Source organism: Centroberyx gerrardi, chromosome 22, assembly GCF_048128805.1.
Source record: "Centroberyx gerrardi isolate f3 chromosome 22, fCenGer3.hap1.cur.20231027, whole genome shotgun sequence".
In the NCBI taxonomy this organism is placed as follows: domain Eukaryota; kingdom Metazoa; phylum Chordata; class Actinopteri; order Beryciformes; family Berycidae; genus Centroberyx; species Centroberyx gerrardi.
The window spans coordinates 19,532,058-19,676,236 of NC_136018.1; the positions used below are offsets into that span (position 1 = coordinate 19,532,058).

Genomic DNA, 144,179 nt, shown 5'->3' on the forward strand with positions numbered 1-144,179 from the left:
GGGAAAGATATTTTGGGTTCGTATCAGCGAGATCTGGATGTGGAGTTCACATTGATCTCAAACCCGAACTTGATCAGAGACTGAAAACTAAGAACCCCCAAAGCTTCCCCAAATAACCCCAACTTCATATGACACGATCTGAGGGACTATTTTTACCGGGGCGCCTTACCCCACTCCCGTTTTCCCATATCAAATGCTGATGAAAGAGGACCTCATCTGGCTGACGGGAGTTAGCGTATCGAGCTGTATCGGGTCATATGCCACCTTTGGTTAGCGATCTTTCCAACCGCATGGAAACATATCGATTTACATTAGCGGACAACAGCAGGCCGCTGGGGCCCGGCCCGCCGCTGCACACCGAGCCGCGCTTCAATTAAGACAGATGGAAGTGACAGACGAAACAAATGGCCCAATGTACAGTACGCTCAAGTGCCCAGCGTACAGGCACAACCTGAAGGCATGTACATAGTGGTACTAGTGGTTTCAATTCATTTCCATTCATTCCATCATTTGGTGGCAGCTCAGCGTTGGTATTTCACACATTGAATGTACAAAATATTTGGGACACTTACTCTTTTCATGAAGACTGATGAGGTGAATCCAGGTATAAGCCATTATCCCTTATTGATTTCCCTTATTAAATGTATACCAATCACAAAGGAGGAGATGGAGATAAAGAGAAGCAGACGAGTTAGAGAAGGATTTTGAAGCTTTGAGACAATTGAGATTGTGAGAAAGAGGCTGCAACTCAATATCAGGAAGATGTCCCTAATATTTTGTGCATTCAGTGTCCTTTGTTTTGCCAGCACAGTTAAGCCCTGTGAGAGTTTGAGCATAAACCTGAAAGCGTCTTAGGAACAGCTCGAAGCGAAATTGATGTCAGACAACGGTGCACAGTCAGAAATTGGGTACAGTGTTGTGTGACTGCGCAGCGCAGCACTTTGCCAAATTGAGTCGTCACTTTCTCGTTGATTACTTCCTTTCACATGGACGGTCTAGCGGCCGGTGGTTTGCCGCGGCGAGGCTTTGCCCTGTGTCGTGCCAGAGCGGCCGGTGTCACTGAGTTCATTCATCAGCCACTGTGAATAGGCTCTCCGTCCGCTCAGTTTAGCCATCAACAGATCGCATTACTGACACCAGTGAGCCTTTTATGAGTTCGGCCATTTTAAATTGGTCGCGCTGCAGCTAATAGGCCTTGGGTGTTCAATGGGAGGAAACCGGTGGCGGTTCGAGCCAGGATGGCGGCCAACGCTGGGTTCAGGGGAGTCGATCTGTGTCGTGTCATCAATCGGTCCATTGTGGCCCGACCATGTGCAAAGTCTCTGATCCATGCAAACAAGCTTGACAATGAAGAAGACTGATTAATGGTCCAAACCTATCCACCTATGACAAGTGCAAGGCTACCATTGATTTGTTCATTTTTATTTACAGCGTCATACAACATCAAATTCCAACCCAGGCCTGATTAAGAGGTCTGAAACTAAACTTGAAAACATTATTTATTCTTTTTTCTTAAATCACATGCAGAACTTTTTCTTTGGTCAAATATATTCCAGCATTTTGCAAATGGATTCAGTTTTCTGAAAATTCAGCGAACCCACAATAAACAGCCACAAGACTTTGCCTAAACTCAGGAAGCTGTTTTCGTGCAGAAGTGCTCACATGCCACAAAAAAAAAAAAAAAATGTCTTTTCCAAGGCTTAATGAGTTATCAAATGGGCTTTCAACATGTGGCTTTGGGCAGTACTAAATCTGTAAGCCATATTGTATGTTTGCACGGAGATCAACAAAGTCTATTTGTTTGTTGTGTGGGGGGATGAAAATAAATTGGAAATGTGAAATTGTTAAATCTAACCCAGGAGGGGTGTAGTGGGGGGTTGAGCAGGGCTGGAGTGGCGTACTTTTAAAAATAGCACAACCACACTGCTAACCCATGGTACAACAAATGTTTGTAATATTAAATTTGTCTGCAAGTCAAATAACAGTTCAATAACTGAAGATTAACTACAGTTTGCATACTTAGCAGGATGATGAGCTCATACACTTTTCTTCAGAGCAGCATGTGAGATTTCTAATTGAATTCCACACGTCAAGATATTACAAACGACCCTGTGCGATGACAGCTAGGATTTGTCACCGCGTTCGTAGCGCGGCTGCGTGCTAAAAGCGCTACCATAATATAATTATCAGTCTAAACTCCAGGGGTTTCGGTGCTCTCGCCTCCCTCCTTCCTCCTCTCTGCTCCCCTCGCCCGGGCGAAGCAGCGCGCTAGGCGGTAGCCGTGACAGTAATTACACAAGACAGCTTCCAACAATAGTGTTGGGCCAACAAAGGCTTCTGCTCCCTCTGCATGAGTCCTGGCTGTCTATTCACACTCGCTCAAACTCAAACATACACACTGGACTTGTCCGTTCACACACATACACGCACACCTCCCGTCGCCGCTCGGCCGCCACTAGCTGTTACAGTTAGCGTCTAACGGGGGGCCCCCCTCGGCACTGATTTGAGTAATTCACTTATGGCCTTTTGTGATCCCGGGGGGCTCCGCTGGCCCCTGGGCTTTGTTGGAACAAGTCCACTCAGGCGAGTTCAGTGTCCGTGGCACGAGAGGCCAGGCGGGGACAAAGCCAGTGTCATGCCTTTGATTCAAGCAACTAATGAGTTAGCTGTGAGGATCCTAAACGCATACGGCGGCTTCCCCATTCACCGCTCTCGACACATACAAGGGATTAGCATGGCTGGCCTGTCGCACAGCTATTGTGTGGCAGATTATTGTAGAGGGGGCAAAGACACATGCAAGTGGGTGGGAGAGTGAGACGACATGCAACTAATGTGCAGTTTAGCATGGAATCATTGGGCGGGTCACAACGTTACGCTACTTGCAACAGAAGGAAGGCATTAACATTTACATCAACCAGTGTGCATAGACTGATATACTGGTTTGCCAATACATTGGGTCAATATCAGGCTTTTGCATAGTAAAAGTGGATAGCAATAGCTTATTGGGTAGCAGAGAATCAGTGTCGTCCATTTCTGATATGATGGAGATGATTGAGCTGATTTTACTCAGCAGCTTCAGGGTGTCAGTCTGTAAAACCTGCAGTGAAACCTGCCTCACCCTGCTTTAAGGAGCTGCTGACCCATAAATGAATTTCATTAGAATGGCTTTCAATGGAGAGTTTTAGTGTCCGATGATGGTCTAAATGCTGTTTCAGAGGCTTTTCCATCCTGACAACAATACATTTCTGAGGGAAACAGTGAAAACTTGCAATTATGAGATTTATTTTGGCACGAAAATGGCCAGAGTTAAAGACAATATCTACACAAAATGTCCAGTATCGCCAGCTTTAATCCAAAGAATCAGTATTGGTATTAATATCAGTATCTATCTCTCTCGGTGTTCCAAAACCCCTATCGGTCTAACCCTACTCAGAACGTACAATTACAGTAATCGCATGTCAAAATAAAGCAAAGGAATGATAAACCCCTGAGCATTGGCATTAGGTTAGCCATGACAGCGAAAACACATTAACATTTACACAGGAGATGGATTAAGCGGCCATACATCTACCTTTGTATATAGAACCCGTGGCACGGGATTACAGACGTTGCATGCCGAGTAAAGAGGAAGGAGAAAAGCCTGAGCACTGGCATTTAGGCTGATCACGCACTCTTCATGGAGCACAAGCAGATGAGAGGTGATTTTCTTTCACAGGGGTCAGTGAAACACACAGGGGCAGAACCCCATAGGGGAACGAAGGAGAGACGGAGAGACAGAGCGAGAGAGAGAGAGAGAGAGAGATGGAGACAAAGGAACCTTAGTCACACAGTCAAGAGGAGAACAAGTAAGACAGACAGAAAGAAAGAAAGAAAGAAAGAAAGAAGGGAGGAAGGCAGGTTAATAAAGGAGAGTGGAGAGAAATTGAGGTGACAGGGTGAATCTGTACCCCTGTTTGAGGTTGATAATCATGAGGTCATTTTCTCTGCCTCACCAGCACACACTCTCACACACCGACAGAATGGGATGTTACGATGCATTATCTCCCTGGATGCTCTTTATCAATACACATCACCAAAACTTATATGGGTTTAGTGATGTGTATTGATCTAATCCTAATGGGTCAAGATAAGAAGGTTCATCAAATGATCTAATGACCTGCTGGTGGGACAGTTCTGGTTAGTCTGGGATATGAAATCTCGAACGACACTTTTGTCCACTTTCTTGACGTTTCAGAGAAATTTACCATACATATATAGTGTCTTTTGCGTGCAGATCTTGTAATCCTGTAATGTAAAGCTCGGGGTAAACTACGGATTCTGTGCCACCGACACCGGAACAGCGATGACCAGTCAGCTTGTATCCATCTTCAGGCTTGTTTTGACACATGACATTCAACTGATATGATGGGCTGATGGGTTGAAGTCCTTGCTTCCCTCGGGCTTTGGTGCATTGCGTGCCGCGGGACTAAAATGTGCAACCGTCCACTACACCGAAGGCACCAAGAAATCAGCATTTTAGCACGGAGTCACGACTGTTCAAGTTGATACTAATTAACCGGGAAGTTTAACTGACAGCGACGATCCTATTGGCCGACTCTTTGTCCTCTGACACCGTGACTGGGTGGAACGACGAGGGCGTATGAAAAGGTCAATGGGTTTGACCTTCAGCAGATTTGGGGGTTTACTTCAAAGAAGGTAGATGTCACTATTCACAGAGAAACCCAGTGGCATGCCACTCCCAAAGGTCAAACCCACAAGCCTTTGTTTGTTGCCAGTCTTAATTGCATCAACATGAGGATGGGCTGGAACAAAATTTCAACAAGTGCCTCATCAGGCTGCGGTCAAGAAATCTCTCCAATTACTCAGAAAATTACTCAGAAAGGATCCTTGGGTTTACTGTGATGGACTAGTCCAGGGTGTTTCTCTGCCTTCCGCCCAATGCATGCTGGGATAGGCTCCAGGAATAATAGGAATAAGTGGGGTAAGAAAATGTATGAATAAATAAATGAATGGGCGAACGAATCTTAGGTCTAGAGCAAAGATATGCATGGGTCTGCAGATACTTAACATGACAAATTTCAATGGCTTTTCGAGGTCTAAGAGAAAGCCAACAAGCTGTCAATAATTGTTAAAACGACTATACTCTTGCATGATTTAGAGATTCTAAAAACACTGGTTTGTACAGAGAGCGCATCCAGGAAAAATCGCGGAGGGACGTTTTGAAAGCTGAGATATTTCATTTCTAAAATCCAACACAGCAGTCAATTGACCACAACTTGGCCTCTCTAGTGCAAAACCTTTCTAAGTTCATTTCTAGCCCGAGTGGCTTGCTGGTTTATCATGGCCTCTGCCCTACTGGCTCGTCTGACTAAGGGTTGCAGAGTGGACGGGGTTAGGGACGGGACAGTGTTGGGTCACTGGGAGTTTAGTCGAGTTCCGTCCATAATGTGACCTGATGCACATTTTCACCCTTGAGCAAAGACTCCATTCAGAAACAATGTTGCAGCACTTCCCTCTTTGGGAAATCGAATGGTCTGGACTCGTATTGACTAGATTTTTCCTACTTAAGATAATAGATTTGAACTGGCTGCAGGTTTGACATGACAAGGATGAACCCAAATGTCCTCTTATGAGCCAGGAAGAGACGGTTTACACCTATGAAATTCTCTCAAATTTGTAGATGAGAGAATAAGGATCCAGACAGATTGTTTTGTCTTGTTCCCTCTTCCCTCCGTAGCGTGATAGTCGGGTCAGTTACAAAACCGTCTCCTGTCTGCTGGTTGACGTCACGAGCGGCTGACGTAAGCCTGGCGTGAGTCTGTGGGCTCTGTGGCCTTTCTCTTCCCCTTTTTTATTACAGCTCATCCAGCATTTCGAGCCAGACAACACACATATAGACACTGTGGCTTACATGAGCGATGCAGATACATCCTGCAGACCCCAAACATTGTTGTGTGCATGTTTGCATATTTGTAAGCTGCAGTTTAGGTTACTGGGCTTGGCTTTGTGTGTGTGTGTGTGCCTGTGTGTGTTTGTGTGTGTGTGTCCTCATACCCCGTCAACACTCTGACTGGATTGACAGCTATGAGGGAAGGCGGGGCTCTAATAGAGAACTTCCAGACACACACTTGTAAACACACTTGACTCAGACATGGATACATTTACACCACAGACATTTATATCTGCGATTTTTTTGAATGGTGGTGTTATGGGCTGATATGACATATAAGGAACTGATGATTTTCACAGCAGATCATTTTCTGAAAGCAAAGCGGCATAGTGCTGTAGTCATTTAGATTAGAAGAATGAGAGCCGACATGGAGGATCTCACTGCAGCCAGTTGAATGTTGGGTTTATGAATTAGTGAAAATATGAATGAGAATGTGTGTCTTTGTAAAGGGTGAGGGCTGCTGTTGATGTAGGAAAAGACATTCCATCAACTTCATTAAAAAACAACAAAATTAGCCCGTGGCCATACTGTGACCTGGCGTCCTTGTTTCATTTATAATGATCAATGCATGACTGTTGTGACTATTGTCCGCAAGCCCAATCTAATAAACAAAGGGGGAAGTGAACATGCAATACAGGCACAAAACAAAAAAAATAGGCAAATGGGAGTGTGTCTGACTGTGTGTGCGTGCGTGTGTTCAATCTAGGACGTGAGTGTGAATACATGTGTCAATTCTGTCAAGATCTCTCTTTTTTTTAGCCATTTAGGTGACACTCTGAAAATGAGCGACTGATTTCAGTGACTCAAGTGTAGTCTTCTGTAGACTTCTTCCAGATATCTATTTCTGGCTCTCTCCTCCTCTCCTTGTGCAGCCTTACCCTGCCCAAGGGGTATTTTAGATACTCAAACATAATCTGCTGGATATATATATCATATTGGTTATCATCTCACTGGAAGGTCAGTCATCAGCTTGAGCTAAGCGTTCAAAAACGATTCCTTCACATGCCTGATGTTCCCGTGCAAGGGAGGGCTTTCAGGTGATGAAACTCACTCTCTGGCGGCCATATTGGAGGTTCAGCTCTTGGGCAACAATAGCTGTGAACAGTTGACTGTGTTTCTGAAGGTACAACTTGATACAGGAAGATAAAGTTACTAGCTAGCTAACTGGTCAGCTAACTGTCACTATCTTCTTATTAACACTGTTATTAACACTGTTGCTATTATTAACTGATTTGCGCACTAGCTAACGTATCTAGAGGCTAGCATTAGTAGTGCCTAGTAGTCACATAACATTAGCATTGGTTGCTTTGCGAAATTAGCCTGCTAGCTAGTTAGGTAGCTATCAAAGCCAAAAACCAATAGCCTACTTATTGGGTGTTTTGGGCTAAAGACAAGACAGTTTACTGTGTCACAATAAACACAGTAACTGAAGTGAGCAACACCCACAGCACAGCATTCTTTTACAGGTATCTGTCTATTCCTTGTCCAGTTCTATATTTAGACATTAGGCTATTTGTGCACAGCCAATTCTCCAATGAGCAGAGACAGGGACATAGAGAGAGGAAGACAGATAGATAGGTAGACACGCACACTCATATACACACATAGCCAACATACAAACATACAATGTTCCACATGGTAGGAAGAGACAGACACAAATTCGGTCTCAGAGCTGTCAGTTTGGTTGAAAAGCCGCTGCTAAATGCTTGCAGACAGAAGCACTTGAAGGAACGTGCCTCGGCTTGTGCTCAATTAACCATGATATCTGATATGTGGGGCTCCGAGACAGCAAGTAGGCTACAGAAACACCTTGACGGGGTAAAAGAGGGAAAATATAAATGCCAAAAGCCAATGAGGGTGGGATGATTTCACTTGTTTCCAATGCAGTTTTACTCGTCTGAGTCTTGAAACAAGGTACAATAAGGCAGATCGCTCCACAAGCATTGGAAACAAGCGAAATTGTCCATTATTGTAAGAAAAAAAAAATTCTAAGACTCAATACCAGATTAAATGGCTTGTTAAGATATATGTTAAGATGTATTACTATAGTGTGGGGGAGTGGTAGAGGGAAAAAAAGAGAAAAAGAAGAGAGGGGATGCGTAGAAAGCTCCGCTAAACCAATTCCCGTGAGGCGATAATGAGAGCGGAGGAGCAGCGAGGGTAAGGGATACACGCCGATAGAGCTGAAGGATACATTCCTTCCTAGCGCTCCCACGGGTGATGATGAGGGAGAGAGACGGAAAGGGGGACACGAGACATACATATGGATTATCTCCAGCGCCATTTGCGCCCAAAGGAGCGATGGGGAATCGGATTGCCGGGCCACGAGGGTCGAGACCGGAGACGGTGACAGACGCCGTCAAAATAAGGCTCCGTCGCACCTCATCAGACGACCGCAGCACCCACAGTCAAAATAGCCACCAAGGCCAGCACACACACACACACACACACTACACACCAGGACAGACAAACACAACACACGTACATAACACATCCTAGCTATCAGGGTTTTTTAACTTTTTTATCCAGGAAAAATCAATTCGGTGCCATGCTCTTTTCAGTTAACACCCTGCTTCACACACATTCACACCTGGAGCTGCCGAGTAAAACCACAGTCTTCTACTGTTAGACACTGAGCTGCTGGGAGTTAAAGTCACACTGAAATGTAAAATGACTTTTTTGCCTTTTTAGCTCATTCTAACTGGTACCATACACCTATTTGACATTTTATACCAAAACAAAAGACAGAAATTTTACTTAAATTTATTTTTTTTATATCAAAATCTTATTACTTGGAAATAAGAAATAAGAAATAAAAAATCTTACATGGTGACTTCATCATGTAGATTCCAACCATTAAACATCACAGATTTTTGAACAATCCGCCCCTCCACCCCTTGCATCAAATAAAACTGATCTCCCATTGGTTTACACTTTTGAATGATCCCTCTCTCCGCCCCAATATCCTGTTTCATCAGGAAATACATCACATTAAGGAGGCAACATGCTCTCAAAATGCAGTTGCATTGTGACTTTAAATGCCTTGCTCAAAGGCTCAAAGGGAGGGGAGAGTGTTGCTCATTCACATTTTCCCAGCTGTTCTGGGGACTGAACTGACAAACTTCTTTTTTTTTTGTTCTCTGTTTGCAGTTTCTGCTTTATCAGAGAGACACAGACTGACAGGGAGTGTGGGTGAGACAAGAAAACACACAGCAGCGGCCACAAGCTGGACTCAGACTCATAAGGTTGTGACCGCTTTGCACGCAAACCAGTCCAATGAAAGGAGCGCCGGTATAAATAAATTTACTGTGAAACATATCATGCCAGCGGCTGATGATAATGCATTAGCATGAATTACATCAGCTGATATCAAGCCTATGGCGGTGCAAAGCCTCATTGATAGGAACCCTAGCTATGCATTAGCATCTATTGGATCCATGTGCTTTATTATCAGAGCTCCGGGTCCTCAACCTAAAAAAAAAAACCCAATCTGATTCTCATCACAAGCCCTGTTGACTTCCATTCTCCTCTGCCCTCTGCACACACACACGCACACAGACACACACACACACACACGCACACACACACCATGAAACAGCTAGACCCCATCAGCATTCATAACAGTCCAATACGCAGAAGAGCAAGAGTGGAAAAAGGACAAGAAAAGAGAAGGAATGAAGAAATGAGTGAAGCTGCAGACACTAACAAGCATCTCATGTCACATTTCCTTGTAACACAACATATCTTGCAATTTTCTGATTCATGTTTTGAGTCAAAGTGATGAATACAAGTCATCAACTTCTTCACAAGATATGAATTTATGCCATTTCAATATCCTTATGACAGAAAAAGCAACCTAATGTCAGCCTCTTAGCATTAACAGACTCATTACTTAAAGGAATGCTTCAACCATACTAAAGACGCAGTATATCCCCTTTAAGATTTCCCTCTAATTACCTGATCCCTCCTAAACTCTGACTATAAGCTGATTGAATTTCACATACAAAGCGAATTCTCGAACAATGAGATAAAAAGCAGTGAAACGCACACACACACACACACACACACACTCATAAAAACAGACATACGCAGGGGTGGAGGAGGAGAAATAAAGGCAATCGAGGCAGAAAGACAAAGGAGGAGGGATAGTTAATCCTTAGGGTAAATATTTAACGAGCTCAGCAATTACAGCGAGGGCAGAGACCTAACATGGAAGAGGAGGGAATTACAGCCCGCTGACTGTCAACACACACACACACACACACACACACACGGGCAGACACGCTCGCGCATATGCCTGAAAGTGCTGAAAATATAGAAACCCTGACCTAAAATAAAAGCGAAATAAACAACTACAGACAGACAAACAGTTCCAAACAGCCTATAGGCTATGAAGTGATGATTTAGATTTTTGGGGGGGGTTTGGTTCGTCCCTCTGGACTCACAAAGAAAGGATGACCAAGCAGTGAACAGCATGCGCACTCTGAAGTTACAAGTCTGCAGGCGTTCGCTAAGGTTCAGGCATTTGCTTTTCTATACGGTTGATGTACAATATAGGTCAGAGGTCTAACCACTGGGGCTGTTCAGTGGAAAATAAAAAAATAAGTAGCCTAAAATAAAAAAAAATGTCTGACCACTGAGAGCACTGAGAGGAAATGGGCTTTGATGCTTTACAGCTTCCTAACATAAAGGCTGGGAACTATACAAGGATCCTATTGTATGCCCACTGTGTGTGTGTGTGTGTGTGTGTTTCCAAGGCTAGAGAAGGACTGAATGTGATCGATGATGAGTCCCGCTCATACGCAACTTCAGAGTTCAAATGCCACCCAGCATTTCACACATCACCTCTTTTAATTCAACATTTAATTAACACTTTTCATATAAGTTCAACTCGTCTAAATCAACACTTCATACAAGTTCAACTGTTGCCATACAAAAAACCTGGAAACTGAATAATTATATTTCTTATATCCAAATGTATTTTCATGTCTATCATCCTTGTGATGAATTCTCTTTTTTCGTGCAGTAATGGATATTTGCATCCTCTAGGCATCTTCTAATAATTATTCAAATAAAATCGCTCGAAAAGGAAAAATAACAGAGGTGAGTAGGCACTGCTTCATTTTGTGTGTGTGTGTGTGTGTGTGTGTGTGTGTTGTGGGTAGGGGTGGTATAGAAACTGATATAGAAAGTCACTTCAGGTCATCCGTCTCATCCTACCCATAAACACAGCAAAGAGACGGTCAAGAATCGCGCCAAGGTTGAATCTCATGGAATATGATGATCGAGGGAAACTAAGACGAGAAGTGGATCTCTATCTGATGACGCTGTTTATTTACACATACACATACGCACATGCAGACACATATACACAGCCTGGAGGCGTTATTTGCATACAGCACATAATGTACACACTGTTCGCTGTGCTCCACCCTTGTGCTCTCACGCAACAGAGTCTCCTGGAGCCTCCAAAAACCACCTGCTAACAGGCTGTACTTGGGTTTCCCCTAACTGTCCTATTGAGTTCACCTCTGTTCCAGTGAGAGAGAATAAATAAAATGTTTCTGAAAGACCAAAACAAAGGCTTGTTCGACCTTATGTCCTCTTGGCCAAGATCTAGAGTCCACCCTGTCCAGCCAAATCACAGCCGTAGCCGTTCATGGTGACAAGTGAATGTAGGATTCAGTTCAGTCAGGATTCAACAGCATCCCGGCTATAGGTCTTCACACAGTCCCCCTAGTGGACTGGTAGGAGAACTGCATCAATATGTGTGGAAAAGCCTTCATACTCGCTCTGTAAAGCTGCGTGCTTCTGTTTAGAAAAGCAAATGAAACTAAGTTTGCAGGTTTCATGTTTTCAGTGAATGACTCACACATTTTGAAGGAAAAGAGAAGATTGCGATATCACTCCAAACCACAGGAAGGAAGGGGAAATGTCCTTATTGCTCATCTTAGATTTATCTGGAAAAGCTTTGGCTGCACTCCCTGTTCAAATATCAGTGGAAAAAAACTGCAACTCTGAGAAACAATTGCCAAGTAGAGGGAGGGCAGAGGGTGGAGAGCGTATGGAGGAGCAAATCCCTCCTGTTCCACTCTCATTAATCTCATTAGAGTAGCATCAAAAGACAGCTAAGCTGGTCACTACTGCCGCAGATAACAACAGGCTCCAGAGACCCACGGCAGCCAGGAAAGGCACTGAGAACAGCAGAGGCCTCGACATCCAGGGACATTCAAAGAGTTCAGAAAGTAAGGGTTTTAAATAGCTCCAGATACATTCATCCCTCAATGTGACTGGTTTAAAACTTAGTGTCACCATAACAGGTGAGCCAAGAGAGATGCGTGCATGAGTTCAGATGACAGGGAGCTCTTCCACTGCCAGACAGAATAAACAGCCAATACCACCACTCTCTTTCAGCAGTTTCAACACACCTTTCAACACCTTTGAGTGCACTTTACACTGACTGAACCTTCTCCACTTTCCATCAAGGCCCTTTGCAGCTCGCGCTCGGTACCGATCCCAGTGGTGCGTGATCCCTTATCCAGGAAAGGCACCTTTAACAAGTCCGATTAGCACCTGTACCGCAACTTTGCGTGATGCCTAAGCTAATGAGCGTTCGGGCTAAAGCGAAGAGGGGGTTGGGCGTGTGTGTGTGCTTGTAAACTCGCGTGAACCCAGCCGCCAGGGTGCCCGTCGTTGGATGCCATGCCAAACCGAGGCAGCGGATGAGGCAGATTAAGGATATTGAGACGCTGCAAAGGATCAGAGGAGGAAAGGTTGGGAGAGGACAGCGGCATGTGTCAAAGGAGGGATGACAGAGAAACTTTAGGCTGGTGCAACTCTGGAAATTTGGAAGTGAATGGTGATATATATTACCTGGAACTGTAAGAGCCACCTGTGGTTTGAACTTATGTACATACATTTCTAGTAGAGCACTTACAATGTCATTGATGTCACTGTTTGCTGCCTTTGCGTCTCTCTTTACGTCTGTTGTAACCACATGTTGCTTGAACTTTAGGTTCTAACTGAAGCTCAACACTTCACAGTAGTGCAGCTCTCTAGTTTTTGACTAGTTTTTGATCGTCTGAGCCCGATTGCTCCGAGAAACCGCTTCCGATGAGGATTTTCTTTCAAGTCCCAGCACTCGGAAGCCAATGAGCCCCAGAAGACCCCTCCGCTGCTTCTGTTTGCCCTCCCTCCCTCGTCCTCCTTGCATTTTAGCAGGTTGGTTTTTTTCCCTGACGAGGAGAGGAAAGGAAGAAAAAAAAAGAGGTAGCTCTTGTCTTGAGCGCTGTCACATCCAGCTGTGCCTGCCGCTTCTGTTTTGACATGGCAGCCGCCGAGGCCACCGGCAGCAAAATGCTTTCTGAGGCAGGCCATGAATATTTGAGCGCTCTGAGGGGACGCGAGGAGAAGACGGGAAGGAGTCGGCAGATGGAGGGAGGGTGGGAAAACGAGTGCGTCAATATACCTTTTAATTACATGTGACTAAAAGACCCTAACCCTAACCCTAACCATTTAATTGTCCGGAACACCTCAAGCGAATGTCATGACTGTGATGTTGCTACAGATGCCTTCTGCAAATTTAAAGTAACCTCGCTAACTCGCTAAAAATTAAATTATCCGGCCGAACTAAAATGTCATGATCCCACAGGATAATACTGTATTATGCATAGCCACATCTTTTATAAAAGACGCCACAACCGCAAAACAGTGTGACCGAGGTAAAAAAAAGTGCGTAGTGAAGACAATGCATCCAGACAACACAGAAGACTACAGCTCCTATAATGTGCCCTGTACTGTTTATCCAGGGCCCCTGGTGTTGTCAGACAGTATCTCTGTTGGCCTCAGTGAGAGTCAGTTCATGTCATGGAGCCCGGGGGAGTCGTAGTCATGAGGCCTATAGGAAAAGTTCATGGGTTATTCCGGGACTCCAACAGATTATCTCAGTTTAATAAGCATGTATTATCAGATCTTATTCTTCCTTGGATTTGTAATTTGAGCAGTATTGATAAATATTATAGACTCATAGCGAATAGTGCTACTGCTGCTCAGCATGTTTGCTGCGTTTTTTTCTTTTTTTGGCTCTTGTTATTTTAGACAAAGATGCCATGTGATGGTGGACTCGCTGACAATTTCAGCAGACAACGAGAGTCTGTAGCCGGGGGATGCTGTTGTGCAATAGCGAGCGTTGTCGCTCGATACCGCAAGGTGTCCTCCGTAACACGCAACTACTGACAAATGATCAGCCGGATGAACAGGCATGATCTCTCTCTCTCTCTATCAGCCTTTCAGACCATCTTTGGCCATCACACACACACACACACACACACACACATAAGCCAACCACAATGCTGGCCACCTCATAACACAACTCAGCACTAAGGTTAGACCGATATGGGTTTTTGAAGGCCGATACCACATTTTTTACAGCTGCCAATAGCTGATAGTTTGTGCCTATATTTTGTGACTATAACTACTGCTGCTGCTATTAATGATAATAATAATATATTCATGCCTACTTGTGTGGAATATGGTTAAAGAGTCCCATTAGAACCAATTCAGGTTAAGGTCTTCCCATAGACAACCAGTGTAGTATTGATCAATTCTACAATAAATACGGAATCACTCCATCATATCAGAGGTGGACAACACTGACTGAACCATATCCAATTTTTAATAAAAGACCAATATCAACCATATATCGGTCTAACCCAACTCAGCACCAAACCCAGAAACTCCCTACAAACTCATGGACACTCACACACACACACAGAAACCCCCCTCAACCCCTCCACCTCCCACTGGAAACGGCAGCCCCTCGACCTCCTTTACCTTGGAAGAAACTCTTGACGCGGAGGTAGGAGACGGCGAGGCGCAGCACCGACAGCTTGTCCAGCTTGGAGATGACGTCCGGGGGGAACGGCAGCAGGCTGGCCAGCCGGTCCAGCTCGGCGTTCAGCCGGTCCCGGTGCCGCTTGGACGGGTTGGTTTTCTCGTTGGACGAGGACGGCTTCCTGATGACGGGACGGGACGGAGACGGGATGGGAGAGGGAGAAGAAGGAGTTGGGTTCAGGTGAGAGAAAAGTTGATGAGGTTGAATGGGAATTAGGGTGTGTGTGTGTGTGTGTGTTATATGCATGCCACAAGACAGACTTGATACACCACCAGAAGTCATGCGTTCAAGTGTAAAGCGAGAGCGTTTTTAGCTAAATTACCTCCAACTTAATCACATGAGCTGTTTCACACTAAATACCTGACCAGATTGAGAACCGCCTCATTTAGATCAGTAAGTGGCAGCAGCACAAGAGTATTGGATAACCTGTTTAATGAGCCAAGCTACTGATAGTGTGTAAGTCTGAGGCTGACTCAGACTAAATCACACAGGTCTTCTTTGCTCTCCATTATAATAATAAAAACTACAAGCCACTTAGGCCGAGGTATGGCGAGTGCCACGCCTTGCCACACCCAGCCGACACCCATAATAAACTACACTCTGCACTCCTCCCTCTTTCTTTACTGTATTTCTCTTTCATATATTGAGTGCTTTCTTCATCATGAACCACCTTCACCAGTCTGTCCTCCACTGACAAGTCTGTTAGATTTGTTTCCACTTCCTACCAAGACACAATAAATGATGTATGAGTAATTCCCTCATATCGAGCTTCAGTCCTCACAAAATCAGCTGATCTTTTTTTTTAGCTTCGCATGAAACTTCTAGGTTTTCGTCAGTATGATCTTTCTCCATTCACTTAAAATCCACTGTGGCGGTTCAATTCCTTTCGATGGATCTTGATATTAGAGGTATTGGATGTACAGTGCTTCTTAGGGATAGAGTGATTTGTGTATTTTAGTGTGGTGTACCAGAGCTTTACCAGCTGAACTAAACATGATCCGCATATGTGCTGGTGGAGTCCGATTTCTACGGCCGAGGGAGTTTCTGTTCATCTCCAGAGAGGCGGACTCTTACATGAACGCTCGCTATCTCTGACTTGATCTTATCCGATGACCTGATCAATAATCACATCACATTCTCCACCGGTAACGGTTGAAAAATGATAGAGAGGATACGTATGAATGTCTGGGTTTCAAATGTGCCAGACGCTTTGGATTTATCACTGAATAAAACATAAAAACATGCTGCAGTTATATGAGGAAGCAAAAGCACCAGTGAAGAAATACCAGCATTGTCGATCCTCATATAAAACAAGCAGATTACTGCAGCATGAGGCACTAAATGATAATAATTCCAAGTATTGAAATAATATAATATAATTTTATGTCATCCAGTGGCCGAAGCAGCAGGCTATAAATTCAAAAGTCCAGTACAGTTCTGTCAAATACACATATCAATGTGATGTGGCAAGGATTTCCCTTCAGATCAGCAGCAAAGTTATAGCAAAACATTAAAAGTTTATAAATGCCACAGGCCTTGTTAAATTACCACTTCCCTCCTGAAGATCTTACATAACCAGCGATTCACTATTTATGATACCAGCCGACAAGACTGCCCAAAAAAAGTTTCCCTCTGCATTAAAAACTGAGGGCACCGAAAACAGCATCCACACAATCCTTAACTCTGGGTTGAAGCATGTCAAGTAAAAGTTAAAAACATGTCAGCTTAAAGTTACAAACATGTAAATTTAAAGTTAGTCTTTTCACCCATAGCCAATAATTAGGGATTTAGTGGAGGGTGAATCCACCTATAAACTCACCCATCTTTTTATATTTTTTTCAGGCTAATATAAATATTTATGATAGAAATTCAAAGCCTAGATTGGGCTATAGTAAGTAGTATCAGAGTGATGGTTACTTAATAAAACATGGTATAGTAAACATGCTATAGTAATAAAACATGTAAATAGTAAGTAAATATAATAATAGCACAGGCTATATTAAGTATGCTGTAGTAAGCATAGTAAGAGAACAGGCTATATTTAGCATGCTATAGTAAACATGCTATAGTAATAAAACAGGCTATATTAAGTATGCTATAGTGAGCATAGTAATAGAACAGGCTATAGTAAGTAGTAAACATGCTATAGTAATAAAACAGGCTATCATAAGTGCAATCAACTGATAGCTACATGATAATAAACATGAATCAATACTATTTTTTACACTGGTGGTTGTACTCCTTGTGGTCCCCATCAACTGGAGCTTATACCCTGCTGTAGTTTATCCACTGATTCATGTAGCTACCACTTCATCACTGCTAATGATTCAGAATAATTCACCATTTAATACACCAACTCACAGCAAGTTTCCCCTGCACATCACAAACCGACCGCATCAACAAAATGAGTGATGCAGCTTTTTTCCTTTTTGTCAGTAAACATCGATTGAACAGATTTAACGGCGCTTCTTAACTGTTTTTGGATGGGCTTCCTCCTCTTTCTGCCCGCATACATGCAGTCTCCCGGAGGGATCATGATCCTGAGCTCCGCGGAGGTAACAGGTGCGCTGCGGATGAGAGAGAGACGTTAACTTTACATATGGAGAGAGAGACAGAGAGAGCGCGCATTAAAACATGTAAGCAGGCCGGTTGTCGCACATAAGTCATAAAAAGTGATTGCATGGGGGGAAATTGTGCAGTAACTGCCTGCATCCGTAAAATTTAAGTAAAATAATTATGATCTGGATTAGAACAAAATAGTCCGTGTAAATTAGCGAAGTGTCAAGATTTACGGTATTGGGAAAATCCAAAAACCCCATTAGTTGCAAAATAAAAAATATATATATTGCAACTTATCGCATCCACATTTAGAAAAGCGCAGAAGACATGCCGCATCCTTGACATGCGATAAAAATAAATACACAAGGCCTAAATAAATACATAAATACATCAACATGCATATAAAAAGATGACACCGATTAAAAAACAACGTCAAAATTAAAGCACCCACCGAGCCGCTGTTTGGCTGTCAGTTAATTCCAGTATAGTCTCTGATGTGGAGTCACATTCAGTTTAAATGGAGAAAAGAGATGCGTCTGTCCGGGTGCACCGACTCCGGCAATACCAAATGATAAATCCACGGGAAAAATCAAATGAAGCGGCGAGGTCCTGCGCGAGCTCCGAGCTGATGTTTTCATCAGCTTTGCACTGCTCGGGGCAGATGTTGGCTGATGCTTTATACCCAATTGAGTCGCCTTCACTTCCTCGCGTTTCAGGTGGCGGATTCCTCTGAATGACATGTCGAGCTCTTCGCACGCAACTCTCTGCCTCACAAACAGAGAGAGAGCGCGCGCGCGCCCGCACACACACATACACACACACACACACATACACATATGCACGCAAACTCGAGGCTTATGCTGCCTTCATGTGCTGTTGGAAAGTAAGGGAATGAAGATTTGGTAGTACAACAACGACCCCAACAAAGTAGTAGGGGCTACAGCATTTCCCACCAAATCTTGCAATGACTGATGACTGACAAGATATAATTATTTGGTCGATGTGATAAATTATTAGACGTTAGTCACCAAACTATCAGTTTACCGGTAACATTGGTGCTGAATGCTCCCATATTTTTATTTTTTATTAATTTTTTGATATGGTCTCCACATACATTTGTGCCAATTTTACTTGATCTTTGCTTTCTATTATACCCTAATGATAAAACCTACAAGACCAAATTTGTTATCACTGAGGTTATCGTGCTGTGTTGTGCACACTGCTAAATTATATCTTCTTCATTCTGCCGCTCCAGCACTGAGCGGCTCGATTTCTAAAATTAAAAAAAGCCACCAAAACACCTACTTTTTCCCATTTGTGTTATTATATGTCTAGTTCTGTTATTTCGGACCAAAATCACTTTTAATGCGTGGTAAGTGTTATTTACAAGTTTACGAGCAGCACTTGAAAGCAGCAACAGCCAACTGTGTAGGGAGGGCGCGCGGGACACGCACACACACATTCTGAGCAGCGCGAGGGGAGGGATCACACGCGAGGGGCAGCGGAGGAACAAATCTCCAGATTCACATCGAGTCTATCTCCGCTCGACGACACTCACGGAACGGAAATTTTTGAGGAAGCGACGCGTTAACGGGAAAAATACATATATTTTACACGGAAAGCTACTGAGTTTGGATATCACGCTGTGTTGGACCGGACTGGGATTCTGAACGATTATAATTTCGCTGAATGCAGCGTCTAGATCGAATTGGTTCGTTCGGACATTTTTAGCAGCTGCGTCAAGCTAGTTATAGTTAGGCAGAATGCTGCCGGAAATGTGGCGATTTTGCCTTCAAAATATAATCATGAAATCTTGTCGCTCGGAGAAAAAACAACGGCATGGAGTTAGAAAGGACTTTTTCAAGGTCGTGGACATCCTTCATGCCTGGTATATGTTTTGAGTGATGTTAATGTTTTGTAGGCAGCAGATGACACAAAATGTCATCTTGCGTTGGTCTACATAAGTACGAATATACGCAGCGAAAATGGCATTTTGGGGAAAAGGAGTATTTTAATGTACTACAGAGTACTGAATTACTTCGTTTCACGTTGGTACTTTCTTAACCTGCCAACACAATGCAATGCATAGTCGTCAATGATGCTTTTATTTTGAAAGTTATAGCCGGAAGTCCTGTGTTTTATTCTGGCTGGCTTGACTGTTTTTAAGCTGTTTCCATTTCTGCATAGATTGCTGGACATCGCCTACAGTTGAATTAATTAAGCGATAAGCCACGAGAAGCCGTGGTTTACAGTAACCTTTAAACATTTAACAGGCTCGACGTGAAGAGTATAACACCTCTTTTAGCTGTTCTCAAGTCACTGCCTCGAGTGGCTTTACTGTAAGAACACACCATTGTAAAGAGGAAGAAGCCAAATGTCCAATAAATATTTTATTATTTAATCAATTAAATGATAAAAAAAAAAAAAAAAAAATCATGACATGGCAAAGCACCTTGTAAGTACCATATGAGTGGTTTTCGGTCAGCGGCAGCACATTTCAGAGCAGCGGACCTGTCTGTTTATGTATGTATTTAATGAGTTATTATTGGTTATTGTGATGACTGTAATTATGTTGCCTCAAACTGAGTGCAGGTCACAGCATTGTAAAAAAAAAAAATTCTAGCCCAAAGTGCCTCATATTATGGTGCCTCGGGTTGATTTGCTCTCCAGGCTTTGATGCTCATCTGATTAGTTGAGTGATCTTTGGATAATTGCAGGACAGTTACTGTTGCTGTAAATGGCTGCAGTGATGGATGAGGGAGGATGTACTGAAAACAACCAAAACAGTTCTATATAGTGCCAGAAAATGGTTATTTCAGCTTGAACCTGAGCAGATCATGGATGTATTAAACTAGGAGCAGACCCCCACTAGAAATGTTCATTATAGCACCATGCTCACTCAAATGGATCTACAAAGGACTGTTTTTGGTAAATGTAAATAGGCAATGTAAGGGTGTAAATAACCCCTTAGGAATGCAGAAATTTTAGAACCACCTTGGGTTCTCCATCATGGATCTAAGCAATACCTTAACAAAAGAACCCTCCTTTTTCTGTGTATGTAGGTCTGCTTTTGTAAAATAAGTCATTCTATCTGTTGACTTTTCGTGGTTATTTTTTGTTTGTATGATTGTTTTTACAACTTTCACTGAATAAAGTTTTTGCCATTGCATTCCATTGTGTGTCTTTTCACTCAAGCAACAGGAACAGTCAACAGAGAATCTGTATGCAGTGTTTACTATAATCTACTACACTGCACTCTAGTGTACAATTGCGTGCACTTGCTTGTGCAAGTGCACGCAAAGTGCACACTCATATGGAAGACTTTATGCACAACCATGGCTTATTGTGTATTTATATGTACTGTAAATCATGCAAGCCTGTGGCTGGGATACACTTCTTGTCTTCTTTAAATAAAGATGATATAGCAGAGGATAATCCCCTTGGTGATGATGTGCTACATGTGATGAGTTGATCACTCACACACACACACGCACACACACACACGGAAAAAGACCCCTGAGGCTGGTTTAGAGTTTCGTCAAATTGAAACAATAGAGGAATGAGGAACATATACGGGTTCTCTAAGCAATCCTTCAGAAGAGGTTTATATACTACTACTACTAATAATAAATCCATTACACAGAAAGACAGAATTAGAAAATGGTGAAATGAAATAATGTTCAAAATCTGTAATTACAACTTTAAGATACAGAATCTCATAAGTGCCATGCAATGGTGAACAAATTTTCCAGCAAGGCAACGTAACCCAAATTAAACAAACACAATTATGAATTATTTTAAAAAGTCAAAAAATTCATTCTGTTTTATGAATCACATGGATTTTCCAGTTTGACAGATTAAAGTACTTTGCATAGATCTAAGACAAAACATCACAGATAAATGCATCTTATTATATCTATTTTTAAAATGCATGTCCAAAAAGTCAACAGGGCAAATAGTTTTCATGACCACCTCTTTGTATTTGGACAGGCCCTGTGAAGACTGCTGACAAAAGAATGGAAATCTCAAGCTTTTTAAGGTTAATAATAGTACAAAATATGCTTCAAATTAAAAAAACATCAGTTAAACGACTTATTGTTTTGAATGGTAGTCCTGTGCAGCTCAAGGTGAGGTGCTGAGATGTGTAAGTCACAGTAGGAAAGAGTGAAGCCCACATTAGGAACTCACTTCATACATCTTATACTGATAAGAATGTGGGCTGTGGGCTTCTGATCTGGTGGCATGATACATGATTTGTCTCTGGCATCAGTAGCGCCTATAGATAATTTGTCTTGTGTGTGTGGAGTGACATTCACCCAAACAGAAACTGCGTTACTGATTAAGGCCTTTACCTAGATAACTATAGGCTAGTATGGCTAGTTTGAACTTTTTTTCAGTCAGTACAACAGCAATAGACTTTCCATCTATTTCTTTAGCTTCCTCCTCTCCTTGCCTTTTTCACTGGGCTTCAGTTTGTGGTTCTCTGGCTCCGCCCACTGAGGTTTAACCCCACCAATCAGATTATTTCTGCCTCAGAGAAATGTTTGTAGAACTAAAACTCTAATCTGCGAGCTAATGAGCAAACCTTCCACAGCTAACAGAGGCCAGAGGGACTTTTGGCAGTGTGTTAACGACAGAGTAAATCACTGTTTAATCACCAGTGGTGCTCAAAATAATGTCAGAAGTAATACATTCAGTGTATGAAACAGAAAGCAGAAAAACAGCCTTTGTGAGGCAGGGGAACCTGGCAGATTGCTACAACCCCACCGTGGTTTTCATACTTTCCTGACTCTTGTTTTGAAGCGATATTCACGGGACTCTCCGGTCTGGAAGCCGCCCCCCCCCCCCCTGGCCGGATTATACCTTGACCAGAGCAGATGGCTGTCCGTCACGCCGTGGTATCAAAGTGTCCGTCAGGGGTGATGTTTTATTTGTTGTGACAGGTGGAGCCGGGGGGGCTGAAGAGGTCCTGAGGTCCTGTTAACACTGTCAGTGGCTGCCATTAAAGCTATGGGGAGCTTTTGGTATCAATGCAAATCCACTGGCAACCCTATCCAAGCTGCCTTCCAGATTAGCCTTGATTTAGAGCTGCGGTAAGCCCCGGCCAACGCTGCAGGGGCAGACCTTTGCACGCAACCTTGTGTGTGTGTGTGTGTGTGTGTGTGTGTGCGTGTCTGTGTCCTGGTGTGCGTGTGTGTGGTTAAATACACATTTCAGAATAATGACTATAGTCCCAAATAGCCATCTGCCAGGTGCAATAGTGTGGCTTTCATTGATTAAGATGTCTCCGCCTGCCTCGCTGTGGGATTTCAGCAGACATGTAGAGAGCCGTGACATGACAGGCTTGATTCTAATGGACGTTCATAATTGATGGGACGGTCAATATCAAAAAGCATACACTCGTTTTATATCTGTCACTGTCATTTAGGGCAAGGCCTTTTATTTTGTCATTAAGCGGTGCATGATTGCTCAGTTAAAAGCGAAGCTATTTGCCAAAATAAGACAAACGATTAAAATGTAATTAAGACATACTGTAGACATCAGAGACATTTTATGATCCTACATAGATGCAATGCAACCAAACACTTTAATGAGTGCAACCTTGTGGATATGTGACAAAACTTGAGAGAGAAAACATATGGTGGAATTGAGGCTGCTGGCCTAAATATTTGGTCCTATCCTAACAGTGGGCGGGGTCGTGGGGGGTGATGACCTCATTCACAGATCAGGAAGGGGGGTGGGGGGTTGGAGAGTGTGTGTGTGTGTGTGTGGGGGGGGGGGTCATGGCTCTGGATGAGAGCTCTCATTGGCGCACAGCAGGCATGGTGCCGTCAGGATTTGGGGGAGCGAGAATGTAATCCATGACAGTAGAGAGTTGTTGATGGAAAAGTCCAGCTCAAGAGGTCGCGTTAGGTCAGACAGGAGGCATGCTGCAGCCACACACACACACACACAGATATTCACGCAAGCCTTCATGCATACATGCATTAATTGCTCCAACGCATGCACATGCGAAGACGCAGATGCAAACACACATACGCACACACTAACCCTAAAGTGTCTAATGCCACATTTGAACAGATTGAAGGTCTTCTAGGGACAAGGGATAGATCCGCCTCCATCGCACAGGACTACAAAATCCAGCATAAAATGAGACTACAAAACCCCAACTCATCAGACAAAATTAGACAATGAAACTGAAAGGCTGCAACACACAATCATTTGACAAAATCTGACCAGGAACAAAACCCAGAAGTACAGGACCAAACATCTAGGAAATATCTCTGCTGGGACGAAGGTCTCTACTCAGTATAGATCTGGTGAACAGGCCAGTGGTACAGGACTAGAATATTCTAAACACAAAGGAAAGGGCATCACAGATTTCAAATTTTCAAATATTACAAAATTTACAAAATTTACAAACCACAATTTATATACACTCTAGAAACAAAATCCTGCTACAAATCTACCAGGGTGCTTTAAAAAAAATTGTTTCCACATTATGATAGTACTGTTATACTCAAAGTGTCTTCTTTTTCTAAATATCAACGGGTGTGATGTGTGAATCTGAATTTAAACTTCTCAAAAAGATAGTTCCTTGTTCCAGGAATAAGCTGGTATTTTGAGTCAAGCGGGTCACTGGAGGGTCAAGACAGCAATAATCCATGAAGTTGAGATTATGGCAAAGATCCTCAGCACTTGAGCTGTAGATGGAACAGAAGCATTCACAGGTTTTGCATCCCACAATTAGCCAGTTTATGTAATTATTACTGTTTTGAATGATTTATCAATTTAGGTTTGGATAGGAGTAGCGGCTTGCTCTTATTATGCTTACGCTATACACTATTTATGAGCTATATAACACAACACATTACAAAATACACCCACAGCTCGTGCTTGGCTGTCACATTTCTGTCTGTCCCCATATCGAGAGCCGTGTCAATCAGTTTGAGAGGGAAAACTGTGTTTTGGGACTGTGCGGTGGGGATAATCTTTTGTTGACATTTGGATTACGGGTTCAGGCTTTTCAGAGGTCGTTTGACGGTCAGAACGAGGGTCGGATGGAGGTTGTCTTCCTCCTCTGCTCCCCTCCATCTCTGTAATCTGCTGCCTTCCCCTCCCAGCGCTCAGTTTTTACAGCCTGCGTCTGTGTTTGTGGTCATGTTTGTATCTGTGTGCGTGAAGGAGAGAGAGATAGATGGAGAGAGAGTGTCAGGGAAAAAATGATCCCCTCAGTACCTGGATTGATGCTCTGAATCAGATGTCTCTGTGAATACAAGTCTTTATTCCTTACACATGTACATGGAGAGAGGACTCTAGCATGTTAGTCATGCAATCGTAGAGCAGTCTCTCAAGAAAGAAGATCTTAAGACTTTCTTTTATACAGTGTAACAAACATCTTAAAAATACGTGGGTACAGCCTGATTATAATATTTTCCAGACTAGGTTCCCTTCTTAAACTGGGTTCACCTTTATCCTTTACATACATACAGGTCTGTGGTTTAGACTGTTATCATTTTTTGTAAGCTGACATTTTAACCTCGTGATGCACTCTCGTCTGTGGCCGTTACTTAAATTAGTAATTTCCCGTCACCACTTTCACATGCTGCACACCATACACTCTTCACATGCTGTAAAGGACTCTTTTGTGCTTTTTTACTATGACATGGTAAAGACAATACAGACAGTCTTATTCTATCCTAAAGTTATCTATGTCTATGTTATTTATTTCCCACAAGAGAGAGAGTGAGAGAGAGAGAGAGAGAGAGAGAGAGAGAGAGAGAGAGAGAGCCACGCTGTTGTGTAACATCAGGGATGCTGGGAGACCCTGGGAGCAAATGAGTCACTGTTGCAAGGATGAATGTTGACAGTGGAACGCTAATGTGAAATCAGGCAGCGTCTGTTTGTTTGGACGTAGTTTGCACAAACAATATGCAAGGCTATGAATTATAATAATAGCGCACGTCCATTATGGGCTGCAGCCGTAATTAACGAGAGTTCAGAAAAGCTATATACTTTTTATGGATGTGTTCCAAGTGTCGGCGTGTCCTCAGCTTAGGGTAGGAATAATGCAGGAGGGCAAGTGGGGAAGAGAGTGAGAGAGGAAGACGGGGGGAGAGAGAGAGAGAGAGAGAGAGAGAGAGAGAGAGAGAGAGAGAGAGAGAGAGAGATGCATCAGTGTGGAAGGGAGTGTGTAAAACATAAGGTCACTGGGTTCGGAGTAAAAGCTCCAGAGGGCTCAATCCTGCAATCCCTGCTACCCACTAAATCACAGAGGCTGAGACCAAACATCAGTCTGGTTCACATTCACTTTCAAATGCATAGCCCTAGATGACCCCCCCCTTCATTTAAACACACACACACACACACACACACACACACACAGAGGGTAGTAAAGCTATTGCCTTAGGTGATGCACGTCTCAAAAAACCGCACCGGCTTGTACAGCCAGAGGCCGATGGCCACAAAGTGAATTTCATGGTTATGGAACCCCGGCTTTTGGAGGAGAAATCCCCCTATACCTGGCAAACTGGGTACAGTGTGTCACCGCTGGGGGAGAGTCATTAGCTCTGCACTTCACCCAAACCCCAAATCTGTCCACACACTGCAGTACAGAATCATTTTTCAGTCTGGCATCGGGTCCTAAAATCGTATTTTTCTTGAAGCAAGTGGACAAAAAATCGGCCAATGTGGTGAGATAAGTTGTTTCCAATGCAAATTAACTTGTTTCAAGACTTTTCTTGAAGAGTGATCTGCCTTATTCTGCCTTGTTTCAAGATTTGATTCAGGATATTTTTGTTTGAAGTTGAATTATCTCACCTACTTGCCTTAAGAAAAACAAGAATTTCAATCTGAATATGACTAAAGGACTTGTTAAGATGGACATATCTCCAGCGCGCTCCATCATTGAGTGAACTTTCCGAATTTCCCTGTTCAATTTAGAATGTTTTTGACTTTGAAACGGAACTCTTGATCAATCCTGCTCTGTGAAACTACCTTATTCCAGTTTGGGGTTAGCGGATGGTCAGCCACATTGGCATCACTGTTGAGGAACATGCAAATGTAGAGGGAATAAAGATGCGGAAAGCTGCTGCCGAGGTGAAAACGACTCTCTACTGGGAAGCTTAACCTGGGCTTCGACTCAGACGGACCCGGTTCCCTTCAGTCAGCAGGTTTTCACCATAGACGAGAGACCGCTTTCAGCCCGGGAGGCAGACATCTTGGCTCAAGCCGGAGGGATTTTTACCAGTAGCTGGGGTAATGATCTAACAGGTTAGAACCTCATGAAAACAGAGCTTGGTTTCTATTTTGTTATTCATTAAGGAAGTCATCTTGTGCGCGAAGGATTTTAGCTGCTGGCCTCAAAGCAATGACCTTTCTCCATCCAAAGAGTTCTTAGTTATTTGCCTTTTTAGCTTCTCTGTTAGTCATCTTCATTCCCGGGTATACAGTCACATCACTGAGTCACTATCTTTATTATTGTGGATTTTATGAACTGCGGGCATCCCATGATCAATGTACACTGTCCTTTACTACTGCATGACTACCGTATTGACAGTTACAAACAATGTTATTCATTCCTCGAGATAACTGCACCCATGCGCGGCCAACACCGATCAAAACCCGATGTGTTTGAAAACAATCGGGAGGAAATTGAATGAGTCACTCCATTTGCTTCCCACATGCCACAGAGATGTTAATATATTCCAAATGTATGTCTCTCGCGTCTCCGCTTTCTCCTGCTCTGTCTCTCTCGTTACAGCTCACATGTGACCGTACATCTGAGCGCTCGAGCGGCCCGGGCGGAGAGGCGAGCTGTCTTGCGCTGAGTGATGCTTTTCATTAAACTCTACAGGAACCCTGTCGCCTGCCTGTCGGGCCAGTCTAGATCCAGGTCATCAATAATGATTTCAGCAACGCCAGTGCGTTGCTATTTGGCCATGTGTGGGACGGTCTGTGTATTTGGACTGAAGCGGAGGTGGTTAGCAACACTCTCCGGTTTAAACCGACATGTTTTTTCAGTGGATCTCACTTATGTGGTGACAGTAGTTTCAGAAAAAAAAACCATTCAAGGTTTCAGCAACTGCCACTAAAACTTCTTAAAACTTTTATTTTTGTGATGTCTCGGTTTACATCATGTCTTTCAAAACCAACATGGACAGTGGTGTATTTGCCAAACATGGATTCTCTCAAGTTGTTTCAGGTGCTGAAAACTGCTCTTCAGCACCTGAGGTCCTGGACATGACATATAGTTCCTAGGGTCCCGGGCATGACTTATATAGCTCCTAGGGTGCTGGACATGACTTATATAGTTCATAGGGTCCTGGACATGACTTATACAGTTCCTATAGGGTCCTGGACGTGACTTATACAGTTCCTATAGGGTCCTGGACGTGACTTATATAGTTCCTAGGGTCCTGGACATGACTTATACAGTTCTTAGGGTGCTGGACATGACTTATATAGTTCCTAGGGTCCTGGACATGACTTATACAGTTCCAAGGTCCTGGACATGACTTATACAGTTCTTAGGGTGCTGGACATGACTTATATAGTTCCTAGGGTCCTGGACATGACTTATATAGTTCTTAGGGTGCTGGACATGACTTATATAGTTCCTAGGGTCCTGGACATGACTTATAAAGTTCTTAGGGTGCTGGACATGACTTATATAGTTCCTAGGGTCCTGGACATGACTTATATAGTTCCTAGGGTCCTGGACATGACTTATACAGTTCTTAGGGTGCTGGACATGACTTATATAGTTCCTAGGGTCCTGGACATGACTTATATAGTTCTTAGGGTGCTGGACATGACTTATATAGTTCCTAGGGTCCTGGGCATTACTTATACAGTTCTTAGGGTGCTGGACATGACTTATATAGTTCCTAGGGTCCTGGACATGACATATATAGTTCCTAGGGTCCTGTACATGACTTATACAGTTCCAAGGTCCTGGACATGACATATATAGTTCCTAGGGTCCTGGACATGACATATATAGTTCCTAGGGTCCTGGACATGACATATATAGTTCCTAGGGTCCTGGACATGACATATATAGTTCCTAGGGTCCTGGACATGACTTATCCAGTCCCTAGGGTCCTGGACATGACTTATAAAGTTCTTAGGGTGCTGGACATGACTTATACAAAGGGGGCTGGACATGACTTTTACAGCTCCTAGGAGTCTGTAGATGATTTATACAGCTGCTAGGGGGTTGGACATGACTTATAAAATTCTTAGGGGGATGGACATGACTTATACGTTTCCTAGGGGGCTGAACATGACTTAAACACACACACACAGACACACACACACACAGTCATAGAACAAGGTCTGTGGAGGAGTTCCTATGGGGCATTGTCCCTCTGTTCATTTATTGCATCAATAGAAGGTCACTGCCATCTTGTGGAAGGGAGATGGTTTTACATTCTCGATAGCAGGGTCAGGGTTTGATAGGAACAAAGCTGGACCTGATACCTGGTATTGATTAATAAAACTGAGATTCACTATAGTTTGTATTCTCAGTTTTTTACCATGAAATTTCTGCTGTCATATACTCAAAGAACACTTTCCATTTCCCTTTTATTTTGTTCTGCATCTAATCAAATGTGATTTCCCTTACTTGTCAATTGTGCATTTTGTTTTGTTGTTTCTCCTCTTTGTTACTTTGTTGTTTGTTGTTGTTTGTTGTTGTCATTTTGGTTGTCTTATATCAAATTCAGTTATGTTTTGGTTGTCATCTATTAAAAAGTCCTGTTTTTTTTTTACATTACGCACTGAAACTGTCATTTCCTCTTCACTTTTATCATTCTTTTTGTTTCATCATTTTATATGTACAAATAAACTAAACCATCCCATCAACTTATTATATCAGTAACTGGCGATTAGTCTAATAGGCTGTTCAGTATACTTTGTATTGCTGCATATAAGCTTGACTACACATACAATCCTGTCTTCATTGTATTCATCATCAGGCTCAGAGTCCATGTTGAAGAGGTACAGCATGTTTATTCATATTGGCTTCTCAGACACAGTACATGACATACAGATACTGTCCCAAACAGGATGTGATCTCAGTGTTGTGGATTTACAGAAGTCAAATCCCATATTTAACAGACCCATCTTGAAGAAATCCACAACCCATCCTTTGGATTTAAGAGACGGATTATGAGTAACTGATATTTAAGAATGATATACCACTCCATCTGTCTGCATGTGGACAGACTGTTGAATCGTGGAGCCAGATATGAAAAGAGAACAGGCCCAGTGGAAACTATTGCTCAATGCACTCTGTTTGAAACTAAATTTATACTGCTCATAAAATGTTCCCCAAAATGTTTTTGCCAATGTCTTCTCATCTTAAGTCCAATAAGATTTTAAAAGATAAAAAAAAACATTTATGTATTGCATCATCACAATGTTTATTTATTCATGACAGCACAGTCTTGACTCTAAAAATCATCTGTTTAAATACTGATCTATAAACTTAGACATAAACACACTAGTAAAGCAGTCTAAAAGACTGGATGGCTTAAGAAACAGTCTGGCTCTCTCTCTCTCCAGTTGCTTTCCTCGTCAGTGCACACTTTTGGTGATCCTTACAATCGCTCCAAAGTCTCAATCACAGCTGTTATGTATCTTATTCATATGCTATATTCACATTCTCTCACTTCTTCCTCGACTTTCTGTTTAACTAGCCAATCTTATAATGCATACGCTTATCTCTCACCTCTGTGGCGGTTTTCATATTCTTGTCTTTCCTGTTCCTGTTCTCTCCCCTCTCTACATTTTCCATTCGCTGCATCAGCAGCAGGTGTGGCAGCCCTATCGCTATGGCAAAGAATGTTATTCACCGCACATTGCTTTGTGCTTTGTCAAAAAGCGGCAGGGCGCTGGACTCGACCGGCCCTGCGTCACACCTCCCCTGCTTTAGGATCCCTCAGAAGAAGCCAGGAAGGCGGTTTTGTCCCGGAGGGTCCGATGAGGGCGGCTTCTCAGGGCCTGATTGGTCCTTTTGCTGCAGCGTCCTCCTGCACTAACATCTCTAGTGCTCTGGGACACTGGCGTCCAGGAGACTCCACGTCGCTCGCGCCTTGGCTGGGGGTCACCGGCATTTTACATTTATTTTTACCTTTTAAGTACCTTTAGGGCACTTGCAGGAAAGGTCGCGCTCCGTCAAGTGGGGGTCGGGGCAGCGGGGGTTACCTCTTGTTGGAGGAACGAACCTGATGTCTCATCCAGCCTGTCGGAGCTGGAGAAAAGAGAGATGGAGAGAGAGAACAATGGGGAAAAGAATTAGAGAGACAGATTATTCTGCTGTCCTTGCTGTACTTTTACTTTGAAATTCTCCATCAGGGGCCGTAGGCCAGTGTGAAGGTTTGAGACTCACAGCGTGGTTGTCCTGGTTGTCTTGGGTTACTGGCGCTGCTGCCAAAGGAGGACTGGAAATTATGGATGGTCTCCTGAAGGATCTGCCTTTCTCGGCCCTGAAGACAGCCAACGCTTACGGTCATTAGACACCAGCAACATTTTCAGGCAAAAAAGATGGGAAATGTTGCCAACATTTATGGCCAACAGTAGCTTCTCACTATCAATGTCCATCTTTGCTCAAAACAATACTGCCTATCTCCAATGGCATTTATTATATCATCATGTTATAATAAATGGACATATATCTTCTATGTCAACATATTTTACATAAGACATGGGTGGTATTAATATGAACTCTGTATCTTAAAGCATTAAGGAGCTATAGTTTCAAGAAAATCAGTTTTTCCCCATTGTTCTGGAGTTACTGTGTTCACAAGTATGTGTCTACACAGACAGACAGATGCCACCATGACGACAAAATGTTCTGCACATTGTGTTCCATGGTGGAGGGATATAAAAACAAGTTATAGCTGGTTTTAAATTCATTCACAGAAGACTGCAATTATATGAAGAGCCTAAAATAGTTTTACGAAAAGCTTTACTGAAAGCAAAAATGAGATTCATTCCAACTGCACAGCCATAGCCGTGTATGTGAAACTAAACACACCTTCCCGGCGTTGAGCTCTGATATGGCAGCCAAGATCTGCTGCCTGGGTCCGTCTGTTTTAATGCCCAGCTCCTTCAGGTCTCCATCTGTTAGAGTCAGGAACGCCTCCATGTCCACCTGGAGGCAGGGAGGGGGGAGGGGGGAGAAGAGATGAATATGAACCATCACAGCCAACGAGCACACTGATGATGGGAGGCAGTTTTTAGCTGTGCTGTCTATTAAACATCTACAATTTCTTTGAGAATTTGAGAAACCGAGTGATGCAGCCTTTTGATCATAGGATTGCATTTTCCTTCATATTGAGAACTCATAACTCATAAAACGAAAGAAAAAGTACTTGATGATTTAAGGAAAATGTCTGCTTTGACAGAATAACAACCTAAACCGCCCGATTTGTGTGGAATTCCCCTCTGACGGAGAAGAAAGCATACCTCCTGCTCCTCAAATATGGGCTGGTATTTCTCCAGCGACAGCTTCTTCAGGATACTGGACAGCTCATCTGGGAGAAGAGAAGAAAAAGAAGAGAAGAAAAAGACAATATATGATCTGAGGGTCCACAACTTTTTATTAAATACGTGGTAGCTACAGATAAATGAAATGGACTCTAGAAGCAGTAACTTGAAGAGTTATAAGGGCTGACAGGAAAAGCTGAGTGGGCAAGTATGTTTGTAGGCAGACTTGGCTTGTGTGGACTACACATGCATGATGATATGTATTTATCCCTGACAGACAGAAACATGGCTTTCTTTATCTTATTTTATGAAAAATTCAATACACAATTTCTTAAAAAAGGAAAAGCAAGAGAAAATAAATGATAAGAGAAAGGAAAAGAAAAGAAAAGAACGGTAACAAGGCTCATTGTGTCAGTCAGTCTTTCTGTGTTCTCTCAGTCTCAGTACAGAACGATGCTTTCAGTTAAAACCCGAATCCGGTCTGCTCTCACCTTCATCAGTGATGGTCCCGCTGCTGGAGCCCCCGCTGCTCTTGGAGCGAGGGTGGGAGGAGGCCGAGGACAGAGAGTCCCCCGGCCCGGGAGGGGGCTTGGGCGTCGGGGAAGGAGACGGGGTGAGGGTGGGCGAGGTGCTCTTGGAGGTGGAGGAGTTCCCCGACTGAGGTCTCTTCTTCAGCTCCATCTTCTGCAAGGAATGAACGTGGGGGGACGGTTAACACACTGTATAGAGTCAGTGCACTGACATAAAAAGGGCTTTTTTTCTAACAAGTCTCTGGGCCTGTTTTGATTTTAAGCCTCATTAGTGGTCCTAATGAGCCTTAATAATGATTAATGCCATGTTTAAAACACAGAGAGATGCTGAGACGAGATGTGGGGCCAAACCTTACTCAAAACAGGAAACATGCATGCCAAATGTTTCCTACGACTCAGCACTATCTCCTTAGCACTTGCCATGTTATGTATTCTCTAGATAAACCCATGCTTTCAATACAAATGTGCTGGTACTTGTTTGATCATTTAAACTCCATTTCTGCTGTCTGAACTGGCTGCCAGATATTTTACATTATTCCTGAACTTTGGACATTTTATACAATTATCTCAATCATGACAAAGAGGAAAGGAAACATGAACCCGTCTAGAGTGGATGTCGGAGGTGACCAGGCTGGGGTGGGAGTGGATGTCGGGGAGGCTGATGTCGGGCAGCGGCAGGCTGGACACCGAGGCGGGCAGCTGGGTTTGGCTCTGGGTCTGGCTGGGCTGCTTCTCTGGAGCCTGGGCCTTCACATCCATGAGGCCTGCTGCCCTCTTCCTCTGGGCTGCTATCTGGGACAGAACGCTGTCTGCACTACCCCCTGGTGGAGGGAAGAGGGAAACACAGCCATACGGTTACTAGAGGCACATAGTGTAGTGGTGTATGGTCAAACTAACTCTCCATAATTAGTCAGTCTATTACAGACATGTTCCTGTTCCTGTGTGAATGAATAATACGCAAGTGCATAGTGTGTGTGTGTGTGTGTGTTTACATACCTGAGCGGTTGTGAGAGTCCCGGTTGAGCCCCGCCACCCCGTTGGAGCCTCCGGAGGAGTGGGGAGAGTGGTAGTGGCCGGAGTTGGAGGGGGAAGAGGAGGAGGGCCCCTTAGGGATGCTGGGAAACTTAATGGACCTGCTCACCACGCGGCTGATAGACGTCTGATGAAATGGGACGGAGAGGAAGAAGACAACTGAGGACATATGAAGACGGTTTTCACCAACACCAACCCGGGAAATCCGCCCGCCACATTTCTCTCTCACACACACTCACGATATCGGAGTTTCCACTGCTGTTGAGCTTCCTCTGCGGGGGCATGGGCAGGCGGGGCGCTTCGCTCTTGCCCTCCCTGAGGAGGCGCGAGCGGTCAGAGTTCCACGGCTCGAAGTTGGACGGAGGCAGGAAGGGAGGGATCACCGCTTTCAGCTTGTCGTTGGGCAGCCGGGTCAGGGGAGCGCCGTTTCTCAGCTAGAGGGGATGGAGAAAGCCATGAATACTACTAGTACTATTACTACTAATAATAATCATAATCTTTATTTATATAGTACTTTTGAAAACACAACGCACTTCAAAAATAAAAAAACAACAAAATTGATGCAGCAAACATTGTGTATAATATGCATTGCAGTCAAATGTATAAGTCTGAATTAAATAAAGGCAGGTTTTCTCTACATACAGCAGTGACACACATAGATAATACTGCACCGTTGACACCAGTTCCTATAAGGTGACTCATTGTAATCACAAAACCGCCCTAGCTTGAAGAAGTGTACAGTGAAACATGCTTGACATGCTTTAAACCAAACATTCCTACCATTGTGGTTATTAGAAAGTCCTCCTTCTCTGAGCCCGCCCTGCCAAGACCTGGAAAAAGGATCAAATGCCATCCCAAGGTTTTATTCTCAGCTGTTAATACAGATTTTTGCCTTTTAAAGATTTACAATGACTGCAGTATTTGAACACACTAAAAATGTGCTAGATCAATATTATCAACATGACTCACCGGTATCTTTGGTCTTGACTGCCCAGGCAGTGCTGATGTCATTTCCTCCCACGGCAGGAGTGGGTGCCCCGTTGGCCCCGTTAGCCGTCTTCCTGTCCGCCTTCATTGTGGCGTCCAAGGGAGCCTCGGTATCGTCGGGAAACGGAGCCAGGCGATTGGACGAAAGGCCATGCCTCAGGGTGTGGGTCAACTTCAGCCGCCGGAAGCGATTGGACATCCTGTTCCACCAGGACTGGAGGGGGGCGGAGTCAAATATGTGAGTGTGTGCTAAATAGCTGAACTTGCAATGTAAACCACCAACTACTGGTTTACCTTCAGGCCTCCCTTGTCGTCAGGCGGCACAGGGACGTTGTTGAGGGAGTGGCGGCTTTTGGAGCGAGTCATGGAGGCTCTGCCGCGGTGTTTGGACTTCTCCTTGTCCACCTGCATACACACTGATGCCAACAGACGCACCAACTCCGTGTCTGACCACATCCACAGACAACAGGGAACAATAGGTAGGGAGTCAGTGAGTGAAGTCAGTGAGGGGAAGGATTAACAAAAGTTAGGGATAATAGATAGATTCTGTTCAGTCCCACGGTGCATTTCTGGCAATGACATATAGATCTAATTCATTATCAGTTTTATTTGAATGTGATCTCAGCTCCCTGGCTCCCTAGTTGATCAGCTGCCTTAGTCTCTTCAATGGAGAATAGAGTAACAGCACAGCAAACATAGCTTATAACATATTACATACAAAAAAACAATTTCCTTTATTATAAAATGCCAGAGTATGTGCTATCTTATGATCATAGAAGGATTTACCTATAAATATTGCCATAAAACACTGCATTGCAGCAGTACATACAAACTAACTGTAACAAAGAACCTGGAAGTAAGTTCATGCGTCATGTAAATTTCATTTGAATGTGAGAAGAGGATTATGGGATGTGGTAATGTTCAACTTCCACAATAATCCAACTTGTACTGCCTTTTTTTAATTAGATACTGCTAAATGAAGAACAGACATGATTTGTGGGAAATGATTTTCTCAAGTGCAGAAAACAGTGATGTGTGACAGCAAAAAGAAGGAAGCAAGGGAGGAAGGCATGGTTTGGCATGAGGCTTGTTTTACCCAAGATGCCGTAAAATGCGAAAAAGAGAGATGAGGGTGAAGGTACCTGGGTCGTTCAGCAGCATGACCAAGTCAAAGGCTGTGTATCCATTCTTAGCTCGCAGGTTGACATCGGCCCCCTGATTCAACAGGTACTTCACAACGTCCTTATTACTGGAGGAGGGAGGGAGGGAAGAAAGACAAAAAGAAAGAAAGAAAGAAGAGATCAATCATGGTATTGACATACACAGTAGATATCAAAAGTCTACACATCCTTTCAGATTTTATAGTTTTTACCGCCTTGAGGCCTACAATGAAAACCCATGAAATCTTTTTTTTTCTTCGTTAGATAAATAGATAGATAGATAGATAGATAGGTAGATACCACATACCCATGGTAGGTGGCCTGCATCAGAGCGGTCCACCCGTGGACGCCATCTTGTTTGTCGATGTCGGCGTTCTTCTCCACCATCAGCTGCACCACTTCTAACTGGCCGCTCACCGCTGCCATCATCAGAGGCGACGCTCCCTCCTGATTGGACGAATTCACCTGGGCGGGGTCTTCCTCCAAGATCTCTTTGACAAGCTGGGAATTTCCTGAGTAAAACACACACAAACGTATGATTGCATAAACGTGCACAAATACGGAAGTGTGTCTTATGCGTTTTTTTACAATCCAATCACCTCTTAAATCTTACAACCAAAATATCAGTAAATGATTCATAGTTTTATCATGTTTCTGTGTGTTCAACCTAACTCACCCAACTTGAGGGCGCTGAACACGTCTGGTCTTCTCTTCTCATCGTCTGTGAAGGAAAGAGCATCGCTGAGAACAGAAAAGAGCTGTGATAGACTGAAAGAGGCTGAAACAACAGTCCAGCTTGGCCAGAAACCACAGAGACACCACCATGAGCCAATGTGGGGGGTTAATTACACAAATACTGAACACTGCAATTCACCACAACAACACAAATGCACTTGCACACAGAGAAAGAAAGAAGAAAGGTCACAGATTTCCCTGTTATTACAGTAATGCCATGGTCAAACTTTTAAAGGTTAGTTCCTATGACAGCTAAACTGACCTAAATCCTGTGTTACTGGCATGAAGAGCCCATAGACATCAAAGAGGTTCAGTGTGTGAAGGTGTTACTCAGCCTGTTCCTTTAGAAAAGTGACAAACAGTTTCGCTCTCACCTCAGTGTTAAATGCAGTACACATACACACACACAGAGGCCCTACCAGTCTGAGGTCGTACAGTGGTGATGGAGTCGAGGTAGGCCTTGATGTCTCTCTGTTTGAGCTGCAGGGCCAGTTCGAAGGCCGTCTTGGACAGAACGTTGACCCGGTCCGGGTCGGCCCCGCGCTCCACCAGCTGCTGAGCCACGCCCACCTTCAAAATACACACACATTTATTTTTTTATTTATTACCGAAAGCTCAACAACAGCAGAATTTGTTCTTCTCGAATCTTACACCAGGATTTTGTGACTCAAATGTACTTGGAATTGAGCAAATGTGCTTATCAGTTCTAGTATTACAACATAATCTTTTGTTGCAACTCTGATTCACTGGCGAAATGTTTTCATCATGAACACTTGGACAGCTAGCAAGAAATGAGGCAAAACAACATGTTTTCATTTACGCATGCATTATCCATGCATGAGCTGAATAATTTCATGCATGCAACACCTTCATCGAACGTTCATCAGAGCATTAAGTGTCATTCTAGCTTTAGGTTGTCTCTCTCATCTACAGTTTGTCTGAATTGGTCCAAACCAATAAGTCAAAGTGTTACGTTGATACAGTTTTTCCATGGTTAGGTTACGTTTCCCACTGTCAACTGACAAATGAAATGGTTTATCAACAATGTCATGTGGTTGTGTGGTGTAGTCAAAAAAATTATTCACCAAGCAGAGGTGTGTAAACAAGCAGAATCTCATTTTTCCACTTCATTCCGTTTTGGCTGCCAAGTTCACTGTCAGTGACTGATTATTTACTATGTGATTTGTTTAGTATCGTTTGGCTATTTTCAACAAACTACACACAAAAACCAAAACATTTGGAGAGGTCAGTCTGACTTTTGCATTCTGACTTCAAATGAATCACTCCTGCATGGCCCGAGATCACCTCTCTCTATATTCCCCTGATAAGAACATGTATTTTTAGATTTGGCTTCCATATACATTTCTGGGGATTTTTGCTTGACCTTTGCTCATCGTTACGATTATAAAAACTACAAGACCAAATTTGGACCCACTTAAGGTAGAGTATACCTTGGCATACCCAGCTGATGCCCACAATCCCCCATCCATCCATCCACCTTTTCATCCATCTATTGACCCATCCATCCATCCATCCATCCCTCCCACCTTCCCGCTGAGTGTGGCCAGCATCAGTGCTCCCCAGCCAGTGGTCTTCTGGGAGAAGTTGACATCGGAGCCCCACTCCAGCAGCAGGCGCACCGCCGCCTCGTGGCCGTGCTGGGAGGCCACCAGCAGGGCCGTGATGTCCATGAACTCCCTGCCTCCTCCTCCTCCTCCTCCGCCTCCACAGCCCCCCAGTCCACCGCTCACACAGCCTTCACTGCCTCCAAAACCTGTCGCGCTGTGGAACAACAGGGACAGTGCCACAGAGGTACTGAGCTCCTTACATATTTTTCAATTCTTGCTTTTATACCTTCCTATAAAGCACTTTTTTAACTCTGTTTTTAGATAAGTGCTATATAAATAAAATTAATTATATTATTACAGTATTATTGACCTGTCAGCCTCATATACTTTCCAAGAAGCACTGTTTCACCCAGCATATAAGATGACCTTAAGTTACCAAGGTTTCCTGCCATGTTTTGACTAAATAACTTTACCCATGATTCTGTGCAAAACTGAGATTGTGCATGTCATGAAAACCAACGGTAAACGGGATAACAAGTTTATTTGAATTCCCCCTTGTGGGATAATAAAGTTTATCTACTACTCTACATGCGTCTGCATCCCGGATAATATCAGAATATTCTAGGTACCTTACTCACGTTTCTGATGGCCAGAATAAGAGCTTATCTGGGTTATTTTAAATGGGAGGCATTTACAATAACATGGATAAGCTCTTAAGCCCCAGAAAAGAGAAACCTGTACTGGGATAGTCCTATATTTTGCAGGATACTGACATGTAAACATGTTTCCTGTTTGCCATCACTTTAAGCAGTCTGCACAAGTTCAGTGTAGTTGTAACTAGCTTACTTTGCAAGGAAAATCATTGGTAGGAGAACACAGATGGGCAGACATTCTGTTTATTCATAACGGGTTATTAAAGGTGCATATGAACAGCTTATAAACAGCATAAGAGCCAGTATGTGAAATACGTGTAAATAGCCACTGAGTTTCCGTGCAACACACGGTGTATTACCTGCAGCTGTTGTTGTTGTTGCCGTTGGAGACTGCCTCCGCGGCAACGGCCAGGTGATCGTAGTCATCGACATAGGCGCCACCCTCCAGGAGGAGCTTGACCACATGGGTGTGTCCCCCGCGGGCCGCCATAGTCAGGACACTGGCACCCAGCCGGTTACGTCCATTAATCTCTGCCCCATTCTCCAAGAGGATGTGGGCTACAGTCAGGTGACCGAACCTGGGGAGGAGAGAGAGAGATAACTGCATTATTATCATTTTTCACCAGCCTATGTTGCTCTCATCGGTCAGGAAGGCAATGTCTGAGTTGACTTTGTCCTCCTTTTTTCTTCCACACTGGCTCCCAAGCTCATTAACTATGCATACTGTAAACCAATCAAATCATTAGTTAAAATGTGTGTGTATTTGATGTCATTTATACCAGGAAGTAGACTATATAGAAAACAGTTTGATTTTGTTGTTAATATAAAACCTCCTTGCTGTTGACAACCAGAAGGACAGTTTCTCAAACAACACTGACAGTTATAATGTTTTGGTTAACTTTGGTTAACATTAACATGCCTAAAATTAACTTATTCCAAGATATAATAAACAGCAGAACGGGACAAGACGGTATTAATTGGCTATCAGTTCAAGAAAAGAAGTAAACAGAGTAAAATTAACAAAAGCCTCACCAACACCCTACACAAGGATACACGTAGCTCCTCAAACTGCCGTTTTATCGTGTATATAGCGCAAATCAAGCCAAACTCCATTTAAAAATCTGGCAATTTAACGCGTCTTTGCATAACGGCAATTGTACATACCCCATAAAGTAAGAGTCAATACATTTTTTTTTATCAATAGGAGCCACTCTTCAATTCGGCATACACATAATCTGCCAATATATCTTTAGTTCGATAAAATCTCATCTTTTATAATTTGCTCAAACTGCTTGTTACCGCCTACCGCAATGCATTTTGGTGGAAGAAGTCCCGTTGGAATAATAGGCGAACCAATTCTAAAAGTTGACATTTTATTGAAACAAGTTTTGCTTTCTTGATTATATGTATACCGAATTGAAGAGTGGCTCCTGACAATTTATAAAAGATCTTAACCAGTGTTCTATTAGGTATGTGCCGTTGACGATTAGGAGAGATACATGAAATTGTCAGATTTTTAATAGAGTTTGACAGGGTTACAGAGCTCCAGTCCGCAGCCCCACCTAGCAGCCTGCATCAGCGGGGTCCATCCGTAGTTGTTCCGACTATCCACCGAGGCCCCTTTCCGTAGCAAAAACCGGACCAGGTTCTCGTGGCCGCTGGCCGAGGCGAACTGCAGGGCGGTGTTCCCCTCCTCGTCGGTACAGTCCACCGGTACCAGAGACAAGATGTCCGCGGCGTTGCACTCCGACCCCGCTTCTGACCGCAGCCTGCTCTGCCTCCCGGACTCCTTCGGGGCTCCGGGCTCCAGGATCCCCCGTGCCGTTTCGTAGTCCCCTTCATCGCAGGCACGGAAAAGTAGCAGCGAATTGGCCGGGACACCAAAATTCATCTCCTAAATTAAAGTGTTATTCCGTTTCCATTCAGCTCCCATTTGTTTCAACAACGGTAACGGTCCAAAACTTTTCCTCTCTGGTATCACTCGGCGGCGGCCTATGTTTGGAAATCATGACGCACGTTGAAAGAAAGTTGACTCTCTCGTAGAAGGCTTTTCTTCTTCTGCTTACAGACTACAATATGGAATCACTTAAATCACATCTTTGTGGGATTCGTGGATGAAACGTTCTCGCAACCGGCGATGCCCCGGTTCCGTTATAACTTTAGGGAGTCTTAGTTTCTGACCAGTGTCAAGCTAGCCAGAATACAACACGACTTCCGGTTTCAACTTTAAAAATAAAACTGCTTACAGACGCGCATGTACTGCAACATTTAATTAAAGTGGAATATGTAGTAAATGAAAAGACAATTATCGTTTTCCTCAACAAAAGTCATATATACATAGATATATCATATATTCATATATCATATTCCTGTGCAAGATGACATACAAAGAAAGAGTCAATCACATAACACACAGGCTACCAGACAACTTTGAATGATGCCTGGTATCTTGAAAAAAAATCTATTTTAACCGATAGCAGTGGCACATTACCTGGTGTCAAGTCAGGCAAAATTAGCCACGGTGGCCACAAATGAAATTCCATGTGGGGCTGTAAAATACACAAATAAAAAAAACACAATTGTTATCAATTTTCTTGTTTGTTTTATTTTGAAGGAAAAGTCGTATACATCCGGTGTTACTCAGGCTATCTATATCCAACTTGACGCTACTGCTGACTTTCACCTCGGGAGAACTCTAGCGGTGGAATTTGACTTCAATAACTAACTACATATTTCTTAAATCAGTAATGTAATGGAACCAGCAACGCTGTCTTTTCTTGACATAAATATCCTTCTAAATAGACCTGCATTGCGGATTCACACTGAGATTCAAATATTTTATACAACCAGTCATTACCTAGCCATAACAACTTCAAAAATGTTGTAGGCTATTATTTTCTTTATGAATCTGTGGAAATAAATGTCAAGATCAATAATAAATGAATGTAAAAAATAGTTAAAAGCATGGAAAAGAAAAAAGAGGCAGGTATACATGATTGTAAGGTCAACATGTTTTTCACAGTTTTTGCCAGACCAAATATCTCATGCAAAATAAAGCTTATTAATTGTTTTGTATATCTGCTGTTACTCATTTATTCATTGTCATTCACTGTTGCTGACTGAACTTGTGGAAGTCGTCCGGCAGTAGGCAGTGTGGTCTAATATCTCATCAAAAAGCCCATGAGGCTGACATAAACTCAGCTACCACTAGATGGTAAAAGAGTTCCACTGACAAGGATTTTTAAAATATATATTTTACAGATTTTCACAAAACGAAACAAAACAAAAATGACAAAATAACAGCGCACAAACATTCAAGTTTAAAATTAAGGATTTTTTTTAATTGAGAAAAAAGTGCATCACAATTATAGAAAATTCACCAGCAAGAAGTGCATAAATGTTCACCACAATAATAAGGAAAAAACTGCAGGAATATAAATAAAACACAGAAAAATAAAAATATGTTTAAATTATTATTTAGTAATGAGTATTTCGCTATAGGATAAAATTGTCATCTTTAGTCCCACAAAAGGAGCACAAATCATCAATATAACAGTTTTGGGAGACCATTAAGTTCTAACGTGTGTTTCAGGGGAGGCTCTCTTTCACTAATTTGGCAAATAAACAAATATAATATATAGAATATTCAAGTTAAAATGTGTTGAGAATGATGAGGTTCAGACATTGTCTACAACTTGCTGAAGACCAATTTTTGGCTTCAGGGCAGCAGGTTTGTTAGAAAGGCTGTCCTGTAATCAGAAGGTCTGGAGTGTGGGAGCTTTATTGCCTGGTGCTAAGGCAGCCACAATAAGCCACCATATATACAGTGTATATATATATATATATATATATGTATGTCTTGTAAAAGTGCATTTCAACCCATAGCAGTGGCACAGTTGCACATAAATGTCCTGTACTTGTCATATACTGTATATAGGGCTATCAAAAAACACAAAAATGACCAATTTTACGCTTTTATTTTGAAGGCAAAAACACCCAACTTATTGCTTCATTTTATAATTACTATGAGAATATCCATGATTATGAATGTGCTTTCAATGGGTGTCCAAAGCAGTTATTCTAGTTCGGTGAGGCCTTTTTTCCACTTTAAACAATTACCCCAGAAAAAGCCCTGGCACACACACACACACACACACACACCCTCACACAAAACCACAACCACCCCAGGCTGTGTGATGCCACCATCGCCATGCCCAGTGATGCAACTCCCCATGGGAAAGAAAAGCCATGCAGACGCTGTTAGTGGTTGGTGAAAGTAAATGGCATGCTGTTTTCTGCATTTGTAACTTTCTCACTGCAGACCTTCCACCTCTCTCTATGGAGACAACCTCAGATTACCAAACACATCTAGCAGACAGAGAGCACAGTGCAGAGGAAGGACCCAAATGGTGTAAATTAACTTTTTTAATGCAAGCTGCCTATTTCTAACAACTTCAGAATGAGTTTAATACAAATTTCAGCCTATTATGTAATTACAAATTATGCAATCATAATCAGAAACCACCCATAGAGGTTCAACTCCATGAAAAAAAGTTTTTATGTAATTCAGGAGCATGCAGGCTTGTTTGAGCATGTTCACAAAAAACCTTCTTGCTTTATTGCAATCCTTAAAGGCATATTTCATTATATTTTTGAAATGTGGATTTGTTATACATTTGACCAAAAAAACAAACCACCTTATGAAGTACTGATTTTACAAGAGAAAATAAACACATTAGTGTGCTGTACCTGTTGCAGCATACAAGTCAATGACATTCTGCAGCACACTGCTAAAAGACCAAACAAATGGCTTATCATGTCAAGTGACAGCCCTTAAATATGTACAAAGAGCAAAGAGCACACATAATCTCTCTCTGTCTGTGTCTCTTATCAGTCACACAGACTTGGCTTTGTGCCATCCAGATGACGACCTGTCAGTAGAACAAGTCATTACTCTGAGAACAGAGGGTGAGCTGGAGCTACAAGTTGTCCCACTGCAGTGTGATCAGCGCTGCAGTTTCCCCAAGATGACGAAGGGGATGGACAAACTGATTCACAGCCAGCGCTCAGAGAACTATGTGACACTACAGTATGTGAACCAGTCATGCCTTTCCCAGATGATGTTATGGTTAACATTATATGCCAGATTGTTCTGTGTCAGTGTGAATTTCATTTCGTTTTTCAAAACAACCCTCCTCGGTCTTACACCATCTTGTTTGGTTCTCACAGAAATACCAAGCTGCAATGTTTGTGATACAAACCAATAACCCCCAATAAATGTAAACTTCCCCTTTTTCTGTTTTTTCCCATCCCATGCAAGGGCAAAAAGTACACTGCAAACTGAAAACTCCAACATTTTCATGTGGCACAAGATGTCATTTCTAAAAGTCGTTGGAACATAATCTTACATGTAGTAACCAACCTTTTACAACTCTATCCACCCAATCTAATGGATGTATTATCTAATCACCACAAGTTAATTCGTGGCCACAGTTGAGAACACAAGGGAAACACCCAGTTGAATAATGTGGAACAGTTGAACAGCCCCACCTATAGCAGGCTCTGTTGAAAGTAGATAGCATCCAACAAGGCTTTGTGATTGATATTGTCCTCATTGCAGAGACTGGAATGTAGGCTGAGTCGCCTGCTCTTGTGCTGTTCATGGCAATGCTCGACATGTCTCTAGACTAATTATGACATGCAAATACTGTGGTGGGAACCATTGCAATAAAATGACATAATGGGAAATCATGTTGGTTAAGACAGTCTAAGTAGAAGGTATTGTAACCAATATAAATGCTGACTATTCATTTAAAACATTTGGTAGTTAGCGGGTTGGTTATGCCGGCTGGTTGCAGGAATCCTTCTAGACAAACAAACAAAAACTCATTTTAAATAAAACTTGTTCCATAATACACAGGTTCTGTGATAGAAATATTTAGTAAAAAATAGATACTTTATTAGGAATTTATATAGTTACTGTGCAAATATTTAGGCGAGCAAATAAGATCAGGCACTACAGAGGGCACTTTTAAATGTAAATGCATACTTACAGAACAATTTCTTGTTAAAGTCCATAATTTCATCTGAACATACATCAAACTTTTTAAAAGCAACATTATGGCCGTTAAAAAAGCAGCTAAGAAAATAATTTGCATCTGCTTATTTTTGCTTACAACACTTGAACAAAATTCATTACAATCTTCAACCATGCAAAGACAGAGATGATGAAATATCAACATGATAGAACATTTATCCATATTATTCCTCCATTATTTCTCCAAGTATCATATTACCACAGCACTTATTGATAAGCAGCAAGGTAAAATGCAACCCTACTCTAAATATAAAGCCTTATGACAAAAACTTAACCTTAATCTGTCACCAAAGCATGGATTAGTATCCTTTGATCATGAAAAACAACTAGCTTAACATAAATCCCTCACTAATACCATGCATTTGTCCAGACCATGAGTATTGAACGATGATTATTGAGTATATCTGACAAAGCCTGTGCTCATTTGATGCCTTTCTGATGTAAAAGCAACTGCCACATTTGAAAAGCATATCATGCAAGCCAACCAATCCCTTATAAGTGTGATCGCATTATCATGAAGCACAATCACTTGACAGTGACAAAGATGTGAACCTGTTACACGGTGGTGTCCCTACTGGTGTTCAGTTTCTAATTCAGTATCTAACAGTGATCCTTTTCAGCTGCTCTCTCCTTTCCTGCAGTGCATCTGAAGGTAGGAGAAAGGAGAGGAGGCCTTTTCAGATGGTTCAGTTTCATCTGTTGTTAGGTACACCATGGCCCTTGGTGCTTTGAAAAGGAAATTATGAATATGAAGAGTAGAGATGGAGATGAAAGAAAATCAGTGCACTAATTTATGTTTAACATTTGCTTTCAGCTCTAACTCCTTGAGCGTCATGTTCTTTCTGTCGTCTCCATTGTCCATGCTATAGTGACTTCAGCAATCCTTTGTTGAGAACGACAGAGAAAAGAAAGAAGCAGAGGATTTTTTCCTCGCAAGGCTGCATTTCCTTGTCATGTCCCTCTCTTTCTCTTTCTGGATAATATTACAGCTTAGGACTACAGAAAAAGAAGCGCCAAGACGAATTCCTCTCCCACTTTCACAATTCGGTCTCTTTTTCATCACCTCCAGTTTCCAGGTAATATTCATCATCTGTGGTCGTATCCGAGCTGCTGTCTGAGGACTCCTCGAAGGCACTCAGGCTGGACACATAACCTTTGGAGGGCAAATGCCCTCTCGGGGACTGGCTGCCCTGTGATGCTCCTGGTGAGCTGGGGGACGAAGGGGAGGAAAGACTGGGAGGTTTGGAGATGCGCCTGGATGTTGGTGACAGGGGAGGGGATGGGGGAGGGGTTGGAGGACCCTCTGTATCCCACACAAAGTGATAGGTGTCCAGGTTCGGGCTCCAGAGGCGGCCCGGCTTTGTGGTTGTGGTAGTTACAGGTGGAGGAGCGGTGACCTCTGAACTCCGATTTGCCAAGCATCTGGTCAGAGATCGAGGAAGGGATCTGGATCTCATTTTACCTGGATCACTTGGGACAGATGACAATCGATCACCACCAGTGGTTCGATAATCATATTTTGATGTTTGATCACTTCTGACTGACCACTGATCCAGGCCCATGCCACTACTGCTGGGTGAATGTCCTCCAAAAGTCACTGCAGGGTCAGAAAGGTCGCTCACACTCATGAACCGGGATCCGGTGGAGATGCGTCCAGGTCCCGAGGGTCGGCTGGAGAGCACCGAACTCACAGAAAAGGACCTCCTGGCCTCAATGCCATACTTTATGTCTGCACATGAGGAGTAGGATGCCAGACGTTCCTTGTCCTGACACTGGCCTCCACTTGAAGGAGCTGTGGACGCCCGGCTCCTTGTTGAATCCACCAGGCTGATCCCCTCTCCCTGCTCACAGGAACAGGTGGACTCTCCCCGACGCTGCGGCTTTGGGCTGTAGAAGACGCTGTCTTCTGTAGCATCAGCTGTGGGGAATGGGGAGACAGGGGACAGAGAGGAGAAAGGGGAGAAGGGGCTCCTGGGGCTGGGTGTGGACTTGCTGCATTGAGTGGTAGAGTGGTTAGGACTCCAGGATTGTTGCCTCGCAGGGCTGGGATCTCTATGAGAGGGAGATCGGTTTGTTGGTTTATAATCTGCCCTGTCGTCTTTGTAAAAGTCAAACTGGTGCCTTGTTGGTCTGCAGCTTGTCAAATGAGCCTGGATTTTACTTTCAGAGTCCTGTTCTTTTGCAAAAACACTTTTATCCTTTTGAAAACCCTCAAACACAGAGTGCTTGTTTTGGTCACTATTTATGGTTGTTTTGTCTGACCAAATGGAGAATTGATCTCGTGCCATCCTGTTTCCTACAGCCAAGGGTGGTGTAAGAGTGTATCTATTTTCTGTCCATCTATCCCTCTCCTGTATTCCTGTGTCGCTGTCCCTCCCCACCTCCCCTTTCTCCCTCTCTTTCTCCTCCTCTACGGTTTTGTTACTCTCAACAGTGCTATCACTGACGTCGCTGATGTCGCTTGATCCGCTAACAGAGGGTGTCTGGGAGGGTCGCTTCCATCTCCATGAAAACAAGAGATCGTCATCAGAACGTCTACCGCTGAATGTCTGTCTCAGCTTGCTTAGGACCTGGTCCACTTTGTTACCGCTCTTGTTGGCCCTTTCTGTCTCTGGCCGTGCTTTATCTGGTGAAAATGGTGTCTCTTTATTAGCATGTAAACTAGAATTTGGTGTGCTGACACTTTTCTTCAATGCAAAAAGGCCTCTCCTTGGGCTTTGAGAAGGAGGGATTTCATTCTTACTCTCCAATGAAAAAAATCTGCTTTTACCGATAACACTCTCCTTCATTCTTCTATTACTGCACCCATCATCAGCCCGTGCAGTGGAAGGGCACTGATTCTCCTTCGAGCTGCTTCCATTGGAGCTCTGATTTGACTGACATTGTGGATTACCTATGACTTTCCTACTTTGAGTTATGTATGGCTGTCTGCTGAACTTGGTCTCCACAGACACATGTGTGTTTGCGGTATGCTGCATCAAAGGTTTAGGTGTGCCGTCTAAAGCATTTGTGGAATCTGCTGTAGAAATGTTGTAAACAAGTGTTTCAATTACATTGACACACGTTGAGGGAGAGCCGAGTGCCTTATCAGCCTGTAGCAGCGGTGGCTGTGAGCTGATATCAACTCTGTTGTTGACAAGTGACATCTGCCCATTCTGGCCATCTTGGCCGCTGTGCTTGCAGTGATTATTGTTGGCATGATCAGTTTCTGAAACAACAAACTTTGAACTCTCCTGCAAGCCAGTCCTCTTTTGGAAATGGGGGGATAGGGGCTGGGGTGAGTTGATGGGGGACAAAGGGAGTTTGGATTTGGATGAGGTTATGTGGTCAGGACGTAAGGAAAGGGGTACGGTATAAATTGACTTGGAGGGTAAGGAAGTCTGTTGGAAGAGAGTTGACGTGGGTGCTATATTCTTAGCTTCTCCCTGTGTTGACCGTGTAGACTTGAGGGTGGAGTAAGGTGTGGAGCTATAACGAAGTTTATAGCCACTTGAAAAGTCAGGAGGGAGGGAGAGAGGAGCAGCAGAACGACAATGGTCTGGGCTTACCTCCTCTGACAGCTTCCTCTCATGTCTGGGTGAGGTTGAGTCCCTTCCTCCATGGTCAAAGCTGAACTGCGAGGGGCTGTCTATGGCTCTTGTATGAGCTCTTCCTCCCTCTCTGGATGCTTGATCAGCAGAATCGGATGATAAAACCCCCTGATGCTTCCCTCCTCTCCACACCTGTATGGTGGAGGTCTTGGGGATAGGGGAGCAGAGAGGAGATGTAGTTCCGGTGGGACTGCCTAATCTTAAGAAGGAGAAGATGGAGGGATACACTACGCTCCCTGGAGTCCTGGAGGGGGATATGGGGCTTGTTGGGGTCTGAGGTGGCTCTGACCTCTGCGCCATTGTGGCCTCAGAGCGCTGCAGATCTACTGAGTCCTGCCATGTTACTCGTCTCACCCTCCTCCCCTCCACCCGAGGAAGCTGTTTCTTTGGGGTGAGGTCCAGGCTGCCGGAGAACGTCCTCTCTACCTGGCGGAGGGAGGTTTCTGGGGAGACAGGGCGGGTAAAGGTGGGGGTGGCAGGGGGGGTTAGAAGAGAGGAGGAGGTGACAGTAGTGGCAGAAGATGTAAGGGCAGGAGTGATGGGGGGAGTAAGGAGGGATGGGATGGTGGGGGTTGTGGGAGCAGGACGGCTTGAAAGGGTAGTAGCAGAGGTGGTGGGGCTGGTGGAACTGGTGGATACAGCGCTATAGTTTGTTTTAGGTGGAAGCATAACGTGGGATGTGGGAACAAGGGTGGATATAGTTTTAGGGTGGAGAGACTTGGGGATGGAGGCGTAGCTTCTTTCAAAGCCAAGAGGTGTGGCAGTGGCTGTCTTGGTAAATTTAGTGGATAGTGGATGGGGTACAGAGCCAGTGTGTGATACAGAGGGAATACTGGTCTGAGAAGAAACTGATTGGGTGTTGGAGGAGGAACTAGCTTTAGTGTTTGAGCTGGGGAGGGGACCAGAGACAACTTTAAGGGAAAGAGCTTGACTGTTTAGAGCGTTGGTGGCATCTTGGGAAAGTGATTGCTTGGTAAAAGTGACAGATTTTTCTGTCTGTTTTTCAGCTTGATCAGTGCAGGAGGTAGTTTTAGACAATTTTACATTAGTAGTGGTGGGACTACTTGTGGATGGAGGGATGAATAGAGCTGGGGAGGGTTTGGTGTTAGCAGTGAGATCATTTTTCTCTGATGTGCCCTGACTAGTGCTAAGAGAAGAATTCAATTTTAGTTGACTCTTAGTGTCTTGATCCATGGCCTTGCTGCTATCCAACGAGAGGGGGTATAACTTATAAGAATCTCTGAAGCTGTGAGGAGTGGTAGGGGTGTTGTTGTTGGTTTTGGTTGTGTAATGAAGATTTTTGTAGTTGTTGGTGCTCTCAGTGGATGTGTTTGGGCTCTTAGGATTAAGCGAAGTGAGTTGTAATTCAGTTACATTTGCTTTAAATGAACTATTGCTTACATCAGGCTTGCTGAGATCTTTAGGATGACTCAGTGTTGTTTGCCCTGCAGCGCTGCTAAATTTAGAACTAGATGAAACACTGGGCAAACTATGGGGCTTTTGTGGTTCTCTGTCATTCAAATTGGTGCCATGTTGCTGTTTGAAAAGCCTATCCGATTCCTGGTCAGGTGTATCCTCAGCATTGCTTCGTCTGAGGATGTGAGCTCCTCCCTGTGTCTTCAGAACAATGTTCAGGTTACCTTTGTAAGCTGACTCTGCTGTGTTATTGTTGTCTCTGTTATTGGGGATTTGGCTGCTAAATCTTTTGTTGTCAATAGGACTTCGGGAGGCCAAGTCACTATTATTGTTGCAGGGTGTAACTAAGGGTGTGCTTGTCTCGTTTTTGTTTTTGATGTTGGTGGTATCATTGAGGCTAAGAGGGGAAGTGCCTTCCTGGGTAACTTGTTTCCACCAGGAAGTGGATGTCAGGGTGGTCCTTCTGGGGAGGGACTGGCTTTTTAGGAAGGCATAGCGGTCATATGGGGAAAGTCTAGGTGGAGAGAGTGAGCTCTCTGACATATGATCTGTTCTTTTGTCTGAGCCTTTGTAGTTCTGTTGCCTCTCTGATAGTCCTCTAGTTAGAAATGTCTGTTTGGGACATGAAAGAGTAGTTTGGGTTCTTGTTGTCTGTGATAGTTGAGAAAAGGGTGCGTCCCCTGAGTCTTTGTTTTTGGGTGATGCAGGAAAGAGGGGTGTTTTAGATAAGTCTCCTTCTCTGTGATTGGGGAAGGATGGGGAAAGGATAGGGCCAGTTTCAGTTGTCCTGTAAGAGATGGATGATGAATAGGGGAGGGACGTCAACCTCTCTTGCTCATTGTTATTGAGTAAGGTTGGAGAGAGGTGTGGTGTGAAAAACTCTGCAGCTCTATCACTGGTTGAACTGGTCACAGACAGAGGGTTTGTCTCAGAGAGGGAGCTCCTCCAACTGGAGTTGAGTCCTCTTAAAGAGAACAGGCGACTGCTGGTTGTTGGTTTGGAGCTTGAATGTGACAGTTCTCCTTGATGACTGGCCTGTGGCATCCTCCCTTGTCCATTTAGGTCAAGGGAGAGGGGAGGTGCAGTCATGGCTACAGGGCTGAAAGCACCCCCATCAGTTTTTCTGTTGTCTAGCCTATCTGAGTTTACGTCCAAAGAAACAGACTGAACAACTTTCCTCTTGGATTCGTAGTCCAGATTTAGGCTTGGGGGACCACTTTTAGTTGACCAGCCTACTATGTTCCTCCCGGTACCCAGAAATGAAGCTCTCAACTGGGCTTGGGATACATCTCTCAACCCCCTCTCCCCACCATGCTGGCTCTGGGTTTCCAGAAACTGTTCATGTGGAGAGTTTGCCTCGGTGTTTGGACCATATGTCACATCTTGTGAATTCCCTTGGACTTCCAAATCGCCGGTAGCCACGCCCCTCTTGGTCCGTCGGAGTCGGCTGTTCCAGTTTGGGGCAAGAACTGATACCATGGTGGAAGACAACATGGCTACAGTGGGGTCAGATAGTTCCACAAGATGGTTTTGGTTCTCAAGCCTTGTAAAGTCCTTTATATCTTCCTCTGACTCAACTGATCCAAAGCCAGTCCTTCTTGGTTGTGACCCATGTGGAACTGTATGCAAGCCATTATACTCATATGGTTGCAGCTCACCATTTGAGAAACTGTGAGTTAGACCTGAGGTAGGCGTGGTCTCTAGCCCATTGCAAATAGGGGCGATAGCCGATGCCTTCCCTGATGATGGCAAGTCACTGGCTGCCTCTACAGAAGTGTCTGGTGGTGATGTTCTTCCATTCACCTGTCAAGAGATGAAGCATTACTAGAGATAGCCTTAAGTTGGATAATATTTGGACTGTAATGTAATGTGTCCCAAATTATTATAAACCAAAATATGGAACTCTCAAATCATTCATATGACCACATAATATGCCAGACTAGTTTATTACATTGTAACCACAGCTATGTCTAGCTTTTATTATTCATTTAAGCCTAACACATTTCATATGGCAACTTGAGGTTATCACATCACAACAATGCAAATGCACAGTAAGGTAAACCGCTTAGTGGTTTTTAAATATGTGACAGTGGCCTTGTACTTGAAATGCAAATGATGTGCTGGCATTGAAGTCAGAACTTTGCTAGAGCTCCTGTTCCCATGGTTTAGTTATTTAAAAGATTCAGGCCTTGACAAACAGGTTATTTTGAAAGACGTGAGAGAGATTTCCAAGGAGACACAAAACACACACACCCTGTCCCTACAAACTCTTAAAACGGTAATTGAGCCCAGATGTTTTCAAGATTACACAATTGTCACAGTGGTATTGATTATGTTAGAATGTTTTACAGAGGACTATACAAGGAAACATAGACACTGAATGGCTTTGAACAATGTTCTGCTTCATGTTGGGTCAGAATGATTGGATGGGAATATTTTGGACTGGGAAGGAAAGGTGTTATTTAGGATTTGCTCTTCTACATCAGATTCGAGATTGGAATGATTATAGCACCAGCTGTAAAACATTTGGAGAAATGTCACATTCCTAGTGATGCTTACCTGTGAGCGCCTCTCCCCAGACTCACTCCTTAGCGGTCTAGTCAAACTGGTAGAGCAGGAGGGAGAGGAGACAAAAGAAACCATTAGACATGATAGTTAAGTTCACATAAATCACTTGTGAACATGTGAACTCTACAGGAGGCCTATATGCATTGTTATTGTTATTGTTGTTATGCTGACTTAAGATATGCCTTGTGACAGCAATATTCACTAAGGTTAGACCGATATATCAGGTTGTTGATACAATCAGCCGACATTGGCCTTTTATTAAAAATTGGATAATGGTCAGTTAGTCAGCCACCTCCAATATGATGGATAAGTTGCAGTTTGTTTGATAAAACATTTATTGTATAATTGAGTATGCATGAATGTTATGATTATGATGATTATTATTATCATCTTGCGGTGTCTGAGGTTTGAGCAACCTGCCAAGAATACAATCTTGTGGGCAACACTGAATAATTGAATTTTTTTGGAATGAACATGGTCAAATTTAAAGTCTTTAAATAGAAAAGTCCTTAAATATCAGCAGCTTCAATCCAACAATAACCCTAATATAAACAGTAATATTTGGCCACAGTGTGCGCCTTGGAAAGGAAGCCAGTAAAGGAATATACATGACAAAATTCATAATTATATCACATGTAAGTTTTGTTTTTGTTGTACTGTATGTGATTGTGTCTTTTGCCAAGATTTACCTCATGGACCATTCACTTGTTGTTGGGAGGAGAGGAGAATGGGGATGTGATACTGATTTGGCTGATTTGGCTTACTATATATGGGTAGGAGACCAACCAGCTTAGAGGAGTGTAATATAAAAATAGAAGAAGGCTAAACAGGGTGTTAAAATAAAAGGTTTCAGCATTGTTGAGATAATACAATACATTCTAATTTGTTCTCAGAAAAATCACATTTCATAGGCACACACCCACTTCCTCTTTCTCTCGTACTGTAATGTTTTGGCCAGAAACATTAGAGGTATTTGATGTCTAACATTTGCCACAGCAATGCTGATCAACAGGTAGGACAGCATTCCTCTCTCTCCTTTCTGTCCTTCTGTCCCTCTCGCTTTTCTCCTTACTACTCAGTTTTACATGTCCTCTCTGTTGGAGTTCACTAAATCATATATCCTTATAGCATATGCTTTTAAAGGCAGTTACATTGTATCTTTATGTTTGTTATGACATTATAAGACATGTAACACACATGCACATACACACCCAGGAACACACACACACATATACACACTGGTACAACATGTCTATATAAGGTCATGTTGGATGGTGTGAAGTGACTGCAAGTGACTGGCAGACAGTGTAAAGGGTGTGTGCTCTCTGACACCAATGCAGACACTAATCAATGACCTCTATTGATAGGACTACTGTAATCTCTGACGCACATTGCATGCACACATAGGCATGCAAATGTACACATGCTCATGGGAAACTGTGGTAATGTCCATACTTAGAATAGCACAAGCTCACATACATACTATGCACACTATACAAAATCTCAAAAGCAGTTTCTACAACAACATTTCTTGGGATTTTATCTCAAGAAAAAATCGTAAAAACTTCCCCAGAAAACTAAGGCAGCACCTCACCTTAAATAACACCACCGCTCTCTTGCCTTACTTACTTGCGGCATTACCATTACTGAAGCAAATCAATCAGCAGGTTAATGATTTGCAAAAGCTTGTGATACGACACATTACCTGGCAGTACTTGAATAGTCAGTTATATTTGCTGAAAATTCAAAAATACATTTAAGGTAATTTTATTATCTTAAGCTGTCTAATCACCAAATGAAAATGAAGCAAACCAAGGACATGGTAGTTGATTTCCGTCAGACTCATCCACCTCAACCCAGTACTATCAAGGGTCAGACTGGAGAGAGCTGACATCTATAAATACCTGGAGACAATGACTGACAATAAGCTGAACTTTGACATCAACACAGAGAACATCTGTCAGAAGGGGCAATCACAGCTATTATTCTTACGTAAACTTCCAGGTTGCCAGAGAATTATGTATCTTTTATTGAGTCCATTCTTACTTTTTCATTCATCTGCTGGTATGGAAAAAAAAATCAGGCTCAAATAGAAGGCAATCAGTAGAGCACAAACCTCCAACAACACTGAACAATTCTCCAACTTCGGAGATGGTTTATGTTTGTTTATCATTTGTCTTCCGCGTTTGATTTTCAGAAAAAGATGCCTGACGTTCCCACCAGCACATGAACGCAGCAGTTATGGCTAAAAAACGATAATTTTCTAATGCCGGAAATCCCACATCCAGATCACCACCAAAATTCAATCAACTGATCCTTGGTCTAAGGGCCATCTGTCCATCAAATTTCATCTAAATCCATTTGTTACTTTTTGAGATATCTTGCTAACAAACAGACAGAGAGGGGTGACAACAGAACCTCCTTCCAACTTTGTTAGAGGAGATAATAATATGGTGAAAGCAATCTCATAGGGCAACAGCAAGCTTCCCTCTCTGACTTGTCTCACAATCACGTTTCCAATAGAGCCAGATCCATTCTCTCTATCAGAGACCATACTTTCCAGTTACTACAGGCTGTTGCTATAGACTCACCAGAATTAACACCAAATCCAAGTGCTGTGCTGAATTCTAGACTTGAATAGCCAGTTTGTAATCTTTTTGTATCGGCTATTGTGTTTTTTACATTGCACTTTATTTAAACATTTGTCCTGTTTTATTTCTTCAAGGTTAGGTTACAATGCATGTATTGTCATGCATGTATTGTTATTTTGAGTGCCTGTTTATGCCTGACTGCACAACAATTTCCTCTTTGTGAGATAGTAAAGATTACCTTGACCTTGGGAAAGAGTGAGAGAGTTGCACGCCTTCTCAAAAACTCTCATATCAAGGATTTTAAGGAACCTGAGCATGACAATTTCAGTTAAGTAACATGAGTTGGATAAAACAGATTTAATTTATTTTTGACTCCTTCTGATCTCTGTCTTAATCTATTCTCACAAAGCTGCAGGACACAGCGTGGATTGAAGGAGGTAACGTATACTTAGCTGTATGAACCCTTCATCTTTCTATACTGGACTCCAGGGCACGGTGTGTGAAGTTAAGATCCACCCACACTGTCAACACACACACACACACACACTAACACTAACACACAGGCAAACACCCTCACATCTGACCTACACTCAATGGACACTTTACTAAGTACACCTCCCTGATAATGCAATCAGCTTGCTCCTCCAGACAGTGAGTTAAGTGACTGTGACTCAGTATATAAAGAATGCAGGTTGAGAGGTTCAGTTACTGTTTGACTAAATGTTACAATGGGCAAGACGGCTTTGAATGTGGTAGGATCCTCAATGCCAGATGTGCCTGTTCCAGCATCTCAGAAACAGCTGTCCTCCTGGGATTTTCAACACTACGGTGTCAACAGTTTATTGAGAATGGTGCAATAACCAAAACAGATCCAGCCAGAGAAAACGCCTCATTGATGAGAGAGATCAGAGGAAAATGACAAGAGTCATTCAAGCTAACAGGTGGGCCATAAATATGTAAATAACAGTGATGTGCAGAAGGGAATCTCAGAACATACAACTGGTCAAACCTTGAAGTGAATAGACTAAAACAGCAGAAGACCATGCTGGGGTCCTCTCCTGACAGATAAGAACAAGACGATGAAGCTACAGTGGACACATTCTCACCAAAACTGGACGATTGAGCGGTATGACGACATGCAACATGCTGATGGCAGGGTGAGAATTTGGCGTCAACAACATGAATCCATGGATCCATCCTGCCTGCTATAAACAGTACAGGCTAGTGGTGGAGGTGTAATGGCGTGGAGAATGTTTTCTTGGCTCACATTAGGCCTCTAAATACCAACGGAGCATCATTTGAACGCCACAGCGAAGCTAAACATTGTTGCTGACCAGATCATCTTTTCATGGCAACAGTTTACCCTTTTTCAAATGGAAACTTCCAGCAGGACAATGCACCATGTCACGAAGCACACATCGTCTCAAGATGGTTCCAGGATCACGATGGTGACTTTCGGTGAGATTAGAGACCTTTGGGATGAGGTGGAATAGGATGTTCGAGTCAGCATGGACCAAGATGCCTGTTGAATGTTTCCAGCACCTTTTTCAATCCAGGCCTCGAAGAATTGAAGTTGTTCTGGAGGCAAAAGCGGGTCCCACCTGGTACTAGCTAGGAGTACCTAATAAATTGTCTCACCTGTGTGGACAGGGGTCCGGTTTCTTCTTGGGTTTTAGTTCAGCAGAGCCTGGCTTCCTGGAAAGTCTGAAGGAGAGGGAGGAGGTGAATCTCGTCCCAATAGGCCTCCAGGTCTGAACCTTCGGATCACCGCAACCAGGAACCTCCTCCTCTGTGGGTCTATCTGCTCCAAATATTAGCTCTGGAATAGATTTAGAATAATCGTTATTAACCCTAAAAGTGCCTCAAAAGTTGTGAGCAGCATAGTGCTTCTGCTGTGTGTGTGTGTGTGTGTGTGTGTGTGTGTGTGTCGGTTTCACCTGTGTGTGTTTGCTGAGAGTGCTGCCCAGTCTGGGTTCCATAATGATTCTCCTCCTCGAACCCTCCATCAAAGGTCTCATCTTGCTGTTTTCTAGAAAACACCAAAACCCAAAATATGAATAACAAGCATATAAGTGGATGTAAATTGTCTTGTTTTACTCTTCACTAGCTCTCGACAGATGAAAAGAAAGAAAGGAAGAAAGTTCCACAGAGCAGAAGTTATTCTTCTTGTTACCTCGCATAGCTCATCTGAGTAATTTTCAACAGTGTGTATTTATATAGTCTTCATTTTGCAATCTCTCTTGACGCTCTCTACTCCAATTCCTACAGTGTTTAAAAAGGCAGAGGACCAAGATCAATGCAGAGGGTTCACCTGAGGAAAATAAAGTAACCACGCTTCCTCCGTGTTATCAGTTCACCAGAGCTGGACAGATAAGAAACATTTGATTACATAACAGTTCGGCTCTGCTCGCTCCACACTTTCTCTTACGACCGGGAATAGAGCGTACACACCCACACACACACACACTCATAAAAGCATGTGCACGCACACTCGCTGATGTAACCCAAACGCTGAACCCACACTAGTGTCCCACCTGCCAAGCAAGATGATGACACCTGAACACAGATTAGTCAGTTATCTAGTGGATGTACAACCTTTGTTTCGTTAAACACAACAAATCAAATAACTGAACAATTATCTGTTACAGATCCATCTAGTTAGCTGCTTATATGCAGGATCCAATGGCTTGAGTTACTTGCAATGCGTCATGTGATCACAGTGAGGCATCTTGATTTTTTATCTCTCCCTCTTTCCTAAGAGCAAGGACCAACACACACACAGAGCTCTGACTCTCCCTATCCACCTTGCCTTCAGGGCCGACTCATTGGCCTCATTACAGCGTAATCTCTGTTATTATGAAAGCCTAACATGACATGACATGAGAGACACAGAGAGAGAGAAAGAGAGAGAGAAAGAGAGAGAGATATTCATCTTCTTAAACTACTTCAGTGCCAAATCCAACACACCTTCCATGTGGACGCACTCACTGTTTTTATTGTCCCTACCTCTGCCACAGGCAAGGAAAGAAATCATAACAGATCACATCAACATATCAGCATTAGTGCAGGTAAAACTGAATGCAACCACGTTTGTATAGCTGAACCAACAAGAGACAGATCTATAGCAGTGGATCACCGGTACTAAAAGCTTCAGTTGTTTTGACAGCCTATCCACAAACTGCAACCACATGATCTACTGTGCAGTGATTGGTATGGGTGCCAGTGTATTTGATTTTTTTCCCTGTAGTGTATGCATCTCCATCATGTATAACCCAGACACCTGTGGTCCTGAATATAGTAGCTCTAGCACTACCATGCTTATATATTCACTTCTAACTTGGGCCATCCAAGGGCGTCTGAAAAGTCTGCAATCACAGGGATAAGTAACACCAGAAATATTTTATTGTTGCACTTGTTTCCCCTCACACACACTAATTCAAGGTTTCCACAGTGGCCCTGATGTAAAATTCCACGACTTTTCAAGGACCTCTATGATCTAAAAATATTCTTCCTTCCTGGTTTGTTAGTGTTGTCTTTACCATCTGATGCAATGGATGTGTGAAATAAGTTGTAAAATACATTCGGCTATATTCCTTTAAAGTGGCCCATTCATAAAATGCCCTGTTATTCCCTGACTTCCCCAGAGAATTTATCGAACCTGTCGGAATTCCATGACATTCCAGAAATTCTAGGACCAGTGGGAATGCTAGAGTTCAGGATGGCTGAGTGGTTGAAGGCACCAGGATTTCTGGAAGCGAGTGTTCGAATCCCATTTCTGACAGGCAGTTTCCCTATGATTCCAGGCCATTTGAGCACCCTGTATGAACTCAATGTACTGGACAGCGCTTTGAATAACGGTGTATATTCTACTCTAATAGATTAGATTTTACATATATCTCCTGGGGTGAAAAGTAGCAGAGCAGATATTTAGATTTTGAAAAAATAAATATCCTACTTTTTATTCAACATTTACATCAGTGTTATATACTGCATTTATCTGATGCTTCCTGTTACCAATTGCTGTTTAGACAAAAGGTTTTTGCACAGAGACGATGTGATAGTTCATGAAAGATAGCGTACTTTCAAAGTGTGAGGCAGCCAGCTGTAAAAGGAAGCATCAGAGCCAGTATATGTGGACCAGGACCACTAACCCATTTAACCTCACCATTAGAGGACAATGCATAGTGGCCTGAACGCTGCTAAACACTGAAATAAAATACTCTCAAATGGTATGAACTCTTACTTTTTATCCTTAATTTAATTGAGCAGCAAATCCTTTGTCACATTTGAGTAGAATTTTCATGGCAATACACTACCAAAATAATATGGTAGGAGAATATTTCTACCTTTACATAAGTATTAGTGGTGGAAGACCAACATTAGCTAGTATGAATTAAAGGGTGATGTAACCTGTGAACTGTTATTTAAGTTCCCATTATGAGAGCTTTGGTCTTCAGGCTTTATTCCACAGGCTTAAGTCAGTCAACCAGCACTATACATGTCATTTGGATTACATGGGCTGTGTCTCAGTTTGTTTTGATAGCTTGCCAGGTGATAACTAATTATTATGTTTGAAAGGCTGTGTATGTGTGCTGTACTGCGTATGTCTCACCCAAGCGTGTGTGTATGCTTCACTTGATGTCTGCCTTGCTGTGGGTGTGTGCTCATCTCCGCCAGCTACAGTTACATAACCGGAGAGGCCCTGCCTGAACTAAGTGTGGGTGTGTATTTGACACACACACACAAGCACATGTAATGTGCCAACAACTGCAAATGATTTACACCCTAAACTTCTACACTTACAGTTCACCCATGTAGACCTTAATGACTTTGCAATTAGTACATGGTTGGTGGCAGAAGAAGGTGGCACGGACAAAGTCAGACTTGTTCTCTTGTTGCCACACCTTTAATGTCTGTCAGACTTTCAGGGGATGTGTTTATCTTTTAGCCTATAGTTAGGTATTTGGAGGGGATTAGCAGGAGGATACGCAGATAAATCAACAAAAGAAGAACTCTGGACATGCACAGACAACAGCATACTGTCTCCTTGGAAGTAAGGCCTCTTATATTGTAGGACTAGCTGTGCATGTGTGAGCTTGCCTGCTAAATCACTGGGGCTGAACTGTCCCAAATAAAATACAGCCTCTGATTATGAAGGTTTGCAGTAGCTCATGAGTTATATTACAGTGGTGGTAAAGTGCACAAACGCATACACCTTATACACATGTGGGTTTGGTATGCATGTGTTAGATAGAAACATAATAATGTATAGGCTATCTACGTAAAACAAGCAAGCTTAGCAGGAATGCTCATTCAGTAAGTCCAAAGCTATAATTTTGTTAAAATATTCAACCTGTAGAACTGGTACATTTCTAGCCCCGACGCGTGCCGTGTTACACCAAACCTCATTAAAAATCTGGTAGTTTAATGGTGTCTTGCTTATCAGCAAATGATACATACCGAGCAGAACACGACTTATGACATTTTTTACGAATTGTTAGGAGCCACTCGTCAATTCGCAATAGACTACATGCAGTATACCAAGTAGCACTTATTTCAATAAAATGTCCACTTTTAGACTTAGTTCGCCTGTTGCGCGTTCTTCTGACAGCAAAACCCTGCGTGGTGGGCGGTGCCGAGCACTTTTACCAATTCTAAAAAGTGAAATTCTATGTAAATAAAGCGCTCCTTTATCGATTATCTACATGCCGAATTTACCATAAAAAGGTAACGATTCAAAGTCATGCTCTACGTGGTGTGTGTGTTCAATGACAAGCAAGGCAACATTGAATTTACAGATTTGTAAACGGAGTTTGGCGACGCATTCTCTCCATACAAGAGAAGCTTGTATCGGGTCTAGGAAATCTCCAGCAGGCTAATGGACACCACAAAGTTGTACGCCACAACTCACCAAGTCGATAGCAGGAAAAAATAAATGAAGGGTAAGTTCAAACGGTAGCAGAAAATGAGGCCCAGTCGGTAAAACGTAGTTTCAATACCAGAAAATAACCGTAACGTACCTTGTAGTGCGTGTTGCTCGTGCAGTTCTGACTGTAGTCGACTCTCCTCCTACATCTCTGAGCTCCGACTCTACCGCGTCACTTGTTGACATCCTATTTTAACCGGTTCGGTAACCCTCCGTTAACCAGGGCGGCAAGGGAGGACATCCTAAAAAATGCAGGATGGAATTAGTCTGCACAGTAGTCGGGCCCAGTAGCCATCGCTGCCACTGTCACTGTCGCTGTGTTCGCCTGAAGGCAGGTGAAAGTTCCTCCCGCCCCCTGGCTGGGCCCACAGGTGAGCTGCGGGACTTCCAGGACTGGCCATGCCATCACCGGCCGCGTCCCATTCCAAAGATTCTTCCCTTTGCCTTGCTCCCTACTCGGGACCCTGTTCACTTACCTGATTGCACTGTGTCCTGACAGACAACATGACGAGCTATGGGACCCCCTGCATAGTGGTCATCATGGTCTTCCTCTCTTGGAAAATTTCAGGCACAATTCATAGGCTAGGCCTATTGTGTTACATCACCACACTGGCATCTTGGTAGGAATATAACAGATGATTGTAATAAATTAACAGGTGATTACAATCAAATGACAGCCAAAGCCAATGAGCTGTGAATATATGCATGTGAAATCATGGGAATACTATGAATAAAACCTGCACTTGTGATTTGTTTCGCCTGCAGCCAGTTCCAAATATTGATTTTGGGCCCATGATTTACCACGTTGAGGGCACATGATATTATGTGCCAATGAAGTAGATTTTGTTGGCTCATTGCATCTGTGTTCCTCTGAATATCATCATTGTTAGTGGAGACTTTGCTGTCGACACTGACATCTAAGAAAACAGATAATCTAATTAAAATGATTTAAACCTAGGCTATTAAAACACAGAGGTATATTGAACGATCAACAGCCTACCACAGAGCAGAATAATGTTGCATTCATGCCCTGTGGGAAAGATGGTAGCTGTGAGCTTCCAATTTAGAAATAAACCTTCATCTCAGCTTCCAGGCGGTACAAAAAAAATACTGTTTACCTCAACTTTCAGATGGCAAAAATGTCTTTGGGTTTGGCGATGGACCCCAATTTCTCAGACTTTCTGAATTCTGATGTCACCAACAAGGAAATGCAGGTAGTCAAGTGTAAAGAAAGATTTCAAATAAAATGACCAAAATGAACAATTTTCATCATATACAAGTAATGTAAGTCATGAGTCGTTTTGTCATCACAACTCTTAATTGTGCCAAGAAGGACCGGACCCCCTCATAGGTGTTTAGAACAGCAAATGTTAAAGTTTTCATGAACTGGATATAGGTTGAATCACTGTTGCATGTGATCAATCATAGAGAGTAACAAAACAGACATTTGTTTTTTATAAAGAAGTTATTACTAGATTACCAGATTATTACTTTAAGTGTATAGTGAAGATTATAAACATGTTTAAAGTAATGCCGTTTGCTGTTTACAGTGTGTGCTGCCATGTTGATGTGACATCAGATCACTGTATCTCAGCAACCTTGGGGTTGAGCAATCTTGTCTGAGTTTCCTACGTGGAATTACGATTTGAAGGGTGCAGCAAGCAAGGTGTGAAAAAAATCTCTGCCATTTTCAGTGTGGTTCTGAATATGGCAGAACTCTTTGGAATGGGACGCACCTTGGAAGCCAAAAGCCCCAATTAACACACAGCTGTGACCACATAACAGTTGGGAATAATTTAAATAGTAATGGCCAACTAGAATCACCACTCATACTTACCTACAGTATACTTATCTGTTGCTTAGCAACCACGTTGTTTAGCCACTGTTCAGTAACTATATTCACTGCAGCTAAACAAGTGATATAGGTGGAAAATGAATAGCAATTTATAGCATAGTGCTATGACATATATAGTACTATATATGCCATGACATATATAGTATATGTCATGGCGTGGCACATGACATGTCATACCTTATAGTCTAAGTGAGGCCAAATTTGGCCATGCAATTTTTGTCATTATAATAAAGAGCAACAATTTAGCAAAAAATCAGCAGAAATTTATTTGGAAGCCATATGAGAAAAATTCAATTCAGGACTAATGTTCCCACTAAGCTGATAGTTTGTCAATCATTGTGTAGGCTAATCATTGATTTTATTGATAAAAAAATGATATCTAGTCAGTCATCAGTAGTTGCTCCACTTTGTCCCCAGAAATGTAGTTGATATAAGTGGGTGTGGAAGTTTTGGTGACAAGTAATATTAGATGCTACAACTTAGCGTTTAGTGATACTTATATTATAACACAATTGCATCATTTTATATTATTATAATCAGCCTATTATACCATAAATCCCTACTTATTACTTGTCCTTGTAAGCCTAGTTAATGTATACAGAGTTCACCTGCAATTTCTGTGATTCTCTGGTAATATAACAGTAAGGTAAGGAGTCATCAATCAACATGCAACGTGAAAAGAAACCAGACGAGGTCAGTGTTGCTTTACAGAAACCGTTTGGCTGACCGACAACACTGTGGTTCTGTGCTGTTGCAGAATATGATTACATAGTTATATACAAATATGTAACTAATCATAATTACATCCTAATTATTCTATTGTATATTATAATTACATAATTATATAGTCTACACAATAGGTATACATTTACATTATAAATCTGATATGACAAATGTTCACTTTATTAGTCAAATCAAAGTCAAAATCAAAATTAAGAAATCACAATTGTGACCGTTTTATTTTTTCATTTCTACCATTGCTCGACACTCTCACCTATATTTTACACCTATCTACTAAATTTCCCCAGTATTTCACACTGAAATATCTCCAACTAAAGGTTAAGAATTACAGGGATTTGTCCTGGAAGGGTCATTCATTTAAATAATTCATTCAAAATAGTCAATGGGCTTTGGAGAAACCCTATCACAGTCCTCTCCTCCTCCCTCCCTCCTCCTCCTGCCTCCTATAGAGGATGCAGGACAGTGTGAGTAGGTACAGTGCTGAGCTGTGGATCCCGTCGGGCGGACTCAGAGGCTGAGAAGTGGACTCGATCGTCAAGAGGACAGGAATCACGCTTTGTGGATCCACTTTCTGTTTTGTTTTTCAAAAGCCGTTGAGAAACCCTCGTGACACGCGAAAGCATGAGGGAACTCGGACTTGCTTCTTTGGGATAATTATGGTTCGCCACAAATATACATTTCCACGGAGCTGCAGCTGAGGTTTCATTCAAAGTCGGATTGGATTCTCTCATCGTGATGGATACAAATGTGTTCGCAGTACTGAAACTTTTTGTGGTTGGGATTTTGGGTGAGTATGATGCTTTTGTTTTTATTTATTTTTTTTATTGCAAAATACACTAAACTACGACTGAAGCCTTATCCATACCATACAAAACTCACCATGCATCCATCTCTCTGTGTTTATTATCGGGTGAAATATCACCTACAAATAAATGTAGCCTTCATATAAATGCCACCATAAACTTGTCTGTAAGAAAAGCTCCTACTCGTATTATTTATTATCAGGCTATAAATTATTGCCAAAGTGCCACTTTACAGTCGCAGGAATTATGTCTATCTTCTCCAGCGCTCATAACTATTTCATGCTATTTTTCCAATTCGGTATAACTGTTCCAATGTATGTGCAGCTATGTTGCTATGTGCAGCTGCAAAGTACTGTAGCCTATGTCATGCTGTTATAATTTTAATGCACATAGTTGAATATACACACAGTATAGAACTACATGCATAGACTATACATGTGTCTGTTTGCACTCAATGTAAGGTGTCCCTGTCCAATGTGTGCCATTATGCAAATCATACATATAAATGCTTCATGAGGGCGGCTAACCTATGCAGATGAAACAAGGAGATCAACCACAATTCACAGCACATGCATCGCATGGGAAGTGTAGCATCATGCCCCAGTGGATAGAGCTGACCTAGTTGGTGGCCATGGGAATTTCTGGATCTGGCTCATTATCTGGTCGTACAAGGATGAAATCATGTATGAAATTATGTTTCCTCATGGTGCCTGGTTACGATTGATGAGTTCATGTGCTGCAACATAGAGTCTAGTTGCATATTGTTAGACATTTAGAACGCTGTATGGTGCTGTAGGGATGACCTATTCTGTATTGATGCCAGAGTGATGCTGGGCATTAAGGTGGGTCAAAGCTTGAATCCAGATAAGCTCTACTGTTATTATTATTAGTAGCAGTAGTAGTAGTAGTAGTAGTAGTAGTAGTAATAGTAATAGTTGTAGCAGAAATGGTAGTAATAGTAGTAATATTGGTATTAGTATTAATGGAATTGGATGGCAAGGATTACATTTTAATGGAATGATTTGCCACAGTCATTTTCCAGCTGTTTACAAAAAGATGCCTCATAACAGAAAGAAAGGCATCTTGGTATCCACTGTCCATTAGTTGGGATGGTGGATGCAGTGTAGTTGAGCCTGGTAATAAATGCTACTAGGGTTTAGTAACAGTTCTACAGTGGTGAAGATGAGTCCAGACAGACAGTGAGTACAGGCTGGGTAAGTAGGCTCATGGCTGTTTGGGTAAAGCTGTTGAGCTGACATTTGGTCTTGGTGCTATCTGGTCTGACACTGATTGAATTTGCCTGGCCTCCTCCTGTGTGGGCAGCTTGGGCCAAAGCCCAGAGGATACAGAATCTCAATTTCAAGGTCTGCGGTCCGAAAATACTTCAAATTCAGGCCCTTATCTAGCAGCATGGGGTTCGCTCAAGCCTCTGGAGGGACGACCTGCCCGGCTTCATAAAGGTGACGGTACATAAGTGGGGAGCACAGCCGAGGAATTCCCTCCACCAAATGAAAAAGTCCAGCTTGTGGAAAGGAGGCTGCGGTCTGTTTCTGGCCAAGACCGACAGCCCGGACTCTCCTGGATCCCTGCCATGCAACAGCTGTAGCCCATACAGCCACAGTAGAAAACTAGCTTACACTGGCTTTCCTGACCTGAAGCACTTTATATGTATAGGCTCTTTAAATGCTGATTCTAGCATAATGGAAAACAGGAGAAGGAAGTGATTTATGTGTGATAAAACAGATTCTAATCAATTTGTTGTATGTCAAAAAAAGACAGATTGTTTGATTTCACTGCAGTTGCTTATATCAAAGCGGTGAGTGGTTTTATTCCCATGGTGTGACGCCTTGTAAAGACACGGAGCAATGGTTTCCTGCTAGCCCTTGTCTAGACTACAACGATTTTCCCATAGAGATTCCCACTGGGAGGAGAAAAGGCAGAGACCAGGCGCAGTGCAGGCAAGGAAAAGAACCCCAAAAACTCTAAAACCACTCTGATCATCAACAATTGCTATTCATCCCTATTCCGTCTTAGGCCAGTGTGGTTGATGCACCGGAAACTGGAGTAAGGTCCCCATCTGTGACACAGAAAAAAAACCCAGAACGATTCCCACTGACTGCGAAGCATCTGCTTACTCCAATAAACAAGCAATAATGGCTCTTCATACACACAGCGAGGGAAAACGCCTTGGGGTTCTTCTGTTCCACTGCCTCTGAAAAAAGACATTGTTGTCAGAAGAATGTTTTTCAAGTTCTTTTTATAAAATGCTATTCATAGACCTGGGGTGAGATTTCAGGCTGTTGGCTCTTTTTGGCTCTTTGTGGCTGATTTCAATATATTATGCTATTTTTTTAAAAACAGAGATATTGTGATAAGCCACGCGGTTTATTACTATGCATTGCTGAAATGAAATACTTTCAAGTTTAGTGCTCAAGATAGTGGAGCAGATTGTCTTTTTGCAAAAAATCGTAGTTTATTCAAAGTGAAACTGAGATTAATTGACTTGTATTTTTGTGTTTGGTTCGTTTAGGTTCACACTGCCCAATTACAAATGAACCAGGGCTTGTAAACAAAAGTCACATGACTCACAAGTAGCTTGTTTATTGAATGGAGTGTTGGTAACCTGTCATCTCATTGGAGGTTTTGGCAGCAGGGGATTCAAAACAAATCAACATTAAGCATTATGACCTTGTCTGTCTCTTCTTCTCTGGTGCTCATACCAGGTAAGAACACATGACTATATGAGCATCAGTCCGGACTTCATTTTGTTACGCTAGGCTTTCCAAATATGAGGAACTGCTGGCTGTCAGATGTCAACATCCATCTGTTTATACCCACAAAACTAAAGGAGTAAATGCTCCAGATTTTAAATAAAAACACTCCAAACATGCTTGGTATGAATGTGTCCTTATAACCAAATCTCATCACTCCTACAGAAAGCCTATAGTCTCTATCTTAAATCTTGCTGATTCACGGACAGCACCTGCTTATGAGCTCCCTCCATAGCTCAACTGCAGTGAGTTAAGAGTGTGTTAAGAGCATGATTAATCTTTCAGTGGCCTCATTAAAGATTCATGGACTCAGAAGGGGCTTGAACTTTGTCTCCTCGCTCATCTCACTCATATCGCAGTCTAATGCTGTCGACTCTCAGTCACTGATGCACCGAGTGTGTTTCTGAGCTCTTCCGCAGACTTTGGAGCTGGTTAATACTTTATAGATTGCTCTTATTAACTCACTTTCTATCTCTTATGACTAATACTAACTAGGATACCATCGCATGATAGCTCATGAAATAGGACCTTGTTCCCAGTCCCATGTGTAGCGTCCGTTGGAAGCAGATATTTAATGATGTTCTTCCATCAGCTTCCTTTCTTCTTTTTCCCAGGGTCCGCACACATTTTTTACCCAGGGGTACACACACACACACACACACACACACACACACACACACACACACATTACGCCAGGATTGTTCAAAGGCACAGCAGTGGTAGTGGGTTGGGGAGGTTAGAGCAACACTCATTTACCGTCTACCAGATTTATTAGATTTAGCCTCCAGGCAAAAGCTCACCTCATTTGCCCTTAGGGCTACAACTGGCGATTCCTTGTTCAGCAGCTTCAGGGAAAAGAGATCCTGGAAACTGTGGAGGCATAATGTATGTGCATCCCAAATACATTTTGTATTCAGGAAAAAAATGTAAACACAAAAAGTAAAAACAGGCGATAAAAGAACATCTGCACACTGAATCTTACTCCCAGTATAAAGTGTCTGAGTAAGAAACTCTGCTGCTTGCACAAGAGTGAAAGCTGCTGATGACTGATGATGACTCAGCCGCTGAATATCATACATGCCACAAACAGTTGTACAGAAAGTGAGGTGTACTAATGCTGCAAATAATCCCAGGAAGCAGCGAGCGGACGAACCGAGCGCTCATTATCTGATCTCATTTCCAGAAGCCATCACACGGCTGCACTTGGCTTCTCAAAGTAGCAGCAAGAGGGCAGAGTTGGAGCAGGATGGTGGTTCGTTGTCTCTTTATATCAGGATAGATGGAGGAGATGTGACAGAGAGGCGGTTGTCTGCCAAACACCTGCGCTGGGCCACAGAATAGGATGGGTGGTAATGAGCAAAATTAAACAAAATTGAGCTGCATTGAATTGAACGTGTAACTCAGATGAGGTCTGATGATAGACTAGGAACTAGGAATATACTCAGAACAGCTCAGATGAGAGACAAGCCTTCATGATGAGAGTAAATGGTGTAATTTTTGTATAATTTTAATTATTATAATGGAGAGCAATGATGAAGCAAAGAGACTTGTGTAGAAGGAGATAAGTTCTATCAATGTTGTTGCTACTAGTGGTCAATAAAGGTCATAGATTACGTAATGCCCCTTTAAAACCTGTCCTCGCAGCCTCTCTGCGGTTCTGTCTGCCTCAGTGTTGCGAATGATTTTGTGTCCCTGTCAACTGTGTCTCTGTCTGACTGCCTTTCACCCAGCCTCTCTGTCACACCGTCTCTCTCTCTCTCTCTCTCTCTGTCCCTCTCTTGTCTCTCACCCCGTTGTCTCTCAGACAGCAGATTCACAGCTTGTTGGCAGCGGGCTGAGCGGCTCCGAGGCAAAGGTCCCTGGCACTGGGACGGGTTCCCCAAGCAGGAGCGACTGACAGAAATAGAGCCTTCCCTTTGCTCAATTCCTTTGCTGCAATATGGCTTTTTTCCCCCTTATTGTCCCACACAGTGAAATTGGGGAAAAGGACTATGGATCTGTCTTCATTCGTTCCTTCATCACACAAACAGCTTGAACACCACTGATTGGATTTTGATAAAAATTGGCGCTACATCATTCGTTTGTTTGTTATCCATTTGTCACCCACGATATCAGACTCCACTGATCAGGCTTTGATTTAATCAGGTGGGGCTATGGATCGATCTCCATTCGTCTGTTCATTTGTTCACTTGTTTGTTCGTCTGTTGATTCGTCCATCCGTCACACCGCTGATTGGATTTTGACAAAACTTGGGGGGGGGAAATGCATCTGCACAACAATTACAGGTCAAAACAAGGTGATGTAGTTGATACTGATTGGCTGTGAAGGGGACTGCATCATTCATGGGGGGCGACATGTTGCCTTGTTTTAAAGCGATTGGACATTTTAAATGGGAAAAGTGCAGCATAGTTATGTGTAATTTTGACTGAAGGAGGGAGACAATCAAGGTAATCTGATCGAGCAGGAAGAGTTTGCACAATAGCACAATCCACATTGCTTTGAGATCTTATATTATGGCACCAGGTATCCTGTATTTGCCAGTGATTCAAGTCTGAATTCAAACAACTTGTTTACCTCAGAAGAAAAAGTGACTCAGCTCAACTGCACCTCTAGATTTACAGCTTTGTCATTGTATTGTGTAGCCATGCAACTGCGACTTGAGTCCGTGGCATTTGGTGTTTTTCTCAACTTGTAAACGCTTGTATAAAGCTGATGGTGAATGACTGCCATGACGCTGTTCCACACAAGAAATGTTTTGTTGCAGTTTTCAGTTCAGTTTGTCAGAGAAGTTTAAAAACAGAGACGCTTTAGGCCATTTTCAGCATTTATTTTGAAGGTTTTAAACACTTGACTGGAGTTGAGGAACAGTGCATGGGAAATATTGATGGAACGCCTGAATTCTGCATTGCATTGCCACTGCTAAGCTTTTTTCCCCCGCTGATTATCTCCACTAATGAAGAAGAGGTGGGAATTTCAAAAGTCGGCTGATTGTGCCAATCCACTGTGTTGTAATCTCATCTATGCTTCTTATCTGTAACCCACAGCCTGCATTGGTAATTGTGTGAGGATGCAAATTCTCACACATATGAACTCTAAAAAACATTTTCCATGCCCCAGTTTCATTTAGATGCTCAATCACAGACAAAATGCTCATGCTCAAGCTTCTCCTATAAACTATTCATGACAGCTCATAGACAGATAGGTTTCCTCCATAGGGGCCTATCCAGCTGAAGCTTGGTTGTAACTTTCCTCTCCATACAGTTGTAATAAAAAAAAAGCTAATTTCTCTATGGAAAGTCCCCCATCGTGGATTATCTCTCTCTCTCTCTCTCTCTCTCTCTCTCTCTGACCATGGCATTTTATTTCTGTCTGTCTCCGTCATGGCCATCCAGTCCTCTCCCCCCTCCTCCTCTCCTCCCCCTCTTCCTGCTTTTGTTTGCCAAGTACCCAGAGCCCCTTTTTGTCTCCTACATCTGTGTGTCACTCTCCAGTCTCCTCTTCCCCCCCCCCCCCCCCCCCCCCCTACATGGAGCCTTCCACTCCGACAGAAACGGCATGGGCCACTTCCACGCCGCCTGAAGATAGATGGGGGGGGGGGGGGGGTTGGTCCAGCTGGGTTTATTTTGTGCTGTAAGGGAAGAAGTAATGCCCTTCCCCATTGTGGTTTAATTTTATCCTTAAGAAACCTTGGATTGAAACATAATCGACTGCGCCAATTCGCTAAACCCGGAGGTGCAGCAAAGGCCCTGCATCTAATACTGTTTGTCGCCAAAACTTCCAAACCCGCTTATATAAATAGACTGAATTTGTGGGGACAAAGTGGAGCAATGACTGATGACTGACAAGATATTATTGTTTGGTCAATGTGATAAATGATTAGACGCAGGTCACCAAAGTAGAGAGAACATTGGTTTGATTTTGTTAGCCTCCAAATAGATTTCTAGGGATTTTTTCTTGATCTTTACTCTCCATTATAACAACAGAAACTACAAGATCAAATTTTAGACTGACTTATTATAGCAAGCTTCATACCTTGCCATTCCCAATTGGCACCCATGACTGTAATATTTTCCTTTTAACGGGCAATATTCACACCTCTTTTGTGCTTTTCCCGCTTTAGAATGACTTAAATTCCCAACATCCCAATTCCTTGTTCAATCTCCTTCACAGAGTTCCTGATTTATTCTCCATTATCTTTATGTCTGGCACAGCGGCTGATAATAATGACCCAGCAGTCAATCACTGTGGCCACACCAGAGGCTTGTTTTTATTCCGCCTGTGTGAGAATAGAAGCTGATCACATCATTTCCCCTTTCAATTTTGACATCTGCATGGGGAAATGATTGCTTTTGTATGCAGGGAAGATCAAACTGAAATTTTTTTTTTTATTTCTCATGATGTGTCTGTCGGGTCTGTCTCCCTGTCTGTCTCTCTGGGTTAAGGGCATTTTTCTGATGTGTGAGCATCAGCTTCTGAGCCTTTTCATCGAAGCTTATCGGCCAAGGCCTGTTTCAGCAGCAGACATCCGGTCGCCGTGCTTGACTGAGGAAATTTTGGCTTTTAAAGATTTTTAGGCTTTAAAAGTCCTCGCTTGCTGTCTTGTCCATCAGTTCAGCAGCAGCGGTGTGACGTGCTTAATCTGTAAACATGTCATTTGCTGTTAATACCCAGCAAGCATTTGACGGACGGTGACGTGCAGGTGGCGGCCAAGTCCAACGTCAGCCCAAACGAGTGCAAAATTTTGACAATTTGATATTAAGGTGGTAAAAACTCATATTAACACTGCTTTGGAAGCTGTTTTGAACTGATATCAGAAAGATATTTAGGTTCATTTTGGTTCACAAATTCACACGGGTTTTCCTATCAACATCTATTCAACGTCAAAATGTTTGCCTGATCAACATGAGGTTAGACATTTGTCGTCAATAGGCCTACAGCAAGCATAATTGACAGGACAGATGGCTTCAGCACATGGTCGCCCCAGCGAATACGGTCACAACCCCCAAAGGTAAACATCGCCGCTCGCCTTCATCTGTGATCCGCCGGAAAGTTTATTAGCATTTAATTGGTGGATGAAAGTTTTAATCCTGGTTTAAACAGACACGCTGACTCAGCGACTGTGGGAGTAATTAGAGGGAACAGGAGGGACGCAGACAGTCTGTGCAGGAGCTGTTGACAGAGTGGAGAGTATGTTTTGTTCGCTTCCTGTGGTCGGATTTCCCCAGATGATCCAGGGAGTCGCACCGGCTACCGATGGCTGCAGCTGCCCCATGCTACAGGGCAGACGCAGTTTCATGTTGACTTACTGGGTTATGACAGTTATTGATTAGGCATGTATCCTCCATCTATCCTGTATTAGTCCTGCAGTGGCTCCTGCAGCTTATTTGCTGTCGAATATGGTAAAGTAGAACTGATAAAGAGCCATTCCTTGCAGCCTTAGAGGGCTGAAAAGAGAAAAATTCCAAATGATTCTTCATGTGTAGCAATACTCTGCAAGAAATTACAAGCTGTCCAGTGTTTTTAACTTTTTTCCAGATCTATCAAGCTTATTTCATGATATTTTTAGTTAAATGATCTCACTGCATTGGCAGATAATCTTGCTGGTTTCTCTTGATTCATGCCAATATGACTTCTTTCAAGAAATCATCATAAAACAATGAAGAAAATCTGGAAACAAGAAACTTTCTCCAAGACAATTTCACTTTTACCAAGTAAATGTCCTGAAACAAGTTACATTCTCCTGGAAAAAGTAAAATTTGTTGAAACCGGTAAAATTATCTGCCAGTGCTGTCTGTCAACAAGTCTGTCAGTTTTTTCAGTGTAATTGCAGGTATTCTACAATCTACATGTATAGCTCAGCATGCAATGTGTAACTCAACACCATAACCTTAGTATTAGGGTTAGACAGATATATATCAGGCTGATTTTGGCCTTTTATTAAATATCAGATATCAAGCGGTCAGTGTGTCCACTTCTGATATGATGGAGGCTCCTCCCTGACCACAGCTACAGAAAAACAGTCTGGAAAACCAGCAACAACATTTGATTTTCTTTGTACATTTACTTTATTCATTTACCTGTTCAATAATGTTTTTTGTCAATTAATTCCTCAGTTAAAGGTCGTAATCCATAGAGTTTCCCTGCCAGTGAATAGGTGTGGTGGGTCTGCTAACACTAAAAGAATTCAGTCTGGGTTTCAGTGGAGAGTTTTAGTGTCCCATGATGGACTAAATGCTGTTTCAGAGGCTTTTCCACCCTGACATGAATAAAATTCTGGGAGAAATGCTGAATACTTGTAATTTTTTGGAAAAATTTAAAGATACAAAAATATCGGTTTCGGTATCGGACTTCAAAAACCTATATTGGTCGAATCCTTCGATGTATAAATGGATGAATAAATCAGTGCAGGTCAGGGACCATCAGTCCTGTAAGTCCACTCTAATGGCTTCTCATTCTTTCATACACTGTCATTACTGCTCAGATGTCAATGTGAACAATTGATTTGCTTTGGCTTGGAGCACACACACTGAGCCACGCACTACAGTCAATACAAGCTTTGCTTTATTTCATTTTGTTGTACAAAGACCTACCAAGATTCTATCAATATTATTACCCAACAATTTGTTTTCACCTCTCAGACCTTGGTCACAGACATCTTTTCTCATAAACTGACAAGCATTTTGCATTGCGACCTGACATGACCTGGGCAGGTCAATGTTCCTATCACAACTACATCCTGTCCTTGTTGTTCTGTCACATTAGGCCAGGGGCGGCCACTTACTTCTGCCCTCTGCTGCCATTTCATTCATTTTGTTCAATGACAGAGGGCCAGCTTGATAACAGGGATGATAGACAGAAGCTATTCCTGGTTGTCTCTCAATGTGCTACAGAAAACATCATCACATGTTGTGATGTAGTTCCACCCTTGGGTCAGTCAGTGATTGCTGAGTGTACTTGAAATATGAGTGAAATTGTATAAGCATTTTTGTATGGGACAGTGAAAGGACAGATTGATCATATTTCTGTTGCCTACTCTCCTCAGAATTAGGCTTACAAGTTATATCTTGAAATGTAGTAACTGTAATTGTCCTGTTTTTACTCAATACAGTACAAAATATAAGAACTACAATACACAATAAATACAATCCGTACATTACACAATGTACACTACAATACAATTTCTAATACAATATACAATATAACATACAACAGCAGGAGTGTGAGTGTTGTGAATAATATAAATGCTAAATGATAAGTGATATATGGTATTGCACAGTAGGTAAGTGGTAATATGATATAAGTAGTCAACACTGACGGCACAGTGGTAGTGCAGTGATGCGTGCAATAACAGTCCAACAGTCCAACAACTGTACAATAACTACAGTGTCTTGTGGTTAGAGGTTTGCCCAAAAATTCTCCATTGACTCTCACTTCAACACATCAACCCAGTCTGATGTCTCCAAGTGTGCAGCGTGTGTAGATTATTATGTTACCTATGATAACTTTAACTGTATTGCTTTACCACTGAGCTTGTGAAATCACTGAGAGTACTTTCTGTCTCTGATAGTCCTCATTGAGACGTGATTAATTTTTCTCAAGCGTTCATTTTATAGGTGCTACATGTCTCGTTTTAACATCAATAAATCATTACCACATTAATTGTGAGAAGTTAATATAATTACCATAAACAAACCAGTCCATCATTGAGAAGATTGTCAGCCTCTACCGGCGTCTACACTACATTTTACATTGTGTGCCACTTGTTTGGCTGGAAAGCTGCTGTATTGCTTTACAGCAGAAAGGCAGATTGCTTTATGGCACAGTACAGGAGGAGGGTGCTGTTCTTCTAGCTCGAACTGAGCTGCAGTTTCCAGTTTCTGCCAATGTAATGGTGGAGGGAATGAAAGGCAGATGGAAAAATCACTTCCAACATGGAACAAATGATGCCGATTAGGGGGAAAACAAGAAGCAACATCCTCTTTGGGACAGAAAACAACAGGGTTTATGGGAAATGTGGTCCTAAATTTGAGAAACATTAACAATAAGCATTAACCTAAGGCATGAGAAAGTGGCTACCAATCTTCTTGACCATGGTCTCACACTTAATTTGACAGTGATATATTGATGTGTAAAAATGCCACACCTAGCACCTTTAACATGTGCTCAGGTGTGAAATTCACAATGACGCATTTTGTGTGTCACCTTCTGCTGTCTGGGTGCCAGGTGCCAGGGGCAGACGGACCTCTGAGCTTCTGACAGTCACTTTCACCTGCGGCTCTGCTCGTCCCAGATGAAAGGCTTTCTATTTATCTGAAGGAGAGCAAATTTCCTTTAAATCCCTTTAGAAGAAGCCTTTCCTCAGCTATCTGCCTCAGTGACCTCGGCCTGATAGCCTCTGCCATTGTTTGAGGAGTCGTGGATTCCCTTGCATCTGAGAAGTGATTTAACTTTGAGGGAATAACAAAGGAGGAGAGAGGAGAAAGTTTCTCTTCAAAAAAGGAGCCAACTTTTGTTTTGTTTTGTTCTTGCTAAAGGTATTTAGTTGACATCACACCTCATCTCTGTGTAACGAATAAAGTCAAGTATTAGTTCAAGTACTTAAACCATACAGTTACTTCATCCCATTTTATATATATATTTATTTTTTTCTATTTTTCGTGTTTTCTAGGATTTTCCCATCTGTAAGTGTGTGTGAACAGCACAAAAACTAGCACTTAATCACTTGATTTAGGATTTTGACGTAAACAGATTATTAGAAGGTCTATTTCTATCCAGTCCAGTTATTGAAATATTGGCCAACATTTGTTGCACTAATGCAAAAAAAATCAATAACTCACTCCAGTGAAGATTTATGATATTTGTGGTTTCTAACCTCACCAGTTGTTCCCAGGCTAGGCTTGTTTTTGAGCTAACTTTAAAGTAAAGTCAGCTGGAGATTGTTGTATATTTCGCACAGTTTCTCTGCTTTTTCAATGTGTTTTTCCTCTTGAAGTTTATTCCTTTGACATTTTAGTGTCAGCGTCTGCCCAAAAAAATACACAAACGTGATGATGCACACACATGCACCAAATATACAAAACAGACATTGAAATGAGTGCACTAATATCTTTTGTTTCAACTGGTCATTTAACATTGGAAGATATAACTGGTCGTATAACATTTACTTTACTGATAAAATCAAATGTTATACTAATCAATAAAAGTCAATTTTGAAGCTAAAATGTGGTGATTCTGTCTGTGATTTATGCAAATTAGAAATCAAAAGAACCAACACATTTTGAGTGAACTCAATAGACCTCGTAAGTCGAATGACGTCAGCCTTGCCCAAATATGGCTCACGGTTCCATAGCGATTACTCCGTAGAGAAAATGAATGGGGTTTCACACAATTGTCTCTGTCACATTCTATACGTTTAATACAGGATTTTCAAAGTCGGCCCGTTTTTACCTTTGTATATTTATGTCTCTAATGGCACTGGGTCCGCTGATTTCTGTAACCGTTTTCTAGTCTAAGTAGTATTTTTGCTAGCAACAAGCTAAACACTTCAGCGCATGTAATTTGCGTTTTTTCCAGATAACAAAATTTTCCAGACAACAAAAATGAAAGAATACCGAGTGAGTTTATGGCCACTAGTAGCGCTAATGAGCAAAGTGGGTCCTCGAACAACAACAGAAACACTTATCACATAGTTTTCAAGCACGTGTCCGAGAATGTACGAACACGCAGGAGACGTAGCACACAATACTGTGTGGAGAGGGAGCATTCCAGGTTGTTTTTCCTCTCTGCTCAATCAGTAACCATGTCAGCAGAAGAAAGAGACACAACTGAGTTTGGGAGAGCAAAGAAACAAAAACCTGATCGTAATGTTGAGTGGAGAAAACTGGAGAAGTCAGAGAAAGTATTTTATACCGATGCGGACGTAGCATTCTTCTTTCTCGACTGGTACGTTAGCTTGCTAGCTAGTCTACCTGTTACCTGTGTTACAAGCCTATATTGAGTTGGAAATTCTAGTAAATGATGTGCCGATGGGTGAAGTAGCTGGTAGGTGGTTACCTGAAACGCCTGCAACTCAGGCTGTCAATCAAATGAAGGGGCGGAGCTTCCTCTCCAAGACTTTTTGAACATCTTTGAAGGTAATAAATTTACTCAACATGGTCATTGGGGTCTAACAACATACTCTATGTGTGTACGAGTTAAAATATGAATGTACACAAATCCAAGTTGTTTACATGGAAAACTCCTTTGTTCCTTCAATCCATTTAATCCAGGGCTGTACACCCAATCTCCACCAATAGCCAGCTTGCAGCAGCCAGCATGACTTCGAGAGTTCACGGCCTCACAAACTTCTCATTTGACCTCAGTTCTAAAATGGGGTATCCATCCGTTTTTCTTGTTTCCGTCTGGCCTGCCTCGCTGTGACCTGCATCGACTCCTGCAATGCAAACAAAACAGACATTTCCTGGGAAGGCTGTGTTCTCATTGATCTGTCATGCTTCAATTGTTTTTCTGCAGGCGGCGAACACAGGGGGTGGCATGGTGGGAAAAACCAAACACAAACTCTGAACGCTCTATCAGACTATCTGATCTTCAAAGTACCGGAACAGAGAATGGGGTCAAGGTTTTATTCATGAATGCCGGGACAAGTCGTGTTTATAGATGTGTATAAATGTTTGTTTGATTCACCTCATTACGTCTCAGTTTTCTTCAGAAACACTTAGGTATGCTTGGTTTTTGTTTGACTCTGCTTACTTTGACCTGAATTTAGCTGGACTGATCCATCTAACAGCGATGCCGTGAGGCGGATTAAGGCACAGAAGCCAAGTATGTGTGGTACAAAACAAAAACAAATCCAATTCACTGTCAAGGCCTATGAGCTGAGATACCAAGGCCTTTGACTTCAACAGACAGCTCAGTCTGTAAATAGGTCTCTTTGTCTTTGTCTCAAAGGCCTTCTGAAAATGACTTTGGCACAAAATATGTTTTTTTTGAGTCTCTAAAGCCCATCCAAAACCAAAGCCTGTCTTTTTTTCTAATCTTTTTTTTTTTATCTGTCCCATCTTGCCTTGCCTGTCTCTCTGTTGCTGATGCAACTTCAGTTATTTTGAACTCAAGCATTCTTGCATTTCCAGTGCTATCAGTCTTTATTTCGTTCGGTGTGTGAATCGGTTAAAAATGCGAAAAGGGTCCTGGTATTCCTTCTTGTGGTCTCTACCTGGGTTTCCATCCAAGTATTTTTTTTTCGCGAATTATGATGTATTGAAATAGAAAACCTGAATGGAAATGGCAAAATTCAGTAAAATGCAAACAAAAATTTGTCAAATAAATAATGACCGAGCTGATTTGCTCACGGCAACCCAGCTCATGCAAACGTACCTAATGCACATTTAATTTTTTGTGATACTTAAAAAATTTGGAGGGGAAACATTGCTTCTCTCTGTCTCTCTCCCTATTCTCTCTCTTCCTCGCTACGCTCTATTTTCCATCCCCCTCTCTCCCTTGCCCTCCAGTCACTCTATCTCTCCATCTGTTTGTGGAGTCCTCAGCTGATTTCACTCTGGGTGATCGGGCTGCCTATCTGTGTAGAGGGAGAGAGAGAGAGAGAGACAGATGGCGAGAGAGAGGACAAGACAGAGAGAAAAAGAGACCTGATTTTCATCCCTCCTCAAGGTCTTAGATAATATTTAAAACAGGATGCATTATTGCTGTAAGCATAGATATAGAGATAGACAACAGTCCTTCATATCCTGTTTAGTGTGTATGTGTGTGTGTGTGTGTGTGTGTGTGTGTGTGTATGTAAACCACGGAAAGATGCTGAAGTGTAGTAAAATAACTTATTTAAAAAGACCCCAATTTGCAGCCAGAATGGCTTTCCATTGATTGCCATATGATCAAAATGGACTACAAGGCAAATACAGATACTGTGCAGTTGCTGCTAATGTCTTTTAAGTTGCTACACCAAGAGAATTGATCCCCATTTGATTCCCAGGCCAGATATCGTATTTAAAGGGGCATAAAGTAATCTATGACCTCTGTAGGACCAGTAGGAATTGCAACAACATCGACACAACTTATGTAACAACTTATCTCCTCCTTAGCCCCAAAGGGACACTAGATGGCTTTGATTTTTACGTGCCATTACTAGCGTCCCAATGGCTGCTCTAAAAACCCACCAACCGGGAACTTCATTTAGCGTCGCCTTTCGAAACGCCTGCTCCTTGGTGGAAGGCGTAAAGGTTCCTCGGCAATTTACAAAAACCTGTGAGGTTAAATAGAATGTTTTAGACATAGTATAATCTTTTCTGTCGTCCAGAAGTCGCTTCTTAACCTGCAAAGTATTGTACACACCCCTTCTCTCTCACAGGTGGTAGCGTGGTAGCATTAGCTGTAGCTCCCAGCTCCCAAAAGCTGCGTTGCCTTGAGCCTTGAAATGTCTAGTGAAGAAGTAATATATTACCATGCAAAATACTGTAAAACTGACTAATACAGTACTGTTTTGTCATTTGCTTTGTTGCCAATGATGTTATTTAGCCTTCAAAGCTCAAATGTGACCACAGAACTTGAATGGAGCTTCCACTGTTTGCCATGGTAATCTGGCTAGGGCAACAGCATAAAATGGTGATTATAGAATTTTAAGGGCTAATTGTGAACAACGCAAGTCTGGGCATTAAGGACGTAAAGTCACATTTGCTTGAGAACTGTGCAGGTGTGTCTGTTCTGTCAAAACTCAACTCAAAGCTGACATTAGCGACAAGGCTAATGTAGCTTTATCAAAGACACTTCTCTCTCTAGCTCTTCTAGTCAACATTAGCAAACCATGGCAGCAAAGAGACAGAGAAGCTCCTTTGGTCTTTGCTACAAAACTTCTCACCTCAGCGACTTGCTGCAAGTCGGTTCATACGGAAGCTAGCCCAGCGGTACACATCAAAATGGCCGCCGCTCAGTTCTGTGGCTGCTCGCTCACCAGTTGCTCCGAAAGTGAGTTTTGAAAGGCAGAAATGTCAGCGCCTTGTGAAGTAATCACTGAGTCTGAGTACTGATCAACAACAGCAATATCAACCCCCTGCAGGTACAGTATATTGTGGTCAATTTGTGCAACGGGGCGGTAGAAACTTCCCCTTTAATACTCTCTCCACTGCCCCAGACACTTTGCACAAGGCACGGTCAGCCTAACTCACTGCCTGCCTGTCCTGATAATGAAGAGGCAGACATGAAATAAGACAGAGGTTGTTAAACAAGCGCTCTCACTTCTGTCTGTGCTTTGTATCTGTCTGCGGAGCACTGGGGAATTCGTCTGTTTTCTTTCATCTTCTGTTTTCTCCCGTCTATATTTATCTTGCCAGCCTAACAGGTCTTTGAGCCTCTGGATGACAGCGTGCCAACTGAGCCGACACCAACAGCATGTATATGTATATATGAACAGCTTGATTGATTGCAGAAGGTTGTCGGTTCAAAGCAGAACAAGTGACGCCGAGTGAGTAATGGCACAAATGTGACATATATAGCTAATATTTTATCGGCTATTGGTTGCGAGCATCCTGCACCGATGGAAGTTGTCGATTTCATACGGCGGCTTCGAGGAAACTAATAAGCGCGGGCTGTTTGCGTCCCGCTAATTTTTTATTCCCACTGTGAATCTAATGAACATCCTGCAATTTCCTTCCTTTACGCACGATGGAAAAAAATAATTGTTTCACTCTCGGGAAACCTGTGTTTTCTGCATGTGTCCTTTAAGAGTCAGTTATTACTCTGCAAATATCAGACTTTTATTGGTTGATTTTAGTGGGGGTGAAGGAAGATTGCCTTCCCCTTTGTCAGAACAAAAGCCATCCACAATTTAATCATAGATTTTAGATTTGAAAGCAAGGGAAGAAAACATTGCCTTATATAAAAATAAATAAATCGCCCACTAACCTATTTATATGTAAATTTGCCAGTAAGATATGGCACTTGCACTATATAGTATTCAAATTTTTTTGTTGCTGACCTACAGTCGGTTTCCCCTTTCAAAGTCATAAATGATTCGATTATATCATGAAATGCTGGACTTGATCCATGACCAGTGCTCTGAATAGCGGCCAGGAAAGGCTTCATTAGCCCGACTGTGTGTGACTTCTCTCTGCTTTACTGCCCGGCCAGTTGTTTCTCAGTAACAGCTGTCCCAGTTCTGTGAAGAGGAACTTGACGGCCCAGTAAACACTACGAAATAGCCAAGCAGCTGGATGAGAGGTATTTAGCAAACACAGAACCATCCATCCGCCTGTGACTGATAATAAGATTTAATAACCCGGTCGCCTGTGTGGTTTAATTCAGTTTCTTTAACAGATGAGCAGCAGTGATGAAGGGCAAAAACATACCATAGGTGGCATTTCGAGACGATTTCAAGACGTATAGATGCAGCTCTGCACTTTTCTGGTACACGCCAACACACGCACACACATACACACGCATTGAAGAACTTGGTTGAAGTCTCTCCTCTGCTGGAGATTCTATCCTCCCTTTAATCTCCATCTGTAGTGTTGCTGTCAATCAAACTGTCAGGCGGCGGGGAAGCGGCGAAGCCGTTTCCCCCCCGCCCCGCCGCCTCAGTTATATGAATTATAACTGAACTGGATCGCTCACATACACACTCGCCCGCCGCTGCTGCCAGTTCCGTCAGTGCTATCTGTTCCCACAGTTCATAAAGCAGATAGAGTAGATTTAGTTTCATGCTCTGAGCTCAATGCAAACTGAATTCCCCCTCCACCCCTAACCTCTGCTATTCTGCAGAGCACTTATTTTCATCAGTTCCTCCATCCTGCTTGTGTTTATTAATATCTCAGAAGACAAAGAATTGGTACCAAGCCTCTTTGGTAGGTCTGTTTGTCAGCAGGAGATGAGATTCCTATTCTAACAAATGATAAATGTTACATGTTGAAAGGGTTAGTATCGCTGCAAGCTTGAGAATGCAGTCTCAAATGATGCAGAATGCGCTGTTACCCAAAGAGGTCAATTAATTCAGCGTTAGTCTATTAGTCAAATAGCCACACTGCATATTAAAACATTCAATGGCCTTCAAAAACAGATATGAAATATCTGCAAGGCAGATGTATCTGAATATGTAGCACTTCTTTTTAGATATATAGCTTTATGTGTAGTATTGCTGCACAACATGATCACTCTCAGCTGGATTGCATGCACAATTTACACAACTACAATATAAACCATATGAAAGCCAAAAAGCATGTAAGGCCACATACACAGAAGACAACATAGAAGCAAACACTGGCACCAAAACATCAAGCCATGAAATAAAAGGTAGTAGCACTAGTATGGTAGTAAGCACAGTGGTGCTCAGTAAGTTTAGAGTCCAATATGTCAGCAAGAAATATTGGCCTTTTATATTTAAATCAGATATCAGCCAGTGAGTGTCATCCACCTCTGATAAGATGGGTGTGATATAAACATACATATACATACATATATGTAATTACATATTTATTGTAGAATTGATCAATACTACACTGGTTGTCTATGGGAAGACCTTAACCTGAACTGATTCTAATGAGACATTTTGATCACAAGTGTTAATGAATATGTGTGTATAAGTATGCATTCTTCTTCTTCTTCTTCTTCTTCTTTACTTCTTGTTGATATTATTATGATCCTTGTATTTTAGTGTCCTGTGGTCTAAATGCTGCCTCAGAGGCTTTTCCACCCTGACAAGAATATAATTCTGGGGCAAACACTGAATCCTTGTAATTTTTTTTATTTTTTTTATGAAAATGGTAAAATTTAAAGAAAGCACAAAATATTCGCAGCTTCAGTCCGAAAAAACTGGTATTGGTATTGGCTTTAAAACCCAATTTTGGTCAAAACCTAGCGCTCAGTTCTCAAATGAACTGTTGACATATTAGGAACTGTTGCACCAAGATGTAACGAGCTGTGAAACATCTTGATATAATCCATTTTCAAATGTTCCTGGAAGCTCCCACAGGGGTTTGCTGTCCACCCAGTGTGTGTGTGTGCGTGTGGGATATTTTGCTTTGGCTGATGCCCGCAACTTACGTATGCAGCTTACGTATGCAGCTTACGTATTTATGATGTATTTATGTTGGATGTAATACGCTAGATGTTATTTTTGGACTGGCCTGCATGTGGGTTATTCCTAGGAAAGCCTGGAATGGAAGAGGATACCTGTGGGAAGGAGAGGGCCGACGGCCAAGTGCTGATGTCAGAGAGAGGGAACTTTCCCAATTTTGAGAGCGCGCTGTAATTTTCCATGATATTTGATTTGCTGTATTGGGTATTTTCTGAAATCTAGTGAAATGATTTTCAGTCTGTCTGAACTTCTTTACGAAGCTCTAATTGCTTTTTGGAGAGAGAGCTGAAAGTGGTTTTAATATCTTGAGATAGTCAATACAGAACAGAAGAAGACGAATATGGTTTGTTTTCCAAGCAGAACTGGCATCATTTTCATATTGTGCATACTTTTTTCATCTCAGTATGTTCCGTTACTGGTATATAGCACACCCTCATAATGCTGTAGTCATATTTTTTTTCATACTTTCATTTCATACTTTACATACTTTCCCATTGGGATCTTTAAAGGAAAATTACATGATAAAATACTAACATTAAAAACTGCAATTGGTGATGCACTTTGCATTTCTGGGTCCATTTTGTTGTTTGGTGTATTTTTCTTATTCCTGCTGAGAACTGGCCAAACGTAGATGATGTGACATCAAGTTGAGATATTTCCAGTGAGTTTGATAGGAGAAAAATGTTCGACCATCTCAACCACCAATGGTAAACATCAGGTTTTAGTGTCAGGCAGTGACAGCAGCCTCAATAGACCATAATGTAATGCAGCCACAGGGCATGTGTTCTGGATAAGGAGCGCCACTCTCACTTGCCTGGGAAAACTCTCGCTCTCTTGCTCTTCCTATCTACCTCTCTCCACCTACATGTAGTGAATGCAGCAAGTTCACACCCGCTCTCTGGGGGTTGGTGAAAGGCATTCTGGGAAATGTAGGAAATCACTAACTGAAGTAGAAGAAGACGAGCAGGTAAATTACAACTCTTTGTCACAAAATAACTCCTGGAATGCATTGAGACTGATGATACATAACAGTGTAAGAAGATCTGAAGGTGGAGGTTTCCTTTAAAGCTTCATCTAATCTACTCCCATCTTTTAGAATCAGTCTTTTTTCAGGGGCAGAACTCCTCTGTACTTGATAATTGAGTTCATTATGGCTCCTGCCACCTTGTTACAAAAGCCATTTGTGTTTTGACCCGGACTTTGAACGGCGCTGACCCAGCTGGTCCTTTTCTCTGTTTCCCTCAGTCAAAACAAAACCTTTCCACTCAGTCCGTCTCTGCATGGTTCAAGCAAGCCCATTAGAATTTTAATTCAGGTCATCGCGGTGCAGCTCAGCTCTGACCTGTCTGGAAGGTCTGGTGTTCCCAAAAACAATTCATTTACATCATATTCAAAACTTTTTTTACTCGTCAGTGGTTACACAATTGTGAAAACCTACTGTTTAAGTTTTATCAGTCTATATTTTACAACAGAAAACATACATTTGCAGAAAATATGAATGGATAACAGTAGGATTTGACTGATGAGGGTTTTTGAAGGGCAATACTGAGAAGTTTGGATTGAAGCCAGTGGATGATATTTTGTGCTGATATTCAGTATCTTTAAATCATTTTCATGCCAAAAAATTCCTAAAAATGAAAAATTCTGTGTTTCCCCCAGACTTTTATTCTTATCAGGGTGGAAAAGTCTCTGAATTAGCATTTAGACCATCATGGGACACTAGAACCACAGATTTATAAATAATATACAATATATTCATGTTTACTTGTGTAGAATCCAGTCAAAATGTCTCATTAGAATCAGTTCAGGTTAAGGTCTTCCCACACGTTCTTAATAAAAGGCCAATATCGGTATCAGTATATCGGTCTGACCCTAGATGAGACAACGATCCTCATTCACATTCAAGGTCAGGAGAAACGTAGCGTTGCTTTTAGATGTGTTTCATACTGTAGTGACACTGTACGACCTAGGTGAAGTTATCACACCCGGACCGACCGCTCCACTTTCAACATCCTTATATCCTCAAAGTCACTAAATTTAGCCTTTCTCCTGCGGGGCGAGTTTCAGACAGAACTGTGCGGTCTGAAAGTGCGGCACTTCAAAGGGAGATAACGCCTTTCCTGTTCAGCAGCATTTTTAGCTTTAGCCTTTTGTGATGCCGCCTGCTGCAGCGACCTGTCACACGGCTTGAGTGCACAACGCGGGGGATTGACACTGTGGAGGGGGCAAGTGGCTGCATCGGAGAAGAGGGAGGAGACAGAGAGAGAGTGTGTGTGTGTGTGTGTGTTTCCTTATTCGATGGATATTGTAGTATTGAGGTGTACCACTGTTTTGCGATACCTGCCTTCAGATCTCATTAAGTCAGTCTCTCTCTCGCTCTCTCTCTCTCTCTCTCCCCCTCTCTCTGTTTTTCACTATCTCTCTCTCTCTGGGGACAGACTAGAAGACTTAAAATCCTAGCAAAATTTTGAAAAAGCATTGCATCACATACATAATTTTTGGTCTCTCAGTTATAAAAAAAGCTCACAGTATCACACACTTAGCTGAGGTTATCTTGCTGACTCCTGATAGGTCACTGATATCAGGACCTCAGATCTCCAGCCAACAGACTCGGCTCGCTCCACCTCACCTCGCTGTAAACTTCGCTCTCAGTGGCTACTGATGGTCTCTGCTCTTGGAGTGAATCTAAATCTGTGAATACATCTGTGATCCCAACACACTACGGGGACTTGGTCACGGCCCTGCACGTCAGATCAGATCAGGGTCAATATTTGATTGATTGTTTGATACTGATCGGGATTTCCCCTGCCGCTGTCAGGATGGAAGAATCTAGTGTAAATCTGCCTGATAATCCTGTAGTGTGCCCCCAGCCTTAGTCTCTTCGCTAGTCTTTTTCCTCTGCAGACGTAGAAATGAGGATATTAGCATTCAGCGCAGGGTCAACTCAGGGGCCGCTGGTCCATCATAACAATCAGGGGAATGGAGAGGCGACGGCAAGCTGGGAGGGTCAAAGGTCACAGAGAGAGAGGGAGGATGGATGTGGTGTGATGTGTGAGAAGATGAAGTGCAAGAATTAGAACGTTTGACATGTTACTAAGTAGATAGATGTGATTTAGTCTACTTGGGAGAAATAATGGTTTCATTTGGTGGAAATTTTGTACATTTTGAAATGTAAATGCATGGTCAATAGACTCAAAATCATATATAACTTTAATAATATTCTCTAGTGAGTGTTTGTTTTTAACTTTCATGCCAGTAATCATTTGGTGAGAATAGGCGTTTTTAGGTGGAGGATGGGTAGAACAAGGCACTAGCTCATTTGTCACAACAGCAACAAACGTGGGACATAATAAACAACATAAAGCAAAAATGAATACAGAAATCAGAAATAATCGTGTGTGAAGCTGTACCATCATCTTCTTGGTTGTTCACCTACCAATCCCCACTAACTGTCTTCTATTATTTTGCTTCTTTTCACAGTCAATGCCTGGATGATGAGAGGGTTGTCAGGTGAGCAGAACCATCCATTCATCTATCTTTCATCATCTATCTATCAATCATCATCCATCCGTTCATAAGATAAAATAAGATGAAACTTTAATGATGAAAGAAAAACAGAACAGAAATAAGAATGTAGTAGCAAATGAGGGAACGCAACTGACATTTCTTACGTGTGAAGAACATATGAATTAGAAATGCATGAAGGAAAATATGAAAAGAAATATTGATAGCATTATGAAGGTGTGCCAAATAAAAGAACATACTGAGGAAAAGAAAAAAAAGAATGAAAATGTGTGAAAAAATACGAAAAAATGAAATACATGCACTATGAAATAAGTGAGAAATTCTACAAATACCAAGAGAAATGCAATATATACAACTGAGAAAGAAGATGGGAATATGTGTAAAAATACAGTATACTAAATATAAATGCTTTGTGCTCTTCTTCCTGCCTCCTCAGCCACAGACAGTCTGAGCGTGGAGCCCACTCTGCCCCGGCCCAAGGCGGCCATGTGCAACGAGTCCCACCTGCAGTGGGAGATGGAGGTCTGTTGTGAGGTCTTCAAGCGGGACATGGCCCACATAGATCCACAGTACTGGTGTAACCTCACGCACTTCATGAGGTACGATCAAGCCCAAATTAATGGAATCACATTTAATAAAAACATCCCATATCGCTCTGTCAGTCGTCCACCTCCGATATGATGGCGGTTCCAGTATTATTAATATTGTTATGATTATTTTTATATCAGATGTTTGACCAGAGGAATCATTCCAGTGTGCTGTGGGAGGATTTTACTCAACAGTCTGTAAATCCAGCCTCACTCTGCCTTAAGGAGCTGCTAACCCACCTAAAACTATTTCATTAGAATGGCTTTCAATGGAGTTTTAGTGTCCCATGATGGTCTAAATCCTGTTTCAGAGGCTTTTCCATCTTAACAAGAATAAAACTCTAGGGGGAAACACTGATTACTTGGAATTTTTGGAGCATTAAAATGTATTTTCTGACAGAAGAAGAAATATCAGCACAGAATGTTGGCTATTGGCAGCTTCAATCCAATATCAATACCGATACCTGCTTCCAAAAAGCCATATTTGTCGAACCCTCATCCCTAAACATCACAGTCACAACAGCCTTTACACACCTACGTACACACATTCACACACATTTCACTTGTAATTGCATTCATCAGGGATTAATCCCTGTCTATCCTGTTTATTCCCAACATGGATTATTAGCGGTGACAGACACTTACTGCAGATCAGTCAGCAGGCTTCAGAGACGCTCCACGGGAATTACTGCACCAATTCACTTATGACTTCAAACAGGCTCCGGTGTACTTTTCTGTGTGACAGGTTTCTAATCATCTGGACTCATGTGAACAGTCTGGAGTCTGAAGCTGTGCTAGGGTAGACTCTTATGTAAAAATACACCCGTCTTATCAGCCTGAAGCACAAAGTGGTGAGTTTACTGACGTCACCTTACATGATTAAGTCCCCTAAATTTCAAAGAGTTGCCTCGGCGCAATTTGAAGCCGCCAAAACGGCGAAAATGCCAAGTGCGGCTTTAATTTGACAGGGATGGAATAACAAATATACTCTCAAAAAGAATGCAGCTGTTGTCACCTTCTGTGGGAATCACAGAGGCTGGAAAGTACTGCAAGACAACTTGACATTTGAGAGTTTAAAAGCCACCCACGTTTTTAAGCTCATTTTATCTCTCCTGTTTTGTCGAGTGCCGTCGTCTCCCTGCCTCTGCGCTCTCTGTTTGTGATTGTATTTAGGGACCGGTCAATCCCAATAGATCTAGTGTTGATCTAGTGTGTTGTTTTCATTCTAGACCCAGAAAGAGAGCGAGATCAGCTATGACTCCTGGTTCCTTGCACAATAACACACACACGGGAGGCTAAAATCAAGGCAAAAATAATCCGAAAATTCAAAACATCCACTGAGTCATTCGTTTTACATGTAAGATTCAAACATTCCGGGAAAAGAGACCCCCCCCCCTGCTTCATCTCACCTCCCTTTGTTTCTTCCTCTTCTGTCCTCCTCTTTCTCCATTTTTTCTTTTTAACCTTTACTTTTTCAGGGAAAGCAACACCCTGTTTCAGTTCCACGCATTCCCATCTGGGAGCTGTAAAGTTAAAATCACAGTCTTCCACTGGAGTTGAAGAGGTGCTGTGTGTATTTCGGCAGGGGTACGAGTGTTGTCAAGAAAATCATTGGGGGTTAACTGCCTTTCCCCCACCTGGAGCTTCCCAGAATTCCCAGTCTAAGGATTTGAACTGGCAACCCTCACTTTCCCCTCTCTTTTCTCTGTTGTGCTCTTGGCAACCAGAAGGGTATCGTGACTCTTGGTAATGGTGTGTGTGTGTGTGTGTGTGTGTGTGTGAGCTCTGCATGCATGCACCCATATATATATAAATTAGATGAATGATTCCGCATTCGGGTGTTGTGTGTACGATGCTTGATTTACATGACACTGTGTGGGAAACATGCACATTCTCATCAGCAGCTCGCTTGGGGGGCTGGAAGAGGCTGATAAGAAGGAGGGAGAGAGAGAGAGAGAAAGAGAGAGAGAGAGGAACCAGAACGGAGCGAGAAGGATCGGGCTTAGACAGCGAGGGGCCCCCGTGTTTAAACAAGCAGTGACCCCTGCAGAGCTTCCTCTGTTTGACAAATGAGCCGTGCCTCTCCGCAGTGATAGCCGCCGGCCGAACACTCAGCAAACACGACTGTTATTGTTTCAAACGAGCCGATACGAGCTCGGAAAGGAACGGACCGACTGGGAAGAGGCAGCGTGCGTCCGCGTGTGCATGTATGAACCTCAGACAACCATTAATCTCTAATAGCATATTGATTTTTGGCCCTAAGTGACTTACAACTAACTGGAAGGGCAGCCGGAGTGAATGCAGCGTGGTCCTTAGCCCATCCGGCCCTTTATGATGAATATTAACTATGTGGAGTTACTGTCAGTCGCTGCCTACACCAGATGCTGCTCTAATGTCATCAGAGCCTTTTCCAGCAGCGGCTAATGACAACTAAACAGCCATTTAGAAAAGCAATCCGCATTTAGTGCCTGGCTTATTTAGTTCATCCAACTAGGAGGAGGTTGTTATCAGAGTGTTACTCAACCAGCCATGGAGGGACAGATGGCAAGAGGACAGTGAGAGGTTAAAATCACTCGAGGACTGTGATAAAATAACATGATAGAATGATGCTCTTCTTTCCGGGCTTTGGAGAGGATACACTCCTTTAATCCTATGTGTGTATGTGTGTATGTGCCAGGAGTAGACTGATATATTGGCTTGTATTGGCCTTTTATTTAATATCAGATATCGTTCCACCTCTGATATGATGGAGGTTCCTCCCTGACAACAACTACATTAAGAGTCTGGAAAACCTGATTTCCTTTTATTTATTCATTTAATTTGTCAGTCGTTTTCAGTAAATTAAAAGAATTTCATTAGTTAATTATTCATTTCAGTGGAGAGTTTTAGTGTCCCATGATGGTCTTAATGCTGTTTCAGAGGCTTTTCCACTCTGACAACAATAAAAATCAGGGGAAAACATTGAATACTTGAAATTAGATGTTGAATATTGGCACAAGATATTCAATATCTAATTAAATATCAGCATCGGACTTCAAAAACCAAGGGACCCTACTGTGTATGTGCATGCATATGCATCTCTGCATGTGGGTGTGTATATGTGTGCATGTTTGTGTGTGTTGTCATAAATATGTTCACATGGTTTATACATATATATATATTTTTTAGTGCCGAATTCTTCCTTCCTCTCCTTCCCTCTCATCTTTCCACTATCAGGTGCTGAAAAACTTTTCGAGTGTTAAACCTCTGGGCGAATTGACCGCTGAGCCAGCTTTTAGAGTTTCAGTGGGGAAATAAACTTAAAACATTTTCAGGTTTTTTTTTGTACCCTCCCAGTTCCAGTCTATTACCATGCATGGGAGACAGTTTGAAGGCCTGTTTGCTTCTGTGTTTTACATCAGGGAAACGACTTCAAAGGCCTTTTATTCTCTGTGGTCCTGCATGTTGCATATTGATCACTTCTGCTGCAAAGCCTCTTTCCTCTCTGTTATTCACACCCATCTCCCTCATGCTCTCTGCTTCTCTCTAATTCTCTGTCTGACCCGTTTGATTCCCACTCCAGTCACTTTATCCCCTGACATTGATGTAGTGGTAAATCATGTTTATTTTTCCTTCAAAGGCCCTATCCTCATTTTACTCACTGGTACTATGAAATTAGGGTCTTCAAGATTTAAACTAAGTTTAAGTGTGTTTTCCCTCCACTTGTCCCTTGCCTCTAAATTCACAAAATCCAAATTAATATGAATTACAAGCTGATATACTGTAACAACTCAATTTATGATTCTGTTTTTCTTTTCTTTACGTGAACTTTATACTTCTGCTGATTTACCAGGAAGCTTTTCCCAACAACACACCTCTCTTATCACTGGGATCTTGTGCCTTTCGGACCCATGTGGACACTACATCTATCTATACTGACAGCCGGGCTCATTTGATTTGCGGCGCTTTAAGTGAAGGTCTTTCGAGACAATGGCTACGGCTTGACGTCAAAGCCTAACCTACACATACTGTACAGGGGGCAACGGAGCGAGACAGCCAAATACATTACGGCCTCTCTTTCCTGGTCGCTGTTTTCTATTAGCGGCGCGGTGAAGATGTACTGCAGTTTTACATAATGTGTTATCCACAGCGAGGCAGTGAGTCAGGGTGTGAGTGATTGGTGGATTGTCGATGCTAATGTGTATGTGTGCATGAGGCCTTTTTCTCTACAGCAAACACGACTATATTGTAGCTCCGCACCACACTGCAGTAAAGTTCAGTCCATTGAACAACAGCATTATAGTGCGCTTTACAGGCAATAGAGCATTATGGTTCCGTTGCGATTGCCTGTGCACTTAAGCAAAATGTCACAGTCCATAGCTTTAGGTCAAAGTGATGTAAATGAGATATTTCCTCCAAAGGTTTGGAGCCAGTGAGAGTATATGTGTGCTGATGTGGAGAAAATACAACTGTTCTGTTACTCCATTCACTGTCTTGCTGCATTGACGGTTATGCATACAAATGACTTGTGCATGTCATGAGAAAAGAGGCCGGACTCAGAGGAGTGAGGATTTAGGATGGAGAAAGTGGGATTAGGGGTGGTTGGATGGTCGTTTGTCATTTTGAATACAGCGTTAGTCGAAGCAGAGCTCTAAGCCTGAGAAGCTCAACACATACGGAACTTGTAATAAAGTCTACTGAAACAGAATCCATAGAGATGCCAAAAGGGAATAAAAAGGCAGTACATCCCGCAAATAGGAGTCAAAATGATGGATTACTTATAGGTCTTACTTATATGCTCTGATAGAGGCTTACTATCTGAAATATGTTAGTGTTTTGCGATGGTTGCAGTACAGTGTAAATAATATATAATTTTGACTCTTAATTTTGGGATGTGCTGCCTTTATGGGGAACCGTCCACCTTCACTATGATATGCATTTTATTTTATTACATAATTATTGTATAATTCACTCGTCAATACTACACTGGTTGTCTATGGGAAGCCCTTAACCTGAATTCCACACAATGAATATGTGCATTATTATTCTAATTATTAGTTTATTATTATTACTAGTAGTATCCTAGGTTTCAATGCAGTTTTAGTGTCCCATGATGGACTAAATGCTGTTTCAGAGGCTTTTCCACCCTGACAAGAATAAAATTCTGGAGAAAACACTTTTTGGGAATGTTTTGGGCATGGAAATGGTCAAATTCAAAGATACTGAACCTTGGCACAAAATATTTGCCATCGGCAGCTTCAGTCCAGAAATATCAGCACATATCGGTTGAAATGTAATTGTAAATGTAAATTGAAAATTGTCTGACACTGAAACATAACTAAAATGCAAGCAAGCGCGACAGTCAGAAAAGTAACCAAAATGTCCTTCAAGTGCAGCTCTTCTGAAGTAGGAGTCAATTTGGTTGGTCTCTAACCTTTTCCTCTTCCTCTTCCTCTCCCTCTCCTCTGTCTCCCCAGTGAGTATCACCTCTTCACCCAGTGCACAGAGACCAAGTCCCAGAGCGTCAACTGCTACTGGCCCAACCCGCTGGTAGAGAGCTACATCATCCGCATACACAAGCACTTCTTCTCCAACTGCACCATAGAGCGGGTGGTGTGGGTGGACCCGCCGGACGACACGCTCACCATCCTCATCCTCATCCCCGTCTTCCTCACCCTGGCCATGATCGCCCTGGTGGTCTGGTGCAGCAAGAGAAGTGACATCCTGGCTTAGGAGGAAGAGGAGGAGGAGGAGGAAGAGTGGGAGGATGGGAGGGGATGGAGAAGGATAGTGTTAAAGGTCTTCAACCTCTCCACTAAAAGAATACACTGCTTCTAGATCTGAATCTTTAAGGAATACACCAAGTTTTTGGGAGATTGGCCCGCTGGTCAACTTACCTGTTAAGTAATGAGAACATAGACACCAAAATGATCCATGTGTCTCCGGTAGATCATGCTAACACTTAATTAGTTGGGCACTAGCGTTACCTCAAAGAAACAAGACTTACCTTTTATAAAAAGCTGTCAGTGGTTTTTATCATATGAGTTCATTAGTGGTATATAATTAACTGAATATAGCTGATGTAGCCAGGTTTATTTTTGAACTATTTCAGGTGAGCAACCACATATTCATCCTGTGCACAGTGATTTTTAGCTGCACACAGTCTCCCATCAACCACGATCTTCACTTCCTATGGAAACAGGGAAAGTAGTCCCTGCTAGTTCAAAATAGTATGTTAATTTTATATGTTCTGTGTAAATTTGACCAATCTCCTACACCGAACTTCTAGACTTAGCTGCATATAATTAGAGATTGCTTACCATTTAGCTTTAGAGCTGCTACAAGTTCTAATTTTCTCACTTTGGAGATAATGCTAGTGGCCTGCTATCAACATAGTGTATGCTAAAGTGTTAGCATGGAGCACCAGAGCCAATGATCTACTGGGGACCCATAGATGATTTTGGTGTCTATATGTTCTGATCGCTTAAAGGGTAAGTTGACCAACGAGACAATCTCCCAAAAACTTGGTGTATTCCTTTAAGCTCATGGATCTGGACCATGGACGTTGGAGTCAAGTCAGTACTGTATAGTTGCGGAAGGCCAAAGTATCCACCAAGCATCACAGACAGTTAATGAACTCTTGACTGGGGAGAAATAAGACTTCTAGAGGACTGCTTTGCCAGCATATACTGTCCACCATTTGCTGAATGCTTTCTAATGATACTGTATGATGGCTTGGAAGGACCAAAAAAAAAAACAGAAGAAGCCAAAATTGGAGTTGAAAGAGATGGTATTCATTCTACAATTGAATTGTCTTATCCTATTAACCTATCACTGGGTTACTGAATGGACTATTTCCACTGGAAAGGATGTACTGTATATGTAACCCAAAAACACCAAAGGCAACACTGAGATCAAGATATTTTGGGACTTGAATTTCTTGTGTGACTTACTGAGCCCCAAGGGACTGTTTTCTAACAGCGTAACTTATCAGACACTGTTTAATAAAATATTGTGTATTTACTCACAAAGAGGGATTCTCAATGGAAAGAAACTATGAACTTGGGGACATTGAGACCTGATAATGTACAGTTATCTTCTCTACCAGTGCCATCTACTGTATCTGCATTGCCTCTCCAGTTTCACAATTCCTGGAGGGGAAAGGCTTGATTTAATGTATTTAGCACTTCATCGGTCTTCGCACCGAAATCCTCACCAGCCGCAAGGCGAACTAAATCAAGCACTGCTTATTTTTTTTTTCCCAAAGCTTTTAAAATCATTTTGAAGGAGTGTGTTTGTCAGCTTAAACTGTCACTCGCTGTGCTTTCACCCGTACACTGTGTGTCTCCGTTGAATTATTGTCTATGGAATGAGCTCCTCAGCAAAAAATACCTTGATTAAATCTCAAGTCTCCCTCAAAGTCATCTGTGGCAAGTTCCTCATTATGTGAACAAACGCAAGAACAAAGAAAACAAACGATTTATAACACACTTTTGAGATTTATCTTACTGTAACTCGTCTAAATAGATTGTCATGCTTGTGGATGTTTTGCAACCCTTTTCCCTTCTAGTCCTTTGATCCAAAGTCAGTGAAAACCTCTGCCCGCCTACACTGCTTTTCACTTCACATATAGATTTTGAAATGTCTTCCTTTGATTTTATCACAAACCATCCTTACTTAACACTTTCATATATTATGAAAACCAGTGAAATACATTACATTCAAGTCAGTTGGCCTCAACTTCTTTGAATTCCTCTTTAAAGGTGTTATATGTAGCATTTTAACATCTATAAATCATTACTACATTCATTCTGAGACATTAGTATAATTATTGTAAACAAACCAGACCATCATTGAGAAGACTTGCAGCCTCTAGCGGCCTCTACACTGCATTTTACATTGTGAGCCACCGGGTCGGATTTGGCGGGAAATCTGCTGGATTGCTTTACGGCACAAAACAGGAAGAGGGCGCTGTTCTTCCAGAGCAAACGGAGCTAAAGCTTTCAGAGTTTCTGGCAACGGCAGATGGTGGAAGGAGTGAAAGATCACTTCCAACATGTTTATCCTCTTCGGTGAAGACAAAGACACCAGGGAGGGGGAGGGGAGACAGGGAGCAATGGTTTATGGGAAATGTGGCTTTAATTTTGAGAATCGCTAGCACTAACAGTACTACTGAAGTGAGATAGATGGAGCCAGTCGTCTCCCCCATGGTCTCATTTGTTTTCTGTAATTATACCAAGGTATCACAATTAATTTGATAATTATGTATTGATGTTTAAAATGCTACACACCGCACCTTTAAGTTTCATGGCTAAAGCATCCTTCATCAATCTTGTCTTTCTTCCACATGAGTAGCGTTGCTCCTGTTTAACCTACCCAGAAGCCCCGGTGCTTCTGCCCAGTGGGACGGCCCTGAACCGCATCAAACACCCCCCTCTGATTCAAAATCCTTTCAAAATGTCATTTAAAACGAACCCTCAGATGTTTTACATTCTTACAAGTGTCACGCTTCACTGCAGGGCGTGCGTGTTTTCCTTCCCAGGGAACACGTTTGTACCTTTTGAAGTATTCCAAAAGCTGTCCCACCCACCTGAGCGATCCCAGGCTGCAAATAAAGCCTGCCCGCTGACTGTTTTGTTGCTGTGGTGAAAGCTCATCAGGGATTCTGTTGCAGCTACTGGTGATAAAATTTCTCGTTTTAATTCCTGTGATTTGTCATCAGGGAAGTGTGTGTGTGTCTGTGTGTGTGAAGATTCATCACTGTCGGAAGGAAATGCCGTCATTAACAGCTTACACTGGCAGATCCAGAGGGGACCGTGTAAATTTTGCCATTTGAAGATCTGGTCGTTGAATTATTTACTGTTCTTACTATTTATGGTTACAATTAAATGACCTAGAATTATAATATTTATGGTTGCAATTAAATGACCTAGAATTATAATTCCTGCCCCAGATTGCTATTTCTCACAGCATTAGCACTGTAGTATCAACTTCCCCACTAAAATGGAGACAAACGATGAAGGAAAAAAATGCCAGAATTTGTCAGGAGAACATTCAGGACCAAGGTTCCCTCTAAGCTAATAGTTTGGTGACCTATGACTAATAATTTATCACACTGACCAAATAATAATATCTTGTCAGTCATAAGTCATTGCTCCACTTTGTCCACAGAAATGTAGTCTATTTATATAAGCTGGTTTGGAAATTTTTGGTGACAAATGATATTAGATGCAGAGACTTTTCCATAGCTTAGGGTTTAGCGAATTGACACGCCTTTCCAAAAATACTCTATATACCCTATATATGAGTGCAAACTAAGCAGGTAATACATAGTCTACTTGGTTCATTAGTTCACTTCTAAATATTTGCAGACTTTGCAGACTAAACAAATTGAAAATATAATGCAGGAATGCCCAATACTGCTGACAAATCTTTTATCTATCTTGCCTGCGGTGCACCACAGAAGCATCAAATTAAGATTTTCTCAACTTTCATAGCCCATAAAACTCAAAATATAACTGGTTTGACTTCCATGTGAACACATAAACAAACTTTTTACAGCCTCAAAACACATTTAAACTCACAATGATGATGCTGAATGGCCCGTTTCATATTTATTATCATATATTTCTTATGTTTGTTTATCTTTAAAGTATCTATTTAGCTACAGCAAAACACATTGAAGCACAAAATGTGTTTTGCCACAGGGCTTCATGAGGTATGATTTCTGGGTATGACTTCAACTTTATCAACTTTATCTACATTAAAATCATAATATGTCTCTCTTATTCTGTTTTCCTCTATTCTATATCTTGTGTCTGCTTTTCCCTTGTTTCCTAGATGATGTAGAAAATCCAGAGTAGACATTATAGTTTTGCTTTATTCTAGAGAAAATCACAATAGAGAACATCTTCCTTTGGGAAAAGCTCTTTGGGAACTTCACCACATTCTTCAGTCAAAACACATCAGTGTATCGAGACAAGTGAGTGTGTGTGTTTGTGAGTGTGTGAGGACTCGGACACCACGCTTCCTCGAAGACAACGATACTATCTCGGCCCTGCACAAAACAGCAGAACGGCCGAAGCTACGTCAGACTTGCGGTCTGTCTGTGTAAACCAAACAATAACCAAACCAAAAAATGAAACAATACAAAGTAAACCGAGCCGTGCAGCTTTCTATCTGATTGTTGCATCATGTAAATAAACTGAGAGTCAAACAATACAGTCAGCGCTGTCAGTGGATGACGGTGAATAATGTTGACACTGCCGTCGACGCTCAGTCTGAGCTTCCAGCGCGGAACAAAGCTGCGAACTAGAAACTCTCAAGCCGCAAAACAATAAGAATATCACTGCCGACTCCACCTAAACAAACAAACGGCGAGATATCGGGGATTATTTATTCCAGTAGAAACTGTCCAGGAAATGGCAGGAGAGTTTTTGTTTTTTTTTGGGGGGGGGGGGAGCATAACAACAGGGTTTTGGGGACACAAACAGAGAAAGACAATAGTTCATTCCGAGGTAAAGGGGGAGACTCTCGAGGATGGCTTCTCACAGCGCCCTCGCGGTCTCCGAGGCAGGAAGGATATAAGCGCTTTTTCCCAGAGTTGACAGAAGAATACAGGGAAGTGGGTTGACCGAGTGGTTTCGACCAAAAGCGGCGCAGGATGTGCGAGAGTGCCATGCTTCCACACAGGGCCGCCGTGTTGTGACGGGTCAGCCCATGGCAAGGCTTCAGGAGAGCCTGCACAAAGCACTTGATTTGGGTTTTTGAAGGCCGATACCAATCTCAAAATTGGAAGATTGAAGCTGATGTCTTTAAATTTTCCATTCCATTTTCATGCACAATAAATTACAAGTATTCAGAGTTTCCCCCACATTTGTATTCTTGTCAGGGTGGAAAAGCCTCTGAAACAGCATTTAGATCATCATGGGACACTAAAACTCTCCATTGAAACCCATTCTAATGAAATTCTTCTAGGTGGGTTAGCAGCTCCTTCAGGCAGAGTGAGGCAGGTTTCACTGCAGGTTTTACAGACAGTTGGGTAAAATCCTCCCACACCACACTGGAATGATTTCTGTGGTGAGAAATCTGATATAAAAAAATATTAAATAAAAAGAATATCATCGCATCGCAGGTGGGTGACAATGACTGTCCAATATCCGGTATTCAATAGAAGGCTAATATCAGTCTGATACATCGACAAACAGATGTATGGTTTTAACCAGTATCACTCACACATAGACTGACACCCAAAAGCACGCGCGCGCACACACACATGCACACACCAAGGATATGCTTTTTCAGTTTTTTGTTGGGATTTCAGGTATTTTCCAATCTTAACATGCATGTGTCATTTTCAATACATCTGTGTGTCTACTTTAGGACATTTTCGTTTCTTCAACACAATACATGTTAATAACACATATTGATACAACATACAGTACAGTATGTTAATATTGACAGGGATGTAGTAGAGGGTAAACCCAGCTAAACTCAGATTACCAGCCTCTAGAGTATACGGTTTGCCCACCTGTATAGGCTGATGTAAATATTTATAATATAAATCCATAGTATACATCATAGTAAGTAGTATCAAACTGATGTAAGACATACTGTAAGAGGATAGGGACTTTTAAGGGAAAAACGAATTAATGAATTCTGCTCTGTATAATTGATTCTTGTTGGTGGTTTATTGGTGGTCATAGTTTACCCTCCTTTTGATTTATCACTAAATCACAAGTTATTAATAATTATATTAGGTTGAAAAGTAACACAAAAGTGTGTTGTCCTAAACTAGACTAGATAGTTTTTTTTAGTGTGCACAAATTCCCATTCAGTTGTATTGGAGGCTACTGTTTCCCCACTTTCCTCCCAGTGTTTCCTGCTCTGTTGTCCTGATCACAACCCTGACACACACACACACACACACACACACACACACATACAGAAATGGTGGTTCTATTTTTTGATCTAATGTACACAGTGTGACCTATTACTGCAAGGGTCAAGTGACATGTTTTTGTCCTCTAATTAATGACCAACATTGTTGTGCATGTATGTGTGTGTGTGTGTGTGTGTGCGTGTGTGTGAAGAGGCCCAAGAGTGGGCGGCAGAACTCTCAGAGAGCTTCTTCTTCTTCTTCTCAGACCCCGCTACCACATATTAACACACACACACACACACACACACACACACACTCTTTCCCCTTTCCCACAGTAAGAAGCTCTGCTGCACATGACCCAAACAGGACGTCCTCCCAATCGTTCACCCTCTGCAGTTCCCACTCTCCTCCTCCTCCTCCTCCTCCCCTCTGCAATCCATCTGCCCCCCCCCCCCTCATTTTGTGCTATACAGTAAAAACATTACGTATTGCCCCTTTAAACCATTTCCCGACACAAACCCGCTGCTCCAACCTTTCTTTTTAATTCTTTTTCCTTGTTATCCGATGTGATTCTTCCTCGTCACTTAGTGTTGACATTTCCCCTCCTCTCTCATCCTCTTTTATTGTTTCACCTCTTTTTTCACCTCTGTATTTTCTCCTCCTCCTCCCTTCTCCTTTAGCCCAGCGCTCCCTTTGCCCTCCTGTCTCCGGCTCCCCCATCCCTGGCTGGATCACCGCACAGCTGGAGTGTGTCAGCGGGTGAAAAGGACCTACCACACACTCTCTCACGCACACGCACACACACACACAGTTGAGTTGGAACAGACTGGTCGTTCCACAAAGTCATAACCACATTCATTTAAGCCTTGAAATAAGCACAGATTTTTTTGCAATGTGTGTGTGTGTGTGTGTGTGTGTCTCTGTGTGTCCAAATCCCCAGACTAAGGTCAGCGGCTGGACTTTAGTCCAACTTTTGCAACATATTGCATCATGTTTCCAATAACATCTGTATTAGTATGGTAAGGCTGCTTCCAATTAACCTTTTCTCACTACTTTAAGTACTTTAATTAAAGACTATTAACTCTGCATTAACTATGCATGTACTATGACTTTTAGCAACAATGTTTCTGCCGCTCCCAGGTTATTTATTTATTATCCTCACAGAAAAGATGTTAGGAGTAATCAAGTTAATATTGTAACTTACAGTAGCGTCCTTACTCTGCTATAACCTCTTTCATCAAAAATTAATTGGTTCAGTTTGAAAATAATGATATGATTAATTCCTTTACTGCAAAATGAAATTGTAATTTCTATATGAAGAAGGGAGACGGTTTTGCCTGTGAGCTCTTGTTCCTTGAGATAAAAAAAAAAACTAGAAATCTACATCCCATTTGTACTGTGCAAATTCTGCATGCATGTAGATAGATACTAAATTCCATGTGTAAAAACTTATGTGAGATGAAACTTGATTTCCATCTTCAAACTGGGTCATTGCTGCAGCAAAGAATAGGATCCAGATAGGAGAACAACAAAGACAACATGCTGAAGATAAAGATACAGCGTCATGCAGAGCTCCTATTGGTTTGAGAGAAATCTGATGTTGACTATTGACAGATTTACAGCTTAACAGATGTTTGCAGTTTGCACATCTATGAATTTATTTATGTAGTGTGTGCAAATGTGCATCGTTGGCTGTTCACATTAGATATGCAAGTATACATCAGACATGCAAGTATGCATTGTTAGCTATTCAGTATCATATTACCTGCTAGATTTTACATCTGTATGTCAAATCTAAATGCAGAGGCATCAATTCACTAAACCCCTAAGCTATGGCAAAGTCCCTGCATCTAATATCATTTGCAACCAAAACTTCCAAAAGCTGCTTATATACATACAGTGAATTTCTGGGGACAAAGTGGAGCATTGGCTGATGACTGACAAGATATTATTCAAGATATTATTATGTGATCAGTGTGATATAATGTGATTTTGATGTAGCTCAGCAAGCTATCAGTTTAGAGGGAACATTGGTCCTGAATGCTCCACTGATTTGTTTTTAGATTTGGCTTCCAAATAGATTTCTGGTGATTTTTGCTTGATCTTCGCTCTCCATTATAATGATAAAAACGACAGGATCAAATTCAGACTCATTTAGGTGAACGGATGGCAAGTGCTAGGCCTATAACCCAACTGACGCTCAAGGATTATGTAAATAAGCTTGTGGATGATGTCAAAATTTGTCAGTAGGAAGTTTTTACTGCATTTCATGGAGAGGCGTAAGAGCATCTCCAAGGTATTTTGTAACCTCAGAAGTCGGTTTCACTTTTCCGGTGACGTGGTCGTGCCTTGTTGTATTTTGGGTGTTGCATCCTGCTGCTGCGAGTACAAAAGCATGTTTCAAAAGGAGGCTTTTTCTAAAACCAGAGTTCCCCCCAGCTCCATCTTCCTGTTTACACCCATTCTCACACTTGTACTCACATGCTCTCTCACACACACACACACACACACACACACACACACGCATAAACAGCCTCACTGTGAAACACTCACATACATACGCTTATATATGCACAATCATAGATGCACATTCTTCGCATGCACGTTCACATGTACATCCACACACACACACACACACACACATATATTATATACTGTATATTAAACTAGCTGCACTACACTGACTCCACTGTATAATTGTCCATGGTCCAACCAGCCTAACTGATTGTCATGGTGTGTGTGACGCAGCATGGATTGTCACATCTTACTGTATTGCCGACTGTGTGACACCTCCCACAATGCACCACTACACCAGTTTAATTGTTTCTAAACAGGATATCCTGTGACATCACCCGCTCCCGTACTTCCCGTTGCGCCGAACTTTATTATTTACAGCCGGGCCGAGAATGAAACCACCCTGGTACCACTCTGGTATATCAGTAAGTCACTAAATGAGTCATCGGTCCGTATCACACCCTTACAGTTCTGTAGACACGGGTGAGTAATGCTCGCCTGGCTCCAGGAGAGACGGGATCAGACGAGGCGAGGGGCGGATGAGTCACGGTGAACCCAACAAAACATAATCCCGTCGCTCCATGAAAAGGCTGCAGCACGCAGCTGAGAGAGGGGTTTTAATGGGAAAACTCAACCTGGAGAAGTTGAGTTCAGTATTTATTGTAATCCCAGGGAGGATGACGGGCTCGTTGCAGGTAAAGACAGAAGGTCGAATGAGGATGAAAACACCGGAGAGTCTTTGTAACGTTTCTCCTAATGTTCTCTCTCTTTTTATCCTTCTGTGGAACTTATGTGATTCATCAGATTGTTTTGCCACAAAAGGAAAGATGGAGTTAGAGGCAGTGACAATTTGGTAGTTCAAATTTTCCATATTAATGCAACGCACCGCAGGTGAAAAGGAAGCAAAAATCCTTTCATCCTATTAGAAAGGCATTTTATATGCTGAATGTGGACACAAATACACTTTGTATTATGATATATTTGGTTAGGAACATATTTGAGTACGACTTTAACATACGGTGCTGAAAGAACAGGGTAGCTGTCGGATATTGCAGTTTCCAGTTTATCCAGTCCTTACAGTAGCCTACCTATCCAGTCCTTACATGACATTAATGACTTTTATGAGAAGAATCCATGTGGCTCTTTTTCAAAATGTCTTCACTGGGAAATTATCCAAATGTCCTGTAAGGACCGGGTAGCAGTTGATAATTATAAGGTCGGTACTGATAATAAAAGAAACTGAATGATACCTCCTGGGAGATGTAACTGTAACTACTGTCTAACTCCGACTAATGCTCACTAACCACCAGGTAACTTCTGCAAGTTCTACTGACGGTAGGGGAGAACCGGGTCGATTGTAGCAGCGGTACGGTTGTAGCACGGACCCTTATGCGTGTTACACAAGAGCTAGGAACTTGAAACTTGGTGAGCAGATGCTAATCACTGTCAAGGGATTCCCTGCAGAAAATCAACACTCTGCGCTTTGTTTTTGCGGAGTTATGGTCAAAAACGTGATTTTCACGTTGGAAAGTAAAATATTGAAAACAGAAGTGTTTTTCGGTTTTTGTCAGAGTTTGTTTATTTAATGCTGCAAACTTCTGTCATCTGTTAGACCTGTCGGGAGACTAAACATCAGCGATTGTTTCATGTACCATGTTGGCTTAACTTTTCTGTTCTCCTAGCTTAAATACAGGGATGAGACCGGAGGGACGAAAGTAGCACAGCCTTAACTATGCATTTCTTTGGTGTTACGCTGGCTGGATCTGCCTGGGATTAACGTGAGGAAGACAGACTGAGGTCTGATCAGTGAGGTGAGGTGATGAGAGCCTGCAGGCGATCTGGCATGAGACACAGTCTTATAACCTTAACCCGGTAAACGCAGGTCCCCGTTAATGTAGCTGTCAGCTGTCACTGAAAAATGACAGCGGATATATAGATTAGGTACATATTCTGAAAAGAAGGGAGTGTAGACCATGGTGTAGACTAGACATTACAATCAAAACATGACAAGAAATTGATATTTTGAAACATTTGTTAAAATATTGCAGTAAAATAGTTAGACGCAAGGTTGAATTTGATATATTTGTAACAGATAACGTAATAAATTGTATTAAATAATCTAAACATTTGTTTGGATGATCAATTGGTGAACTAATGATAAGTATATGCCATAAAAATGTGTTAGTTAACTGTTTTGTGGTCCGTTTTGACCGGTGCTACATTCGTCCCCTGCCTGTGCTACTTTCGTCCCGACAGTGAGGGGCAAAAGTAGCACTGCGCAGCTTCTGCTTTTCGGTCTGATGACGTTTGATGTATTGATCCGTGGGACAAAATTATTGTTTATATTGGTAGGGCACATGTGAAGGTTGTCCACATTAAAATATTGTAACTCTAGGTGATGCAATATTTTTGTAATGAGGAAAAAACAAAAAAGTGCTACAATCGCCCCGGATCTCCCCTACTCGCATTCGTCTTGCAATATCCGACAGTTACCCTGTTCTTTCAGCACCGTATGTTAAAGTCGTACCCATGTTTGTTTAAATGAACCTTTTTTTTCATAAATATGTTTAAATATATGATTTACATATGGAAATCTAACTGCAGAAAATGGACGGACAGGCAGTCGAGGCTAGCAGCATTGGTAGCCCGCTATCTAGCTAACCCGCTAACGTTAGCTAACACAGGTTACCTGCGGCGGGTAGTCGAGTGCAGCTGGCTAGTTAGCATATTAGCCTAGCCAAAGTGCTTACATTGAAAACGATTTAACCTGACTGATATGCTAGCGGCACACGCTAGGCTGCTGTTACTGTCTTTTTACACCATCATAAGCAATGTTACTGCCAAATTTCATTTCAAAAAGTTACAGTCATTGAAAGTCAAATTAGCCATTTTTACTAGGGTGAGAACTGTTTACTGGTGAGCTGACGGCACACTAGCGACACTGGCTGCTACACCTGCTTTGATAATATAATACTTCCATAGCTGTTTGGTTGTAGTCTGAGCATCATTTCAGATACTTCACTACGCCAGAGGCAGAAACAAAATGAGGAAATAGGGGAAATCCCAGATTTATTTCAGCATAATACCATCAAAAAGGGAAACAGTGCACTTGCATTCAAATAGCAAGCTCTTATTTGAACATAAATAACTCAGACTCCCTCTCACTGGACTGAAAAAGTAGCGACAATACAGAATATTAAGGGGGATTTGACTGCTTTTAAGCTTTTGATTCTGGGATGTAATGGGAGATCCTGCATTAGCTTTAATCAATAAAACAGCGCCTTCACACCAATTTAGAGAGTCTGATTTATGTGTGTGTGTGTGTGTATCAGTGTCATTATAAGTTGTAATCAACACAGCAGCCCTTTTCTCTTTCAGTTAGTATCCTTATAGAGGCTGGAAGAGCTTCTCAGGGTCAGTCTGTCTGCTATGCATACAATGTGTTACATACACACACACACACACCTACACACACACACACACACATGCACACAGCGGTGTTATAGCCCCCTGGGTAAAGTGTATGTGATGAGAGCGATGTGGCGTGAATCCACAGGAGAGCAGGTACTGTAGGTCAGCTGGAGGTGTGTGCTTGTATGTAATGAGCAAAACACACACACACACACACACACACATGCATACATACACACACACAGAATGGAATGCCCCCAAGAGTACTGTATCATTCATATGCCAGTAAACCCTGTTTTTCCACAGAAACCTCTTCAAGAGAATCTACCTCTAGAGCTGCCAAGTTCACCTACCAACACCAGGGAAAAGAATTACACGAATTTCAATTGTGCGTAAAAGGGGGTGGATTGTGCAGCAGCGGAAGATGAATCAGTCCCTCCAGGAATTTGCAACACTGCAACCGCAATAATTAATGCTAAGTCAACCAATTCCCACAGTATTTGTGTGAACAGTTCTGCAAAATGACCGCAATGTTGGTCAATCACGGCATTTGTTCACATAAAACAGTTCGACAACCTACAAGAAGAAAGTTGACTCACTTTCATTATTCATTCACATTCAAAGTCCGCCTCAAACATAGACACTTTTTAAATAGAGTTTTATAATCATGAAACATATTCAAAAGGATTTGAATAGCAAATGAAACAGAACAACAGAATATAGGAGGAAATAGAACACATATAGTAAAAACATGGGCATGACTGCTACAGTATGTGGAAGTAAGACAGGCTGGAAACGTATTGTATTAATTACATTTGTTGTTTCAATTCATTTAAGCATTTAAGCAGGATGAGGCCAAGTCCATCATCCTACTGTATATTTTAGGCCGTCATGCTTATTGTTATTGGGATGTGTGTTGTGGTTACAGTAGCTGAATGCTTCTCCCTCTCTGTGGGGTTTCGGGGACAGATGATGGTAGGAGTTCAAATTTCTTTGTAAAACAGGATATTCTCAGGCTGATTTCACACGTTTGGTAGAGTCAGTAATTCTATGGAAAACAGCTTGAAGTGCAACAACAGATTGTGTGCAGGACTTGCCCACACAACAGCGTGGGCTGGAGAAATAAGACTATGGTGATACATTTTAATGTGCATAAAACCACAGTACAAAGTTGTCTATTTTACAGAAATGGAAATAGAAGTGATGTTAAAGTGGCATTGGGATTACATTTAACAAATGAACCATTTAAGATTGGGCTATAACTTCAATTAAATGACATTAAAAGGTAACTGTTCTATGGATATAAAAGGACAGATGATGACAGCCAGTCATTAACTCAACTTGGAGATATTTTGACTCATCTTGATGACATTTTGCCTACCAACAACACATTGCAAGGAACTGAGCATGTACAGCCTCCTCTGGTGCACAGTTTCTTCATACAGAAAAGAACAGGCCATGAAGGACAAATCCTTATTGGAAATGCATTGACTACAGCAAAGGCTGCCCTGGCCACATCACCCGCACTAATGGACCGACCGCCAAGGTGACCTAGGATGAAACGGCTTACAAATTAAACATTAGGCCTATATGTGACTGTTGTACACTGTTTAAGTACCTATCCCATTGGAACGGACTGGTTTGGGTCATGTGCAGGACACCTGGCAGTATGTGCTATTGCATATAAAAGGTACAGCAGAGATGTGGAGGAATTGACTAAAGTGAAATGCAAAGTCCATTACAAATTAAATGTCTTGTTGAGCTTGCAGCCAGTTCACTGGTATGAACAGCAGAGTACAGGAGAGTTGCCACTATTGAGACGTTTGGTTCCAGAAGCACTTTTGACGTAGATTCTCCAGCCACCAGACTAGGGATTAGAATTTTAGCGATAGCCGCCATATTACACAGCAGAGAACCACGGGAGTCTCCGAGATCAGAAAACGATACTCAAGGTTGCTGTAAGTATCCTCGGTTACAAATGTTTCAATCTTGTTACTGAGAAATCCTGTTTTTTCTGTAGCTTCAGTGTTTCAAATGGCACCAAACACTACAATATCCATGACCCTGAGAGGCTGTTACTATGGTGATAGTACAACAACGTAGTGGGTGTCAACGGCGATTTGGTAGGTGTGTCAAGCACATAGGCATTTATAGAACGTATGCATGTTTTTCGTAGAATGTAAACAAACCTTCAATATAGCGTCTTGCTGTAGAGATGACAGATGTAGTGCATGTGCACCAGTGAGCTAACCAGCAGTCCTTTGATACCTGCTTTGATAAGATATTAGTCTTACCATCATGTGTAGTCTTGCCGAAATCATGAGCTTTTTTAAAGACAAAAAAAGTGCGTTAGAAGGGGGGAGGACCACTTTAGATCTGGGCATGTGGAGCAGTGCTGTTTAAGTGAAGATCTGCTTCTTGATCTTCACAGGTCTGTACTGTCACCTCTGGGTCCATTACAGAAACATCATGTGAATGTTCCCATGTTGCGGACAAGTGCAGCCATGCAGTCACACTAGCCATGTGGGCCAGCCGCAACATTGGCCTCACAGATGTGGAATGCAAGTGGAAAAAGCCCTGACCTGGACCCTCGGCTTCTTCTAACCCTAACCCTAACCCTGTACAGGAGCTCTATCCACCAGCTCTATCCACCCTTGAAGCGAAGACTCAACCCTGAAGAACACCCGTCTTTCATAGACCAGTTCTAAGGGAAGTTCAACGGCTTTGTCTGACTTCACTCACCTGAGCCTGGGGTTCGGCCAGACCCTCTACAACACCTGTCAGTTGACTGCCTCCTGGCAACCCATCAAGATGTTGGCGGCTTCCTTACTCTTATGAAGGTTTCCGAAGACCAAGAGGTGGCAGTGCAGACAGGAACCGTGGGACCTGCTGGCAGATGTTGAGGAAGGGAACACTGATGGCCAGCAAGTTTTTTTTTGCGGTTGAAACGTCACCCATTCCCTCATCACCAGGGTCCTCGGGCAGCATGTCTTGGATGGGGCGCAGGCTGTGGAGTGGAGTGCCGCCAATGAACGTGATGGTGTCATGGGTCATTCCAAGAGGCTATAGGGATGGAGGTCAGAACTTCCTGGGTGCCTCTCCTAATGGCTTGGTGGGTTCCAGTGACCTCATCAAGGTGAGGTGCTCCTTCTGGGAGAGGGACCTCACATTCAGGAGGCTGTCTGCAACCCTGCATTCTGCCTTCAGGAGGAGGGTGGGGCAAACAGTCTCAAAAACATCCATCCCTACTGGCAGCAGGTCCTGGGACAGCTCCATGTGGCAGAGAAGAGGCACTTTGTCGTCTGGACTACCAAGCAGACCATCATCATCCCCATCTCCCATGATGCATCTTGGAAGCCAAACCTGTTTGTGTTGTGAGTCCTTTTATAAACAACACATGCTCCCACAGGCTTTTTCATCTCATCAGTTATTGTTGACAGCTCTGGGTAACTGGCCAGGGACCGTTTTTCTGTTTGTAGCAATTCTTGTAAAAAGGCATTTTGCTCCCTGAGGCATCTAATCAGCTATTGACAGCCCTGAGCTTCTTTTGTGTCATTTGTTCAGTCATATTTGTGGGAGGCTAGGGATCAGTGTTCTCGTCATGCCTCCTGTCAGTACCTGGGAACAGGGAAGCTATTGATCCAAAACAGTGCAGAATTTTTAAATGCAGTATCAGTGTATATAAAAACATGTCTTGGAGATAGAATACTTAAACCTCAAACTTAAATAACACTATTAATACAATATGAAGTAAAGGAAAAAGGATCATTATTTTTGAAGAATTTATTTGTTGTATGTTGATCTGAAATGCTCCATCCTGCTGATATCATCCTGAAAAACAGTAAAAGGAGAAAGCGTTATGTAGTTAGACAGATCATGTAGAACATGTTCTATATTGCTTTTGCTATTGCATTCATTAAAGGAAACAAACAAGCAAGATCTTAAAATGGAGTAATGACTTTTTGTTAAGTATCAGTGGTAAGTGCATAACAGAATGATCAAATGGAACATTGATGGCTGATGACTCAATTTCTCAGAAGACAGGATGTAAACTGAAAGCATATCAAGACATTCATACTCGATGCATGTTGGGAGGCAGCCATCGGAGTGAAAGGAGCTCGTCTCAGACAGAGAGAGGGGCATTCAGTCATGGCTGAGATTTATAGCAATGTTTGCTTTTTACCAAGTATATGGGCTGAAATGATTAAAAATGGCATCATTAAAACGTTTGAGTAGAGCAGGACTGAATCAGTTGGAGTACTTGTCAGGCACAATGAGCACATGAGGAGGATGAATGCCTTTAACAATTTATTGCAGGAGTTGAAGTTGATATAATTTTATTGGTTCTTGCTATAACTTGATTGGTTTCTATAAATAAAAAGGGTAAAAACAGTACAGTATTTCTACTAGTAATCATCACAGGCCTAGTATTTACAAGATAAACTCAATCTGTAAAATCCAACACTCATAGCCTACTAAATCATTATATTTACCAAAATAAAGGATAACTGAGTTTTAGGAATTGTAGTTGTACTGTATATTACATAATAAAGAATAACAAAGACTGCTATATTAAGCAACCAAAAACATGGGAATTCAAGCATTGACTTTTACCTAATATGCATAAAAAAAGGAACAATAAAGTTACATTTGTCACACAGTCAACATAACCTTGACCAAACAAAGAGCAGCCCCGGTGTACCGCTGCCAAAACAGCAGAGAGCCGCCATTCATTTAAAGACTGCCCATCAATCAGAGGCTCCGTGAGAATTAACCATTCGTGGGGCAAGGGCAGCATTTTCAACAGTCATAATACCTGTTAAAATCTAATAATACCATATCACTGAAAAGGGGCAAATAGGCAGGGGCTCCAGCACCTGCAGCACTATGGCTACAAGTTCTCATTTTCTCATTTTTGAGGCAAAGCAAGTCGCCTACTATCACTCAACATAGTGTATGCTAAAGAGTTAGCATGGAGCCAAATATCTACCGGGGACACATGGATGATTTTGGTGTCTATGTTTTTGTCACTTAACGGGTAAGTTGACCAACAGGACAATCTCCCAAAACTCTGTCATTTAACATCTATTGTGCACCAGTTCCTCCTCATCTTCTTTTTCTATCCACTGTTAATTTGCTTTGAAGGTAAAAGTGTGGCTGTCATCTGAGAGAGAGAGAGAGAGAGAGAGTGAAAAGGCAAACTCAGCATCACCATACTGTAGTTCGCCAGTCAGAGCCTTGCTGCTGCTGACTTGATTTTTTCTGACAGCATCTCCTTCCTCATACACCCTGCAACGTCACTTATGCTAAAAAGTGATGATACATGGAAAAAAAAAAGTGCCACCATGGCATGCTCTGAAAAACAGGTTTATTAGGAAAAAAACATTGTTCACTTTAGGGTTAGACCAATATTGGCCTTTTATTAAACATCAGTTATCAGCCAGTCAGTCATCCACCTCTGATATATGGGTATGACACAGTTAGATTGGTTACATATTTATTGTAGAATCGATCAATACTACACTGGTGACATTTTGATTGGATTCCACACAAGTATGTAGTAGTAGTAGTAATAGTAATAGCAGTTATAACAGTAGTAACCAGCAATAATATTATCATATTGGGTAGCAATTTTTGTGTTTTTTATCATTTCCATACAAGGATGACTGAAGACTTCTTCTTCTTCTTCTTCGTCTTCTTCTTCTTCTTCCTATTACTGTTATTATTGTCATGGTATTTTCCTGTGCTCTAAATGTTGTTTCTGAGGCTTTCCCACCATGACAAGAATATAATTCTGGGGGAAACACTAAATACTTTACATTTTTTGGATTTTTTTGGCACAAAAATGGTCAAATTTAAAGATATCAGTACAAAATATCAGCTAGCAGCAGTATTATCAGTGCTGGCCTAAAACCCATATCCGTCAAACCTTAGTTCACAATACATTTCAAGTCATGTAAAGTAAGTGCAAGGCACAAGGTTGGCTTTATTAGGCCTTGAGGGAAATTGTGTTGATCAAGTGGAAATAAAAACAGGACATCCAGATAATACAACAGGATACAACAGATAACACAACAATACAGTCATCTGCTCTCATCCTCACACACACATGCACGCACGCACGCGCACACACACACACACACACACACACGCACACACACACACACACATCAGGACTTTCATCAAACAGCAAAACATTTAAAATAGTAAAAAACACAAAAGTACTTGGATGTTCTTCTCATACATCGCATTAGGTTAGACTATATCATCTAGAAGTTTAAATGCAGACTGCAAATAAAACTGGTAAAGAAATAAAACAATTACATAAAAAATTAAACATGCAGTTCTTTAAGATTGTAACTACTAAATATTACAGTAACCTTTTAAAATGTCAAACTGCTCTGGAGTTTCGTGACTCATGTATTGTCCCACTGAACAAGACCTGAAATCTAAATGAGTTAAAAGTGTTCATGACAAAGGGATTTCTTCCCTCCTGTGATAGAGCATGAAGGCCGTAAATGTTTAAAAGTGCAGGCCCAGCAGTTTTAATTATTTAGAGGACTCAGACAGCGAAACCGGAGTACTGACAGAAAAACAAGGTGTTTGAAAGATGGGATTTCTATCCTCCATCCTCCATCCATCCTCATTTTAAACATCAATATATTATTGTCAAATTAATTGTGATATCTTAGTATAATTACGATAAACAAATGAGATAAATAGTCACCAACTTTTTTTTTCTCTTGCCTCTAAGGGCTTCATTGATTTTCTGTTCACAAAAGCACAGCAGTCCAAAATATTAAGTCAGTCTCAGCATGTGATGCATCGTTTTGTAGCTCTGATACTGTCATTGAAGAACGTGAATATATCAGAAAGTCATACTTTGACACAATCCTTCTTTTCTGTGATGGGTTATATTTCTGTGGTGCAGTTTAAATCGTTTATTCTAAAATACACAACGACTTTGTCTGACAGATGGTTCTAAGTTTGTGAATTTGTGAAATGTTGGTACAACACACCAAAATGACTCAGTTGTGACTTTGCTTGAGGTTTAGGAAGTATGAAGGCAATGTTGCTGTAATTCAATGAATTTACTTTCTGAAGCCCAACTTAGTAGAGTTTAATCAAGCTTTCAAAACCTCTTTTTACTCTCATTTAATTTCCTAGTGTGCAGTGTGTTTCTTTTGCTTGTTTTGTGTTTTTGCCTATTCTATTTGAATTGAAGACGCGCTTAAACACTGAGCGATGACGCACAACCTGAAAAAACTTCACATGGATTCACATGGCTACACACTCAACCATGTACAACATCCATACACAACATTTAGATGTGTGTAGATGTGTGTGTGAATGAACATACACACAAACCCAGCTACTGTGCTTATTATACTGTGCTTACACTTGAGGAACGCACACACTACGGATTCAGAGTCGGATTAATTTATTTGCTGCTGTCTAAACAGCACAGTCAGCTGCACGGTGCTGTAATGTTCACTTGTGGGACACTTTGGAAATATGTGCACTCTAATTTGACCCTGATCTGACGAACGCTGCAGTGACACAAGAAGGGAAAGTCATGGCAGACTTTTCTTCTGGACACGGTTCAGCATGAAATCCTCCTCGTCTTGTCATTGGGGAACAGGAAATAAGAGTGGAAAAACACAGTAGAGCCAACGACACGCTGTAGGATAAACAAAGCGCCTGTATTACCAGCATGATTGGCTTTCCCCGTCCAAGTGAATGATGATGTCTGCAGGCGTGACGCAGATTCTGTGGTCCGAGGGTCCAAATCGCCGCTGACCTCTTGGTAACGACACGGTTATGTTTATCTTAGTGCCTTGTTTTAATGCTCGTTTATCATATCAAACCCAACAGGCCGTGAGCGGATGGTAAACACACAGCGCTCACACCGCTGCACTTGTCCTCTCACTACAACTTTTCAGTCCTTTTATAGAAATCCGATGTTAGTTTGTCTGCACTTGGCCTGAAAATGTCCATTTTCACTTTAAGCCCTAATAAACCCTTTTTTCGTTTAATTTCGTTTTGTTAATGTCAAGGAAAATTCATTTATCTCAGAGAAAATATTTCTTAAAACAGCTACTACTCTTCTTGTTGTGAATAGAGCTTCATCTACACAGTATACAATTTCTCCACAAGTTTTTGACAGCTTTATTTATTTAATGTATATTTCTATTCCTATGTACAGCCCTTTCTTACCTTTAATGACCAAATATCAGATGAGGATTTATCCTCATACATTTGCTCCAATATCCAATTGTTTCTCTTGATGCTGTGACTAAGATAAGATGAAACGTTAATGGTCGTGTGGGGAAATTGGGTCTCGCAGAACCAAATAGTAATAGAATACAGAAAAGAAAAATGTAATGTAAATAGGAATAGAGCAAATGTAGGTTATAAACACGCACAACTTGTAATTTCAGCAACTGAACATGTAGAAATGTACATGGCTTAAAGCAAAAAAACATAGTAGTCAGCACACTGCACCATTGCACCATTTATTTCTCTATTTCTCTATAAAACTAGTCCAATAACAAGAACAACGAAAACAATTGACACATCTCTGTGCTGAATGAATGAATATTCAACACACAGCATCATTAATCTATAAACCTAGTGCAATAAGGAGAACTGTGGAGCCCCCCAGGGGTCACCTGGTACAAAAAAAAAATGATGCGGAAATCAGTGGGCATGGTTTTCTTACAATTTACTCCTAAACCGTGCCCACGGATTAGTAAACCATGGGCACAGATTTGTAATATCTACGTTGATAACATCAAAGAGGGACTTTTAGCCCTATATACTGTGAGCCAGAGCCATTACACACCGCTTGGCATACATATAGTGAGTTGTAATAGCCATTAGGCACCTAGACCATATGTGAACCATAACCATTGATTAATCACATCAGTAGGTCTAATTTATGATCCGATATGTGTTTTGGTGACAATATGAAACCTATTTACTCCCTATAAATCATGCTTGTAGAAAAAGCATGCTAATTAAATTTTATATGCAACTCTGTGGGCCGCTGTGGTGTCCCTGTTTGATGTTATCAATATACATATTACAAATCTACTAATCCGCGGGCATGGTTTAGGACTCCGTGCGCACTAATTCGAGGGCACGGTTTACTATTCCGTGCGCATGGAGCCATGTGCAGTTTACCAATCGGTGCCTGTATGGATTTCCCCATCAATTATTTTTTCTTACCAGGTGACCCCTGGGGAGCTCTGTAGAGAACAGCCAAAGCAATGCCACATTTTTATGCTGAATGACGATTGTAAATTGTGAAAGACACACGTTCAAGTCTGTCATTGCCGCTGGAGCGGCAGCTGTAACTGTCACTCCCGGTGTGATCAGATATCGGAGTGCGCACACAGCGGCGTTGTGTCTGGGATTTACCTCATGTGGAGAGAGCACTTTCTTTCTGCTGGTTGAGCACACAGTGCAGAACAAACACCCGGTTCCCTTCATTTGTCGCACCAAGTGTCAAACGGTTTCCCGTCTCCACCCGTTTATTCAATCCATGCCTATCACCGTTTGTTTTTTACTCCTGTTTCAGTGACGCGTGTATCTTCACCAGCTTTCATAAACTTCGTTTCCATATTTCAGCTGTGCTACACTACGGAATCGGTGCTACATTGTGATAGAAAGTAGGTTGCTGTTCAATGGATAAAAAAAAAACTTGCTTGCATTCCATTGGTAAATGTAAAATATTGCTTTGCTTCACTGAATATGATTGGATAAAACGCATCAAAAACAAAAACCCACGTGGAGTGAGTTTTTTTTTTTTTTTTGTCGAAAATAGTTTGTGAATCTAAAACATCCATATGCCGGAAATCCGGCACCTGGCCGGAGGTCTTTAAGCCCTGAATGTATGAATGAAAACATGAAAAGTGTGCAAAAATGCGGTCACATTAAAGGGTCCACAATGGAACAAATACAGAGAGTGTCTAGGTGTTTGCATGCATTGTGAAAAACTACACTCCTTATCAATGTAGTGAAATTACAATTGTAGATAACATGTACTGAATGTGCAGATTTGTATATGTTCATCACTAGCTGTCCACCTTATCGAAAACTCAAAATTTCCTAACCAAGCGACAGGATTAGAGTGAGAGAGAGATGGAAGAGAGAGACTGTATTCTAGTTTGCAACACAATAGGTCTTATTTTATCTCCACACAGCCTTACACAGCTTCTTTCTCTACTGTTTTTCAGTTCTTGGGAAGGATGTTTGGCTTTATCTGGTGTTTGGGCTTAAGGTCCTGTGGAGATTTGCCGTGTATACACACAGATAAAGCTGTTTGGCCTGACCACTGGCCTGCATCCTGCCTGTCTCTGGCTAAACTAGTAGAATACAATGGGTCGTCCTCAGGGGTCCGAAGCTGTGGGTCTGCCCCTCCCCTCCCCTCCCCCTCAATGGCTTTATCATGGAGCTAGTTCTGCACACTTTGGTTTTGGGATGGGATTTTGTATATGTGACCATTTGAACACCATAAAACTGTGAAACCAAGACAAGTGCACTAGTTTCACATATCTACTGTTGTTTCAAAAACATGTTCTGGCCAGTGATGTAGTGGTGAATACAAAGGTGGGTGAACTAGAACTTTAGCTTCAGCGTTAAGGTAAACTTTAACTTTTCTCTGGATGGAGTGCTCATTCGCTGCTGTTTAGGAGACAGTTTGGATTTAACTCTTCAGTTTCGTTCCGCCACACAGAGAAGCTGCTACTTGATCCCCTAGGCTTCCAGCAATTGAGCTAAGCTAACCGTTCCCATATCAAACTGCATGCAGAGACTAAGCAAGCACAGATCCTGTACAGACCCACGGCGTGTGTTCAATTCTATGCACTGAAGCACTGCGACACGGTTAAATTACTAATTCCACTAACGTTACTTAAATGCCACAAGATGACGTCACCTACCGTTAAAGTTTGTAGGGCAGCGAAGACGAGTTACTGTCTGCAAATCCTCGTTACTAACTGTGGAATGTTAAGTTTCACTTTTGTTTTCACACCAGCAGACTCTGTGGGAAAAATGGCGTCCACGAGTTCGTCGGACTCAGCAGGCCAAATTCCCCAAAAACCAAACAAATATTGAAATATTATGTCTGCAAATCTAGACAGAATCTCAAAGTCTTTATGTAGGCTAAAGATTTCAAAAGGGAAACTGACTATACTGAAGCTCCCATTTGGACACAAGTCTACATGACTAACCGCTGCAGACATCCATTTCTTCTCTATGTAACATCCATTTATCTTTGTACTGCAGAACTTTAGCTGGACCTAAATGTCTCTTCCCTGAATCTGACTTCTAATCTGTGTCAGTAAATAATCGTTTGCTGGCACTAAGGAAGTTTTATGCATGCATGAAAGACAGAACAAAAGAGAGCGGGGTGAGAATAATTACAAAAGATACGGGGAAAATGCAAGAACAAGTCACGGCCACAAAAGAGACATGGAGACAAGCAGTCCAAGCCCTCGCTTACACCCCCTCCTCCAATGGGATAAGGCCTCCAGAAGGCTCCCTCCAGCCCCTGGGGCCTTTAACTCCATGCAGTTCACACAGACATATAAACACGCAGACTGCATGGAAAATAGTGGGACACTGTACTTGTTTTAGTTTTTAGGATTCCTCTGAAGGCCGTTCCCCGCAGCGCATTTTCCAAAACGTCACACTGGAGTCTTCCATTACACCCACGGGGTTAGATCAATGGAGCGGCATCGCTATGCGGGGAGATGTGCTCGCTAATCCAAGGATTTAAAATAGCATCTTTCATGTCACAGCAATTCAGAGCAATGGGGATTATGCCTTTTGTATCGGGAGCTTGTGATACAGTGTTATCGCCGTACTTCGGCTACACAATTTGTGATTATTCATGTTTTGAGAGACACTAAGTATCAGCTTCGACACTGTGATACATTGGGAATTACTATGCTGAAATAGGGGCAATGAACTGTCAAAATAATTTATACTAGAATCAATTATGGAGATAAAAAGTGCTAGATCAATTGAGACATGAAATTCAAGATCTCTCAGACTAACAAGAACTCTTCCAAGGGCATTTCTGGACGACATAATTTGATAGAACATCATTATGTGGTCCTTCATGACTTGCCTTGAAAACTATTGATAGTTAATATCCCAATAAACATCTGCCAATACAGAGGACATGATGTACCTATCCCTCCCTATGTGGCAGCCTGGCTTGTATGTCATTGGGATTACCATGTGGGCTCCTCCCATCACAGATGTTTGGTTGAGCTGGATTGATTGTGGATCCGTGACACGTCCAGAAGGATCAACTGTGAATGCGGTTGTCCCAGAACTGATCAGACCTATACTCATCTACACTACACCTACAATACTCTGGCACTGTACCCACATTTAGGTTTACACCAGCCCTATAATATCTCACCCAATAATTTCCGACCTGGCCGTCAATCTCAACAATAGGCCAAAGGGATGGCTGAAACATAAACAGCACTCTCAGCAGTTCAGACACTGAATTGTATCAGCAAACTGTAAGCTAAAAGTAATAATCTGAGACATTTTCATATAAATATATCTCTGTTTTGCTACTCTCTATCACCAACTGATTCAACCTATCGCCGGTTCATGAAAGCTTTGATATTTGCTGTCTAAACACCTGGTGTCTGGTAGGTCGTTCCTGGGAAAAATGCTTTACCTTTCCAGTTTGTTTGGAATAAATAGAAGAACTGGGTAGTTAGCATGAGCAGTGATAGCCACTATGGCTGAACAGACAAAGAAAAGAGAAACTCAAACTGCATCAACAGAAAATCCAAGGAAAAAGATGCCACAGTACTGGACACAATGTTTGATTGACAGGTGATCTGTGGGAAGAGCAGTGCAGAAACACCACAGCAATGACTGTGGCACTAAATATGTCACCAAAATAAATCTCATGGATTACTGTCTAGCGGTTGCTACGAAAAACCTTACTTCTCCCACCTGAAACTCTGCCTGGCTCAGATAACCTCCTACTGTGTGAAACCTGATACATAGAGACAGGTGGGTTGTGAGCTGTAGAACAACGAAAAAGAGGCAACAAGCCACATGCTACAAATTTACAAGGTCAATGTAATGGTTACATCCTATAGTTTAACTTAAACGCTAGTAGTAGAATTTTGTTTGGTAACTTAACCGACGCTAATGGTTTTGAGTGACACAGAGCTGAAGCGTTAATTTAGCTTAATGCTTAAGTCCAGCAAACTAGGCTTACTGGACTTGCACAGCTAACGCAAGTTAGCTAGCCTTCCATGTGGGTTTAGTAAACTTGTCATGATGTTCTATTCCCAATGTTTGCATAACTTACATTATGCATTATTAATTATCTTACAGCTAGCTACATTGGTAGAGTCAAGTCAAAGACTTTATGGCTAGTAGAGCCAGACCTATAAACTTTGTTTAACGTGTTGCTAACACGAATATTGCTACTGAACTGCAACTGTCCATCATGTCTTGAGTATCAATACCTTGAGTAAAAAAATAAATAAAAAAATAGCAACCTCCTCAGTGTATACTTTAGCAGCCATTGAGATCAGTACAAGGGGCATTAGTAAATGCTTGACAGCACCATTTCGAGAAAGTTAGCTAACGCCATTATGGTTCTCACAGTATGCCTTACTGAATTTCAGCAAGGGAAATGTGTCACGCAACAAATTAAGGACGACCCTTTTGCTGTTAGAAAGTGTGCCAATGAAGGGAAAAACCATGGTAAATGTAATAAATGTTTGCAAAAATGTGTGATATAGAAACATGAAAGCAAGACATGTCTTCTCCTCTCCCTCTGTATCCTGTAATGCCAATAATATGATGACCTTCTCCCATATCAGGAGAACTGAGATGTTTCTCCTCTGGTACCTCATTATAATCAAATCCGTATATTAATGTCAAAAATTGTGTGGGAATTCTCCAGCAGAAGCAATATAAGTGGAAACAATGGCCAAACATTTTCATGTTACTTGCCTAACCCTAACCCTAACCACAGGATGCTGAGGCAGAATAAATATGACCTTTTCCTTCCTTAACCAGCAATGACTAATACTTTGAAATTATTTTTAATTTCATTTTCACTTGAATTTTATTTGTACTTGTTTGGTTTGGTTTTGTGTATAATGAATATCATTTCAGGATATGTGTGTAAGCAGTTGTGAAAAACTGAAATATGCCTCATCTACCTCATCTACATATACCACTGATTTTATCCCTTTGCAAAGTTAATGCACCTGTTGTCGCTTCACAACCTTTTTAACATTCCTCTTTATCCTTTTGTCCCTTTTCTCTCTCTTTTCTTTTCATCTGCCTCTTTCATCTTTGCTCTTCAGTCCCCTGCTCTCCCATTCCTCCCTCTTCACCTCCCACCCCACTCGCTTTTCTAAATGGCAAGGATCTATGAGACCTTTAACTCTGTCTGAATGAGGTTTGAATGAGGGTGTGGTGTGTGTGTTTGTGTGTGTGTGTGTGTATGTGTGTGATTAATGGGAACTGTGTGTAAAAAGGAGCACTGCACCTATAGAAAGCTTAGGAGAGTCGAGGCGATTACCAGGTCGGGGATTGGTTTTTGCACTCAATCGCTGATGGAACATTTAGAGCAACAAGCTGGAATGGAGGTCACTTTAGGAACATGTGGGAGAAAAGGATCTTCCAAATTGAAACTGTAGAAGAACTCTACTGATCGCAAGGAATGTATTGAAAAATCAGTGTGCAGTTATTTTTTAAGGGAAAAATCCACCCTCAGACACTGTTATATATCATCAGTCTCATACACACATGACCGACAACAGATCCACAAAGATGCAAGCTGTGGCTGCATTGCATTCTGGTCTATTGAGGCTACTGTCGGTGGAGAAATTGATATCTCTGTCTCTTCTACAGACAGGCTAATTGGATTTGAATTCATCCTTCAGTTTCTGCATGTCATCATCAACCCCACCCACCCCCACCCCCTCCCCTTTCCTCCCACTCCTCACCACATGTATGTTATCTAACAAGGCACACACGCCAAAACTAATATTCTTTACTGCATTGGCAAAATCCCCATAACACGACTACAATGCTCTCATGAAGCTGCACACGTCCGCATTCCCTTTTCCTATTTACATAATGACGTTATATAATGCAATGCGTACCGTGGCCTCAATTGAACATTTTAGCAGAACGGAGGGCGACACATTCAGGCAGAGGGAGAGTCATTCCTTAATAACGGCCTCCATTTAGGAAAAAAGGCTTTTCAGGGAAAATATTAAAGCTTGTTTTGCTGAAACATTTCCCAAGGCTAATGCTATTTGGTAGAATCCTCATGGCTCCTTATCATATAGAAATACATTACATGATTGCTATTGTGCAAAAAAAAACTAGGATGCTCTCCATGTGCGGTGGATGTATTGTGTGTGTGTTTTTGTGAGAATGCATGTATATTTCTCATCAACCATTGAACCATATGTGTGTTTGCAGGGTTCCCACAGCCTTTAAAGAGGCTTAATGTTAATGTTGCTAGAGATAAGGAATTTATATGGGCAAGGATGGGGGATCGAAGACTCTTGGGGCACAATAGCAAACATGAAATCTATTCAAAAAGCCTTGAGCAGGGGAAAGACCAAATGTATACAGTACATTAAGAATTTCACACACAAAAAAAATGTGTGTGTGTCTAGGATGGAGCTAGAGGATGCATTCTGGAAGCTACTGCAGAATGTACTCCACATACACACACACACACACACACACACACACACACACACACACAGCGCAGCGCAAATGTTGGCCAGTCTCTACTCAGTGTCCATGCGAGGCCAAGCACCACTTAACCTGATTCCATCTTGAGTCCAGAAATGCCTCAGGGCTTTTCATTGGTTCATCTACAGAGGAGAGTGGACTGGACTGGAGTGGAGCGTGTGTGTGTGTCTCCATGGGTGCTATGTGTATGTGCGTCTCTGCAGGTGTGTGTGTGTGCTCTTCCCGTGCTGTCAAACACCTCATTATCAGTGTTTGCAGTGTCGGGTGGTACACACACACACACACACACACACACACACACACACTCCCCCACCCTCTCCTCGAACCTCCAATCTTGGAGTTGCAGCAGGAATTAGAAGGATTGAAAAGTTGCTTACACATCACCAACTCTCTCTGCAGCCTAGAAGATACACAGAGACTGAAACACTGAAATTGCAAAAACAATGTGCCAATGACACCCCATCAGTTTCATTAAAATTTTACTTGGTTCTGTTTCTTCACCAGACACAGTTGGGACACTGGGGGAAAGGTTTCCACCCTTCACTTTCCGTAACATGGCTTGTTAGCATTATTCATCTGGGAACCAGGAGGCACAGTTAGATGAAAACTTGCAGCTGAAATTGACCTACTAAAATAAAAAAAAGTCACATCTCTTAAATGTTTATCTGAGTTCAAAACTCATATCAGTGGCATTTAGGTTTATTATGAGACCTTGTCAATACAGATGTCACTATGTATACTGAAAAGAAAAGAATCTGCCCTCCAAATTATTTAGTTAATTATTAATTTAGTTATTTAAATTTCCCAAATGATCTAGAGAAGCTTGATCATAAATCATATTGTTCATATTGTTTTGGGTTTTACTGTGCTGAGTTAAGTTGTTTCAATGTGTTTGAACTGCATGTTGTATATTAATGGGGGAAGACTGTCGACAAGAAGAGACCGCAAAGGGAACGCCTTGGGCTGCACGGTGTTAATGATGTTGCAAAACTTTCATTTTCATGAGCTGGCAATTTTTTTATTCAGATCCCATTAGCTGACTGACGCCTCAGAGCCTACTAGTCTTCCTGGGGTCCACAACTCTGTGTGTGTGTGTGTGTGTGTGTGTGTGTGTGTGTGTGTGCTCCAGTAAATGGAAAACACCACAACATCCACAACCAAGAGCTGGAGATAACTAGAAGGGCACTCGGAGAGCGCAGACCTCCGCCAAGGTTTGTGCTATTATTGCTTATTTGTGAGTCGGATCCGGATCCGCTCCAACATTTAATGGGTTCTTCCTTAGCCCATGCTACACCCTTCCAAGAAGTTTCATGAAAATCGGGCCAGTAGTTTTTCCGTAATCCTGCTAACAGACAAACAAACAGACAAACAAACAAACAAACGGCACCGAAAACATAACCTCCTTGGCGGAGGTAACAACTGAACTCACTGCTGATGCCACTGGAATGAGATTCCTGATTGGTCAAGCAGGTAATAAACATCATGTTGTATTCATTAATCATGTGTGTGTGTGTGTGTGTGTGTGTGTGTGTGTGTGCCAGCCCAAGTCAATTTAATTGGGTCTAGATTGGAGAGCTAATTACACGAACCTGCTTCCTTTAAATTTCAGAATCAATATCCTGTTGTCAGCTTCCATAGAGTTCACTTTAATAGCAAAACAATAAGCAAACAATGCCCAAACATGTTTGCCATAATGAAAAGCTTGCTCAGTGTACATCATAATGTTCTGTTTCATAAAGATGAGTGTTTCTGATTGCCTTTGTGAGTGGGACAACACATTGTACCACGGCCTGGCAATGCAGAGCTTTTTTTCAAGCGGGAAGCGGTTGCATTTTGGTGGATTTCCACCTTCCAGCATCAAGATTCATTGTTGAACAGGCCCGGTGTCCCGCTGGGTTTTCCCTCCCTCTCGGAAGGAAACGACTGGGAGGGACTGAAAGGTACTGAGAGGAGACGATAAGGTGTTTTCATACACAACGCTGAATCAAGGAGAACAAAAGTGAAATCTTATCCTTTAACTAGAAAAGCAAAGCCTTCTGGTTATCCCAGAGTAACAGGGCTGAGAGTTTCAGGTGCGCACAGGCAAATGTTGGATAGCGCTCAGATTATAAAGGCAATCCATGTTAGTGTGTTGTATTACATTATGATTATGGTCTGCTGAGGCTGCCCAGCTGTACACTTTTAGCTAGATTGCAACATATTTTTCAGCTTTAAAGATGGGGCACTTTCAAACATATTGGTAATTCATAAGATACTAAAACTGACCTTTTTAACGTAATGTAAGTAAAAATGTAAAAATCACACTTAACACACTTATGATACTGGAATGTGTGAATCAACCAAATTGCAAATGATGTAGTTTCAAAATATTTCAATTTTTAACCCTAACTCTTCTTCTCTAATTGAAAGTGAATCATACCAAGTTTTCCTTTCATTGTCTAATGCATCAGTTTGAATGCAATGCAATCATACAGAACATCATTCAACTCTCTTCATGTTTAATAAGAAACACATTGCAGCAAAAACATACGGTGAAACACTATTGAACAAGCGTGCTTGTAACTTGTAACTATCTTGTATTATTTCAGGATTTAATGCACTGTATGTGTTGAAAGTGCAAGCACATGCATATTAATGTTATTAAAGGACAAGTGAAGGACACCATGCTGGGTGACATTTGGTGACCTTTGCAAGTCCTTACAACTCCTCTCTGTCTATCTTATTAATAGTTCAATGGACTACAGAGTGACTCAGATAGATACATAGGTATATTGATTAGAAATCTGAAGGAATCTTTAGAGGTGCTTTGTGTAGCATTTTTAAACATCAATATATCATTATAAAATCTAAATCTATATCTATATAGATATCTTGGTATAATTGCCATAAACAAAACCATGGACTGGTAGTCTGTATGTCACACCAGTAGTATTGTTAGTGCCAGTTTCTCAAAACTAAGACCACATTTCCCATAACCACCAGTTGGCCTTTCACTTCTTCCACCATCTGCCATTGCCAGAAACTCTGAAAGCTTTAGCTCTGCTTGTGCTGGAAGAACAGCGCCCTCTTCCTGTTTTGTGCCATAAAGCAATCAAACAGATTTCCCTCCAAATCTGACCTGTCTAAAAAGCAGTGTAGAGGCCGGTAGAGGCTGCCAGTCTTGTCAGTGAAGGTCCGGTAATTATACTAATGTGGTAACGATTTATTGAGGTTAAAATGCTACACTTAGCGTCATTAAAGTTCATGAAGGGAAAGAGAGACTTTTGGGACATTCATAAAAACAGTGCGCACACACACACACACACACACACACTTGGCCTGCGGTACGACCCAGGGAATGCCTTTGTACTGTTTACTCAGCTTGAGGATAGCTAAGGATAGTTTCAACACACCACCAACCCGGCAAATATTCCTCTGCTCCAAACAAGCCTTCGTGCCACTCAGTGGGGTCTCCGGCCCAGATGGAATCACAGCAAACAGAATACATGACAGTGTGTGTGTGTGTGTGTGTGTGTGTGTGTGTGTGTACTCGTGAATGTGCATACATACATGTGAATGTGTTCCCCTCTGACCCGCTGCATACCCCTCTCAGTCATTTCCAGAGCTGTGTATTGGTTTAGAGATCAGATGCTAATGCCTGTCAGGAGGCCAGCTAATGCACATAAACTGGATTCACACGCTGTATTTATTTGCAGATGGGGGAAACATACAGCCCACACACCTAAGAGCCATGCTAGTGGACGTCCATTAGGCTTTTTATCTGCACGTAGGGCAGGGATATCAATTTACATAATCCACAGTTTATCTTCACTGACTGCCTGTACATATGTTTACATTTCATTGATATGTTGTTATATGTACATGTTAGTCATGCTAACAGACCTCTATAATACTGTAAAGTAGCCTACTATTATCAAATCAAACCAGAATAGCACCAGTACTTTTAATGTCAGGACTACAGTATAAGATTTGATCACTAAGGGTTTTTGAAGGCCAATACTGACAGCAGAATTTTTGGATTGAAGCTGCTGATATAATATATGATATCATATTTTGTGCTGATATTCAATACCTTTATGTTTGACCATTTTCATGCCATACATTTTTAAAAATCACAATGATTCAGTGTTTCATCCAGGATTTTATTCTTTTCAGAGTGGAAAAGCCTCTGAAACAGCATTTAGACCATCACGGGACACTAAAACTCTCCATTGAAACCCAGCATGATGATTATAAAACATATTCCTGCATATTTGTGTGGAATCTGATCAAAATGTTGCATTAGAATCAGTTCAGGTTAAAGACTTCCCATAGACAACCAGTGTAGTATTGATCAATTCTAACGATAAATATGTAACTAAACACACTGCATCATATCCATCATATTAGAGGTGGGCAACACTGACACTGACAATAAAAAGCCAATATTGGTGTGATATATCTAACCCTAGAAGATACCAATCCAAACTAGTGACCACTTTGATCCTACAAACACGTCAAAACAGTAATTTCATTCACAACACTCTGCTGTAGCAACTTTGTGCTGCGAGAGCGCCACAGCGTTAAAGCTGCAGCGCTATAAACTGTACTGACCGCAGCGTAACCTCTCAGAGACAAAGGGAACGGGGATCAGGAATCGCGAGGTGTCAGACACCCTCAGATCAACATGCTTAATTATGGCGTCCCACACAAAAACCACCTTTGTTCCAGTCAATGGGAAACTGGACTGGACTAATGTGGGACTTAAAGGATAAGGCTGGCGCATTGTTTACCGTCAACAAATCCTATGAAAATAACAAAATCCACAATGCGTTTGCTCTACTCCCGTTACTTTCTGACTTCCCATGTACCGTTTTTAGCCGTCAACCCGGAAGTCATTGGCTCCAATTAAAGCTAAAAACCTTGAAATACAGCTCACAAAGACATAGTTTCAATTTTAAAAATCGCTAACTGTTACCATGAAAAGAGGTTCCATCATATTAGTTTGTTGTTGTGTCGTTAATGTTGTGCTGATATCAAATCTTGTTGACACTTGGTTGTGTGGCCGTCAAAGAATTTGTATCTGAAAACGTTACGACGGGGTGATCGCATCATCTTGGGACCGGCTCAACTGGCAGTGGGGTGAAACACAGGCCAAGTGGACACACAGAGGATATTGAATTATGTTATCACACTCCAGTGATTTGTGGCTCTGAATAGCTCATATTTTTTTCAATGTCGTTCTTCGGTTCAGCTCTTGAATGAGATTTGCTCAAAATGTATTCCAGTAAATTAATTAAAGTTTTCAGACTTTAAAGGGGAATTCAAATTTACTCTATTTATATAAATGTATGATCAAAGATAATTAACGAATACATTGTTCAAATTTGATTGTTTTAGTGGTTAAATTTAAAGTTATTGCATTTTCAAAAATTTTACAAGCAGTTTCAGACCAACTCACAACTGGACTTGGTCCTGCTTACTAAAGAACTACAGAAATCCATCCAATCAGGCCAGTTTGCAGCATTCAAACTGGAAAGCCTCCACTCAGCCGGTTTACCTCATTTGAATTAGAGACCAATCAGGGACCAATATAAGGACTTAGTCTTTAAATTCATTCAATGAATACCATTAAAAAATTCCCTAACTACATATATTTGATCTGATTTGATATATATCTGAGTCATAAAATAATTGAAAACACAATCATGTAAACTGAATAAAATGAGACTTTTAAGTTGCTCTGCCTGAGAGGATTTTGCTGTGTCTGTGCATCTGAATGCTTTCACCATGGGAGAACGACATCTGTCCCCTAGGACCAATTAAAACCAAGAGGAACATCCTTCCTAAATTTCAAAAGAGCTTGTGAAGTCTAAGCCGTGGCTTAGTTTTGATCTCCTGGCATACATAAACAACTAAAGATTCAACCAACACCAGCAATTATTATGCTGTATATGTGAAATATCTCCATTGATACTGAGATGTATTCACTTCTCTCACAACTTGTTGATATTATAAAGAGGTAAAGATCTTACATGAATGGCAGTGACATTTTTCAGACTTGTTAAGAAACAAAGGGGCTGCATGGGAGAACAATCTGGAGTAATTAACAACGCTAGTGCTGAACTTGTTAACTTTGACCCTCTGACACTGATTTGCTGTGAGAGTATTCCAGCATGCCGAGGCGGAAAACAACATAGGAAACATACATAATGAGTCTGTGCTGAAAATACGGTGGAGAGCGTATGTTCACTGAAGAGATACCTCAGACAGAATCTCAACCAAATAAACCTAATATTCATTATTTAAGGGACACTTAAGCTGTTCAGTACTGGATTCTCTTTACTTTCTTACTATTTTCTCAAATTTCTCAAAATGTCAAAACGTATAGAAGTGACTTGAACAATGTGGAGTAATTAGTCTGCTGAACTTGTTACCTTTGACCGTCTGACACTGATGTGCTGTCAGTATGTGATGGCATGTAGGATTTTCTGAAGCAGAAGAATACACATGAGATAAAGCACGTCCCATGTGAGATAAAGCACGTCCCATGTGAGATAAAGCACTGTCTACCAAGTGTGTTTTATGGTGTCAGAACATGGGCAGTGTGTCAACCTGTGAATCTAACTGGTCATCAGGTAATCACTCCACATAGTGTATGCTAAGTGTTAGCATGGAGCACCAGAACCAATGATCTACCAGGGTACAGTGGCCATTTTAGGACATCCTCAGCTGCCTTTGTCATTCTTAGATGTTCTTTGTCAGATTTAGATGGACCTGTGTCAGGTTTGGCTGGACTTTGTCAGCAGGGCCGGACTGGGAAAATCATTCAGGCCGGGAAATATAGCGCAAAATATAGCCCCAGTCAGGCCACTTTTTAAGCGGGGGGTCTGGGGTCCCCCACCAGGAAAATTTTAGTTACAAAGACTTTTGCATTTTGGTGAATTTTAGTGCATGTGAATCACAAACTAATGAGCCAACAACTGCTTAGTACAATGTACTGTTATGAACCTCAAATAAAACCAATTAAGGAGGGAGACGACACAAGGACTAATGTTTAACCAATATTTATTAAATAATAAATAACTAAATAAATAACTAATGTACTTACAAAATAGAAAATGAGGTGTGGGCATCAGTTCATCAGTGGTGGGTGCAGGGTGTTGAATGAAGTGTATGGGTGTCAAACTAGAGTAAGTGTGTGAGATGCAAAAAAACTAAAACAAATTAACATATATACAACAGCTTAGCTGGAGGTACTGCAGGAGTCAGGAGGGATGGACAGCTGCTGGGTGAAGGTGGGCTTAGACAGACCCTCACTGCCCTGATTGCCAGCCTGCAGAGGTGGGCAACTCTTTTTTCCACCGTCCATCTTCAAGCGCCGGTTATGCTTGAGTACAGCCAAAATTACAACAGCTTTTAGCCTTCCGTGCCTGGCTGGCTGCCTCGTTTCTATTGGCCACGCGGGTATTCGTCACAGCGCGCAGCGTTCACAACACTTCCAAACGAGGTGGGGGGGAGAGGCGACCACGCCCACTTAGGAGACAGGAAGTGTATACCATTTCATACCATCGGCGCAGCTTGTAATGCGTCATCTTGTGTATAGAGCATCTTTGCTATCGCGCTGCCGCAACTATTGTAGAAACACTGGCCTGGCCTGGCCTGCTTCTAAGTTCAGTGGCCTGACTGCGGGCAAAAAAAAAAAATGTTTTTTTTTTTCTTAAATCTGCGGCCTGCGGGCCATTTAGCAGGCCAGGCCACCGGGAAAACTCCTGGTGCTCCAGATGGCCAGTCCGGGCCTGTTTGTCAGCTAATGCCATCTAAATTTGACAAAGTAGAGCTAAACCTGCTACAACTCCCTATAAGTCTGACAAAAGACAGCTAAACCTGACTCAAGTCCATCTAAATCTGATGAACACCATCTAAGTTTGACAAAGTACAGCTAAACCTGATACATCTTCATCTAAGTCTGCTTAGAAACAGCTAAGCCTGATGCAAGTCCACCTAAATCTCACAAAAGACAGCTGCAAGTCCATCTAAAGTACATCAAAAGTACATCTACAAATGACAAAGTCAGAGGAAGATGTCCTAAAATGGCCACCGTACCAGGGACACATGGATGGTTTTGGTGTCTATGTTGTCATCACCTAACAGGTAAGTTGACCAACGGGCCAATCTCCCAAAAGCTCATTGTATTCCTTTAACATCACCTCTAACATTTAACATTTAATGTAATATTTCATGGTCTTCTCTTACAGAGCCCCATCAGGCTAAAGTGTTCAATTAAATCACAATTTCAGTTCAATATTACATCAATGTGATAGGGGAAAATACTGCATATTATGAAACGTAGCCTAATAACATGAGGAGATAAACAGGACAGAGTTGAATTTTCATAAGATAAGATATACTTTGATTTTCCCAGTGGGTAAATTTGCCTTGGGCTCCGTATCACTTAATAAAAACATCAGTTCCATACGCAGCACACTTCACATCACAATCATTCAATCAAATCTTTATTCTTCAACATTAGCGTGTGACATTTATAATCCATTTGGTGTCAGCATCCTCGCTGTCGCTTGCTTGTTGACTTATGACTGTTTGGCGAGCAGAGACGCATGACAGTAAAAGGTCAACAGAAGAAGAAGAAGACACGAGAAGCCATGTAAGATAACTGAGCTGCCATTTGTAAGATGGAAGACTCAGTCTGAATGGCAGCATGACTGAACCAATGGTTTGTCTTACAGCTGACACTTCTCATATGCCGATGTTTTCTTATCATGGACCCCAAACACACATTAATCCACCGATCTCTATTACATATGATTTAGTCCCAGGAATCCCCATATGGGAAGCTCTGTGAATCACAAATTTCTGCTCATAGTCACTTGTTTACTGTGGCTAGTTTTGAATTTTGTGATTTGCGGGTTCGGCTTGAGTGTGTTGTGACGAGGCAGCGTGTGCATGCACCTGAAAACTCTGATTGGATGTGTACATTTATGGGCTTCTAACATTTTTATAAAGTCTCTGCATATTCTGTTACACCCTTTAAATAATAAATGAAGCAACTGAGCTACTGAGACGACAATTTTTGAGATCCAGTCGCTAATGAATTTCTTTCACAAACCAAGAAAGAAGCCCAAGGTGTGCTTAGTAGTACTTTTAATTGGCAAAATAGTTTATCACCTTTTCAGGCTGACATGAATCTTTACGATCAAAATTCATAGTATATATCTAAAACTATCTTTCAAGGGAAAAAAACATAAATGAATGTCTCTGAAAGTATATATTTTTTTGGGTTGTAATACATCAGTGAGCAAAGATCATGTAATTATGGTAGTTAACAAGCAGATACAACCACAGACAGAAACGAGTGGTTCAGAGGTCCGGCTCCAGGAGACCAATCAACCCCAAATGTCTTCAGTAATGAGGAATCTGTGTGTGTGTGTGTGTGTTTGTTTGTGCGTCTATCTGTCTACTGTAGGTAGGTTCAGAGTTTAAGGACCTCAAGTCAGTGTCGGTTCTCACGTCGCCGAGCCTCAGTTCCCACGAGCCACGTCACCATGGCTGTGTGTGTGTGTGTGTGTGTGTGTGTGTGTGTGTGTGAGTGTGTGTGTTCACTACCATTCATGGTCAAGGCCCCTCATCATGCTCCCCTGCTGTATGACAGTTCATTAGTGATTCACGTCCTCAGTGTTGTGTGAAGGTCTGATCTAATGGAGTCACACTGCAGTGCTGCTCTCCTCCTGTCTGCTTCCATCATGATCCTCTTGGCTTTTTTTTTTTTCACTTACAAACACATTTGGGAGAAGAAACTACATTTTCAGATACTGAACATGTCATTAATGCAGTTTTATGTAAAAACACACCTGTCTTATCAGCCTAAATCACAGAATTCATCAATATTACAGTGGTTGTCTATGGGAAGCCCTTAACATACATTGTTTCTAATGGGACACTTTGATCAGATTCCACACAAGTAGGCATAAATGTTTTGATGATGATGATGATGATGAAGATGATGATGATGATGATGATGACGGTTGTCATTATTATTATTAGTAGGAGTAGTAGCACCATCCTGAGTTTAATGGAGAGTTTTAATGGTCTAAATACTGTTTCAGAGGCTTTTCCATCCTGCCAAGAATACAATTCTGGGGGAAACACTTAATACATGTAATTTATTTTGTTTGTTTTAAAGCATAAAACATTAGATAGATACTGAATATCGACACAAAATATTGGCTATCGGCAGCTTCAATTAAAAAATATCGGTATCTGCCTTCAAAAACCAATAGTAGTCAAACCTCAGCTGATAACTGTTAAGACTACTCTGAAATTAAATTGATTTAGATGTAAAAGCTCCAGCAAAGATGTAGAGTCTACAAAGTCAGCCTCCAATTGATTGTCAGTTGGGTTGGTTTTGCTGGAGAAAGGAAATATCCACCTGTATTGATTATAAAACTCTCTCTCCTGTTTTTATATTTACCTGATGTTCATGCCCGTATTAAGACTTCATGGTGCCTCTGGGCACCAGCGACTCAAGTGCCCACCCACCCCCACCCCGCAGCACACAAACCATACCTATCCACAGGGGTGTATGGGTCCTTGAGTAGAAATACTTTCTTACTAAGTATTCTATAGTATCTGTACTTTACTTGATTGTTTTTTTATACATACTTTTTGCTTACTACTACTCCACTACATTTTCAGTTTATAAATTATGTTTAATGTGAAATTATGTTATTAGAAATCATAACTTAATACAGTTTTATCTTTTGTTGATCTTAATGAAATATCATTACTAATCTCAACAGGTATATTATTCGTCTAAATCATAAGAAAGTTTATACTTTTACTTTTGGTACTGGCTGGCTTGATGCATTTGGGACAGAGGGACCGCGGTAAGTTGTTTATTTCCATGCATATGCGCGAGCTCTGTCCACCTGACAGCCGTCTGTTCTGTCGGAGGAGAGAGAAACACACAGAGCATGGTAGTTTCTGCGCGTCGGCCGACGCTTCCCGGAGTTTCCTGGGGGCACGGTGCCGGCCAGTGCCGATAGCTGGGCGCCGATTTGTTCCCGGTGATCCGGCCGAGATTTCGGCGGGGGTCCCGACGTCGATGCGTCACCGGGTGCCCGGCGAACGCTGTTTTCGGCACCGATGGGTACCAAGGCGATCGGGGCTTGGATCGGGAGGATCAATGCGGCCCGTGGGCGCGAAAGAGAGGACAAAACAGCGAGACACATTGTGGGACAAGAAGTTAACGTGAGTAATTTTTTGGTCACTGTTGTCCCAAACTTATGTAGGCCTACTGTATTATTGCAATTAAATGTATTTTATTTTTTTTATTATGAAAAAAACCCAAAAAAAAAACCATCGGTTGCTTGGTGCCCCGGGAGTCTTGGTGCCCCTGGGCACTCGCCCAGTTGCCCATATGGTTAATCCGGCCGTGCTGATGTTACACATTGTATAAAAGCCACAATACCCTCAAAGCTCCTTCACTGTGATAAACAGTGTTTTTTGGTGATGGTTTGTCCCTGTCATACCCATAACCACAGTTAAAAATAAGAATATAGGAATAACATATGCAAACTCTATCTAAGGGTGATATGTTTTGACAGCCTGTGACATGACACAGAGCATATCCGCTGTGAAGTAAGCCGAGTGTGTAACACTTCACATATGTAAACATCCCCAAGACTGTGAGAGATGCCTAATGGTATTTTTGGCAGCTTACTTGTTTGTGTGTGTTGTGTGTGTGTGTGTGTGTGTGTGTGTGTGTGTCTATAGATAGATCCATCCTTGTGTGTGCAAATATGCATGTAAGGGTATGGGTCTGCAGCATATATGCATGTGCAGAATTGTATATGTGTTTGTATATGTGTTGTTTGTGTCCACAACAGGCAGAATCACATGAATATTAATAGAAAAACACAAACAGTCCAGTTCACTGAGCTTTGCATGTGATGACCACTGGACCAGAAGACCACACACACATTTCCTCTGTGCCTGTTGAGTTTGTCAATGTTTTGGTCTAATGACTTCTGTTATATAGTATTTTTGCTGCAAAACACCTGAGACCTTGCATGATGGAACTACACTCACAGCAAATAATCACACACCCATATGCTGAATTTGAAGTCACAGAGAAGATGTATATATGCAAGTCAATATTTGACTGAATGCAATTCAATATATTTGAATTATTTTTTGAACATATTTTCTCAGTGCAAGCGGTGTAAAGACATACTGATTTTATCATATAAACCTCACTTTGTTGGAAAGATACACTCAACCTTCATAATTTTTCTTTAGACAAATGTTTGAATTTCATATCTGCAATTTTTTTTATTTTTTTTTTATTACAAATTTAAATGCAAAGTACATATTTATACATGTGTCTTAAGAAAGGTGGTTTGTATTTGATATTAACCCCTTATCACATCTTATTCCAATAAGTCATGTTTATGGACAAACTTAAAACATATTTTAAGTTTGTTCACTGTATGAATTTGGTTTTATGAGATTGAGATTGTGAACTTGTTTCCAGTAGTAAAAGAAAGAAATGGACTGTATTTGATGTTTGTCCATGATGTCAAGAGATGAAGAAACCTAAATGCAATAAGCTTGTGAGAGGAAGAATGGATAGCACGCACACACACACACACACACACATACACACACACACACACACACACACACACACACACAAACACTCACTCACAGCTGTAGAGTCTTGATTCTCATCACTCTGAAGGGAGTCAACCCTCAAGGGGCAAGGTCTGTGTGAGACCTACAACACACACACACACACACACACACACACACACACACACACACACACAGTCTCACAGATACCCCTAACATTTTGTTCACTGAACCCTATCAGACCTAATGTACTATGCATTACCACTGAAGATTCAACTGTGATCCCGAGTTGAGGGAATCGCGTGTTATGACTGGATGAGTGTCACCTCTTTTTTTCATCAGATTATTCACGGCATTCCTGTTTAATGAGACGGTACTCAGCGGCGAAAGATTGGAAGCATGAGAGAGGGAGAGGAGGATGAGATGTGATGAAGGTGAGTCAGAGTCAGATTTGAAGTCACAGCGTCATCAGTACTTGGTATGCACCTTTGCTTATAGAGGCACCAAGAAAACCCTTTGTTGCAGAATTTGGGAGGATGGGGAGGTGGTGGGATGTTTTGGTGTCCTAGCATGCAATCCCACTGTTCGTCAGGTAATAGACAGGGTTTTTTTCTATAGAGGCAGGATGTGGCTTGTATACAGATAGCTGTTTTTAGCACTATTTTTGCACAGACACGCATGGAGTTCACACAAAGCGCACGCAAACGTAAAAACAAGAAGTTCCATTCCAAAAATGCTTTATGTCCATTTTGAAAGAAAAAAAAAAAGAAGTTGATAAGTTCATTCAGTAACTCTTAAAATACATGGGGAGGAACCAGTCTGTAAAAAAGTGCCAATCAAGAACTTAATTTACATTTTAAGTACCTTTTAAGTATTGTATTACACTATATATAATTAAAGGTCCTATATCGTGTAAAACAGGATTCCCCTTGCCTCTTTGATTATAAAGGAGTTGGATGTGCTGTCTAAACATGGTGAAAGTATCAAAACGCACGGTCGCCAACTAAATCCACACAATCCATATTAGAAAAGCGAGCCTCTAAACGAGCCGTTTGGACTTCCGTAACTTTGTGGCGTCACAAAGGTTCGCTCATTATCATTTTTGTAAGAAATAATAGACTAAAAAAGTGTTTTTTTCAAAGGGGTTGAGCGGTTGTCATTGTTTATTACCGGAGAGTTTTCCCTACCTGTAGCTGCCGGGCTGCGGTGTCTCACGTTTCACTCTTGAAACGGTTAGCCAATCAGAACAGAGGGGTCGTTCATGTTAATGAGCCTTAAAGACACAGCAACAGAAACAGCCTGTTCTTGGTAAGGCTCAGAGAGATGCTGGAAAATGAATGTGTAAAATGGATTGAGAGTGTTTTTGGTACATGACACCACACACACAGCTTTGAATGGACCTCAAGACAGAAAATAAAACACTGGAAAGTGTAGAATATGGGACCTTTAAAGGTGATAATACGGGTGTATTTTGACATACAAGTCTTAAATGACTGTTTTGCAGTGTGTGTTTGATGAAGTGGGAGCAGAGTATATGAAAGTCATTTTGCCCTATTCAGTCTGACCTTAGGTACAAATAACTGCTCCTGAGGCTCAGTAGGCATGCTGTGTGTTTTGTAGGCAGAGAGGTGAAGCTGACATCTTGGCTGGGCTTTAGCAAGCTTGGCTAGACATAGTCAATACATGCCAACTAACCTAGTGGGAAACAGCCTTCACTAGCTTACATGTGCATATCAACTATTTCAATGTGTTTCTGTTTCTCTTTCCTTCCTCCTACTCTTTTATTCCCCTGTCTCCAGTAACCCTCCTCTCTTTACTCCCATTTGTGTCTCTCATCTCTCTCTCTCTCTCTCTCGCTCTCTCTCTCTCTCTCCTCTCCACTTTCTTGACCTTAAAAAGTTGCTTGCATAATGCATCATGTTTTTCTTGGGCAAGTAAAGCGACCCCTAACCTCGGTTGCTCTCTGACAAGAGAGCATTGGCCTGCATAGTAACCACACACACATACACATACACACACACACACAAAGACAGGGGCATAGCCATGCACATGTGCACATATACACACACACACACACTCACTGTTTTACAGTTTATTAGCCTATCCATCTCTTGGGAAACAGGAAGTTGTCTGGAAGCTACCGGCTGAGGTTCCCATGGAGAATTATACTCAAGCTGCTTGCATGTGCATGTGTGTGTTTGTGTGTGTGTGCAAATGTGTGTATATGCGTGTACATGGCTCCATGTGTGTCCAGAAAACAGTAGGCTGCCTAAACTCTGAGAGAGAGAGATCAAATAGTGAAGTAGAACATTGTAAATTTACTACGTCTTCTAAAAAGTAAATAGTAAATCAAAGAGTAAGTGCTTTCAAGACATTGTGTGTGTGTGTGAGTGAGTGAGTGAGTGAGAGAGAGAGAGAGAGAGAAAAAAAGAAAGAGAAGTTAATGTCAGGCTGTAGTAGATTTCCTCTTACTCTGGAGGAAGCTGGAAATGGGTTTCAGAGCTGCCGTAAAAAAAAATGACAACAGCCGAGCGAGCGCAATATGTTCCCATAGAGCAATATAGAAAAGAAAATCAGAGAGAAAGGCAGAGAGCGAGGAGGACGTTTAAATTAAAACGGCGGAACTGAGAACAAAAAAAGGCCGTATATCCCTCGGCTCTGTGCGAAAACTTTTTGTTAATTGAATTTTCTCCCCCCTGATCAAGCTTTGAGAGCGCAGCCCTCTAGGGACAAACAAAACAAATGACAGCAATTTCCTGCTCGATGCTGCTTGCAGAGGGAGCAGGCTTCCAGTCATCAAGTGTGTGTGTGTGTGTGTGTGTGTGTGTGCCCGTAGAGTTTTGTGACAAGCAATGTGATGCTACAATATGCCCTGACTGTCTGAAATGCCTCCTCATTGTATCTGTTTCTGTGAAAGAAACCCATATAAACAGTATCTATGTGGTGTGTTAAATTGCAGATACACACACACACTCCTATAATCTACAATTCTGCTTACAGAGGAGGGTAACAGATTACCAGAGGAATCAGAAAAGCCTCCGGGTTATATTGCAAATTCTCACAATTATGCAGATTTCTGCAGGGAATCATATTGCTGTATTCTATCATACAGCAGCCATTTTGACAGGTGGAGTTTGTTGGAGGTGGTGATGTGATGCCAGCCATCTGCACTGAGACAGCAAGGGCTGTGATGAGGGGCTTTTATACACCACAATATTTATTAAAAACTAGTAGAAATGATACAAAAATAAATACAGTAAATTAAAAAAAATCTCTGGACGCAATGAACAATGACAATGAAGATTGCGTCAAGGTGTTATGATGACTTCCTCTGAATATAGGCTCTGTGTGTGTGTGTGTGTGTGTGTGTATGTGTGAGCATACTGGCTCATCAGCATATCTCCCAGACTGCTTAGTTTTAGCACCTCACTGCAAATGGCAGCTGTGTGTGTGTGTGTGTCCTTCATCCTCCATTATGCATGCACCTTCTTAATAACATACGACAGGTTGTGGTCTAAGTTTATCTGAGCAGCTCAACATCTGTGGCATCAGCCTCCGCAATGTGGAGGGGGAAAACCACAGAACTTGAATGGATAGAACGGTCCTTCCACTGTTACAAATGGTAATTTGGCTAGTACAGCATGGAATGGCGACTTTGGAATTTTAAGGATTGGTTGCTATGGTGACAACGCAGGTCTGAATATTAAGGCCGTAAAGTGTCACACTTGTTTGAGTGCAGATGTGTCTGTTGCACGAGTGCTTAGCAAACTGTCAAAACTCAACTGAAAGCTAACGTTTGTACGACGTTAAAGTAGCATACGATTCTCTCACTATCTCTGCTCATTAAAATCTGCATAGTAGCAAACCTAAGCTGGTAAGCATCATGGAACAGGTACCTTTAACTTAGTACAGCCCCTTAAATACTACAAATTAACGCAGCTTAGCCTATCTTTAGTGGAGAAGAAAAGTTAGCATTTGCTAACTTCAAACAGCTAACGGACATCGGCTGAAACAGATTAACTCAACTAACTGTGCAGACGTCAAAACGTTTGACCTACTTAAAAAGTCAGCAGCAAGTACATGAGTGACGACTTATTTTAGCTCACCATAGCACTTTCTAAATAAAGTGTGACCAAGATTCTTTCTAAAATTGAGCAAATTTTATCGAACTTTGACGTTTCCATTCAGCTTTTGTAATTCGATACATCATAATTTACATAAAATCAGTTGAATGAAATGGAAACTCAGCTATTTTTGCTCTTTCTCATTGTGTCTTCTCCTGCAAATGTGAAACTTTTGACCGAGGGATGAGAAGCATATACTATTTCATGTTGGATTCCTAATGGCTAGACGGCAACCTGTGCCTTTGAACTAACACTAAAACATAAAATACATTAAAGACATTATCCATACATGTAAGTAATCCATATTCCTTCCCATATTTGCCACTCATACAGTCTACTTAACATGCTGAACTGTTGGCTGCATACATTTATATAACCCTAATTGTTTATATTCTATTCACACATACATGGGGATCTTTGGAAAGTCAAATCCCAACATGCTTAATAGCCTATTACTATATTTTCTTATAGTGTAGATGTTCCCATGTGCGGGTATAGATTATGGAAGAGGTCAGAACCCGCTGACCTGTGTGTAACTGTAAATGGTTTACTCTCAGTGGTCGCCCTTGGCTTATTCATCTCCAGTCAAGTGTGTGCTGATGGGAAGGTACAGTAATGAGGCTGAGTTTGTACCAGCTGAGACCGCTACCCTCACCTCCCACTGGTAAGAGACTGTGTGTGTGTGTGTGTGTGTGTGTGTGTGTGTGTGTGTGTGTGCGTATGTGGGAGAAGGTAAAATAATGAGTCAAAGTTTACCTTAGCCCATGAGCCCGCTGGGAGTGGGTGACCTCGCAATGTGCATGATTGAATGTTCATGCATACACACACACACACACACACACACACACACACACACACACACACACACACACACACACACACACATATTACGTCATGGAACTGACACACATGATTGAGTCCTGCTGGAGAAGTTATGGGACAGTGAATGTGAAGACAAGGAGCAGGGAGATGGTGAGTTCCCCAGGAATACATTCATCAATTCATTCATCACATTCATTCATTTATAAATTCTTACGCATCTCTCCATTGAACAGCCCCCTTCCCCTTCTTCCCTCCTCACACTTAAAGGTACCATGTGTATTTTCTGGCTCACTGCTGACCTCCATCGTTCAGCGATGTGATTACAACAACAAATCAAAAGAGACACACGGCCTGGCCCCTCCTCAAGCACATTCCGGCTGTGATTGAATTGAATGAATTGGAAAACATGAAGGACATTTTCTGGTGAGGTTAGCTAACATATTCAGTAATGGCATATTTATAAGCCACTTATTACTGCTATTAATAGCTAACTGCCGTTAGCTAGAAGGCTAACTAGTCAAGATAGAATAATGAACAAAAGGTAAAGTGCCCAGATGTGCAAACATTAGCGACCTCCCAGGCTAGCAAGGGAGAGGGAGATTTTTTTGTTTTGTTTTCTTCTTGTTCTTAGCTCTGTGACAATGCATTTTTGAGTTTATCCAATAGGTTTTGAGACAGAGAAGGAATCTGAAAAAATAGGAAACAATGAAAGAGTGCAGAATGAATAGGAAGCACATCCAATGTGGCGGAGGATGGGGAAAGGTGAAAACTAGGAGAGGCATCATAGGGTGGGTTGAGGAGATGTGACAGTGTGATTACAAAAAGGCTTTCAGCCAGCCAGCCAGCCTTTCTAGCCTTTTTTCCCCAACAACCATTCATTCTCCCTGGACACCTCGCAACATTTTTCTCAAAAGAGCTCAAATTATTCAGTCATTATCCCCCAAGCAGAGCAGGAGTTATGAGAATCACTGTGACAAATGATCCAACACTGTACCCATAGGTATTCAGCAAGATGGATTATAGGACCTTATGCTAGCTGTAGTTACAGTCAGAGGACGGAACTGAATAAAGATAAGTCTCAGTCCTATTTTATCATGGTATCATGGCTTCCAAGTGCTCGTGTTCCAACTCTTGCCAGCAAACTCTTGTCCCAAAACTTCTTGCACAATGTCTCATCACTTGTACTCAATTTATAGACCTTCATGACCAAAAAAAATGATGTACAAGTGATGAGACAATGTGTGGGAAGTTTTGTTCTTTTACTTTACATGGTTATTGTCCTGCGCATGTACTGTACGCTGTCACTATGGCATTGAAGATGTAGAAGTAAGGAGGCTCTATTGTGCCACATAATTATTACAGACTAGTTCAGTGATTATTATTAATGAATAGATTCTTTTACAAAACATTTTATGAAGTGATTCATTAAATTCACATTAAAATGATGCAATTAAAAAAACATACTAACTCATTAATAAACCATGCACAAAAGGCATAAAAAGTCCCTTAATTTCTAGTGCCTCCACGAACCAACCCATGAATAAATCCCTTAAAATGATACTCACCTTACTTTTTTAAAGCTATGGTATTTTTAATGGATAATTAATGTTTATGTAATGAAATTTCAGGGATAAAATTAAGGGGTTTGGTATCGTAGTATAACCATTAATTAAACTAATACAAACATTACATTACAAGCATTCAATTATTTTTCACAAGTATTCAAACTGGAATTACAAAAACAGATTTTTTTTTTCACATGTGCGAAACTTACTCACAACCACGGAACCTCAAACGAGTACAAATTCCTTCCAAAGATATAAAACTGAGCTTCAGACATTCAAAACTAGTTTCAAGCATTCAAAACTATTCCGTTCACTGACCAAATTTGTGTACTTCAGCGTACAACTCACTAAAATGCCACAGTAAGAAATCTCTCTCACTTCAATTTATGCATAAGTTTTTAATGTTTCTTACTATATATGATTATATACTAGTATAATATACCTAGTATATAATTATTATTTCTTGTAGCTCCTCCATTTCTTCCTCCACTTGCTTGTTGCTTGCCCATCCTAGGACTGCTACTCCGTGTTCCCATGAAAGAACCAGTGATAGGTTTGTTCTGTGGAGAAAAAAAAACCAAGCTCAGCAAAGGAGTTCCTTATGGTGCGTTCAGACTACGGGCTTCAAAAGCTACAGAACGGTCTGGCGTACCAAGCTACATTGTTGCCAACAGAGCAGAAAAGTGTTGCCTGGCTGGTCACTGACGGTTCATGTCATCGTCACGCTGGGTGCACCAACTGATAAGGTCAGACTGTCATAGCATTGTGAGTTTGAGCAGGGTTTTAATTTGGATGGTAAGAAGCTAAAGCTCAAATTGGACACAGTAATTTATGACACACCAGCCAGGTCCTTTGTTAAAAACACAAAGAATCACAATGGCTACCATGGTTTTGATAAATGTGCACAACCTGGTTTATACATGAATGGGCGTATGACATACCCGTGTACAAACTATGTACTAAGGATTGATGAATGATTGATGATGATCATTTAAAAACATGGTTGACGAAAATCATCATCATGAAGGCCCCCATCCGTTCCATGTTAGCAGTGTTGGCATGGTTTCTCAATTCCCTCTTGATTACATGCATATGGTCTGTTTGGGTGTTCTTAGATGTTTGCTACTCATCTGGCTCAGGGGTCCCCTACAGTTCCGCATCCCTGAAAGATAGTTGAAAGAATGTCGGCACGTCTGTTAGAGATGTGAAAACCAGCTAATAATCCGTAGATCAGAGGTGAGAATCGCTGAAACTGTTTCAAAAGTAACCTCTTTTAAAAAGCCACACTTTGTTGGGCCAATTATAATGGTTTGTCGGTGAAGGCACAGTACGGTGAAATGGTGTGTGAAAAGTGGACTGTTAAAGTGTCAGCATACATAATATTGTAGATTGCAGTGATGGAGTGTAGGCCTATGTAGTGTACAAAGTATTTTCAGAGAAGTCATATGTCCAAACATCGGTCTTAAATATCTTTATATTTGGTATTAAAAATGTCAAAGTATGTCTTAAAGTATTGAATTTAACTCTCTAACTCTCTAAGATTCACTTTGAAATCATTATGTTATATTCTCTAATGGGTTACCATTAGGTTACCATACCTGGGTCCAATTTACACATGAATTACATCATGTGTAAATTGGACCCAGTTGGCCACGTGGAAATGCCAGAGACCATGCAGTTTCCGCTGAGTTCCATGGAGGAGGAGAAGGATTTTGAGAACTGGCTGAAAGACCCTGCCAATTCTCGATTGAGGCAGAATATGGTATGGCTCAGTCCAAAAACAAAACCCAAGTTTTATTTGTTTTTTTTTGGTTGTAGGTTATAGCAGATACAGTGATCATGATTGAAATTATAAATCATTACTATTATCCCAGCTATTACTTTTAAGAATAAAAAAAATAACTATGCTGCTAATGTAAGTTTTCATATCCTGCACACCAGTGTCATATTGATAAACAAATTTAAAGATTCACTATAGAAATTGTGATTGAAAATACTTAGATTTACATTTTGGACAACAAAATCTTCCAATGTGATACTTTAATGCAAAACTTTTTTTCTTCTTTAGATTTCTTCTCTAGCATCCATTGGGGGGCGTGATACCAAGTGTGTAACATGGAACATCCCACATTTTTGCGGATAATGTCGGGAAGAGGATCAGTTGGAAAGGTGCCAATGGAAACAAACAATTCAGCCAGATGGCAATGAAAACCTTACTCCTGCGTAAGTAATTGCAATAGACATTTAAAATATTTTAAAGGAATAGTTCCCGGAATAATTGAATTGATTCGGCGTTGAGTCGGGTGTCGGCTTGATTGGTTGGTAATTGTGAACCTCTTGAGATTGCCGTGTGTAAAGTGGGGGACACTTGGATTTTGTGAATGAGCTGGCCGTCATAGATGATGTCAATTTGACAGGAGGATTAGTATCTGCCTGTTTTGTTACTGCCGTGCGTAGGTTGTGGGCCTTGAATGGCTTTTGTTTCCGTAAGTGCTACTGAGGAGATACACGGAGACTTGTTTAAAGTGCAGTTGTTGCAGTTGTAAAAACAGTTTGACAGATTTGATTTGTTTTGGTGTCCTTGGTGCTTGTGGGGAAATTGTTTGTCAGGCTCAATTGTCTCTCAGCATTGTGCTGGAGGCTTAAGGTAAGTGCTGATGAGTTGGTGCGCTATTTTTACTGTTTTGGAGCTGAGTTCCTGTTAATAATAGCACCGTTACCCCTTTGGGTTCCGGCAAATTTTTTTTTTGTAGTGTTGCGGTAAATGTGGTTGGAGCAACTGCTCAGGAGCACATCCGTAGCCTCGCATGAAGACCAGGGTTGAGTCTATCTACTAAGGTTGGGGTTAGGCAGGTAGCTAGGGGGAACGCACGCTCCGTTATTTGCCTCATGCACACTGCTGTTGGCATTTACTTTGGCCTGTATGAATAAAGTTCATATGAGCCGGTTTGTCCTTTAGGGAACTTGTCAACTGAAAAATGGCTGAAATAGTTGATTTTGTTAAAGCTCCCTCTGAGGAGGTTTTGGATAAATGTACAAAAGGACAACTATTGCAAATTGCAGATCACTATAGGATTGATATTAGTGATAAGAGGTTAAAGGATACTGTTAAAGCAATCTTGAAAGCAAATTTGAGTGAAATGGATATTTTGATTACGACTGGTTATAAGCAGTCTCCCTTTCCTCGTGCTAAGGAACCATCTCCCTGTCCGACTAGTACTGCTGGTTGGTCCCCGCCGTCTTTAACAGCTGCCAATTTGACATTTGAACAACAGAAAGAGATACTTATGTTACAGACGGAGCATGAGAAAATTGAACAAGCTGGAATTGGAAAAACAGTTGGCAGTGGAAAGGATGCTGCAACAAACTGAACAAGCAAAATTTAATTTACAGCAGTACAACTTGATTTGATCAAGAATGGGAAACTAGCAGTTGATGGTGCTGTGGAGTTTGTTCTGAACCTTCAGCAGAGGCTTTTGACATTTTGGGCAATTTGTGCCAGAGATCAGGTAGGCTACTAGCTCTTTTGCCTATCATTGGTTCGCCATTTCAAGTGAAGTTCACTGGTCCACACGCTGTTGTTAAGCAAGTTTCAGAACTGAATTATCTCATTTCAACCTGTGAGCATACAAAGCCACTCCGCTATGCCATGTAAACTTGCTTGTGCAGATTTAACTGAGCTCACCAAAGCTTTTCCATGTTTGTTCGGTGACCCACAGATTAGAAAAAATATTCAAAAAAGACGGGAGGCTGGTTGGACAGAGATAAATATTTGTGGTAAGAAGTGATGAGTGATAATTAATTTGGCTAAGTGCAAATTTCCTGAGATATACTTCTGTTTGCAATCTCAAAGTGTGCAATATTTACCACTATGCTGTATGGTCCAAATGTGTGTGTGTATATGTGTCATTTTTATGGTTCCTTGACACTTTTATTTTAAGGAAACGGTTAAAATTAAGTTCTAACATTACATGCAAGTGGAAAACGTAAGGTATAGATGTTGAAGACTAAGTTATTTGAATGTTTACATGTTACTAGATTAATTCACTGTAGCCACGTTCAGAAGGGTGAGTTGTGGTTGTACTATTACTGAATTTAGAATGTGAATTTACTAAATGTTACATACAGTACTTACCTGTTATATTTGCCATAGCAGTTTCCCTGTTACTGTGTTTAGTTGTTTTTGTTTTGGATCAGTAGGCTGCTTCATTTATACTTTAAAAAGATATGTTGATAATTTCAATGCCTACAAAAGGATAGTGACTGAATGTGGTTTAGCTACAGTACCACAGGGAATTTACACCAGCACTTGGTGGACTGTTTGCACTTACAGTAGTGATTCATTTTCATAGATTCATAGTA

At 41.8% G+C, this 144,179-nt stretch overlaps 4 protein-coding genes across 4 annotated transcripts in view; 1 reads left to right on the forward strand and 3 right to left on the reverse strand.

The window, feature by feature from the left end:
• ahrra (aryl-hydrocarbon receptor repressor a) overlaps positions 1–18,097 on the reverse strand; it is a 74,946-nt gene extending 56,849 nt beyond the window's left edge. Inside the window, exons 1-3 of the mRNA XM_071908244.2 lie at positions 17,854–18,097; positions 17,318–17,410; positions 14,783–14,964 (exon numbers count right to left, since the gene is read on the reverse strand). Coding sequence (XP_071764345.1) covers positions 14,783–14,964; positions 17,318–17,379 — 244 coding nt within the window. The 5' untranslated portion in view covers positions 17,380–17,410; positions 17,854–18,097. The remainder of the gene's footprint in view (positions 1–14,782; positions 14,965–17,317; positions 17,411–17,853) is intronic.
• Positions 18,098–29,397: 11,300 nt separating this feature from the next.
• On the reverse strand, positions 29,398–40,710 carry anks6 (ankyrin repeat and sterile alpha motif domain containing 6). The gene is made up of 18 exons (XM_078291502.1): positions 40,126–40,710; positions 38,923–39,141; positions 37,890–38,124; positions 36,762–36,912; positions 36,284–36,328; positions 35,915–36,119; positions 35,590–35,696; positions 34,742–34,893; positions 34,430–34,661; positions 34,241–34,290; positions 33,700–33,894; positions 33,425–33,587; positions 33,029–33,249; positions 32,390–32,582; positions 31,878–31,945; positions 31,447–31,563; positions 30,799–30,895; positions 29,398–30,660 (listed from the first exon to the last, which is right to left on the reverse strand). Exons 1-18 carry the CDS (start codon positions 40,452–40,454, stop codon positions 30,611–30,613), a joined length of 2,829 nt encoding a protein of 942 aa, XP_078147628.1. The 5' UTR covers positions 40,455–40,710; the 3' UTR covers positions 29,398–30,610.
• A 3,790-nt stretch (positions 40,711–44,500) lies between these two features.
• On the reverse strand, positions 44,501–60,886 carry LOC139918774 (uncharacterized). The gene is made up of 6 exons (XM_078291272.1): positions 60,846–60,886; positions 57,137–57,187; positions 56,763–56,854; positions 56,464–56,644; positions 52,226–52,271; positions 44,501–51,469 (listed from the first exon to the last, which is right to left on the reverse strand). Exon 6 carries the CDS (start codon positions 51,158–51,160, stop codon positions 45,698–45,700), a length of 5,463 nt encoding a protein of 1,820 aa, XP_078147398.1. The 5' UTR covers positions 51,161–51,469; positions 52,226–52,271; positions 56,464–56,644; positions 56,763–56,854; positions 57,137–57,187; positions 60,846–60,886; the 3' UTR covers positions 44,501–45,697.
• Positions 60,887–63,861: 2,975 nt separating this feature from the next.
• Positions 63,862–93,421, forward strand: LOC139918778 (receptor activity-modifying protein 3). Its single transcript, XM_071908250.2, has 4 exons — positions 63,862–64,134; positions 86,480–86,509; positions 86,961–87,123; positions 92,568–93,421. Exons 1-4 carry the CDS (start codon positions 64,083–64,085, stop codon positions 92,821–92,823), a joined length of 501 nt encoding a protein of 166 aa, XP_071764351.1. The 5' UTR covers positions 63,862–64,082; the 3' UTR covers positions 92,824–93,421.
• Positions 93,422–144,179: the final 50,758 nt, after the last annotated feature.

Coding starts and splice junctions, on each gene's coding strand:
- anks6 (XM_078291502.1), bottom strand. CDS start 40,454: ATGAATTTTGGTGTCCCGGCCAATTCGCTGCTACTTTTCCGTGCCTGC. Junction 38,125..38,922: donor AACAACAACAACAGCTGCAG/GTAATACACCGT, acceptor GTTGTTCCACAG/CGCGACAGGTTTTGGAGGCA. Junction 30,661..30,798: donor ACAACCAGGACAACCACGCT/GTGAGTCTCAAA, acceptor TCTTTTCTCCAG/CTCCGACAGGCTGGATGAGA.
- LOC139918774 (XM_078291272.1), bottom strand. CDS start 51,160: ATGTTGTCTTCCACCATGGTATCAGTTCTTGCCCCAAACTGGAACAGC.
- LOC139918778 (XM_071908250.2), top strand. CDS start 64,083: ATGGATACAAATGTGTTCGCAGTACTGAAACTTTTTGTGGTTGGGATT. Junction 86,510..86,960: donor GATGATGAGAGGGTTGTCAG/GTGAGCAGAACC, acceptor CTGCCTCCTCAG/CCACAGACAGTCTGAGCGTG. Junction 87,124..92,567: donor AACCTCACGCACTTCATGAG/GTACGATCAAGC, acceptor CTGTCTCCCCAG/TGAGTATCACCTCTTCACCC.